The sequence below is a fragment of the Microplitis mediator genome, chromosome 2, assembly GCF_029852145.1.
Source record: "Microplitis mediator isolate UGA2020A chromosome 2, iyMicMedi2.1, whole genome shotgun sequence".
Classification (NCBI taxonomy): domain Eukaryota; kingdom Metazoa; phylum Arthropoda; class Insecta; order Hymenoptera; family Braconidae; genus Microplitis; species Microplitis mediator.
In genome coordinates this window covers 16,593,214-16,703,168 of record NC_079970.1, presented here as the reverse complement: position 1 = coordinate 16,703,168, position 109,955 = coordinate 16,593,214, and the positions used below count along the sequence as shown (strand labels likewise).

The 109,955-nt window shown below is 28.0% G+C and overlaps 14 protein-coding genes across 26 annotated transcripts; 8 read left to right on the top strand and 6 right to left on the bottom strand.

The window, feature by feature from the left end:
* Positions 1 to 2,761: 2,761 nt before the first annotated feature.
* On the top strand, positions 2,762 to 6,453 carry LOC130664269 (phenylalanine--tRNA ligase alpha subunit). Of its 2 annotated transcripts, none has more exons than XM_057464152.1 (9): positions 2,762 to 2,883; positions 3,178 to 3,354; positions 3,770 to 4,110; positions 4,175 to 4,396; positions 4,481 to 4,596; positions 4,670 to 4,854; positions 4,930 to 5,291; positions 5,381 to 5,482; positions 5,650 to 6,453. In XM_057464152.1, the coding sequence occupies exons 2-9, from the start codon at positions 3,214 to 3,216 to the stop codon at positions 6,239 to 6,241; spliced, it is 2,061 nt and encodes a 686-aa protein (XP_057320135.1). In that variant the 5' UTR covers positions 2,762 to 2,883; positions 3,178 to 3,213; the 3' UTR covers positions 6,242 to 6,453. The 2 variants fall into 2 exon arrangements, with proteins under 2 accessions (XP_057320135.1, XP_057320136.1); XM_057464153.1 differs by having other exon boundaries at positions 2,763 to 2,883; positions 5,381 to 5,507; positions 5,650 to 5,787.
* Positions 6,454 to 7,110: 657 nt separating this feature from the next.
* On the top strand, positions 7,111 to 23,952 carry LOC130664267 (E3 ubiquitin-protein ligase HUWE1-like). Of its 4 annotated transcripts, none has more exons than XM_057464148.1 (12): positions 7,111 to 7,793; positions 8,494 to 8,569; positions 8,668 to 8,886; positions 8,974 to 10,050; positions 10,154 to 15,870; positions 15,970 to 16,096; positions 16,202 to 21,047; positions 21,149 to 21,336; positions 21,985 to 22,118; positions 22,193 to 22,358; positions 22,712 to 22,902; positions 22,976 to 23,952. In XM_057464148.1, exons 2-12 carry the CDS (start codon positions 8,525 to 8,527, stop codon positions 23,076 to 23,078), a joined length of 12,813 nt encoding a protein of 4,270 aa, XP_057320131.1. In that variant the 5' UTR covers positions 7,111 to 7,793; positions 8,494 to 8,524; the 3' UTR covers positions 23,079 to 23,952. The 4 variants fall into 4 exon arrangements, with proteins under 4 accessions (XP_057320131.1, XP_057320133.1, XP_057320130.1 ...); XM_057464150.1 differs by having other exon boundaries at positions 7,112 to 7,793; positions 15,970 to 16,090; XM_057464147.1 differs by having other exon boundaries at positions 7,112 to 7,793; positions 15,955 to 16,090.
* LOC130664268 (KICSTOR complex protein SZT2-like) lies at positions 23,856 to 40,416 on the bottom strand. Its single transcript, XM_057464151.1, has 11 exons — positions 40,069 to 40,416; positions 39,654 to 39,971; positions 39,494 to 39,571; positions 39,014 to 39,419; positions 37,341 to 38,937; positions 35,678 to 35,871; positions 34,910 to 35,073; positions 32,162 to 32,657; positions 30,804 to 31,385; positions 24,728 to 30,720; positions 23,856 to 24,630 (listed from the first exon to the last, which is right to left on the bottom strand). The coding sequence occupies exons 1-11, from the start codon at positions 40,087 to 40,089 to the stop codon at positions 24,496 to 24,498; spliced, it is 9,984 nt and encodes a 3,327-aa protein (XP_057320134.1). The 5' UTR covers positions 40,090 to 40,416; the 3' UTR covers positions 23,856 to 24,495.
* Positions 40,417 to 40,597: 181 nt separating this feature from the next.
* LOC130664270 (homer protein homolog 2) lies at positions 40,598 to 45,559 on the top strand. Its single transcript, XM_057464154.1, has 8 exons — positions 40,598 to 40,799; positions 40,871 to 41,149; positions 41,230 to 41,330; positions 41,859 to 42,015; positions 42,151 to 42,282; positions 43,565 to 44,068; positions 44,158 to 44,433; positions 44,508 to 45,559. The coding sequence occupies exons 3-8, from the start codon at positions 41,305 to 41,307 to the stop codon at positions 44,691 to 44,693; spliced, it is 1,281 nt and encodes a 426-aa protein (XP_057320137.1). The 5' UTR covers positions 40,598 to 40,799; positions 40,871 to 41,149; positions 41,230 to 41,304; the 3' UTR covers positions 44,694 to 45,559.
* A 3,199-nt stretch (positions 45,560 to 48,758) lies between these two features.
* Positions 48,759 to 53,023, bottom strand: LOC130664275 (peptide methionine sulfoxide reductase). Of its 2 annotated transcripts, none has more exons than XM_057464161.1 (5): positions 52,869 to 53,023; positions 50,168 to 50,376; positions 49,845 to 50,062; positions 49,497 to 49,754; positions 48,759 to 49,399 (listed from the first exon to the last, which is right to left on the bottom strand). In XM_057464161.1, exons 3-5 carry the CDS (start codon positions 49,994 to 49,996, stop codon positions 49,165 to 49,167), a joined length of 645 nt encoding a protein of 214 aa, XP_057320144.1. In that variant the 5' UTR covers positions 49,997 to 50,062; positions 50,168 to 50,376; positions 52,869 to 53,023; the 3' UTR covers positions 48,759 to 49,164. The 2 variants fall into 2 exon arrangements, with proteins under 2 accessions (XP_057320144.1, XP_057320146.1); XM_057464163.1 differs by having other exon boundaries at positions 50,168 to 50,256; positions 52,869 to 53,010.
* A 60-nt stretch (positions 53,024 to 53,083) lies between these two features.
* LOC130664272 (tRNA (guanine-N(7)-)-methyltransferase non-catalytic subunit WDR4) lies at positions 53,084 to 54,368 on the top strand. The gene has a single exon (XM_057464156.1). It carries the CDS (start codon positions 53,202 to 53,204, stop codon positions 54,366 to 54,368), a length of 1,167 nt encoding a protein of 388 aa, XP_057320139.1. The 5' UTR covers positions 53,084 to 53,201.
* On the bottom strand, positions 54,360 to 57,243 carry LOC130664271 (26S proteasome regulatory subunit 10B). The gene is made up of 6 exons (XM_057464155.1): positions 57,075 to 57,243; positions 56,785 to 56,864; positions 56,658 to 56,697; positions 56,068 to 56,577; positions 55,712 to 55,975; positions 54,360 to 54,693 (listed from the first exon to the last, which is right to left on the bottom strand). Exons 1-6 carry the CDS (start codon positions 57,169 to 57,171, stop codon positions 54,503 to 54,505), a joined length of 1,182 nt encoding a protein of 393 aa, XP_057320138.1. The 5' UTR covers positions 57,172 to 57,243; the 3' UTR covers positions 54,360 to 54,502.
* A 1,190-nt stretch (positions 57,244 to 58,433) lies between these two features.
* On the top strand, positions 58,434 to 64,851 carry LOC130664274 (lysophosphatidylserine lipase ABHD12). Of its 4 annotated transcripts, XR_008989330.1 has the most exons (10): positions 58,458 to 58,613; positions 59,315 to 59,588; positions 59,989 to 60,107; positions 60,182 to 60,287; positions 60,360 to 60,559; positions 60,656 to 60,791; positions 60,866 to 61,145; positions 61,587 to 61,714; positions 61,792 to 61,926; positions 62,003 to 64,851. XR_008989330.1 is itself a non-coding variant. In XM_057464158.1 (9 exons), the coding sequence occupies exons 2-9, from the start codon at positions 59,521 to 59,523 to the stop codon at positions 61,829 to 61,831; spliced, it is 1,077 nt and encodes a 358-aa protein (XP_057320141.1). In that variant the 5' UTR covers positions 58,458 to 58,613; positions 59,315 to 59,520; the 3' UTR covers positions 61,832 to 64,851. The 4 variants fall into 4 exon arrangements, 3 of the variants coding, with proteins under 3 accessions (XP_057320143.1, XP_057320141.1, XP_057320142.1); XM_057464158.1 differs by having other exon boundaries at positions 61,792 to 64,851; XM_057464160.1 differs by lacking the exon at positions 59,315 to 59,588 and having other exon boundaries at positions 58,434 to 58,613; positions 61,792 to 64,851.
* A 1,181-nt stretch (positions 64,852 to 66,032) lies between these two features.
* Positions 66,033 to 67,172, top strand: LOC130663512 (U6 snRNA-associated Sm-like protein LSm6). Its single transcript, XM_057462771.1, has 3 exons — positions 66,033 to 66,193; positions 66,510 to 66,600; positions 66,867 to 67,172. The coding sequence occupies exons 2-3, from the start codon at positions 66,510 to 66,512 to the stop codon at positions 67,013 to 67,015; spliced, it is 240 nt and encodes a 79-aa protein (XP_057318754.1). The 5' UTR covers positions 66,033 to 66,193; the 3' UTR covers positions 67,016 to 67,172.
* Positions 67,173 to 67,225: 53 nt separating this feature from the next.
* LOC130663511 (TIMELESS-interacting protein) lies at positions 67,226 to 68,510 on the bottom strand. Its single transcript, XM_057462770.1, has one exon. The coding sequence runs from the start codon at positions 68,369 to 68,371 to the stop codon at positions 67,226 to 67,228; it is 1,146 nt and encodes a 381-aa protein (XP_057318753.1). The 5' UTR covers positions 68,372 to 68,510.
* A 3,329-nt stretch (positions 68,511 to 71,839) lies between these two features.
* LOC130663150 (long-chain-fatty-acid--CoA ligase ACSBG2-like) lies at positions 71,840 to 81,743 on the top strand. Of its 3 annotated transcripts, none has more exons than XM_057462253.1 (13): positions 71,840 to 72,135; positions 76,385 to 76,452; positions 76,542 to 76,593; positions 77,041 to 77,248; positions 77,351 to 77,485; positions 77,584 to 77,779; positions 77,854 to 77,955; positions 78,032 to 78,178; positions 78,627 to 79,102; positions 79,185 to 79,399; positions 79,516 to 79,667; positions 79,746 to 79,871; positions 80,975 to 81,743. In XM_057462253.1, the coding sequence occupies exons 2-13, from the start codon at positions 76,390 to 76,392 to the stop codon at positions 81,167 to 81,169; spliced, it is 2,067 nt and encodes a 688-aa protein (XP_057318236.1). In that variant the 5' UTR covers positions 71,840 to 72,135; positions 76,385 to 76,389; the 3' UTR covers positions 81,170 to 81,743. The 3 variants fall into 3 exon arrangements, with proteins under 3 accessions (XP_057318236.1, XP_057318235.1, XP_057318234.1); XM_057462252.1 differs by lacking the exon at positions 71,840 to 72,135 and adding an exon at positions 74,018 to 74,106; XM_057462251.1 differs by lacking the exon at positions 71,840 to 72,135 and adding an exon at positions 74,363 to 74,516.
* A 1,469-nt stretch (positions 81,744 to 83,212) lies between these two features.
* On the bottom strand, positions 83,213 to 84,959 carry LOC130663356 (cAMP-regulated phosphoprotein 19). 2 transcript variants are annotated; one of them, XM_057462530.1, is made up of 3 exons: positions 84,564 to 84,959; positions 84,287 to 84,406; positions 83,213 to 84,213 (listed from the first exon to the last, which is right to left on the bottom strand). In XM_057462530.1, the coding sequence occupies exons 1-3, from the start codon at positions 84,606 to 84,608 to the stop codon at positions 84,046 to 84,048; spliced, it is 333 nt and encodes a 110-aa protein (XP_057318513.1). In that variant the 5' UTR covers positions 84,609 to 84,959; the 3' UTR covers positions 83,213 to 84,045. The 2 variants fall into 2 exon arrangements, with proteins under 2 accessions (XP_057318513.1, XP_057318512.1); XM_057462529.1 differs by having other exon boundaries at positions 83,215 to 84,216; positions 84,564 to 84,952.
* A 233-nt stretch (positions 84,960 to 85,192) lies between these two features.
* Positions 85,193 to 86,754, top strand: LOC130663355 (uncharacterized). Of its 2 annotated transcripts, none has more exons than XM_057462527.1 (2): positions 85,193 to 85,350; positions 85,864 to 86,753. In XM_057462527.1, exons 1-2 carry the CDS (start codon positions 85,333 to 85,335, stop codon positions 86,668 to 86,670), a joined length of 825 nt encoding a protein of 274 aa, XP_057318510.1. In that variant the 5' UTR covers positions 85,193 to 85,332; the 3' UTR covers positions 86,671 to 86,753. The 2 variants fall into 2 exon arrangements, with proteins under 2 accessions (XP_057318510.1, XP_057318511.1); XM_057462528.1 differs by lacking the exon at positions 85,193 to 85,350 and adding an exon at positions 85,598 to 85,744 and having other exon boundaries at positions 85,864 to 86,754.
* Positions 86,685 to 90,465, bottom strand: LOC130663354 (proline-rich protein PRCC). The gene is made up of 3 exons (XM_057462525.1): positions 89,875 to 90,465; positions 89,726 to 89,785; positions 86,685 to 87,669 (listed from the first exon to the last, which is right to left on the bottom strand). Exons 1-3 carry the CDS (start codon positions 90,289 to 90,291, stop codon positions 86,791 to 86,793), a joined length of 1,356 nt encoding a protein of 451 aa, XP_057318508.1. The 5' UTR covers positions 90,292 to 90,465; the 3' UTR covers positions 86,685 to 86,790.
* Between the last annotated feature and the right edge of the window lie 19,490 nt (positions 90,466 to 109,955).

Below are 109,955 nucleotides of genomic sequence, written 5' to 3'. Positions count from 1 at the left end.
AGAAAGCAAAATAGATATTTAAATAAAAAGAATTTAGTTAAGATATTAAATGTTTATCAGAAAAATTTACTCAGAGATTAATTAAATAATTTTCGTCCATCCAATAAAAAAATTATTCTTATTTTATATTGAAACCATTGACAGAAAAGATGGTTATTTATAAACAAAATTTTAGACTATGAATCGTTTTTTAAAAATAAATATTTAAATAAGATAATTTAAGCAACAAGCCCAAAAATATGAATTTTTTTGGTTTAAAAAAGAAAAAGAATAACAATTGTCCAGAAAATCGCATTTACAATAATTTCTAATAAAAAAAAAAACGTGCATATTTTTATAGAGTTATCTTACGAAAATATTTATTTCGCTAAATGCACCGAGAAATAAAATAAATTAAAAAAAAAAAATTTTTCTCAAAATATTAATTTTCCAATTTTTTACGGTTGGAAATAAGTAGAGTCGCGATTTTAAACAATTACCAAAAAAATAGTTTAACGACAGACTTTTATAGAATTTGAAGAGGTTCTGAGTAGATTTTTTTTTAGTAACACAGTAAAAACAAAAAGCAAGCAAAAATGGAAAAATTTTAATATTCCTGTATAGTACAGACACTTTTGATAATCGAACGTCTTTTTTTTTAATAGCCCAAGTAGCTCACTTGCCTTTGAGACATCTATAAGATATCAGTTTTTAGGCTACTTTTTTGGACGTATTGACAAGGCACCAATACGTTGACAAAACGATCAGAAATTTAGGTCGACAAAAAAATATCTACTTAAAAGACTTAACACAAGTGACGACAAAAAGTAAATAACAAGTAGTGGTAAAATTAGTCATCTAAATGACTTTTTAATTGGCATAAGACAGGAAAAACGACACAAATTTTCTCTCTCTCCGGAACCAACATTTACATATCGTATTTATTCCAAAAAAGGTGACTTTGAGACAAAAGAAAATTTGTCTTATCCTTTTAAAAGACATCTTAAAGTTGACTCTGTGCTACTTGGGAGTATCGTATTTATTGACCATGTTTTTCTTATGTCAGAGAATTCAAATTAATTCGTTGTCAATAGAACAAATAGAAACTTGAATGAATAATTGACAATGTTTTTATTTATGATTCCTCGTAGGGTGACATTGCGACGACCTCAGGGTATTTTTCGCAACTGTTATGCTACAAAGTAAGGATTTAATAAGAAACTAACATTAGTTTGTATAATAAGTATAGATTGTTTTATTTACGCCATAAAATGAGTCAAAGTGATCATAAAAAATATTTTTGTTTTCCTAGAAACGTCTGCTGTTAATAAACAATCTCTTTAATTATAAATCAATATCATACCACTTGATTGAACTAAACAATTATTATTTTATCGATCTTGAATTAAACAATTATTTATTAATTAACTTATAAAAATAATTAAATGATTTGTTCTTTTTTAAGTATTGTGAGAGTGATAGAAGCTCAGCATGGCGTACTAATAAGATTTGACATTTATTAAGAATATTAGGATGATAGAGAGATGTACCGATAAATTAAGAGAAGAATAAAACTTTGGTAGAAGAGTGGAAAAATTAATCGCAATTAATTATTATAAAATTTTTCCGTTTACTATACGAATGCATATTGAATTCTATCTATTCATTTACAATTATATAAATATCTAAACTATCTATTTAATTGACTTATTATGAAAAACATTTTTACAGTCGAAATGTCCTCAATCGGCAGATACTGAATCTAAACAGCCTCCCCCACTTAACCACTCTTTCGATGAAAATTTTGTATCTACATTTCGTAAAGATTTTAGTACTATATATACTTTAAAAATCAAGACAAAGGCAAGTGACAAATCGTAAATATGACGTTTAAAATCATATAAAATAAGATAACAAGTAGTCGAGGACATAACTAAACGCAAGGTAATGAGAAGACCGATATTTCAAGAAAAATTTCCCCTATGTCTCCTAATCCCGGCTTATGACGGGTAGTTGACTGTATAATAACTAGATTACATTCATTTTTCGTTGTAAAATTCAAATATTTAGTAAAGAAAATTATTTTTGCCATACCCTGATTAAGAAAAATGATTTGAAATGATTCAAAATTTTTTTTATTTTAATATTTTGTTATGATTTAAAAATTTGTGTTTTAGCATTTCTTCTGTTAAAAAAAAAAATAATTAAATGTCTTATTTGAATAACGATGCTGAAAGTAGCCAACAACTGAAAATTTAGTGTTTTTAATTACCAAGTTAATTGTCATCCTTTATTAAAAGAATCGATTTAAAACGATTAGAAAAAAAAATTTTTAATACTTTTGAATCACCCTTCTTATGGGCATTTAACATTGCAAATCGTTTCGAATCGTTTCTTTTAATCAGGGATTATAAAAATGTTTAAAAAATATACTCAAGAGAATTTTAAAAAATTCTTCACATGCATTTTTTGAAATTTTTGCCTGTCAATATTTATTTTGTTTATTGAAAATGAACAAAATTGTTGAATGTCTTAATCGTACTTGAATACTAATTTAATTCTTAACATAAATTACACACTTTAATAATAGATAAAAAGTTCAATATATCTTCTCGTGGTTCAGAAATTAATTATCATTTTAATAAAAAATATACAATATGTACATTATCTTAAGTATTTATAAATATTTTCATTTTTCATTAGTTAAAAACTTTCAATAATCATATTTATTTTGAATATATGTATAAATATGTGTCGTGCAGTTGGTATTCCCTATGTTTTTTTCTCTCTCTTTCATTATCTGACGGTAACGTCTGTTACGGTTATTTTTTTTTCTCCATTTTAGAATATTAAAACGTGGTCAAAAAACTATAGCACATAAAAATACTGAGGGTTTTACTTGAGGTATTGCATATTGACAAAACTTTTAATAATATTTACTTTATAAATCAATATTCATATATTATAATATTTTATGTTCTGTAGAAGTTAATAATATTTATTATTATATTTATTGGAATAATTCATATCCATTAATACACAAAAACTTTTTTTTTCATTAAAATATGTTCTGATAATAGTCTGAAAATAATTCATTAATATAAATTTCAATACTTTCAGAATTTAAAATTTAATTTTTAATATGATTTATTCGTTAATAAGTAACACATGTTCTTAACTTTATTTTTTTGATGATAGCCGGTGCATAGGATGATGTAATATCGATCAATCAACATGACAAGCGAATTAGCAGAAAATATTTTACACCAAGTGGAGAAAAATGGTGAAGTAAATTCATTGGATTTAGTAAATGTTTTTAATGAAGACCATCAAAAAATTATTGGAGCTATAAAAAGTCTTCAAACTCTTGATAATGTATGTTGATTTATTATTATTCATATTTACATATTTAGTTTAGTGAAAATAATTATTTAAGTTTATATAAATTGTTTCCGAGTTCATCCTCTTGAAATTTTAATAACATTAAACCAATATGTGTAGATTAATGAGTGTGAATATTGCCGACAATTGGTAATTTTCTAAATATAAGAATACAAAAATAAAAATTAAGAAGAACGAAAACTAAAAAATGCGTACTTAAATAATTGAAAAACCAGAATGCGCATTTCCTTCAATTTCAATATTGTACTTGATTAATTTATTTACAAATTATAAATTGTCCCATATCTGCTACATTCACACTCATGTAGATTAAAATAATTATTACTATTATTAAAATGTAAGTTTTTAAATTTATATCATATAGAATATATATTTTTATTATTTTTAGGTAATTGAAGTTGAGCAGATAAATCATAAAAAATGGGAACCAACTGCAGAAGGTGAACATGTAATTCAACATGGTAGTCATGAAGCCGCTGTATATCATGCAGTACCTGAAAATGGAATATTACAAACAGAAATTATGAATTCTGTACCATATGCCAAAGTCGGATTTTCAAAAGCTATTGTGGCTGGTTGGATAAAGCTCGATAAAAGCAGTGGAAAACCTATGGTTACCCGAAATGTATCTACTATTGAAGATACAACACAAAATAATCTTAAAAATTTTGATAATCTCACTGACAATATTAAACTCGAGTATAAAAAGAGAAAATTACTTCAAGAAAAGTAGGTATTTGTAATTAATAAAAAAATTGTGACTGATGACCTAACTTGGAATTATTTATTACAGTATTATTAAAAGTGTCACCGTTAGAAAGGGATCAAATTTTTCGATAAAAATTGAAAAACAAGAAGCAGATTTAACAAGTGATTTATTAGTAAATGGAGCATGGAAAGGAAAAAAATTTAAACCATACAATTTCGATGCTATGGGATCTGCACTTGATGTTGGTCATTTACATCCTTTACTTAAAGTTCGAGCAGAGTTTAGAAAAATATTTTTAGAAATGGGGTAAGAGATAAAAAATATTTTTACAATAAAGCACTGATATAATTTTACAATAAATAATTTATTGTTTATTAATTTGATAATTAGTTTTATGGAAATGCCAACGAATAATTTTGTTGAAAGTTCATTCTGGAATTTTGATGCATTATTTCAACCGCAACAACACCCAGCTCGTGATGCTCACGATACATTTTTTATTTCTGGTACTTTTCTATTGTTTTTAATAGCCTATAATGATTAATTTATATTATTGTATCTGTTAAATTTTAATTTTAGAACCAAAGTATACAAAAAATTTTCCGCAAGCTTACTTGGAGAAAGTTAAGCAAGTACACAGCAAAGGAGGATATGGTTCTGAAGGTTATCGGTACGATTGGAAAATAGAAGAAGCACAAAAAAATCTTTTACGTACCCACACAACTGCTGTGAGTGCTCGAATGCTGTATAAATTAATGCAAGAGGTATATTTTTATTATTCTATCAATATATTTGTAAATGTATTGTTAAATAAATATTTATGTTAAATTTAATTTTAGGGTGAATTTAAACCAGTCCGATATTTCAGTATTGATAGAGTATTTCGTAATGAAACATTAGATGCAACTCATCTTGCTGAATTCCATCAAGTAGAAGGTGTTGTAGCTGATTATAATTTAACATTGGGTGATTTAATCGGTACTCTGTATGAGTTTTTTAAAAAACTTGGAATTGATAAACTCGAATTTAAACCTGCATACAATCCGTACACTGAACCAAGTATGGAAATTTTTTGCTTTCACGAAGGATTAGGAAAATGGATTGAAATAGGTAACAGCGGTATATTTAGACCTGAAATGCTTTTGCCGATGGGATTACCAGAGAAAGTTAATGTTATTGCGTGGGGTTTATCATTAGAACGGTAAGTGTATTATAATTTATCTAAAAAATTAATCGTTTAATCAGTGAGTTAAACAAATAAATATAATGGTTTTACTTTTTTTTTTTTAGACCAACGATGATTAAATATAAACTTAACAATATAAGAGACTTAGTTGGACCAAAAGTGGATTTACGAATGGTTTACAACAATCCCATTTGTCGTTTAGAAAAGTAAATATACATTCATTATTTTGAGGTATTTATGATTTGCATTGATGATTTTTTTTTTATTATTCAATCTTGATTTTATTTTTTATTTTTTTTATTCTTATTTTACTTTTTATAATCAACATATGAAAAAAAAAATTGATTTATTATAAAATTAATTTTATTAATAGGGTAAGCAACAAAAACTCTTTCAAAGTAAATGGATCACATGATGACAATTCCATTGTAATAAATTCAACAAAAAATAATCAATGTCTTCAAGGCCAGAGTTATGTCATATTTTGTGATCCAAAGTATCCAATTTACTGGTTTGAATCACTTTTAAGTCTAGCGGAAAATTGTTTTACATCATCGGTGTCAACTCACCTTCACTCTTCAGTCTTGAATCCATCTGAAGATCTAAAAAATTTTTGTAATAAATTTCGTACAAATGAAAAAACAGATATATCAATTATTTTTATATGGAAATCTATAGGAATTGATCCATTGTTAAAAGCATCAGGAATGCGTGAAATTTTCGGCGAAATTAATATCGCTCGTTTCTTTAATCGTCTAATTGAATCTGTTAATAAGTCATTACTTAAATATGAAAGTAATGGTACTAAATATGCTAATAAAATAGATATGGTTCTCGAAAAAATGCATTTATCAATGCATAAAGAGAACAATTATAAATTAAATGATTTACGCAGTAAATCTAAAACCCGTTACGTTCTGGGAGATTTATCAATTATTGATGTAATGCTGGAAGCTCAACGATAATCTTATAGATTGATAATTTTTGAAAATATAAATTAATGAAAAAAAGCTTCCAGCGTTCTTTCATATTTTATAAATAATAATAAAGTTATCATTTTCATTATTGAAAACAAAAACCGTTGGCCTTATATTTAAATAAAGCACATAAATAAAAACAAAGTACCACTAATTTAATTTTTTTTTCTTCAACACTTTTTGTTAATCACCTGTCAATAATTATTATAAAAATAAATAATATTATTCAGTAATTATTGTTTCAAATTGACATTTTTATCATACTAAAATTTTTTTACTATAAATTTTATTACAATTTAATTTATAAAATTAAATCATCTCCCTTATATAGAATCGTTAAAGCTATAAATAAAAATTTCAACAATGCTGATGCATATAAATTTAAAAAAAAATATAGATATATACATGCTTTATGAATTTTTGTGCTCCAATTGTGCAATGTCACAATTTTTGAGGCAATAATATAAATATATATTAAAGATATAGTTTTTGTTCATCATGCATTTTCTGTATGTGTGTATTGTGTTGAGTACGAAGATGAAACAAAACAATCAAAACATAGTAAGTATATGTATTTCTATACAAATATATGCGATACATATAAATTCTAGGTAAAAATTTAGTATCGAGTATGCACGTACGTGGTTATTCGTACGTGTATGTAAGGTTTGTATGAATGTGTTCATGGATACTTATACATATATGAATACATATGTATATGCTGACGAGAAAGAAAGAGAGAAAACGAGAACAGTGCACTCTGGTCGCTCTCGTGTCTCGTCACAAAATATAAAAATTATATATAGTGTGAGTGTAGCTTTTGGTTGTTAGACTATTCTTTGAATTGAACAATTGTGTGGATAAGAAAAAAAATAATCAAGTAAAAAAATATCGATGAATTATCAACATTAAGTAAATATTAAATAAAAAAATTGTAATAAATTGTGATAGTTTAATGAGATTATAAATAAAATAAAAAAATAATAATAAAAATAATAAAGGAATATCGTTGTAGTGATGGCAGTGTGGCACTGCTAAAATGGCGACGATCGGCGGTCATACTGGCGGTGAATGGTAAAAAGGAAGTGCTGGACTAAGATAGTGTTTTGATTCGTACAATAGGTAGTCAACGCACAACGAACGTCGTGCAAGTACAGTAATAGTCACGCGAACGTATAAATACATACTTACATACATATATATTTTTTTTTCTTTAGTATTAGAAAAATAAAAAAATATAATAAACACGTAAACGTACCAGGTGTGTTTGTTAGTTAAGAAAATAATTGAAGACAAGTTAAAACGTTAATAAGATAACGGCTGTAAAGCAGCACCGCCCGGTGGTGGTGAAAATTCCATCTTCCGTGCTGTGACGGCCGCAATGCCCGTTTTGAGTGGCGATTATATTCTTCTTTATAAATTCGTTGGGACCATTGCTAAAAAAAAATATTATTTCGATACAAACATTATTAACAGTAACATTTACGTCGAGGTCGACGTCACGAATAACGCTCGTGACCCTCGACTTAGGAGTCATTAGGTAAGCAAAAGGCATTACAGGAGTTCTTGACGATTGTATTTTTTTTTTTTTTTTTTTGCGCATTGTCGAGCTTATTCTCTTATTCACATATGTAAATATCATCATTTTCATTTGTATTGGCTTTCTCTTATCCGGGATTTCCTTCAAAAGGCATTGATATATATATTCATTTTTTTTTTCTCAATGTCTCGTGTTCCTTGTTCACAAGTTTACCGTTAATTATTACTGTAGCTACAATTAAACGGAAAAAAGGATATCCTACGATATTATAATTACTAAATTTTAATTACAATTATTTATGAAATGTAAACGTTCTATTTACGTAAATCTTTTATTGTTATTAATTTTATATTTTTTTTTTATCCCTGATAAGAGGTTAGTTGGTCTCTTTTACCCAATGACTGTGCAATTTAATCCCGTCCAAATATGTTTTGAGTTCATGTCTTTGTATGAAAAAAGTTTCAATTAGATAAGAACAAATATTAACGTGTATGATGCAATATTCATTAAAATAAGTAAATATCAATTAATAATTGTAGAATAGTGCGCAGTGATGTTTTTTTTTGCACATTCAAATGATTATAAAATTTAAAATTTTAATTAACTTTAAATTATTGAAATAATGTAAATTAATTATTTAATATTTATCTATTAACATTAGTCGTTGTATAATTTATTAATTAATTATTTATTTTTTCAGATTATTATAAAAGCATAGTTAATTCTTCAAAATGAAGATCGACAGGAGCAGATTGAAAAAGTGCACTTCTGAAGTGGTAAGCTGATTATAAAATTTTGTAATACTAGGATCAATTTTAAATTATCTGTTAATCTTATTATCAATGTTTATTTGAATTATTTATTTTATTTACAGCCTGCTGAGTGCCAGGCACTAATCAGTAAACTTAGATCATGCTCTCACAGCGAATTGCTTGAAGAATTAAAACAAATTGATGCTTGGACTTTTGGAAAATGTGAATTATTTCACTGGATCGATGTGTTGGATCTTAGTGACAGTATATTGGAAGCAGCTGTTGCAAGAAGTCATGATAATCCATGGGAATTAGCATGTGATCTTCCTCAAAATAGAGAAGTAAGTTTTGTTTATCACCATTATTATTATTATATTTATTATGAATATCAATATTGTAAATTTAATTAAAATAATTTCTGTTTACAGGCAAAAGAACTGCTTCTCTGGGTTCTTCATTTTACCACTCTATTGATAGAACATTCGTTTTCTCGGCATCTTTATAATAGCATGGAGCATCTTGTAACTTTGCTGTCAAGTTGTGATATGCAAGTAGTACTTGGTGTTCTGAGTCTTTTGTATATGTTCAGTAAACGAAGCAATTTTATCACCCGTTTAAATAGTGACAAGCGCCAGGCTTTACTCAGTCGTTTAAATCATTTAGCTGAAAGTTGGGGTGGTAAAGAAAATGGTTTTGGTCTTGCAGATTGTTGTAAAGAACATCCAGATAAGCCATTTCCACCAAGCGCTACTACATTACACTTTGAATACTATGCAGAAAATCCAACAGCTACTGAAGCAACCAACAGTTCAACGGGAAATTCAAATACTAAAAAAGTTGGACAGACTAATCTAGTAACATATATACATATTGAAAATGTAGATAAACTTGGCAAAACACCAGCACAAATTATGAACGACTTGATAAAATTTTATAACGTACCACAAGATAGACAAATGGCTCTTTTAACACACATCAGATTGGCTCACAGTTTTTCTGATTATCGAAGACGTTTACAGTGTGTTCAAGCTCGTCTACAAGCTCTCTCTGTACTTGTTTACAGCAATGCCTTACAAGAAAATGCTCATAGTCTTCTTCATGCTGGATTATTGGAGGAATTGGTTGAATTATTAGAACTTCCACATCCTCATCTTGTTGATATTCGTGCAGCTGCACTACGTACACTCACAAGTATCATCCATCTTGATCGAAATCCTCACTTTCCTAAAAAACCAGGCTCTCGTCTTAATATGATAATAGATGTTACCGGTGCAAGTTCTTATCATGGATTTTTGCCGGTATTGGTTCGTACGTGTATAACAACACTTACATCGCCACAACCAGATGGTCAACCTTTCCCTTTGGCATTGGCTACTGCATTGTTTAGTTTCTTGTATCATCTTGCCAGTTATGAAGCCGGTGGAGAGGCTCTTGTTAGTTGTGGAATGATGGAAAGTCTTCTCAAAGTCATAAACTGGCCTGGAAGTGAATTAGAGCATATTACGGTAAATTATTTATCTTAACCATCACTACATTTAATTTATAAAAATTCAATTTATTTAATTTTAATTTATACTAAGTATTAAAATTTGTATTTTATATTTTTAGTTTGTAACAAGAGCTGTACGGGTGATTGATCTCATCACAAACATTGATATGCAAGGATTTCAAGCACACGGTGGTCTGTCAAGTTTTATAAATAGATTAGATATGGAGGTTAATATTTGTAGAAAGGTACAGCCTTTCGAAATTGATCCAAGTATGTACAATCAAGATGTTCCGGTATCTACTCGTGAAAAATCAATTGAAAATACAGAAGAAGCTGGTCCATCACGAGCTTCTAATCAAGTTTTCGATGAACGTGAAGAAATATGCAATCCAATGGAATATTCTGAAGATGAAAATACAAATTCTAAAACTGAAACTAAAATAGAACAAAATTCAAGTAACAACAGCTCACCAATACGGTCAGGCAAAACATGTTTACCTCAACGAGCTGCTCTATTAAAATCAATGTTTAATTTTTTGAAAAAGGCTATTCAAGATCCAGCATTTTCAGATAGTATTAGACATGTAATGGAGGGTGAACTTCCATCTTCATTGAAACATATTATAAGTAACTCTGAATATTATGGACCATCATTATTTTTATTAGCAATTGATGTAGTTACAGTTTATGTTTTTCAAGAACCATCATTACTATCTTCTTTACAAGATAACGGTTTAACGGATGTAGTACTTCACGCTTTGCTCATTAAAGATGTTCCGGCCACTAGAGAAGTTTTAGGTTCTTTACCAAATGTGTTCAGCGCTTTGTGTTTAAATCAACGTGGTCTTGAATCATTTATGAAACGTCGACCTTTTGAAAGAATTTTCAAAGTATTAATATCACCAAATTACTTATCAGCAATGCGTCGACGACGTAGCGCTGATCCTCTCGGCGATACGGCGTCTAATCTTGGTAATGCGATGGATGAACTTATGCGTCATCAGCCAAGCTTGAAGACCGATGCAACTGCAGCAATAATAAAATTGCTTGAAGAATTATGTGTACTTGGTTGTGATCCACGTTACATTTGTTGGCGAGCAGCTAGTAAAACTGAAAATTCACCATCGAATTCAAATTCAAATACTCGACAATCATCTGGTCAATCAGTTGGTGTAGGTGTTGGTGATAATGGAGCCGGAAGTGGTGGAGCTGGAGGAAGTAGTAGTGATGAAGAAGAAGAAGATGAGGAAGAAGCAAGTACAAGTTCACATCCACAACGTGAAGAACAGCCATCACCATCACCTGTACAACCTGGACCTCCGCCGCAACAACCTCGAGAAAAAACACCAATTGCACTCGTTGATTACATTCACAATGTAATGAAATTTGTTGATGCAATATTAAGTAATAATTCAACAGATGATCATTGTCGTGAATTTGTCTCTCAAAAAGGTTTAGTACCATTATTATCTATTCTTGGATTACCAAATTTACCAGTTGATTATCCTGTGGCACAACCTGCACAATCTGTTGCATCAGTTTGTAAGAGTATTCTTAATCTTGCTCACGAGCCGCTTGTATTAAAAACCGGTCTATTACAACTAAATGAAGTACTCAGTCTTCTTAAACCACTTCATAGTCATATGGAATCACCCGGTGGTTCAGTTCTTCTTCATGAACTTGCATCAGCACCAAATTTAGAAACAGCATTTACAAGTGATACTGCAACACCATTACTTCATGCAATGAATGCAGCTCACAGTTATGTTGTAATGTTTGTTCATGTTTGCCGAACTAGTCAAAGTGAAATAAGAAATCTCTCTATGAATCATTGGGGTTCAGAGCTTGGTTTATCAGTTCTTCAAGGTTTATCAGAATTATACATGTCACTTGTATGGGAAAGTACGCTTTTACTTGCACTGTGTAGTGATGATAGTATTCCAGCTGGTTGTGATTTTGGTAAAGAAGACATGGATAAACTTATCCCAGCTGAATTAAGAGCAGATGGAGATACATCTGTTTGGCCAAATACTTCTGCTGCATCAGATATGGGTAGTAATGGTATGACAACTGCAATGGAAGCATTAAGTACTGATCCACCACCAGTATCAATGGAAGTAGATGATAAACCAAGTACCAGTACTGGAAGAGCATCACCCAGTGCACATCAACTTAAATATATTAAACCACTTTTGGGAGCATCCTCAAGACTTGGCCGTGCTCTAGCTGAACTTTTTGGTTTATTAGTTAAACTTTGTATGGGATCACCTATCCGACAACGCCGTGGACAACAATTACCAATGATGCCAACGATTCCTAATTCTGCTGCACGAGGAGTAGCATGTGCTCTTAATATTCTTCTTACTCGTGGCTTGTCTTGGGATAAACTTCCGCCATCACCACTTCCTAAATTTAAATTAACTTTCCTAATTTGTTCTTTAGGATTTACTTCACCAATGTTATTTGATGAAAAACGTCATCCTTATCATCTGATGTTACAGAAATTTGTTCAATTAGGTGGACAAAATGCTTTTTTCTCTACCTTTCGTTGGGCTCTATCAGGTGGAGAACAATTTCCTTTATCTGAAGGTTTAGAACATCCAGATTTACCTGATGGAACTGGTGAATTTCTTGATGCTTGGTTGATGCTTTTAGAAAAAATGGTTAATCCAAAAGCTATATTGGATTCACCTCACGTTGGATTAGCCAAGTGTACTAGTTACAATAATACTTATCGATCCCAAGATCCAATAATTAAATATCTACAAGATATACACAAAAAAGCATTTGAAGCAGTCATGCTTATGTGGGGTAAGAAACCTTTAAAGAATTACGGCGCACGAATGACTGAATCTATACTATCTATACTACGACACATTCTTCGTGGAGAAAAATTAATAAAAGAGCGTACAGAAGAAGAAACTACCGAAGATACATCAAGTACCAGTGGAACAGCTGCAACAGCACCTAGAACAGGAAGTAACAATGCTACAGAGCGACGAGATGATCCTGAAGCTGATATTAATGCAGAACATCTTCGACAATTAATGGATATGGGTTTCAGTCGTGCTCATTGCGTAGAAGCATTACTCCATACGTTATCTGTCGAGCAAGCAACAGATTATCTTTTAAGTAATCCAGCAACTCAACGTAGACCTGACGTTTCTATTGGTGATGCTAGTGGACAAGGACCTATCATGGATTTAGACTTTACAGATGATCAAGTAATGTATGCTATTGCAATGTCTCTTGGTGATTCAGATTCACGTAAATCTGTTGAAGAACCACGAGATGTACCTATTACACAAACAATTGATGAATTTACTAGCACTGCTCTAGAACAGTGTCTTAATTTACTTGATTTAATGCCTGATACTGTATACAGAATTTGCGATCTTTTAGTAACAATAACAAAAAGAAATGGTGAAGAATGGCGTGATACTATGTTACGTCATTTGATGCGTGATATTGGTGAGCTAGTTGATTATCTTATTGATATTGCCGAATCACCAGATGAGGATGCCGGTACTAGATTAGTTGAATGTGAACAAGCTACAAAAGTTGCTGGACGTATATATTTATACACACTGTTCTTTGAAGGTACTTTCCAAGAAATGAGAGTTCCTTGTGCTCAGATAGTTGAAGAGTGTGCCATTCTTGATAAACTAGTTCGTTTATTAGTAATCAGTGAAGGGCCATTAACATTAAATAAAAATAAACTTTCAAAAGATTGTAAGGATGGTCAAATGCCTGCTGTTAAAACACCTAAATGGCTTGCACCTCTTCTTTTACTTATTGATAGACTAGAAAAAGTTGCTGTATTAACTCAACGTAAACAGCTTATGCACAAAGTAACAAATAGAATATGGAAATGGTTTGATTTAAGTACTGGAAAATGGACACCTTATTCACCATTAAATAATCGTTTGATAAATGACGCTTATTGGGCTGGTGAACCAAGTGTAAGAATAAATTGTTCACGTCGAAGATATTTAATAACATTTTCGTGCATGACACAAGTTAATGAAGACAGTGATAATAGACGACCTATAACAATGGGTTTTAAATTTCACAATACCAACAGTGATGATGCTAGTTCCGGATCAGACTCAAATATGGATACTGAAGAAACAACAACAGAAGAAAAACGCAATACAGTTGTTCAAGGTTTAGATCCAAGTATTGCACCAAGTATTGTTCGTGCCTGTGTTAAATTACTAGCAATTCCTGTTGATCGTGATACTTTACATGCTTTAATGAAAGTCTGCTTACGATTAACTCGTGATTATAAAAATGCTGAGGTATTTGCTAGAGAAGGTGGAGTACAATTACTTTTGGATATGACTCAAGCTAGTAGTTTTATTGGTTGTATCAGTTTGAGTACTCTTTTAATACGACATACTCTAGAAGAACCACGAACACTTCGTCTTGCTATGGAAAAAGTTGTTCGTAGTCGTACTCAAGCAAATATTCCACCTGCTTATAAAGAAATTCTTTTTATGACACGACAAATTAGTAGTGCTGTTTGTAGAAATCCTGATGTTTATCGTCAAGTTTGTGAAGATATTTTACGAGTTGATATAAGTGTTTTAAAAAAAGATGATACTGATAATCGTCTTGTTGTTAAAGCTTTACCATCAAATCATTCATCAGCAATGCCAATGGCTGAAGATGTTTCTGTAAGTGTTGTTCATGATCTTCTTGACGCTTTAATAAAACCAGTTCCTGTATTTCCGGATGATAATACAACTACACCAGTAGGAAGTCCTGAAAAAAAACCAACAACTACTATTACAACAATAGCAACAACAGGCCTTGGTGTATCATCAACAACAACAACAAGCTCACGACGAACTGATGGTACAAGAAATAATGCATCTACTACAAATGGACCATTAGATGATGATGATCAAATAGTACCACTAAAAATGTATACTGATTATATAAATAATGGTAAAGTTGAACCTGAGGAAGCTAAAAAACCTTTACTTTCAAAATCAGCAATTTTAAAAATGTTAGCAGAGTCAATACGCTCTTATGGTGCAATTGCTAATTTAATAGCTGAACATACATACAGAGCAGGACAAAGTGAAATGGTTACTGAAGATACAACAGCACTAGGTTTTCTTTTGGATAAACTCTTACCGGTATTGCCTGAAAATTCCGGTGATCGTCAGTGTAGTAGTATGGCAAGAATGCTTATTGCTGCTATTGCTTCTTGTAATCATTCACCTGATGCTCAAACAACTTTAGTTACTGAAGTTAAAGCAGCATTACTACGAACTTTATCATTACCCGAAAGTTCGGAAAAACATGCTCAATTACAATTACTCATTGGATTAATTTCAACAATGATTGACAGTTGTCCTCCAACATCACATACTCCATTACGAGTACCACCAAAAGTTCATCAGTATAACAATGTTAATTATGTTGTCAGAATAATGCTAAAAAAAGGAATAATTACAGATTTAGCTAAAATTCCTCATAGTCTTGATTTATCAAGTCCAAATATGGCTGGTACTATTAATGCAGCATTGAAACCTCTTGAAACATTATCAAGAATTATTAATCAACCAATGCCTGGTACTGTTAATAATAAATTTCCAAAACCGAAAAATCGTACTGTTCAAGATGAACCAATTGGTGATCAAACTGGTACAACAACATCAGAAGCAACTCATGCAGTTGGTGAGGAAGCTAATGAAGATGCTGAAAATACAGAGCATGATATTTCATTGAATGCTGAAAGTCTTGAACCAACTTCTGAAAGTCAAGTTCAAGATGAAGGTGATGAAGCTGCATTAGAAGATATCATGGATCAACTTTTGGAAAGGTATGATGCAATAATTATTACTAATTATTATATAAATTATTTAATATTTAAAAAAAAAGAACTTCAGTGTTTATAATCCAATAGTGTTTTATTTTCCAGAGACGGCTCTGCCGTTACTGAAGAACCAACGTCACGATCTCACAGACCAATGGACATTGATGATGAAAGCCTTGCAATGCGTGATACTGATGGTGACTTTGATCCAACCCGTGATACAACCGTAAGAGTAACGTCTCATTCAGTCTATATGATAATATAAAATATTTAATTATTTATTTATTAATATAAATTTTTCATATATTTTAATGGTTTTTTTTTTTTTTTTTCTCAGGAGGATCTAATGAGCTCTGATTCAGACTCAGATAGTAATCAATCAGATGATAATGAAGATGATGTTCAGGATGATGATGACGATGAAGAAGAGGAAGAGGAAGACGATGGTGAAGAAAATGAAGAAGAAGATGAAGAGGAAGAAGAGTCATCAAACTATGGAGAAGAAGATCACATGGGTTATATCGAAGGTATTAGTGATGCTGTTCGTATGATGGCATCCGCTGAAAGAGACGTTAGTAATGTCGTAATGATTCCTCATAATTATGACAATCATGAGAATAATTCAACATTACCTACATCAACAAGACCTAACCACTCTTGGAGTGCAAACTTCCCTTTACCTGTTTCACTATTTGAGGATTTACCGTCTGTCTCTGAAGGCAATGGCATTGGATCACATCCATTATTAATGGGACAAAGTAGTCTAGACATAGCTAACTCAAGAGCTCAACGAGCTTTACGTCAACGTAGATATCAATATCTTCAAATAGCCAATCCAAGAAACTCAAATTCTCCAGTTATTTTACAACGATTATTGGTCCCAGCAGCTCAAACACTTCCAATGTCAGCCAGTCAAGTATTAGCATCTGGATTCCGTGATACACGTGTCGTTGTAATGGATAATAGTCTTGGTATTTTTTCTAATCAGGAAGAAGAACAAATAGATTTTGTTGATCAATCGGGTTACTTATTTGGACCAAGTTTAGCAGCAACATTAAATAACATTCCTACTGCTCTTCATTGGTGGATTGAAGAGAGCAAACTGTTGGATGGTGATTCACAACCTGATTGTTGTGTTGGCGTTGTTCATAAATTAATTCCCGGATTAGAAAAACAACGTAATGCTGAATTAGCAGAGAGAAAAGACAAACGTAAAAAACAACAAAATACCGAAAAAGATTCTGAAAAAGACACTAAAGATACTAAAGAAACTTCAAAAACACGTGAATCAGGATCATCAGTTATTGTATCATCTCAAGCTGAACAACAACAACCATCAGGATCTGTTTTAACAAGTACAAGTGCTAGAAGACTTGCTGAGACTATTGAAGCTGCAGTAGAAGCTGTCAGACAAAATAGTGATCGTGATGAAAATGTAATTGAAATTACTGGTGAGATGGAAGTTACTGTTCAAGATGATGAAGAACGAACCCCACCTCCACCACCACCACCTCCAGAAGAACAAATGTCTGAAACAAGAAATCCTCTATCTATTCTCAATGCACCACTTGAACTTGCTGAAAGTTTAATAGATTCTGTTCTTCAGCCTAGTGCAGAAGAAGCTACGAGATTACGAAGATTGACATCAAATCTTGATTCAGATGAAATAAATCTCAATCGTTCATACAATCAACTTCCAGAACCAAGAGATCCAGGTGCATGGGTACACAGATTTTTGGGTATTGAACAACCTCGACGGGAAAATAATGCCAATATTTCAATTCAAGACCCTGCATCATCATCCTCATCTACCACTGATAACAATGCTGTAACATTCACGGAACAACCAGTACCTCAACAAATACCAGAACAACAACAACAATCACAATCACAACAGGCAACACCACAGACACCTTCACAACAAACAACATCACAAGAAGCCCAACCACAATTGATTGAACCACAAGAAACGTCATCTGAACAACAACAACCACTTTCACAACAAACACAACAACAACCAGAACAAGCGCAAGCACAGCAACAAGTAACACAAGATCTTCAATTACCAGATGGAGTGGATCCTTCATTCCTTGCTGCGTTGCCTGATGAAATGCGTGATGAAGTTATTGCTGAACAACTAAGACTTCAAAGAATAAGACAACGTACACAAGCAACTGTTGTTGAAGAAGTCACTGGACCAGTAGAAGTTAATCCTGAATTTTTAGCTGCATTGCCACCTGCTATTCAAGAAGAAGTTCTTGCACAGCAACGATTAGAGCAACAACGTCATGCAGCAGCTTCGGCAAATCCAGCAGATCCAGTAGACGCTGCAGCTTTCTTCCAAAATCTTCAACCTTCATTACGACAAGCTATTCTTACAGACATGGAAGAATCACAGATGTCTGTACTACCACCTGATCTTGCTGAAGAAGCACAAAATCTTCGAAGACAATGGGAAGCACGTAATCGACATTTAATGCAAGAACGTTTTCTTAATCATGTAAGTCAAGGGAATACAACACTTTCAAGTATTTTAAGAAACTCTGGAAGAGGTAGAGGTGGAGGTACACGATACGCAATCCACTCAGTAACTCAGAGAGCACAATGGAACTCATGGAATCCACGTGGTGAAACTAGTATAGCTCACCAAAGTGCTGGATTACGTTTACGTGGACGTCAACTTCTTGATCACGAGTCAATGGCATGTCTACTAGTACTTTTATTTGTTGATGAACCAAAAATTAACACATTAAGACTTCACAGAGTAATTAGAAATCTTTGTTATCATACAAGCACACGTGAATGGGTGGTAAAAGCTCTTTTAAATATTATGGAACGTAGTAATGATGAAAATAAAGAAATAATGAGTGATTTTACTAGTAAATTCAAAAGAAAAACAGTACATCCATCTATTGATTATTGTTCACCAAAATTATCAGAATCAAGAAATAATTTACAATCGTGGTTAAATATAAGTATTGATGCTGCTCTTGGCTGTCGTGCTAATGTATTTCACGTTTTACGACATAGTGGAAAAAAATCAGAAAGACAAGGAAACGTTATTGCTATTCATCCTCAAGCAGCACCAACTGTTTGTAGGCATACACTAGAACTTCTTATTTCTTTAGCTAAAAGTTTTCCTGGTTACTTTGTGCCAACTAAATTTAAAGAATCTGAAGAAAAGAGTAAAGACAAAGAAACTAATGGTAAAGAAGAGACTGGAGCAAAACCAAAATCTGCATCAAAATCTACAAAAAGTGATATTCCTGATTTTTGGGATATGTTACTCAGACTTGATTCTTGTGCTTCAAAAAAAGGTAAATCCGTTGCCCGAACACACTTTACATCTGGATTTGGCAGTGAACCAGAGCAAAGTTTGACATCATTTGAATCTTCAGCTTTTGGACAATTAATATCTATGCTCCATTGGTCAGTAGTAAGACGTAGTAGTCAATTAACTGATAAATTACTTCGACTGCTTTCTCTTATTTCAATTGGTCTCACTGAAGTTAATTCTTATCGACGTCAAGATGCTACAAAAAATAAAAAAGTTGAACCAAGTAAAGAACAAAGTGTTGCTGCACCTGAAGGACATCTTCGTCTTGCTGTTCAAGTTTTAACAAGTAAAAGTTGTTCTGAAGAAGGTTTAGAGGATGCTACTGCTTTACTTCTTAACTTATCACACTGTCCAGATCCTACACGACAATTGATATTAAAACTTTTATTAGAAGGAGCTATGGAGTTAGCTAATATGGTGTGTGATCATATTAGTGAATTAATGAAAGAACTTAAAGTGTTAAATCGTGAAATACGTCGTAGAAATTCACTAGAAGAGCAACCATCAACAAGTACTGGCGGTTCTGGTCGTGGTAATTTAACAGATCGATTTACTCAAGATAGTGTTATTATTACTGCACCATCAAAAGTTAAAGCTGGTACTGATCTTCAATTACCATCAATGAGTGCACTGGTCAGCAAGACTTCTAGTCAAGCATTCTTCTTACGAATACTTAAAGTTATTGTACAAATTAGAGAAGCCGTTTATTTGGCAAATAAAAAGAAAAATGAGACTGCATCACATACGGAGACTGCTATGGAAACTACTATACCATCAACACAACAAGTACAAGAGACAACAGTTGATGATAGTACATCTGAAAGCACTGCAATGGATACTGCACAAGCTGCTAACACAACAACGATAACAACAACACCAACGCCAACACCAATAACAACGATGTCGACCACAACAACAACAACAACAACAACAGCAACAGCAGCAGTAGCAACAACTGCAGTAACATCACAGCCAGACAGCCTTAAAACGCCAACATCATCAAAGACAGATGAGGATAAATCAGCACTTCCATTGTTGAGTGAAAGTTTGGTATTGGATAATTTATGGGAAACTTTAAGTGCTTGTCTACTCGAGTTAGAACATACTCCAGATCATCATGCCGTCCTTGTTCTACAACCTGCCGTTGAAGCCTTCTTCTTAGTACATTCGTCATCTAGTACGTCAACGCGCGATCGTAACAATGACGCAAATGCTGAACCAAGAGAAGCTGTAGCAGATGTTGCACCTGTTTCACCAATTTATAATGAAAATGAAGGTCAATCACAAAGCGAAACTGCCAATACTATTTCTTCATGGGATATGACTCCTGCACCACATAAATCATTACCGTCCGATCAATTGAAATTCCTTAAATTTGCTGAAACACATAGAACAGTGTTAAATCAAATATTACGGCAAACAACAACTCACTTGGCAGATGGTCCATTTTCAGTACTTGTTGATCATACGAGAGTTTTAGACTTTGATGTTAAACGAAGATATTTCCGAACGGAATTAGAACGAATGGATGAAGGAATACGAAGAGAAGAACTTGCTGTTCATGTTCGCAGAAGTCATGTATTTGAAGATTCCTTCAGAGAACTTCATCGTAGAAATGCTGATGAATGGAAAAATCGTTTTTACATTGTTTTTGAAGGTGAAGAAGGTCAAGATGCTGGTGGTTTACTCAGAGAGTGGTATGTCATTATTTCAAGAGAAATATTCAATCCAATGTATGCACTTTTCACTGTCAGTCCTGGTGATCGCGTTACATATATGATTAATTCATCATCTCATTGTAATCCAAATCATTTATGTTACTACAAATTTGTCGGCCGAGTAATAGGTATGTTATATTTTAAATTTATAAAAGTATTAATAAGTTAAAACAAAAAAAAAAACCTTTAATATGATATTAATGTATATTTATTTATTTTTTAAATACAGCTAAGGCAATTTATGACAACAAATTATTAGAGTGTTATTTCACTCGTAGCTTTTACAAGCATATTCTTGGTATTCTTGTAAAGCATACTGATATGGAGAGCGAAGACTATAGTTTCTACAAGGGCCTTGTGTATCTAACTGAAAATAATATTTCTGATCTTGGATACGAATTGACTTTCTCTGCTGAGGTAATTATTAAATACAATGATTTATTTTTTCATGATACCAGCATCGAAACTTGAAGTTTCAGTTTCTACACCCAATTGAAACATGCTAATTTCAGTCCAATGCCACGAACAAATATTATCAAACGCGTAAATTGCGAATGCCTTCAGTCAGCGGGCAGAAACAAATGTGTTTCGTCTCTTGGAAAGAACCAAATAACGTTTCTGCCCGCTGACTGATGGTATTCGCAATTTCAACTCTGATCTTTGTCATTTGTTTAATGATAATTTCCGACCATTAGTTTTATTTATGTAAATGACAGTTATGACTGTGATTAAGATTTATAATAATTAGTGTGAATAATAAATATAGTATTTATAGTTTCTGCTTAATTATAAATTTCAAATCACAGTTTACGCTTACGCTAATAGTTGATCATACCATTGGTCTTAAATTAACTTGTTTCTGACTGGCTGCTGACACTTAAACTTTAAGTTCCAATGCAGGTAATCATGAAAAGTATAGTCTGTGACAAGGGATTAAAAACGATTTTAGACTGCGGGTGATGTCAGGTCTGAAATTATTTTGTTTCATCCCTTGTCACACACTATATTTTATTTAAAAATATAATCGATTGTTGATTATTTATAAATGAATAAATTATTCAATAGGTCAATGAATTCGGGGTCAATGATGTAAGAGATTTGATACCAAATGGACGGAATATAGTTGTTACAGAAGAAACGAAACTTGAGTACATAAGATTAGTCTGTCAAATGAAAATGACTGGAGCTATTCGTAAACAGTATGTATTATATTATTTTGTTGTTAATCAACTTGATTTTACTGACAAATAATTCAAATTTTTTTTTTCTTCAGATTAAATTCATTCTTAGAAGGTTTCTATGACATAATTCCCAAACGTTTAATATCAATATTCAATGAACAAGAACTTGAATTATTAATAAGTGGTTTACCAAACGTCGACATCGAAGATCTTCGAGCTAATACAGAATATCATAAATACAGTGTTACCTCGCTACAGGTAAATTATTTATTTAAATAAACACCCTGATAGCCAAGTTGGCGGCAACCTGGCGTCAAACTACTGCCGCAAAAATTGCCATTTCCATAAGTTGATGGCAACTTTCTGAGAAAGTTGGTGGCAAAAGTTGGCAATTCCATAAGTTGACGAAAAGTTGCCTTCAATTTTCTCAGAAACCTGCCTTCAACTTGCGGCTATAAGTTACAAAAGCTAAAGTTGTCGTCAAGTTGGTCGCAAACTAATGAATACCAACTTTCTGATCAGAAAGTCTGGCTACCAAGGCAAATAACAAAAATCATAAATAATAATATTTATTTAATAATAAACTATTCTTTTCTTTTTTTTATTTGCAGATTCAGTGGTTCTGGCGTGCTTTACGTGGATTTGATCAAGCTGATCGAGCGAAATTTCTACAATTTGTCACGGGTACATCAAAAGTACCACTTCAAGGTTTTGGTGCCCTTGAAGGTATGAATGGTGTACAGAAATTCCAAATTCATCGTGATGATCGTTCGACAGATAGATTACCTTCTGCACATACATGGTAATTATTTATTATTTTTATCAAGTAAATAATTACTTACTTACCAAACTAATTAATTCGTAAATTATTACAGCTTCAATCAATTGGATTTACCTGTGTATGAGACCTATGATAAATTACGAAGCAACTTACTTAAAGCGATTCATGAATGCAGCGAAGGATTCGGATTTGCATAAGCTAATTGACACCTAACAGTAAATTAATGAAGAAAAAAAAAGTCTTTTTATAATTATTTTGCAAGTTTGATTTATGTTTCCGGAAGTATACGTAAAAATAACGAAATTAATAATTTCACTTGCTACGATTCCGACAAAACATAAATATTAAAAGGCAATATAAAACAAAAAATTAAATATTCAAATATATATTAATACGCTATAAAAAAAAATACGGTTAATAATTTACACAACCGCTGCCGAAACTTGCATTAAATCCAATCACAAGCATAATTAAACAAGCGTATGTATATACATGTTATGAATCGGAGGTGTAATTATTAAAATTCACCCTACAACGCTTCCCAGAAAAAAAATGTCAGAGTTTATTTTGTTGAATGAATAAATTGCACAGTTGCAGAGCTTAATATTAACTTTGAATATAAAAAAGAAAAAAAAAATTAATATTAATACTTGATATAAGTTTTTATTTGTAAACCTAAATAGTAGATGTCTTTGTTATGAATAATATCTAGAAGCAAAAATTGTAAGATATTATACTTTGAGCGAAGTAAAAAAAAAGAAAAAAAAATTGAAAGATTGATTATCAGTGATATATATATTGATATATTGTATTTCAATCAATAGCTTTGGTAGTTTTTCTTTTGAATGATGACAAAAAATAGATCGCGACTTTTTAAAAATATAATACAAAAAAAAAAACAAATATTAAATAAATGAACGATTGAAAAAACAAAAATTGAAATGTCAGTTTAGTAAAAATGTAAGAATGTATGATTGTTATGTGTGAATGTTAATAAAATCATAAAGAGCCTAATGAAAAAATAATAACAAAAACAAAAAAAAAAAAAAACAAACAAACAAACTTGGAAAATATACACAAAAAATAATTCGTTTACGTAAGATGAGTCCTCAGTTCCCGACAGATGTATGGTTGTACACTTAGTATTAATATCGTAATATAGTAATACTTTTTAATTAATAATAATAATAAGAATAATAACAATAATATCATTTTAATAATAATCATTTGAATGTGATGTTAAAAAAAAACAAATTGTAATTTTTTTTTTTCAACTCTAACGAAATAAAGTTTACCGTTGAACTTGAATAATTAGTTAACAATAAAATTAATAAATTGGTTAAAATTTTCATAACTTGACATAAACATATATTATTTAAATTTAAATTATCAGTGTAAACAAACAAAAAAAAGCCAGATTGATAACAGAAAAAAATATATATTTAATATTTACACGTACATACACATCGTAATGAGAATATAGTTTTTTACAGCCAAATTCGTTGTGATCAACGATGTGGAAATGAGATTAATAATCAACGATAGTTGACTACTATATATATATTATTAATTAATAGTAGTCTATATAAATCCAATAATAATGATAATGTATTGTTATTGATTGTAAAGACCCATCCATAAATGAAAGCAACACGCATTAACGAAGCCTTCAATTAAATTATGGATCTCGCTTACACTAAACGGTGTACTTGTTATTTCACCAGACTTTCGATAAACCGCAAACAATTCCTGAAATTATTATAAAGTATATTAATAATAGTATAATTTTTTTTTTTTTAAATATTATGTATAACTAATTAGTATAAATTTTATGTTATTTACTTACACCTCGTGAGGTATGAAGGTCAATAGTCAGCATCATAAATACTTGAAGATAACTGGGATGTAATATCAAATGATGACTTATGTTTCCATCTGGAGTACTAAATTGTTTATGATGTTCTTGATATTTATTTTGCAATACTTTAGCAAGTGCTTGATACCAACTAATTGGCTGATTAATAAGTGGACTTAATCGTGAATCAAGATTTGATAATGGCTCAACTTTAGCAAGTGATCGAAGTTCAGTAAACTCAGCATAAGACATTGTAGATTTATTTTCTAATAATTTATTCCATAATAGATGGGTTCTGCAGTGTAACATACCTTTTTCAATCATACTAGTGATATGTTGACGAACTGCACGTGCTTGAGAAATAATAAGTTGTTGCATTAATTGCTCATGAGATGAATAATAACCCAAATAATTAATAGACTCTCGGCGAATTTGAATTAAATGTGGAGAACTCATCGATGATCTTGTTATTGTCCCTGCACTTGTTAATGGTGAGCTTGGCACTGGTGGTGGTGTAGGCGCAAACATTTGATTAATAATAATATTATCACTTATTTCTTTATTATTATCATCATCATCATCATCATCATCATTATCAACTTTGATATTATTTTTATTACTATCTTGTTTTATAAATTCAGTCGTATTTATATTATTATCTGTAAGTTCATAATCAACATTTGTTTCATCTCTAGAACTTCTATTGGACGATGGTGTTGGTGTTGTTGATGTGGATTCAACAGAACTTTCAACATGTGAACCACTTGGTGTTTTAACGATACTATAAACAGTACGAAATTTACCTAATTTATTATTTTCAACTTCTTTTTTAGGATATAGTTCACGTTTACTTGTTAATATTAAATAATATTTTAATATTATTTCATTTTTTTCAAATTGCACTGGTAAATCTTGTTTTGATACTATTAATATAACAGTAAAATCATCAGTATATTTATTATCTTGAATATCACAATAATTAACTGACGGTGTATTTTGTAAACGTACTAATACATATTCACTATCTTGACTATCAAGTGAATCACTTGTCATACCAAATACTTGCATACCATAAGTTTTTTCATGTGACAATAAGTATGAGTAAAGGGTTGAAGCTGGTGTTGTTAAATTATTAACAGTAATTACATCACTATATACAAGATTTCTTGCAAAATTAGGAGCTTTACTGTAGTATTTTATAAAATCATCTAAAAAATGAGTTATATGATAACCCTGTACTAATGACCATTGTCCAATTCCAGAAATATATGAATGAATACATCGTAAATGAAAATCATATGTAAATGAATGTAAATGCATATTAATTTTAACTTTTTCACAAGTGTCAACAAAACTTAATATAAATTGATTAACTAAAGTAGCACCGGATTTATTTTGTAAGCGATTACATTCAATTACATGTAATTTAGCTGTAAAAAATGGCTCTTCTAAACAAAGTTCAAATAATAAAATTCCACCAAGCATTGATTTTTTTAAATAACATTTTTTTCTTAATTGATTAGATTCTTCAATTGAATTTTTATGACTAGAAGAATCTATTTCGACAAGATTAAAACCTAGTTCTTGTAAATATTGATTGTATTCAAACATCATTGATCTACATAATTCTTGATGCCAAGTTGTTGTTTCATTAGTACTTGATCCAACTTTTTGATAATTATCTGATGATAATGATGATTGCCATTGAGAATTTATTGGTGAAATAGATGACGGAGGTGTTAATGAATGATCTCTAGTTGCTGCTGATTGAAATCTCCATTGAGGTAAAAAAAGTATTGGTGTATAACAGTAATGTATAAGACGTGAATACCGTTTAAATGTATTTATATTTGTTGATGACATTGGTATATTTGGTGCAGCACCTCTACTTTGCCACATTGTATGTAATCTTGTAAGATCTTCTTTATTTTTACGTTCACGTTGATGTAAATCTTGAAGATCATGTACTGCTTTTACAACAGGATCAAATGTATTTGGAGGATAATACATATTTGGTCTTGCATCACGCATTACTTGACTTACTAAAGGATAATGAATATTTCTACCAGTTGACAATCTCTGACTTGATTTAGACCAATCACTACTATCAGCATTATACATTGTTGAGAATTTTGTTACTGCTTCAATATCAGTTATTTGACAATGATCGTCGCGTAAATGATAAGATTCCATTGGTTGATGATGAAATATTCCTAATTTTTGCATTACTACATTTGAAAGTAATACAGATCTTGAAGATAACCATGTACCCAAATTTGTTGCTTGTTTAATTAATTTTTCTGAACGTTCTTTTGACCAATTATATATATATAAAATAAATTCATCACCTTGTACTTTTGCCAAAAGTAAACGTTGACGTGGAATAAAATTTGATTCTTGAATTAATGGATTAAATTTTTGAAGTAATTTTTGATCTTTTGGCATTAAAAAATCTGGTTCAGAAATATTACTGTATGAAGCTTTCCATTGATTAAAGTTTCTAGCGACAATAACTGCTTTTGAATATGATTTTGTATCGTCATGATCAAATTCATATGGCACATAATTTATATTTTCATCATCAAATTCAAAAGAATAATTGTCAGGATTATATTTTATTTCATCATCATCATTTAGTGAATCTAATTTTTTAAATGGTAAATAAGTATCTGGTGATACTGTATCATTTATAATAAATGGCTGACTTTGGTCTAGTACAAATGCACGTGTAGATGTATCAGGAGCATTAACACGAATTAAATTTTGTAATTCTTTTACTGTTGTTGAAATATGATGTCTGTGATTTATTTTTACAACATGTTTACGTACTGATGATACACTCATGTCTAATGCAAATTGAAACCAACACGGTAAAGTTTTGTGATAAATTTCATTAAGCACACCTTTTTCTCCTAACTCATAAGAATTACAATTTAATTTTATTTGCTCTGAATTTTTAATATTACTTGATGATTGATAACTATCATTTGCATCATCATTTAAATCTACTAAATTATTTTTAACAGGTACAGTTAATGGTACAGAAAAAAGATAAAATTCCGTAATTAAATCCCAAATAGCGTGTTTTATTGCAGCCCCAAGTTTTTCTTTTAATGTTTCAACATTAACTCGTCCCTGTTTCCAAATACGAAATTCAATAGGTACATCTGATATAGATACAGAACGAGTTTTACCTTCATAAACAGATGTTGAAAGCGCATCTGAAAAATCACTCATTCTCATTGAATCCGGAAAAATTTTATCACTCGATAATATTATTTCCTTATCAATAGCCATTGCAATGCAAGCTATTCCACGATTTCCACTTGATTGACTTTGATTATTTAAAAAAATGTCAGTTTCAGGGACACGTTTTTTTGAACCTTCAGGCTGTGAATAATCTTGCAAATGATAATGAGCACGTGGATCTGTATACTTAGGAATGTATAAAAATTGTAAAATATTTTGTCGTAAATAATATGCCAATGCGTCAATATGTTTAATATAATAAGGCTGTACAGAAAATTGGACATAACTTTCTGGTGATCGATATGGTTTTTGAATAAAATGTACATCAGCTGGTGTTAATTTACACATTGGATTTCTAGCTAACATCACAGATAATACCTCCAGTACAGCATCATCAAGTCTGTTATGCAATACTTGAACTAAATCACGACGTATTTCTAAACCTGGTTCGGAAATTCCATGTACCATAAGGACTATTGAATCATCACATTTGTTCATATAATCAGAATCTTTTTCTCCAAACGATCTAACACGTGGTCTTGTATCATCTATTTTACTTAAATCCATTTGATGTGATCCACTTATACGTGATTGCGATAAAGATGCAATACTATTACTTCTTGACACCATTAATCTTTCATCACTTTCAGATAATTTATTTTGAAGTGATTTACCATCACTTGTTTGTTCATGAAGTCTTAAATAAAATACATTTGAATTATTTTCACGATAAACAAACATATTATTACGATTATTTACAGAAAAACGATTCAATACCACTTGAAGTGCTTTAATACCACGTGATAATCCAGATCTTCCTGGTCCTGTTTTTAATCGTGGATGTAAACAAAAAATTTCTTCCCAAACAACTGAACATCTAAACATACCTGGTACATTTACAATTGATTCATGTTTTATTACTGATCCTGAATCATTATATGAATCAGCTCGTATTAAATGATCATCATGTAAATCTGGCTCTAACAATGTATCACAATTACGTGTATCATGAAGATTTTCTAATAATAAATATTGATTAACTCGACGACATATTGTTGCTATTTGTGAAACAACCATTTTTTGTACTTGTCTATAACGATCAACTTCTGGTGATGCTATTTCTAAAAAACGACAATGAAAATAAACATCAACATGATTACGACGAACTTGTAAAATTAGCCAAAAATTTGGCAGTAATTCACGACGTTTATCTAAATCAACAAGCCAATAACAATCATCCTCTGAATTACTACTGTCACCATCATATCCATCATCAGTACCTGGACGTCCTTCGCCAATACTAGATACTTCTGATTGACAACCAGGTAATTCACCAGAATCTTGTCTACTTGTACAACTATTATTATTATCTTGTAAACAATCTGAATAATCTAAATCTGGTATTATTGATGATTTTTCTTCATCATATTTATTATTTATATCAGTACTATCATTTATTTTTTCAGTATTGTTATTAACTAATCTATCATCTTTAACAAAATATAAAAATTCTTTTAATTGTTTTATTTTATAACGATCAATTTCCATTTTAATAAGTTCTTCATAAAATTTAGGTGCATTATTTGTTGATGAAAAAACAAAATGTAGTGGTACTTTATCAAAATGACAGCTAGTACGTCCATTAGAATCAGCAACATGTCGAGCTACAAAATGTAATGTTTCTTCTGTTGGTGGATTGATATCAAGAAGTGCTGTTACTATTTCATCTTTTAATAACCATTCAATTTCAGATGTAAGAGTTGAAATTGCGTGATGTTGATAAGGTGGAAGATGAGATATTCTTTCTTTAACTGGTTCATTATCTAGTGCATTATCATTTTCTGGATAACTTTCACTATCAGTACTAATACTACCAGTTGAAGATGAACTGCAGTAAGATGTTGATTTAACTTTAATATCATTTTCAGTACTAACTTCCAATATATCTTTAGGTAAATTCAAACATATTATATCTAATGTAATTTTTAAATTTTTTAAATCAATATCACCAAATTCATCTAATGGTTGTTTAATATCAGAAAAAAAACAAGTTGGTAATAATTTAACAGGAATACTTAAAAAATTAGAACCAGAGTGTACTGAACAACTTAATTGTAAAAATAATGGTTGTTCTCTTATATTATTTTCATCTTCATGTAAATCACTAATAAGTGATTCTGTTGAATCATAAACTTGTAATTTTTTATTTTTAATATTTGGCCAAGTAGCATTTAATGATATATTATTTTTTCCAACAGTATTATCCATTTTACAATCCATTGCTTCTGAATGAAATATAAAATTTAAATCATCATCACTATCAGAACGATGAAATTCCATTGAATCTAATCGTTCAGAATGATGTAATGGTGAACAATAATAAAATTCGGGGTGAGCTGGTACTGGTTTAAATGCAACAGTTATTATTTTTTGAAATTTATCTCTTATTAAATTATGTAATTGCTGAACTTCAGAGCATGTAGTATTTTTAAAATTTTTTAATTCTTTTGAATCATCAGATTTTAATGGTAAATTATTTAGATGTTTACAAACAGTACGAAGATAATTTGTTATATTAATTTCAATAAGTGATTCTTCACATTGTTCAACTGCAGCTTCCATATCTTCATAAGAAAGATGAAGTTGAAGAGCTAAAGACTTATAAACTGCTACAACATAACAGTGGCAGTGAGCTAAAGTTAATAATTTACAATGCTCTAATAAACTACGCTGATCTATAAAAATAAATTATTTATTTTTTTTTTTTTACTAAACTTAATAATAATCTTTATAATATATAAATAATAAAAAATTTTACCGTTTGATAAATTATCGGAGTCCTCACTCTTTGGTTCTGGAGATGTTGATTCATTTGGTGGTTTGAGATTTATAAAATCTTCTTGTAAATGTTGACCAATGGTAAATGTATTATTTTGATAAATATCTTTTGATTTAGGTGTTTTCAATTTACCTACCAGTACCTCAATCAACAAAGCTAAAGAACAATCATAAACATATATTGGGAATATTAATCCAGCTTTAACTCCTGTCGATGATATGCGTCTTCGTCTTTCTATTTTTGGTGTACTTTCAGCAGTTGTTGTACGACTCGATAAATTTGATTCAAAATCAATCATACGTAAATTTGAAGAAATTTCAAATTTCTTTGGACTACCGATTAAAGAAGATGGAACTTGTTCATCAGTTATTGATACTGGTTGGTTTAATGAATCTAATTTTTCTAACGATTTATCACGTGAATATTTTCGCGATTTAGCAACTGGAGAACCTAAATTTCTTACATCTTTTTCCGTAGCTGGTAAAATTGATATTATTATATGTGCGACATTTACACCTTTAATAAAACAACGCCATCGAATATTTTTAAGTTGTTTATCATCTGAAAAATAATTTATTTATAAAATATTTTTTTTTTTTTTTGTAAAATTACTTGTATAGTCAAAATAAGCCAATTTCAGACCAATGTGATTCCACAAGTTAAAAATAATCATTTTCTCCTCCAGAACAGATGATGTAGTCAGTTTAATTTGCACACGCGCTATTGGTCTTAAATAGTCTTGTTTTGACCAACTCTCGACATTAAAACTTCAAATTTCAATGCAGGTAATTATAAAAAATATAAGTTTAAATGAAATTTTCTCATTTCATACACCGTTAAAAATTTTTTGACTCGGGGCAAAAATTACACCAAATATCGTCTTAAATTTAGGCGGTAGAAATTAAAATTTTTTACACCGTCAAGTGTGTGAATGTGTAATTTATGATAATTTTGCGTTAAGAAAAATTATCATAAAAATATCAAAATGTTCAAAATACTATTTTATATTTAAATAAAATTAATGTAGTTATTGAGTAAGTAGTTAAAAATATTCAATGATCGTTTGGTGCTGATTAATCAAAATTATAACGAGTAAAACTGAATGGTGTAAAAAAGTAGTTACACCGTGTTAAAATTACACGGATGGATAATTTACACCGATAATTTTTTACATTGTTATTTCACACTACACGGTCATGTAACGTTTTCAGGGGCCATTTTTACACTAAAATTTTTTACAGTGTACCCTTACCACACAATATAATTGTGAATTAACAAAATTCAAGGACTAAAAATTTTTTATAATATTTTTATTTTGGCATAAAAAATATTAATACCTGAATTATTCGAGAACGGAAGTGGTCGAGCATCCTCACGTGATCTATTAATAAGCATTTCAGTAAATTTTTGTGATTCTGAAGTACTTAATATAAGTTCTTTATTATGAAGTCTTTTCATTTGATCCATTAAACACTCAATAAGAATATTATTAGTATCTTCATTACTTCCTTCAGGATTTTCATCAGCAAACATTGAAAATAATAATTCGGCTTGTTGACATTTAGACAAAATGTTGATCATATCAAAATTAAAAAATTTTGAATAAATTTTTTCATCAGGTTGTTCATCAGATAAAATTCTAGAGTGTGTAAAATTTGATACTGATATTTGTCTTGGAATTTTGTGCAAATTAGTTTGAGCATATTGAGATAATTGATGTGGATATCCATTAGCTATAACATTATTACTATCACGAGGTTCTACTTGCGTTAGTAGAATCAAATGCTCTAGTGTGAGTAATGCATTAAAACATTCTTCATCAACTTGAGCTATCTGCAAAATTGAAAGGGAATTTTTGTTTTTGCTTTATTTATTATTATAATAAACTTAAAAAAAGAAAATATTATTACAATTATGAAACGTTTGGTCATACAATCGGTTTTAATGGAATAACAAGTAATAAAAAATAATATAAATAGAATTAAATAATAATAAAGATATGGTGTTATTGAGGCGACCGGAATAAGTTGGAGGAGTTGAATCTCGCTTTTAAACCAAGCGTAGAGACCACTTCTCCACTTGAACCATGACTCCTCGATTAATGTCTTTTTTTTTAAATTATCTATCAAGAATAATAAAAAAAATTTTAGGAACTTCCAAGAGACCAACAATGAGGATGAAATAATCGACGATAGGTTCCGAACGATCTTGAGTTGGAAGAAATAGATCTGGCAAGATCCCTGAATTCCTCACTGCCTAGATCCTCACTTCCAACTCGAGACCATACGGTGGTTATAGTCTTCAACTACGAAATCGAATCCACGTCTATCAATAAATTTTTAAATTTCATTTTATAATTAAATTATAAATTAAAACAAAATTTCAAGTTATTCATTATAACCAATTAACACTGAATATTATTTATCGACACTTAATAATTCACAACACTAAATTAGCAATTACTATTGAACAAAACACTATCAAATTTATAAAAAGAATTATTAATATATTGTCATAATTATATATTTTAGATATGTTTTTAATCTGTCTACTTTTTTTGACTAACTAACTGAAGAGTAAGAGAGATCAAGATTATATGAGAATAGTTGTTAAAAAAATAAGGTAATCCAGACACTAACAGGCCCAGAGTATACTGTGGGCCTCATATATACCCAGAGACAACTGATACGAAACCCCGTCCTAAGTTTCTCATCGATATCCGAGCCCCGCCCTGATAACGATAACGATATCAAATGATAGAGACTACTAATACACCCTTATTACGATTAAGAATCGCACGACGTAATTAAAATTATACAGTTACAAAAATTTCCTTTATTTTTTTCTTTTTCGCGTTTTCTTTTAAATAAAAAAATTTTAAAAGCCGGAGATTTTTTTTTTAATTTACGAATTTGTTCTACTTAGCAAGACATCACCCGAACAATCTGACTCATCGTCATCACCTCCACCGTAGGTATTATGAAAAAGTAAAGTGGAGGGAATGATAAGACAATAGAATTAGAAGTTTTATTTGAAGATATAAAATATATAACTTTATAACGTAATTAAATTATTTTATTTTAAATTAGTTATTTCTGTTGAAAAGGATAAAAAAAATAAGCTTTAATAATTTTTTATAAAAATATAAATAATAACTTTTGATAATATATATTTATTACTTTAGTGTTCAGTTTCAAAGATCATATAAATATTGTTTTATATTAAAAAATTTAAAAAACTTTATTTGATTTTTTTAAAACTTTATTAAGTATCATTAACAATCTAATAGGTCATTAAGCTTCAATATGATATAAAGTTAAAATAAAATATATATCCTGAGGAAATTGATGACCTAAAATGTTTTAAAATAATTAATTTTTATTTATCTATATTATAAATGACACTGTTTCATAATGGATATAACTTATCGACAATAAAAATCAACGTAGTAGAAGAAAACGACTACGGAATCTTTCCATGATATCTTTGACCAATGTTTGCTGTATGATAAAAGTCTATGACAAAATAAACCACTTCAGAAATTGCTGCCCAGGATAATTTTTTTATGTTACTGATACGAAATATTATCAAGAATTCTTAAAGATATCACGGTACCAAAGTGTTAATACATAAAAAAGAAAAAAAAACTAATAAAAGAAAGAAAAAAAAATGAGTATTATATTAGGATACTTAAATTGACGTTAGATAATTATCACGAGCGTTCTATTTAATATCAACCATAAACCCAAGAAGATCTAGTCAAGAAAGTTGTTAAAACTACTGTAAAATCACCAAGTCAATCTGGTTTCAATTCAACCGCTAGTTTATATGTTATCTATTGATGTCTGTGCAAGTATTGATCCTAGATATCTTATCAGATATAAGACGTTTTTGAGAGTATGAGAATGCCTTATCAATTTCCGACTAGCAACATGACCAAACGTGACATAGCAGCAAGTGTATATATACATTTATATATATATATATATATATATATATTCTTTAATTTATCTCTGTATCTTATAATTATATTGTTAACTTCCATTGTATACTAAAGACAATTTAGGTAGAATAAAAATACTTACCGCATTCGATAAATCATGATATAATAAAGAACTCATATATGAAGCGGTAAGATGTGCAGGTAATTTTACTTGCCCGCATTGTGGCTCTATCCATATTTCAGTAACAATTTGATAATCTCCTGTGCTTTCATTCTCTTCTGCACACCCTTCTCCATCACCTGTTCCTAAAAAGAAAAAAAAATATTTAATAAATTTTATAATGTAGAATTTATTAATTCTTACAAAAGCCAAAATTTTATATATTTTTTATTTTAACAGAGAATATAATTTTTAAATGGTATAGTTATACAGCCAAATTCAATTTAAATCCTAACAATTATTTAACTAGTTTAATCTATTTAATTTCATAGATATTATATGTTATATATACACTTTTTTTTATCTCAAGCGATAATTTTTAGTAAATAGAAAATCCTTAATGATGAGCTGGCTAGCTTTAGCTTACGAAAAACATAAATTAAAATTATAATAGATATAAACTAATGAATTTTTTTAACCCATAAACAGATTCAATATGGACTTTAATAAAATAAAAATATTTTTTTATCAATGTTATAGATTAGATTGAAAGATTATTTCAATTCGCAATTTTAAGTATCATTTTATATTACTTTAAAGATATAAACTTTTATTATGAAATATAATTTATCAAAAATATTACATTTTATAGAAAATTTAATCAAGTTTCTTTTTCCAACAAAATTTTGATATTTATACTTATAAAAAAAAAAAATTTCAATAAACAATATTTTATCAGTTTCTAATTACCTGGATCTGTATCTTCTTCTGACTCCGTATTTCGTTCTAACGTGGGATTAGTTATTGTGTGTGGAGGAAAAATAATGTATTGAATAATACAAGGATGATGATCATCTTGTAATCCCTGCATCTGTACTTCTAAAACCATATTAATGATTCCAGCCGTCGAATATGAAAAATTAAATCCTTCTGTCAATCTCATTCTGAAACAGTACAGAATAAATAAATAAATAAAAAAAAAAAAATCTCAACTGACTAATCTTGAAGACCAGACCTTAAATTTCTTGTTGCCTTTGAGCTCACAAGCAATATTTTTTAAGATAAAAAAATGAAATAAAAATTTGGAATTTATTTTTTCAAAAGTTTTAAAAGCAGTCGAACAGAAAAATAAAGTTTAAGCTAATTTAAGTTACAACAAAAACCTATAACTTTGTAATATTCATTTATATCAATAAATTTATTTATTTCAATAATATCTTAAAAAAAAAACTATTATTCTAAAATTTAATTAATTAAGTGAAACATTTTCTGAGATGTTAAAATAAATTATTTTTAATAATTTGGAAACTAAAAAAATTTTTCACATTCATACATAAATAGGATCGAAGTACCGTTTTTGGCCACTTTAGGACCAGTTTTGGCCACTTAGAAATTTAAAATAAAATAATTTATAAAATACGTAATGGCATAATTAATTTTTTAAATGTGTTTGAAGATATTTTTATCCCATTATTACAATGAAATTTGTTTTTAATACGTTTTCATTATTTAAAATAAAGAATTAAATGTCCAAAAATGGAGCAGTGCCCACAAATGGTACTTCTACCCTACTTGATAGATGTATAGATTGAAATAGTTTTTCGAAGGTCTTTCGATTTGGCTGAAAATTTTTGAAATTGAAATAGCGATGTGCGTTAGATTTATTTTTCGAATGCCTATGACTTGGTCGAAAATAAACCAAATGGCAATTTTTTTTCTCATTTTCTTTGTTTTCAGGTGTAGTTTTTGAAAAAAATTACGGTAAAATTATTTATAGGTATCTTCTATTTTTTTCTCAATTTTTTGAAAAATATCCAAATTTTTTGGAGGATTACCACTTTCAATTAATTTGTTCGTCTCAATTTTTCAAAACCTGAAGTCGTCAAGAATTTCCAGAGTGATGTTTTGTAAAATAAGCCCATTTGAGCAAAAATATTTTCTTCAATTGATTAGAAAAAATAGAAGGAAAAGTCCGCCCACTCTGGGATTGGCGGGAAAAATCGCAGAATAAATTGAAATTTTTTTTGAGAAAATAAAAAAAAAATAAAAAATGGCGAACTTTAAGAAAATCATAGTTTTTCTCGAAAAAGCCGAAAATTTCATAGAGTTTATCATCTTAAAATTTTTTTATATCTTTTTCTGAAAAATACATTCAAAGACATAAATTTTGAAAAAAAAAAATGTCCCAATTAGTCAATTTTTGAAGAAGCTATAGCTATTTAAAAAAATAAATGCCTTATTTTTGAAAAACTCATAACTTTTTTTGGGCTGGGTAAAAAAATTTGAAAATTTCTTGCAAAATGACTTTAATGGGGTAAAAAAGGAAAAAAAATTTCCGCCAAATCGAAAGGGGTCGGGGTCAAAAGTGGTCGATTTGGCGTGTAATGCCCCATAGATATATTAAACGACTTACTTAGTTATTGTCGAGAGTATTCTAGCTATCGCAGTAATACTCAGTCTTCGCATATTTATTCCAGGGATAGTTTGTATAGTTGGTTTTTTAACATTCCACAGCCATCGATTATGATGCAAATATCTAGATAATGTCGTAGTTATAATTCCTCCTGGAATTTGTGCAACTTTAAGTGGCATTGATTGTGTTCCGTCAGAAACAGCAGTAGTACTTAAATCAATCGGTAAACGTTCATATCTTATTAAAATTTTTTCTAAAGCTTTATGTATAATTGTACAACAAGGAGAGGTCCCTCGTTGTTCCATTGGACGATTTGGTAATGTTAACTTGGATAATTTATCGACTAAATCAGTCACTACATTGTGACGTATTACACCCTCTGTACCACCAGCAAACGCAACATTTAATACAACACACAGAGCTTTACAATTAATTCTTATAACAGAAAATGAAAGAGGTGGTTTTTCAGTTTCTTTTTGAATAAATTTAACATACGTATGATTTTCAACAAGTACAAATGTTGCCCAATTTTTTAGCATTGCATAAAGTACTGCAGCAGCTTGTCTATATTGAACAGATTGAAAACGTCCACTTTGATTAGCTTGATGAAGATATTTTGGCAGAGGACGATCATGTGCCAAAATAAGAGTAACACGTTGTGAATGCATCCAACGTGCCCATTGATTTGAATCTAAAGATGCAACAGGTTGCCAAATTTTTCCGAATTGATGATAAGCTGAATCACTAAGTTGAATTGTCGTAGCTTGTGGATAAGCTGGTAAATTAAATACCGGCATGCCACTTTTTATGGTATCAGGTACATTATACCAAGTCCAACCTGGTTCAGGAAACCAGCTAAAATGTTCAAGCATATTATTACTCTCTGTTAATGCTGACAGTGTAGCCCAAAATTTAGATACAACACTTTGACGATACGGTGATTTTAATGGTTTTTTTGATAAACAAGTAATATCATGAAGAAATTCATATGTCGCTTCTACTGTTATTGTATACTGTATTTTATTGCATGTAACTAATGATTTAGGTGGCCATGCACAGCATACACAGTACTCAAGGAAGACATTTATTTTCCACGGAAGTATAAAATAAATTTCAAGGCAACCGTCTCTCATAGTAAATTTTTTAATAAGATATCCGTCTCGTAGTCGACAGCACAAAAGACTACTCAGTGTACATGTTACTTTATCTTCAATTAATTTTTTTCTTAATAATTGTATTTGTTTATTCCCATAAAATAATCCATTTTTTGTAAACCAATAATTTGATTTATGGGTATTGTGGCATAATTCAGAACGATATAATTTCCAACATAAGAAATTATTATGATAAACATTTATTTCTGATTCGGAAGATGATAACGGTGGCATAAATGTCATATAACAACCTAAAGTAGCTGTAGCAATAAAACATAAGAGATCTGGATATGATACTAATCCATTGGCACAATGCGGATGATATGCACTACCTAGATGTATGAAACTACAAGCAACTGTTGATACTCGAAATTGCTGTACTATTGAGTCTAATACGTGAATATCAGTGGTTGCAAGTATACCATCCGTTATAACAACTAAATCTAAAACAAAATAAAGAAATAAATATACAAAATTTTATTTAATATCAAATGAAAAGTTATATAATAATTGTCTTACTTGCACAACTATGATCAGGTAGTAGAGCAACAGCAAGTAATCCATATCGTAACATATTTATAAAAGTTGTTTCAGGAGAAAGTATTGATAAATTTCCTATAGAGTTATTTATACTAGAATTAACTACAGAATTTCTTTCTTCAAAAAGTCCACTAACCAATCCACTACTGTCAGGACGGAAATTTTCTTGATGATGATAAATCATACCAGTAATATGAGCAATTTTTTCTTCTAATGAAATTAATCGTTTTTCAATAACTTTCATAAGATCATCAATATTTTTCGTATTTATAAGCCATCCTTGGATTATCACTTTTTGAGCTGAATTTGTTATAAATGGAGTATGAGCTATTACTGTTACGTAAATTTCTGGTCTAAGAATTATTTTACTGCCTGGAATAGGAAACTATTTTGTGGATTAAATATAATTCGTTATTACTTTTAATATTAGTACAATAATATATAAATAATCAAACTTACAGGTTTTGAAATATTTTCTAAAAATTCTTTAGTTGCTGTACAAACTTCATCTAAAACTATTTCACCACGTTGAATATCCTGATAATAAAAATAATTATTATGACAATGAAATATGTAATTTTAATTTTTTATTTAAAAAATGAATGAATAAATAACTTACAATAGTACCAAGTGATGGACTAAGATCTAAACAAACAACCATTCTGTATTTATGAGCAAGAAAAATAATAGAAGTTGATGAGGTAACTCTGTACTGATACAGATAACTATTGTCATCGTTCCACGATGATGGAAAATTTAAAGGTACAATTGATATTACTTCTAATTCTGGTATATCATCATTGTCACATTCTGGTGATTTAATATTTATTATTGTATCTAAATTATCTAAAATCCATTGGGCTCTAACATTTCGTGATATAGGAAAACCATTTTTCATTAAAACAAATACTTTGTCAGCTTCGAGGACGACTTTTTCCTAAAATAAATAATTTTATTTTAACCATTAAATTTTATTAATAACTATAATAAAATTATGAATAACATTTTAATTAATACCCAAATCAAATTTTTACCTCACTTTCGGGGCTATCCATTGTAGATAATTATCATATTATAATTACTGATTGTTGATGATAATTCGTTATATACATAACATTCATGATATCTTTATTAAAAAATGTTTAATTATTTTTTGTTTTTACTTAACACTGATAACAATTGTGATTTTAAGCAGGTACTATAAATAAATTTATATAAATAAATAATAACAAAATGACATTTGTTCAAGTATAAGTGTGGACAAAGTTCATAATTAATAACATATTTTTATCCACATGTACAAGTTTTGTTTTTGATTAAACATAAATAATAATAATAACACAAAATAAAAACACACATGGTTAAATTGACCATTTCTTTTCTTTCAATAAAAAAAAAAAAAAAAATATGAGCGCCTCTCGTGACTGTATTTGACATTTTCAATCTAACCTGTATATTTTTACCGCTTGTCTCAGTTAGTGTTTATTAACTTTTGATATTAATTATATATAGAAAGCATAAATTTAAATTATACTATTTCTGCGCATTAATTAAAAAAAAAAATAAATTGTTGATAAGATTAACAATTTGACATTGAAATATAAATTATATAAAATATATAAAAATGATTGCATGCACATGGATAACAAAGCATACATATTAATATATGTATACATATATGCACAGTCATGTGTCATGTGAAGGTGCATAATAATAACGATAATTCATAGTGTATGTATATTGTACGCATATATGTGTGTTTATAGTAAGTATAAATGTGGTGGTTGATGATACAGAGTTGGAGATGAGATATAGTTATATGTGTTATGTATTTAGTAACGGAAGGGCAGCACTTGTCGTGAAAAATCGATTAAACGCAAAAGTACTGGTGGTAAAACGTCGCCTAGTTCACGTTGTTTCATGATCACTAGAAGATCAGGAGCAGGAGCAGAGCAGCAGCATCAGGAGGCCAGTGGATGGCGACTTCTGTCGTCAAATTTTTCATTAATTTTTGTGGATAATTTTTTTTTAACAATTCACTATATATTTTATAATATATATTAATAATTATTACAAGTATTTAATACGGAAAGTTATTTTTTAACGGATAAAAATGTAATATTTTTATTTTATTTATAATTATTTAAAGTTTAATTAATATTGAGCTATAACTTTACGATAATATTTTTTTTCAGTGTTATATTTATTGGTGTGGTGATTCAGATTGAACCCCAATCTTTTATGAGTCTGTGGATTTAACATCAATTTCTATGACATCCGGCAAGGAAACGATGGGGTAACTTTAATTTCTTTTCTTTTTTTTTTTTATTTCATCAAAGGTTTTACGTAGATTAAAAATGAAGTTAAGTTATAAATAGTTTTAATTTAAAGAAAATGTTGGAAAATTATTAATTAATAATGATACGATAGTTTTGTTAATTTTTTTTTGTTTAATTGATTATTTTCATTTGATAACACAATAATCTATTCAAGTGAATAATTACTCTGCTGTATAATTTTCACACGTTCATTATGAGTCCAACCCTTTTTTTAACGCACACATTAGACATTATATGTGTATACGTCGATTAAATGAAAGTAACGTGTACACAGTTTGTAATAATTGTCCTATGTATTTATGGTAAAGAAATTGATTAATAACCGAGTAACGAGTTGTGATTTTTTTTTCTATTTTTAGAGTAAAAATGAAAATATTTTTATTTGAATTGTATATGCATATAATATATGGATACAAATTTTTATTAAATTAAAATTTATTTTTTTTATCATCATGGTAAAAATTCATATTAATTTTTTTTTGTAGTGAACAACCAATTTTTACATGCAAAGCGCATGTATTTCACATAGACCCCAAAACCAAGAGGTCGTGGGTTTCAGCATCCACAGCCGCTGTGTCTGTGTCCTTCTTTTATGATTCAACAAGAAGTTTATACAGAATTATTTCTGTCGAAGGAACAAAGGTAAAAATAAACCATATGTATACATTATTCCATTTTTAATGCTTATTTAAGTTTTTTTCCTTCATTCATTTATTTATCTTGTTACTATTTTTTTTTTTTTTTTTTTTGTGTTAAAATTATTATAATTTGTTTCAGGCGGTTATAAATAGCACAATTACTCCAAGTATGACGTTTACTAAAACTTCACAAAAATTTGGTCAATGGTCTGATGTGAGAGCTAATACGGTTTATGGTTTAGGATTTTCATCAGAAGCTGAATTAGGAAAGGTTTGTAGATAAATATATAGCTAAATTATAATTTCTCATCTCATGTCATTCTCATCTCAATAATTGGATTCCTAACTCTGTTTGTGGTTCATGTTATAACATGATTAACCGATTTGAAAAGCATCAGGTTAAAGAGAAACTTAAATTTAAACCTCCAGCCATTTGGAGAAAACCATTTGATGCAAGTGATTGCTACTTTTGCACGATGAATGTGAAGGCTGTGGGCCGATTGCATAAGGACAATATTTCTTACCCTTCTGTGTCAAGTATGCAACAACCAGTGGCAAACTTTATAGAAAGTTTAGAAGATGATGCGTCGCGAGACAGTTTGACTAGTGGATTAGACATAGTGCAAGACAAAAACATTGTGGCAACTATGATAGAATACTTTCAGAGTTCAGGTTGCCTAATGAATTTGAAGATGCATTTTCTTGATTCTCATCTCGACCAATTTCCGAAGATAAACGGAGATTTTAGTGAAGAGCAAGAAGAAAGATTTTACCAAGATCTGAGGGAATTTGAACGGCGATTTCAGGGACAGTGGGGAGTAAATATGTTCGCAGATTACTGTTGGGTGCTACAATGGGAAACTTGAAAGAGAGGAAAAAAGCGTAGCAGAAATCCACTGCATAGGTCATTTGAAGACAAAAGGGCCAGAAAACGATGAAATCTATAAGAACATTATTGTCATACAGAAAAAACGATTATAAAGTGATTTTTATCGATTTTTTGGATTTTTCTCGAATAGTTGCAGTTTAACCCACAATTCTGACTTTGAATTCGTGTTCAGCGGGAAAAAAATACGCCAGATAATTATAGTCTGACTCCCAGCACACACCACTTTTTTTTTTGCGGGCCTGTGCTATTAATTAAATATTTTAAATTTTACTAAGAATTAAAAAGTTGAAATTTCTTATCAGTTTCTTTTGTAAATTAGTTTTTAAATAGAAAAAAAAAATAATAACAATCCATAACACCGATTGATTATAATGCATGATTATATTGTATATTTCAAAAATAGTTTTATAATTTTTTTTTTCATTGATGATACTCACTAAAAGCACAAGTAGATGTAACAATAAATTCCAGTATAGTACGTATTTTTTTATTTCATTTGGAAATTGATATTCGATGAATTGTTATAGTTTTATACTATTCTGTCGAACTTATTCAATTGTACACGAAACGGGACATCAATATATTTTTATGCTTTTTTCAGTTGATTTAACTTTTTTCTTAAGATTATTTATTTCAATAATAATATTATTATTTTTTGTTTCAGTTTATCGAAAAATTTCACGAAGTAAAAGAAGCAACGAAAATAGCGGGAGCAAAATTGCAATCAAACAGCTCATCAGTAACACCATCAACTAGTGCAAATGTCAGTCCAATAACACAACGTTCTTGCATGCCATCATCTGAACAAGATTTAATAGATCCTCCGAATTCCTCTATGATAAATTCAAATACCTCGGCTTCAAATAATCCAAATCCAAATACAAATATGATTTCTGCGCAAAATAGTACATCGTCAGTCAGCAGTAGTCCTTTACCTGGAACATGTCAATCTAAAGTTGATGAAGAATTAAAAAATGCTGTTCATGCAAGGTCTCAACAGATAGCTTTAGCTCAGCAACAGAGTATTGAGAGTCCACAGCATCAGGGTAAATCAGGGCAGCTTAGTTCTAATCAAGTTAATCAGTCGTCTGAATTACAGTTAAAATATGAAAATGATAGGCTTAAACTTGCACTTGCTCAGAGTTCCGCTAATGCGAAAAAATGGGAGGTAATAAATAATTAAAAAATAAAATATTATTATTTCGTTTAATAAAAAATTAGAAACTTTTGCTTATATATTTTTATTTTTAATTGTAGGTTGAATTATCAATACTCAAAACAAATAATACTAGGTTAACAAGTGCATTGCAAGAATCTACAGCCAATGTTGAAGAATGGAAGCGACAATTGCAAATGTATAAAGAAGAAAATGCTCGAATTAAGGCAAGGTACACAGATTTAGAAAATGGAAAAATATCTGAGGGTAATAGTGAAGCTCTCAAGTTACGAGTTGAAGCATTGGAAAATGAATTAAGAACACGTAATGAAGAGTTGAAAGCTATTACAATGGCTACAAAGAATAAAGATTTCATTGTAAGTAATTAAATAAAAATTTTAATTATTTAATGAAATAAATTAATCACGTTTATTACTTTATAATATTTTAGAGTTTGCAAAAAGAAAACAATGAACTTCGTCATACGTTAAGTGTTGTCCATGAACAATTGGAACTTGCGTTAAGTTCAAATAAAGTTCAAAAGCAAAATTTGGAAACGTTAAATTCGCGATTGGCTGGTTATATTCAAGATTTAGCTACAGTGCATCGAGAAATAACGAACACACTGCAAACTTAAGTATAATCATCATTTTTATTATCTACTTTTTGTAACGCAGGACGTGACGACCCGATGATTAAACAAACAAACTCGGGTAATCTGATTTTAAAAATTTGAAACAAAAACAAAACAATCAATGAAATATAACGAAGGGCCATGTTCCAAAAAAAACATATCTTGTAGTAAACTCCCTCCAAAATAATTATATTTTAATTGTGCCACGTTAGAATCATTTTATTATTAAATTATTTTTATTATACTCACTAGAATTTTTGTTGATATTTTAATCATTAACTGAAAAAAAAATCAAGCAACCGAATGTTTTTTTTTTTTTTTTTAATTAATTAATTGATTAATTAAAGATATAAATTCTTTTACAAGAATACATTATTAATAATTGTTGCCAAGCACAAATGCCATAATTGTATAAATGTATTTATCGTAGAAGTATAATTAATCGTGTTTAATCGATAATATAGTTATTATTTTTTAACGAGACTGAATTTTTTTAGACTATTAGTTTTTATTACTTATTCGCTTCCAAAACTGAAAATGAAAGAGCTTAAAAATACTACGTGTGGAGGAGTTATCATACATATCAATAAAATAATTGATATGTACTCATTAAAAATGTGTCGGTTTTTTTGGAACCCGTCCCTTTGATTAATAAAAAAAATAAATACATTGATGGTGGTTCACATCAAACGCGCCTCAATTAAATGCACAATTGCAGTTAGTTATAATTAGGTAATTAGTAAAAAAAAAAAAAATGGATAACCAATAAACGGATTTTCAATTTAATGGAATTATTTATTTTGATATAATGATGAGCTGCATATTTATTGAAATTAGAATCGTTATTTTCTTTATTCTGATGAATCATTGGTATATTATAGTATATATATCTATATATATAATATTTAAATATACAAAAAGTAATTTGGTTCATCGAAAAAAAAGTTGCTGATCATTATCATTGAAATAAATAGATAAATTATAAACTTTAAATATTGTTTACCATTAACTTATTGAAATATCGATAATTATTTCATCTTGAAGTTAATTAGTTTTTTTTTACTTTTTTTTTACAACAACAGTTAAATTTTAATACTAATAACAACATTAAGTAGCATTATTTATAACTAAAAATGTGCATTTATATATGTAGGAAATTTTACATAAATTTATGTAAAAAAAAGAAAAAAAAAATCATTATTTGGGTCATTAGTGAATTATCTTGTATAAGGTTGAGTTAAACACGGTCAATAAAATGATTGCACAATAATTTTGGCCAATTAGCACAGACTCAAGTACTTGCAATAACAATTATTCATTTAAATTTATTAACGCGAAAATCTAATCAATTTTTAATAACGATATTTTTAATTTGTGCGGAAAATACGCCATAGAGTTTAATTAGTTAAATTAATTTTTCAATCAAACATATTTTTAAATTATTACCTCAATTCATGTGTTATAATTAAGGTACATATCTCAATTAACAAACCAATCGAATTTTTTTATTTTACTATTCATATAAATATTTCAAGCATATAATGTTGTGAATATGTGAAGCAAATATAATATTGAAAATATCACGCTTACAGCTGATAGGATCAATTGAATCCGTTATGATTAAATATTTAATGAAAGTTTTTACGCTTTAATAAGTACACTTTTCACAAAACAATTTTTTAAATAAATTATTATTTATTGTAAATATTTAAAAATCTGCTATAATTAATCACAGAGAATAATAATTGAGATAATTAGTTGTTAATTATTGTTTAAATAATTCAAAAATGGATCTATTAATTAATATGACGTTTTACGCAATTACTATTGTTTTTTCACCACTGCTTTATTCACAATAAAAAATTATACTTGCCTTTAATTATAAACTTTAATTGAGTTATTTAATTTATATCGAATTATAATTGATTTTTATAGGAATACATTATAATTTTAATCCGAGATTAAACAAATTTTGAACGAATTAGCAAAGTTATTTATAACTAAAGGTCATTATTAAATTATTTTAGTTAATTAAAATTAATTATTTTAACAATGGTAAATCAATAAAGACTGTTTGCATATTATTAATTTTTTTTTCCTATTGGATATTAATTTATTTTAATGTACATTCAACTGACTTGAACTTTAACAGCCCAAGTAGCACACGGATTTGTGACATCTATAAGATAGCAGTTTTAAGGCTGTTTTTTGACCTATCGTTAATAAAAATATCTGCTGCTTAAATGGCTAGACACAAACGGCGGCAAAAAAAAAAAATTACAAATAATTATCAAGTCAGTCATCTGAACGATTTGTCAATTGAGATTACTTTTTTAAGACGGGAAAAAGAACACAAATTTTATATGACGTCTAGGACCAACACCTGTACGACTTATTTATATACAAAAACTTTTCTTTGAGACATAATAAAATTTGTCTTGTCCTTTTTAAAACATCTTTATGACATCTAAAAGTTGTCTCTGTGCTACTTGGGAGGATATCATATGGAACAAAAAAGTTCCAACAGTTAATAGTTATGTTTACAGTATCCTAATAAATGTTTATTCATTGATAGTTGATAAATTTTAGCCATTTTATAAATATATTAGTCATGAACACGTTATATGAGTAAACTTTACTTTTATAAAAATTTTAATTGAGATGTTTACCTTAATTTTATATTGCATGTAGGCTTAAACGATGATCTAGGTTCTGCTATATTAATATATTGTCACTGTTATTAACAGTTGATTGCCGCCAACAATGAAAAAAAAAAAGAAATAATTAAAAAAACTCATGATCTCAACAAATAGCAGTGATGATAATTAAACTTGATGGGTTTATTATAATCATTTAGATCTCTTCGTAAAAAATTATAACAAAACAATAATAAAAGGTGCGATTTTTGTTTTAATATAATATGTTTTATTTTATTTTAAAATATATTGAAATTATAAACTTGATATTTTAAAATGGGAAAAGCAAAAAAATATGAAATTTTACATTAAACTAATTGAGGTAATCTTAACGTTGCAAGTAGTTAAAAAAAATTTTATACTTTATAATTTAGTAAAATCAACGACAATTGTGCGTATATCAATAGCAATCTAATTATATAGAATTAAACTTTTAAAATATTTATAACAAAAAAAAACCTTAATTTAAGCAACAGGATTACCTTATTATAATTATTAATAATCTTTTAATTGTTGATAGCTAATTTATTCACAAAAAAAAAAATACTCAATTGATTTAAAAGTTTAGTAGAAAAAATTTATATTAAATTTCTTATAATCATGCGGTTTTCTAAAATTTATATTGCATTTAGTCATTATTATGAGATTGAACTAATCTTTTTTTTTTTTTAATTAATACTAATTCATAAGATTAAGACAATTTATAGCCAATATTATATAATTTATATTGTATTTCATAATAATCCTGTTTTGTAATATTTGTTTTATAAACTAATATTAAGGTCGTTACATGACGTTTTTACATTAACAAGAAATCAATTAAACAAAAAAAATAAAAATATCGAGATACCAAATATCTTCCTTGAAAAGAAATAATAAGTCACATATTAAACATTTTATATGAATATTTTATGTGTTTTTAATCTGATAATTTAAACTGAGATAATTTTTGAATAGTAAAATATTTGATTATATAATGCAGCAATTAATCAATATTATATATCGGTAATTTGCTTTTAAATTGAATATGTTTTGTTAAATTATAATATATAATTTTAATGAATTTTAATATAATTACCATTGTGTATTAGAAAAAAAAAAAAAAAAAAAAAAAAAATTTCGTGCAACTGCTGTGAAATAATTTTTTCAAATATATGATCGGTACAAACAATACAAGCTCTATTTATAGAGCAAATACTGAGATCGAAATACGAGTGACTGAATTATTATATTAATATATTAATTAATATTAATTCGAACTATGAAAATTGTGTATGTTTCTAAAAATGAAAAAATTAAATTACCGAAAGAAGCGCAGGACACGTAGTGAATAAAAAAAAAAAAGTTAACAAAATAAACCGTATATTTTAGAGTATTTGTACTCGATACGGTTGAAAAATTAAATAAAGTTGGCAATATACTTGAATAATTGTTTTTTTTTTTTTTTTTTTTTTACATTTATAAATTTTAAATTATTATTTTAGTTGGAAATTTTTTAAAGATAACATATTGAAGGTTGAAAAATATTGTTTGTTTACAATTTAGCATAAGTGTAAAAATATTATTTGCAAATTAAAATCTGTTGCTTTATAACGTATTATATTTTAGGCTTTGAGAACATTATTTCAAAGAAACAAAAAAAAAGTAGAAAAATTTTTAATAATAGTGAATAAAAATTTTTGTTTTCAAAACTTCACAGCCTTTTTAAACATTCTTAACATTAATAATTGTTATCGAAATATAAGAAGTTTAAAATTGGACAAGAAATTTGTGAATCATTAGCAGTACAGTCCTGTTCCCTGATTATCAATTACACATTTCTTGACATAGTCATACTGTTTTTCATTAAGTGTTTTACAAATAGGATCATTATCGAATTGCTCAAGTGATCCAGCTCCCGCTACGTAACCGTTTAATCTTGTAGCTAATGGTGTATGAAGATCAGAAGCTTTTGCGATACCAAGAGCTTCAATAAGAGAAGTGTGCAACTGTAAACGATATTTTTGATGATAGCTGTAATTATAAAATAATTATGATATAGTATTTTAATTTTTCATCTTCAAGACTTAAATTTATCGGGAAGATAAAAAAATAATCTAAATGTATTTACTCTTCAGCAGGATAAAATTTATCGAATTTCTTAATTTGCGTGGTAAAAGTTGTTCCCCGTTTGTTTTGTTCTTCATTAAGAGATTTTTGTGCCTCTATTTTTTGCTCTTCATCATGGTACAGAATTAATGAAGCATACTGTGTTTTTATTTTTCTTGTCAATCCATATTCATGATTATTCCAAAATAGACCCAGTAATTGAGAAAAAGATGCCGCACTCGGATCATATTCAATTTCAATGACTTCAGTATGATCACCTCTATAACATAAATATTTTTTTTTTTTTATTTAAAATATTACTATGGGAAATTATGCAATACAAAGAAATATATATGTATATATAACATACATGTTTTTGTATGTTGGAGATGGCTTAGTGCCACCGGCATATCCAACACGTGTTCTTGTTACACCTGGAACTACTCCAAAAAGAGCGTCACATGCCCAAAAACAACCCATTCCAAATGTCGCTTTCTTTAGTGCTTCTGATTGACCCGGCATTTTATATATTATATTATACAAATTCTTTTTAAACTTTATTTATAAATTTATTATTTGACCTGGATTCTATAAAAATAAAAACATGAATGAAAAACTTGTGAATATAATCACATATAGATTTAATTTAAATGAAATATTAGTAAAAAAAAAAAAACATACATCAATACTTACAACTATTAAATTTAGAATTTGAATAGTTAAAGGTCAGTGTCAAAATTAGAAGAGCTAAAGCACTTTTCTCGAACTGGTAAAGTTTCAGACTGAAATATTTAATAAAATGTCAGCTTTTATGTCTGATTGGAGGTCTTGATGATACCCCCTCTTTTTTAATGCACTGTATAGTAGAATCTACTTTGCGGTTCAGAATAGAAGTAAAGGCTCTGTTAAAAAACATAGAGTATCAAGGTCAAAAGAAAAGGCGTAATACTTGATTGAAGATGAATTAAAATTATTGTTGAAGATATTTAATATAATCGATTTATTATGCAATACAAATTATTGTTAAGTGGAATATATGTGAACAAATTATAGTCGAATATAAAAATGAATGTAAACAAATAATAATTTTAAAATATGTTTCAGAGCAATTACATCAGATTGTGAAAATCATTTGTTGTAATTTATAATTAATTTTACCATTGACACAGCTAGTTCGTTCAGTAAGCTAAGGTCAATGATGAGTTTCATATTCATTTATTTTCGTATTAAATAATTATAATTACGAATTATTTTACTATCGCTTCAATTTTGTTAATAATATTGGAATTGTAGATATATTTATATATATATATATATATATATATATATATATATATATATATATATATATATATACATATATATATATATATCCTGAGATTGCGGTTATTTTTGCAGAACCAATGAAATTAAATTTTCATTCATTTTTCAAAATTAAATAAATATATTTTTAACTTCCCGCTAAGAAAATCAAAGATTTTCGAAAAATTCTGGAAGTTGTTGTTTTCACCCCGACTTTTGAAAATCGAGTTTTCATCAAATGCGACGTTTTGAGGACCTAAGAAGCAATTCTGACTATTTTCAGCATGATGTCCGAGTGTGTGTGTGTGTGTGTATGTGAACACTCTATAACTTTTTAACTATTCAACCGATTTGGATGGTTAATGTGGCAATCAAAAGAGCTTGTTAGCCATCAACTTTCCTGCAAATTTCAGATCATTCGATCGAATAGACTCTGAAATAATTAAGAAATACGAAAAAAACAAAAAAAAAATTTATTGTTTTTTTGAAATTGTTTAAAAACAACTTGATCAATCAATTCCAAAATCTATTCAGCCCTAAAAATTTTTTATTTTCTACTATAATTCCTAATTTATAAAAAAAAAAAAAGTATAATTTGTCAACAATTTTTAAGTGTTTAATATCTTTTATAGTGTAACATAACAATTTTTTGCATAAAAAATCACCTAAAGACAAATTATAAAATTATAACTATTAAATTTATTCCTAAATGATGAAGCCATTAAAAACTTAAATAATATAATTCCTGCAGTTATTAATAAATAATCGATCTACTCAACAGTATTTAGGTCAGTATTACCCCTAATTATTCAATACTAAATAAATTCTACATAAGCTATTACAACTATTTATTATTAAGTAAATTTAAAAAATTGCAAGTTTATTCATTTAAAATTTGAAAGTTTTTAAAAATGACTTACTATTTTGCTTGTATATTTTTTTAGATCAATAATTTGAGAAGACGAATAGCTTTATTACGTTCTTGATATTTTTTTGATCAATAAATAATATAAATTAAAGTATGTTATTTAAATTATAATTCTTGAAAATAAGTTTTATTACAAATGAATAAATGACATATAGTATCGCTAAATTTTTATTGAAGCAAAATTATATCGAATTTACATATCAAAATCGAAATAATGCGCAAGCGTTCTTCATGACTAAAAAACCGCTGAATAAATATATTTCATATGAATTTATATAAGATTAGTTTTAATGCTTATAATTGATAATTTTGAAGAAAAATTTTTTTTATCATCTTTTAATGATAAAAAAATTAAAATATTCTAATTTTTATAAATTATAAAATATTTACCTGAATTGTTTATTTTTTTTACTAAGCCTAATAGATCAATAAAATTTTTTTTGTCTAATCATTAAATTTCGTTAAACAAAACTATTTTTAAAAAATTATTAAAATGTCAGTGATTACACCGAAATGATATCCGTCAAAATATCGTAGTCATTAATGTAATTTTATGAATGAGTCTAAATGTAGCAGACATGAGACAATTTATAAATTTTTAACAAGTAAATTAATGAATTAAAACAATGAAATTAAAAAAAAAATGCACGGAGTGATTTTTCATTTATCTGAATACGAATTTTTTTATTTATTTTCATTCTACTTACATTTTATTTATTTCTTCAATAATTTTAAAAATTTCCACTTGTCAATTACATTCACACTCATATTTTAGGATTGTGATTTTAATCATGATATAAAAATTATTATTATAAATTATCTCTTTTGTAAAATAACAATTTTAAAGATTATATTTATATACTTTTATTTTATAGTATGTTGATTAATAAAAAAAAAAATAAGTAAGATTTTTTATGAGTGTAGAAGTAGCTGGCAATTAGCGATTTTATGAATTATGGAGTAAATAAATAAAATGTGAGTGTAATAAAAATTAAAAAGTGCGTGTTTAGATAATTTAAAAATTAGTACATCCTTTTTTTAATTTAATTAATATACTTTTTTAAATTATCTGATATCTGCTACATTCACACTCAGGATTTTGTAAAACTTTAAAATTTATGAACTTATATTAAATATGAATATATTTTAGCTATTCAGCTTCACCTTGTAAATAATTTCTTTCAATGTACAATAACTCCTCGTACATAAATAAAAGAAATGTATATGTTATTCTTTTGATATATTATATAATTTAAAATTTATTTTTTATATAAACTTTAGATTGAAATGAACAGCTTTTAAATAGAATAAATAAATTAAATAAGATTAATTTTAACTTTTTTTTTTTAAATAATTTATTTTTAACATACTGTAGAAAATTGAATATGAGTCGACCTCTATGTGTATTATAAACATGTATACATATATTCAATTGTTAAATATAGTATAGCAAATAGCAAATAGTATTCCAAGCACGTGTTGTTGATAACTGCAATAATGAGTTTTTCAGTATTCAACTCAAATATAATTTTGTGTAGTGCTGATAATGTTATATCATATGATTACAAAACAAAAAGTGAATTATCATTTGAACTTCCAAAATTAATAATCAGTGATAATCTTAAGCTTCATAACAATCTTGATATTGAAGCATGTCACGGTATAACCTCAATAACATTTTCATCTGATGGACAATATTATTGTGTTTGTACAAATCGCAAGCAATTGTGTCTTTACAAACGTAAAGATAATACTCTTGTATCAAATAGAACACTAGTAAGAGCAGCAAGTAAAGTTCAATTTACTCCAAAAAATGATGTAGTAGTTGCTGATAAATCTGGTGATGTTTATCTATACCATACCTCCAATTATGCTAATGAAGGACAACTGATACTCGGACATTTATCAATGCTACTTGATGTTCTGGTTACTTCTAATAATGATTTTATTATTACGGCTGATCGAGATGAAAAAATTCGAGTATCTAAATTTCCAAATGCTTATAACATTCATTCATATTGTTTAGGACATACTAAATTTGTAAATAATATTATTGAATTACCTCATGATATTAATATTTTAGTATCTGCTGGCGGAGATGGAGTTTTTAAATTTTGGGATTTCAAAAATGGAGTTGAATTGAATTCCGTTAGTTATAAAGACAAAATAAACGAAGACGACGTTAGTAAATTGAATGAAAATTTACGTAATTTGGAATTAACTGAAGTAGTTGATAATTTACCAGTTAAACATATGAGAATTATGAAAGTTGATGATAATTATTCTATTTTAATCCTTAGTTTTTATGGCAATGGTAATATTATTATTTATCATGTCACTGGGACGCTATCCAGTGGATTAAATGTTAATTTTAAACAAAAAATTTACGAAAAGGATGAACCGTTGGAATGTATCTTACAAGAACATCAAATGTGGTTATTATTCGATGATGGATTAAAAATATTTAAACTTAAAGATGAAATTTTTATTGAAAATACAGAAATGAATGACAATCTTAAAGCATTAAATGAATCATGGAGTTTATTGAGAAGTAAAGTAATCAATAAATTAAATTTATATCCTATTCTTTATAAAAGGAAATTCGATACTGTTCAAGAATATCAAGAAAGAAAAAAAAGTCGATTAACAACTATAGTTGATTAACAAATTTTGTATTTTTGTTATTTTGTATATAATTATAATCAAATACAAATCGATTGTGAAAAAAATTCACTGTTTATTCAAATTATTATTATAATAAAACGCATAGATATAAGAAAGCTTAAATAAAAAAAAAGTTAAACTGGCTTGTAATCTAACTTCGACTCCAATTTTTTGTTATCTGATACTTTTCTAACCGCCTTCATAAAGTCTTCCTGAATAACGTATTCTCGTTCTAAACGTATTGCAAATAATCCTGCCTCTGTGCATACATTTCTTAAATCAGCTCCGTTAAATCCATCTGATAGTTTAACAACAGCTTCGTAATCTGCAATTAAGTATTATTTTTTAATATTAAGTTTAATAACTTTTTTTCAAATTTTCAACCTCCGAATTATCATATTGCAATATTTTTATAATAAATAGCGGTTATGATAAAGGTACAGACTATTTTTTGGATAATATTATATTTTGTATTAACGGTTCTTATTTTTTTATTTCAATGAAAGGTAAAGAAAATAAAGAATGACGATTCAACAGTTTTATAATTCAATACAAAAGTTAGTGAGAATTAAAAAAAAAAAATCCGGTTTCAACTTTGATGAAATATTAATTAAGACGCGTTTTCATTTGTTTCTCTATTCGCACTCAAGTGGATAAACGGTACTATCTTTGTTGCACTTGTACAGTAAATGGAAACTTTGTCCAAGCTTTTCTCGTAAACAAATGGAAGTTGTCAAAAAATTGAAGTGCACTTCACTAGTTCATAGAGTAAAGCATCGGGTCTGTGTCTTTATTTAGCGTTTAGGGTTTTTATCTCAGAGAAAAGCTTGGACAAAATTATCTGAAAACGGTTCTTAAAAAAATTTTTTTTTTAATGGAAAGCAATCAATAAAAATTATTTTAAATATTGTTTTTTTTCTTTGTTGAAATAACATTTCAAGAGAATAAAATGATAATTTTTTCAATTTAAATATTGTAACACCTAATTTTAAGGATCTTGAATTCCCAAAAATTTCCAACTTTCAAATATTTTTAAATATTTAACTGAAATTTTATAAATATTCTAAAGTAACTGCTATTTTCAAGGCGACTAAAACATCTGCGACCTCATTACTAGACCCTCTAACTATAATTTTCAAAAATTTCCAAAAATCATGTTACAATACTCAATGTATTCAAAATGTTAAAAAAAAAAAAAAAAAATGGAACTAAAAGATTTACTAATAAAATTGTCAATATAAAAAACTTATTAAAATAAAAAACGGTTGATACTATAATCTCAATAATTTTGTAGTGAATATTTCATATTTAACATATTATTTATAATAATTAAAATCCCTTACCAATTTCTCCATGTTTAGCGATTGGCAGTGCATGAATTTTCAAAATTTCTAACCTCGCCTGTTCATTTGGCAATGGAATTTCAATTTTCCTGTCTAATCTTCCCGGCCGTAATAAAGCTGGGTCAAGAGTATCTGGTCTGTTAGTCGCCATAATCATTTTAACTTGACCCAAGGAATCAAAACCGTCCATTTGATTCAATAACTCCATAAGCGTTCTTTGAATTTCACGATCAGCACTAGTACCCTCAGAGAATCTTCGACCACCTGAAGAAAAAAAAAAAAATCATTATACAAATATTGATTCTATTCGAATGAATTATTTTTTACTAATGCATATAACATTAAATAATATTCACCAATAGCATCAATTTCATCCATGAATATAATGCAAGGCTGATGGTCGCGAGCATAATTAAACATTTCACGAATTAATCGAGCTGATTCACCAATGTACTTATCAACTATAGCACTCGAGACAACTTTGAGAAAATTAGCATCAAGTTGGCTGGCAACAGCTCTAGCTAAAAGTGTTTTTCCCGTTCCAGGAGGTCCATATAAAAGACATCCTTTTGGTGGAGTAATACCTACTCGCTGGAAGAGTTCAGGATTTAATAAAGGCAACTCTATGACTTCTCGCAGTTCACGAATTTGTTCACTCAGTCCTCCAATAGCTGAATAAGTTACATCACCAGGATCTTCATGGGACATATTATATACCAGAGGATCAACTTCACGGGGTAAATACCGCATAATAGTCAAAGTAGTCATATCAAGAGCTACTCTTGTTCCTGATTTTAATTTGTTTTTATCTAATTGACGTCTGCATCCAACAACATAACGTGGGCCATTGGTAGCCTTTACAATAACTGAAACAGATTTTTATCTTTACAAACGTGATCAACCAATTTATCTATTATTTAATCATTAAATTTTATTTAAATCTTACATTTTTCTTCAGTCAGCTGTTTCAATACTTCTCCCACGATCTGAAAATAAAATTTTTAATATTATACTTTTTTTAAAAACAAAATAAATGTAAACAAAAAAAAAATAACTAAATCTGAACTACTCACCTGGCCTACACTTTGCAGGGCTTTAAGATCATTTTCTGATTTGTCATACTGCTTGGCAAGATCCTTCGAATGTTCACGCACTAAAAATCAATAAATAATTCTATCATACATACTTTTAAATACACTTTAACGAATTGTATTCATGTCACACAATTGTTTTCATGTATAGTAAATTTAAAAATTGACAGAATCATGATCCAAGTTGTGAGGTTAGGAACATAAACTATTTCGGATTAGTTATAGAAAATGGAAAAAAGTAAATAAAATTATAAATACAATAATGTACGTACTTTCTTTTAATCGTGACTCAGTTTCTTTATGTTCCATAAGTTTTTTTCTATAATCTTGAAGAGCTTTTTCACGTACGGGATCCATGGCTGCAGCCATTTTTGGATTCTATTTTGCTGTATAATGATGATCAGTGATCAAACCAGATCAACTCTTATAAAGACGAGAAAACTTACGACACCTATAGTGTTTAAATACAATAATGTCAATGGAGAAATTAAAGTCGTTAAAAAGTTGAATTAGTTGTTATTGAAAAATTTTAATTTATATTATCTATTGTAATTAATATTTAAATATAAAACTAGAGCAAAATATTATTTATAAAAATTATTGAAAAGTAATTTTAGTTGATGTTTAAAAAAAAATATAATATATGTATTTGTTAAGAACTCCGTAAATATTTGTATTTCTTGGTGGTGTTTAAAAGATGGCGCAATAGTTTAAAGTCACAAACTTTCAAAGCGGGAAATAAAATTCTTATTTTTTAAATAAATAAATAAAGAAAATATATAAACAAGCAATAATTATTGTACAAAAACATATGTACATTCTTTTACATGTTCGTTTACGTTCATAAATAATCTTGGGATATAAATTCAATTTATTTTATGAAATCATAAGAAATAGGCGAAATTTATTTATTATCAAAATTTGCGTAAATATGTTAACAATGTATAGTGAATAAAGAAAAATTACAAATAGTGTGACTGAAATTCGTTACAAATATCACTACGACCTTTTTTTAATTAGAAATTTTTCATTCAATTGATAATAAGTTATGATAGTAAAGTCGAAAGGCAGCCTACATCTTATTATATTCAAATAAAATAGTTTAACGTTAACATAAAAAATCGATTAAAATGCATATAAAAGACTTTTAAAAGAAATTTTCAATTGTCTTATATTTTCAGTATCATAATAACTTATATTAACAATAATCTATTATTTCAAGTACAGGGAAGTAAAGATCAACAATAAAATTTTTGAAATTAATTAAATTTATTAATGACACTTAATAATTAAATTTTTACAATATATAAATTATCAATAACTTTATGCACTTAAAAAAGTTATTTTTTATTAAGTATCATTAATTTTCACTAAAAATTAAAATTTCTAGAAAAAATTTTATTCGAATTAGAACTCGCAACATGAGGAAAACTTTTACTTTTCCTTTTACTGACTTATTTATTCATTCATTTTTTTCAGATTACTTAACTACAAATATGTGCGCATTTATGCCTCTAAAAACATGTAATTTTCATCAACTTTCGTTTGATTATAATTATTTTTGTTTTCCTCAACCATTTATCATAATAAAATCTTGATAATACTTCAGATGGCGTTTATCGTCAACATGGTTTGACAACCTAATATTTTTTTTTTCTATATTTCATCACAAAGTGAGCCTTGATCGTTGTATATATACGATATTTATCAATATCAATCATATACCCATATTCTATATTTCATAAATATATATTTCAACTTTTTTTCAATACAATGGTTTATTGGATTTTTAAAATACGTACAATTAAAAGGTATATTTTTATTTTACTTTTTTTTATTCTACTTTGATTATTGGCTAAATAACAATTAACAAGAACAAATTATTACAAAATCTCATTTAAAGAAAAAGGGTTTTTATAACATCACTCCGTTATATTAAATAACAAAATTACATATAATCAATCACAAGTGTATTTAAACAAATTATATCAGTCATATTGATGAACTAACGTAGATATTAAATAAGTTTTTATCAATAAATTTTCTAATCTATGACTTTTTTGAACTTTTGTCTACGACAACTAATAAAAAATTATATTTTCTAAACATACTAATGTTGATTAAAAATATTTATTAAAATATGTTCAGTAATTGGATTTTCTCTGATCTTTCAAATATGAACTTAAGCAGGTATATTTAAATTATTAATAATTTAACAATTATAGTTGTTTATAAAAATAATTATAAAAAAAAACAACTTTAATTTTCACTGATTTACAATTTTAAACGTAAGCACATTTTAAAATTACAATTTAAATGAAAACAATAACTACTCACAACATACAATAACAAAATATACTGTTTATATTGTCAGAATGACATTTAAAATGATTCATTTTAAATTATTAATGACTACTACTACTACTACTACTTCTACTAATACTACCCTAGTATAATTCACACTTTGTTGATACCACATGCTGCTTGCTATACTTGATTGATTTTTTCATAGGTTGCACATTGACAATAGCTCCTGTTGATGTTGTTAATCCGCGAGAAATACTTGGTGCTTCAAAACATTTATGGATTTATATATAAAACAATAAAAATATATATATACTTATCATAACAAAAAATATCTGAAATAAAAGGATTTTCTACTCTGCTTTAATAAAATAATTATTTTTTTGGGTTATATGCTACATACTTACTAACAAAATGCAATGGGCATATTTCTTAGCTGGTTTTGTGCCATTCATCATCCTTGATATTTGGTATATGGGAATGTAAGTTAAATTATGCTTGATTTAAATTGCTAAGTCACTTTATTCATTGTGTGTCATTATTGTATTGTGAGAATTCCCAATAGTATTTTATTTTATTCATTAATAATTCATATAAATGCATACACACAATACACAGTTTGTTAAACAAATTTTTTTATTACCTACCATTGATTATTTATTAAATTATTTTATAACTTTTAGTTTTCACAGTAAGCCGAGGTTTCAAAAATTAATAAATTACTCATTAATCAGTTATTTGTATAATCACTATTTTCTCTGTCTTATTGATATTGTTTATTTTATTATTATTCTTTTCCTTTCTGTCACTGAGTTGATATTTTATTTTAATTGTTTGTACCATAATAATAAATATTTAATGTACCAATTTTTAATTTTACAGAATCACATTATGGACTTTAAAAATATTTATTATTCTTTATATAATTATATTTGGTATTTGTCCGTTTATATTTCATTACTCATATAACTTCCAACGTAAAATACTTTTTTTGAATTTCGGTAAGTTTTATATTATTTGTTATGTTATTAACTATTGTCAATAATATTATATAACTAATGTAATATTATTTTAGTACACTGGCCCCCTAGTCTAGACTTTAATAAACCCGAAACAATCGGATTGGAAGGTGTAAGAAATTTTTATTTACACACTGATGAAAATGTTAAAATTGGAGCATGGTAATGAATTAAAATTAAAATTATTATAATATTAATTATTTAAACTATAATTAATAATGTTTATGATTGTAGGCAAATGTTACCTCGATCTTTACTCAATGACACTACGATACTCAATGATGAATATTTTGAAGCAACCTTAGCAAATGCAAGTAAACCAGTATTTTTATATATGCATGGTAATAGTGGAAACAGAGGAAGTAGTCATAGAATTGAATTATACAAAGTATTTCAAGACCTAGATTATCATGTAATTGCTTTCGATTATCGAAGTAAGTGTAATTACTCTTGATAAATTTTATGCGCATATAATATTTAGATAATTTAAAAAAATATGTACATTTGTATATATATTTTTTTTATTTTAGGCTACGGTGACAGTGACCCTGCTGATTTATCAGAACTTGGTGTTGTTACTGACAGTAAATATGTAGTACAATGGCTTATAAATAAAGTAAATAACAGCGCACCTATTTTTGTATGGGGTCATTCACTTGGAACTGGGTATAATAATATATAATAATAATAATGAAACTAAAAATTAAATGATAATAAATAAAAATTTAATATTATTTTAGAGTATCAAGTCATGCATTGGCTTTATTAGCTGCTGAAAATATACATCCTACAGGATTATTTTTAGAATCTCCTTTTAATAATATAGCTGATGAGTTACGTTGTCATCCTTTTGCTCAAGTTTTTAAACATCTACCATGGTTTGATTGGATAATTGTGCAGCCATTTTATGGAAATAATTTGAGATTTGAGTCTGATAAACATACTGCTAATATAAAATGCCCTATTATGATATTACACGCTGAAGATGATAGTGTTGTACCATTTAATCTAGGTGAAAAGGTAAAATATTTTATTTTAAAAAATGATCAATTATAAATTTAAAAAATAACGAAGAATAATATTTATAACCTCGATCGCATGAAGTTAAAAATTAACAAAGTGAGTTAAATTAAATACATTAAATGTTTTGTCATTTGTTTATGACTTTCTCAGCAAATGTAATAAAATAAGAACAATGATAAACATTAAAATTAATTACACTAAGTTTATATTTTGAACATTTCATTTATTTTATTACAGTTGCTGATGAAGTCATAAATAAATGATGAAACATTCATTTTATTAAATTTAACTCATTTCGTTAATTTCAAATTTCCTACGATTGGAGTTATTGATAATGATAGATACGATTAATGAAATAATGATATCTATAGCTAATAATTTTAATGACTTTTTTTATTCATATAGAAATGAAAAATTTTTAATTTTTAATTATTATAGCTTTATGAAGAAACTTTAAAATCACATGGAAATGATACCGAACAAATTCAAATGGTTAGGATAAATGCTTCGTTAGAGCTTGGTCATAAATATATATGTCGATATAAACCATTACCATCAATTATAGAGTATGTATAAATGAAATTACCATATTAGTATTTATTTATTCAAAATAATGATACCAATTGTTGATTGTTTATTTTAGGCATTTTGTTTTACAATGTCAAAAGAATAAAATTCAATGAAATGCTTTGAAAAATTTAGCATCGTATTTGTGTCCATCAAGTCCAAAGAACCTGGTGGTATCGTCCAATTTTATATTTTGAGTGACTTAAATAAAGTAAAAAAATTATTTTTTTCAGTAGAAATACTTAGAAAAAAAGACAGTTGAGATTAGAAAATTATATTTTTTTTAGGTAATATTTATTAATAGTATATTGTGTGGCAAGAGGTGAAGCACAATAATTTTAGATGAGGGTGAGATTGGCTGCTCGAGATGAAGGCAAGCGAGGGCTGCCACCACATGAAGTTTTCAATTGTGTTTTATCTCATGTCACACACATAATTTTTTATCATTATCTGAATTGAAACTTAGAGTTTAAGTGTTTGGAACCAGTTAAAATGAGACAATTTAAAGACATTTTTGAACAGTGCCCCCCACTTTTTAAAAATATTCAATGACTTCCAACTGTAATAACAGTATTCAAATTTTACTAATTAATTAAAAAAAAATAAAGCATTAATTGAGAAAAGAATAACGTAGTTACAATTTCTCCGAGACATAGATTTAAAACAAAAATTACTTAAAGTTGTTATCAATTGGGAGTTGAACGAAATTCGGTAAATAAATTTCAGTAAAATTTGCATCTCAATATTATGTAGTTAACAGGGGTTCGTACTTCTTTCTCTATTACACTCAAGTCCACGAACGGTACTATCTTTGTTGCACTTGTGCAGTAAATGGAAGCTTTGGCCGAGTTTTTCTCTTAAACAAACGAATATTGTCAAACAATTTAAGCGCACTTCGCTAGATTAGACAGTAGTGCATCAATGTGCGGTCTGTATTTTGTATTTAGAGATTTTGTTTCCGAAAAAAAACTCAGCCGAAAATATCTGACAACCCCTGTCAAGCCCGTAAAAGAATGATCTTTTCTCCCACTATTTTTTTACATGCAATTAAGTAATTACTGCGCATGCGCGTTAATAGGGTGAAATTATGGCGATTCACGGTGAATCGCTGTGAATCAACGTGATTCCCAGTGATATCAGCGTAAGATTACGGTGAGCCTTCACCGTGATATCACGGTGATTTCTCATAGTGATTTACGGTGAGACACGGTAAAATTTTCGTGAGCTACCATGATGATTCTCGGTGATTTCTTCTGGTGATTCGAGGTAAAATCAGGATAGAATCACGGTGATGTTTAATAATTGAGCAATGGAGATTTACCGTGATTTACTATTGGGAGATTAAGTAAATATTGGGAAGGGGAAAGACACCGGTGCTAGGCAGCAGCAGCGGGAGTAGTTCAGTGCTCGCCACGAGACAGCGCCTAGCTGCTTGAGGTGTCCCTGGTACAAAATTCATTCTAGCTGACATATTCCAAACTTGAGAGCAATTCTGACACGGATACTCCTCTGTTATTCGACAGAGTAAAAAATACCTTTTTTCATGGTAATATAGTATATTCTATAATATATTATGACAATACTATTTATTATTAATGTCTCCAAGAATAATTTTTCTTTGAAATTGGCCTTGCATAGCCCGAAAAATTATTTATCCGACCCGAGACGTCAATTTTTTGGAAAGAGATTTCATTTCTTAGACTAGTAATAATAATAGACTCACAGTAATAGTAAAGGTAATACATCACGGTGATTCACAGTCACATCGCAGGGAGCTCTCATTGTGATTTACTGTAGATCCAAACCACTAGAGGGCGATTCACGGTGATTCTCCGTGATACACCGTGATTCATGGTACTTCACCGGGATTCACGGTAATTCGTGGTAAATCAACGTGAATCAGGACCGCCAAATTGCATTTTAACTCCTAATTGATAACAACTTTAAATAATTTTTTTCTAAATCTATATCTCGGATAAATTGTAACTACGTGGTCTTTTTTTCAATTAATGCTTCAACTTTTTTTTAATTGATTGATAAAATTTTAATACGGTTATCATTACTTGCATTGAAATCAAGAAGTATCAGTGCTGCAGCCAGTTAGGGATAAATTAATTTAAGGCTAATGATGCAGACAACTATTAGCGTGACTTGTAATTTTCAATTTACAGTTGAATAGAAACGAAAAAAAAAGGACCGGACAAAAAGATGCTTTACTGAAGGTATTGCAATTAATATTCGTGGCATTGGCCAGAAATGATCTTATTTAGATTGGCTGTAGAAACACTGAAACTTGAAGTTTTAATGCCGGTATCATGAAAATTCATTTAGCTTGCAGAAAACTAGAAAAATAGATTGTCGATTTTAAACTCCTTAAGTCGCATTGATTTATTTCGACTGATTAAACAGGCATTGAAGCTCAAAGTTTCAAGCCAGACGATATGAAAAAAAGTATTGCACACCTAGGGAAGAAAGTAGGACATTCCAACCCGTATGTGTAATTGCCCACCCGAGCCCCATCCAAGGTGTGCATAGTATTTTTTACCATATCTGCAACGGAAACTTCAAATTTCTATCATTGTTTGAAGAAAGATTGGCATATGTTCGTACTTAAATTATTTACTTTTCCATATGAGAAAAATCCAATTTCCTTCTTGCTAAACAGAACAGAAACTTGAACTTTCTGCACAAATGTGGTAAAAAAATTATTAATTATTTTAAAAGGTTGATTAATATGTGATCAATAAAAATATCAAATAGAAATTAACAATCAAATACTTGGCTCTCTTGGTGTTCAATAGATATTAACCGAATTAAATTTTATTTATAAATTTATTGAATATATTTGATAAATATTTTTTGATTGGAGTCTGAAGTATCCCTAGCCGAAATTTTTCGGACTTTTCTCTGAAAAACTCTGAAAAAGTGTTTAGAACTTTAGAACTGAGTTTTTCAAAGAAAATTCCGAAAAATTTCCACTAGGGATTGTATTAATAATAGTATCTGTATTCAATATATGGTATATTAATCCTCATCATGAAATTATTACAATTAATGTATAGTTTAATATATTATATTTAAAATTGTATTTATAATAAAGTGTGTCTTGGAGTCGCAAAAAAATTTTATTCAATAATTTATATAAAATCCCCGGGAAAAAATGATCAGATCTGATCAGACATGAAAAATAGCCGGGCATGATCAAACCTGATCCGATCTGTTCATGTCTGATAAGGTTTGTTCATTACTACACGGAAAGATTGGAACCCGACTGGTTACTGTTCTGCACCCGACTCAGTACTCAGTCAGGTTTCGCACAGTAATCAGTGTGGCGCTACACCACGATCGAGCATTTTCTTCCAGCACCGTACTGAGTCGGGTGCAGAACAGTAACCAGTCGGGTTCCAATCTTTCCGCATGGTTACTAGAATAGAATATTCTAGTAACTTTGTCTTTCCGTATACATGCTTTCTTATCTAAAAATTTATTTTTCAACTTCCCGCCAAAAAAATTGAAAATTTTCCAAAAAAAAAAAAAAAGAAGGAATTTATTGGTTTCAATCCGATTTTCGAAAACTAAGTTTTGACCAGATCTCGACGTTTTGAGGTTCTAGGAAGCGATTCTGACTATTTTCAAGAGGATGTCCGACTGTATGTACGTACGTATGTATGTAAATATTCTGTAAATTTTGAACGGATGAACCGATTTTGATCTCCAAAGTGGCATTCAACGAGGCTTATTAATTCCTACAAGCTGTGAAAAAATTGAGCTTCATCTGTGCGGTGCGTACAGAGATAATCCAAAAATAAAATTTTTTCACTAATTTTTTTTTTTTTTTTGATAACCTGTAATGTGCTCGATGGATTGATTCCAAAATCTAATCATCAGCTCTAAAACTTTATAAGCCGCGTCGAATGCCATCCCAACAGGATCTTTTTTCATGTATAATTTTTTTTTTACCCGGGAGGCAATAACACTGGTTCAAGATATTACCGACTCGTTTCAAGAATCCCGCGACTTTTGAAACAAGATATAATTTTATTTATTTTTTCTATGAATAATAAATAATTATCTAATATTCGATAATTGGTCTACGTATATATTTAATTGCTTAATAAACTGTCTAAGAGAAGTAGTTGATTTAAATTTAAATAAATAAATATATTCCTTAAATAAAAATAAAATTTCGACTTTAAAATTCCCGGTTAATTCCACCATGTTGGTTTTAATCAACCAATCTTCAAAACAAAGAATCGATTTGTCGAATCGTTTCTGTGAAAAGAATCGATTCAAATAATCGAATTGCTCACATGAATAAATCGATTCTGGGGAGAATCGATGTTGAATCGTACATCCTTAGGAATTTGTGGTCACACTCCCGTCTCGTTACTTATTGCTTACAAACAAACAATATTTTTCGTAATTTTACACGCTAGTTAATTTATATACATATTCAAAAAAGCGAACACGTTAAAAAGGTAAAGAGTATCTGTGTTTATTTTTCTGATTTTAATGAAACGGAAATATAATTTAACTTTTTAATTCTTAATTCTAACCTCTAATAACCGGTCAATATAAAAATATATCATTTAAATTTAGAAATAATAGTCATGAATTATTAATTATTTATAAAAACAATTATTCCAATTACTATTTTTTCTAACGAATTAAATGTCACATTTATTTTAATATAAAATTAAAAATTTGATAACCTCTCAATTATTTCGGATTTTATGATTATAAATATTTTTAATATTAACATTAAAATAAATTTTTGATTTTATTTATAACTAGATGAGTAGGAAAGAAGCACTTCAACAATTCATCCATCAAATTCATGGAAGGCCGGTGGTGGTTAAATTAAACAGTGGCGTAGATTACAGAGGTATTATATATATTATTAAATTACGAGTGTGAAAGTAGCAGATATATAGCAATTCAAAAATTTTAAATAAATAAATAAATTATTTGAAATAATGAAATTGAAAAAAATTCGTGAATTAATTTTTCAATCATCTAAATACGCATTTTTTAATTTTTTTTTATTCTACTTACATTTTATTTATTTATTTCAAAATTTAAAAAACTGCTAATTATCAGCTACACTCTTATCAAATTAATAACAAATTTTTAACTATTTAATAATTATAGGTGTATTAGCTTGTCTCGATGGATATATGAATATTGCTCTTGAACAAACTGAAGAGTACGTTAATGGACAGTTAAAGGATAAATATGGAGATGCATTTATTAGAGGAAATAATGTACTTTATATTAGCACACAAAGACGTAGAACTTGATTATATATTTTATAAAATAATTATTAAAATTAACAATTAATTGCTACTCTATATATAATAAAATTAAAAAAAAAAACATTAATTTATTTATAATCGATTTTTTTTTTATTCAAATACTGTAATTTGATTATGAAATACTACAAATATAAAAAATGAATTATAATTATAATCAACGGTAAATTAATATTACTAGCAATAAAATTTTTAAGATTAGTGTAATGGTCTTTTTTGTTGGGCGAACTGGTTGACGGCTTCATTTATCTCTCTTTCAAGTTCTTCGTCAGTTAATAGAGGTTTGGGTACATTTTTGTTGTTTAAATTGCCATTGACTGTATTTGAAAGTTGTTGATTATTTTCTTGAATGTCGATATCTTCTAACGGTTGAGTGTCTGAATTGAAAATGGAATTTATTTCTTCATCAGTAAGAGTTGGATTTTGATCTTTAGAATTTGTAACTGGTATTTGGACATGAGGAATACTTTCACTTGTTTGTGGTAAATTTTCAGATGTATGTGGTAATGCTTTTGTAGTTTTTTCTATTTCACCGGATACAATAGAAGATTCGGAAATTTTACTTTTTTTAATTTGTTCATCTTTCCGCAATTTAGCTTGTCTACGTTCAATTGCCAATTGCCTGTTTCTCTCAATTTTCTTTTTTATTTCTTCATCTGACTCAGTTGAATTAATAGATTCACTAATATTGACTTGTTGACTACTACTGAGTGTTTGCTGATTTTGTGAATTTAAAAGTGAATCAAAGATATCATTATTACGTTGAGTTGTTTCAGTAACTACTGTTGCTTGTTTAGTTTTTTCAATTTGTTCAGCAATAAGTAAATCAAATTCATCTACAGGTTCAGGTGATTTTTCTCTTTCATCAATAACATCATCTTCTTCTCGAATAATTACTTCATTAAGCATCATATCTCTACGGTATCTTGTAAGGAATGCTTGAAGTTCTTTTTTTGTTCCCAAAGCTTCAAGTTTTTCAATAAAATCATCAAATTGATATTTTGGAAATAATCTATGTCCCCAATGTTCTAAACGTTTCATAATACGATCTAAATCATGTTTTTCATGTCCTTTACCGTGAAATTTAAATCCTGTAAAATATTCCTCAATAGTATGAATACCTTTAGGTCCTTTTAACCTTGCAGGATTTAACTTTGGTATAGGATTACGAACTATACGTTTTCTTGAAGTCTTTGGATCAATTTTTCTACCAGCTTCTTCATTATTTTCATCGTTTTCTTGTTGATCATTATTAGTAAGTTTATTTTCATTATCATCTGAATTTTGACCTTCGTCTCCAGACAATGATCTTTGATTAATTTCATCGTCTAAATTATCAGTCATTTTTATTTTATTTATATCTCTTTAATAATTATGAAGACAATAAACGATATTATCAATGTTTAAATTTTTTTTATCAATATTCAGTTTTATTTTTCAAGAAAAATAAATACAATATTTTTGTTTACTGATTCCCGCCAAATCTACAAGACAAAAGAAAGGAAAGTTTGCAGTGAATTGTCAATATCGTAACATAATCAGTAATTGTTATTTTTATAAAATTAATATAAATATTTAAAAAATATATATTTAAATTCATAGTAAAAATTTAAAATATAAGTAGTTAAAATTTACATTACCACAAGATAACCTCACTTGACCGCCTGTTGAATTTTTTTATTATTATTGATATTAAAACTCAGCTTCATCTGCGTCTTCTTTTTCAATAGACTCTTCTGAATCTAAAAATTTATCGAACTCGTCGGTTTTACTCATACGTTCTAATAAAGATTCTAATAATCGTTTATTTAATTTATCCGTTTGTGTTAATTCACGCACAACTGGTTGTTGTCGATTATCATCTCGTTGCTCTGATTGATTTTGTTCATTTTCAAATCTATTATTCACTTTATCAACACTACTATCGTTATTTTTATTAATTGGCGTTCCCGGCATATTTACTATTTAATAAAAACCAACAACAATATATAAATTTTCATAAATTATAATCAATTCAAACCATAATACTTTAGTAAAAATATTTTTATAATATTTTTTTTAGTCGGCAGCTTACAGCGCATGAGCATAAATGTCATTATTTTATGAAATCTAAAAAAAAAGTTCAGAAAGTCAAAAAGTGCATACATCCATTAATCAAATTAAAATAAAAATGTAATTTGAAAATATTAAATTAAGTATTTTAGTGTCATTCATAATTTTACACATTTTATATATAATCAACATATATGTTGTCTGCCAATAGATACATGAATCATTTGTTGAAATCAAAGTGGCACAAAAAAAAATATTGTTGACTTTTTGAATTCAAGTTAACAATTAGTTATCATGAAGCCAATTGATAACATAGATTTAATAAAAACCAACAATTTTCTTTCGTGCCACGTTGACGAGTTTCAATTTAACATTTATGAAACTACATAACGCTATTGAAAAATTTTAATTATTAAATCAATTAATAGGTGAAAGACCTGATCAGGGAACTAGTACCCGATCATTCCATGTATTTGTATATCTATATTTAGTCAAATTTAGTAAATATAGATATTTTATATACAAATACATGAGTGATCGGGTACTAGTTCTCTAATCGGGTATTGGGTCTGTTACCTTACCAACTATTTATGAAAACTTAAATTTTTCACAAAAAAAAAAAAAAAAATTTAATATAAAAGCAAAAAACAATTTTATTTTTACAATGAAAAGAAAAATTTCAATTCGAGAAATCCAACAACCTAGATCTTGAATGCTCATGTTAAAAATGTAATTTAAAATTTATGAATTAAATATTTCAGTAACGGTATTGTGAAAATTTTATTAATTCTTAATTTTTATAATTAACACATATTGTCTTTTAATTCATATCTTATTCAGAGTTTCAGTTCATCATTTATTAATATATGTAGTGTTCTTGAAGAAAATATAATTTTTAAACAAAAAGCTAATTATTTATGAAACCTAAAATTTCCATAAGATGAAGAATGATAATTTAATATACAGAATCAAAAGTAGCCACGGGAAATTAGGCTGCTTGCTCTATGAGTGCATGGAGCAAGTAATGGCAAGTACTTTTTTACCATATTATGTTTTTGTTTAGCTCTGAATTATGTTCTAAAATTATTAAGAATTCATATTAATTCATTTTATAAAATTCCCTGATTAAAAACTTTGACTTAAATAATAAAATTTTATTTTATTCCAATCGGAGTTTAACAGAAATGAATCGAAATTTTTTCATTTTAAATCAGAACTTTTAATCAGGATTGATAAAAAAATATTAAGTCAACAAAAAATAATTACTAATCAACCTGTCAATAAATATTTTTCAGAATACTTAATATCAGTGTCATCAGAACGCATCAAATGTGCTGACTAAAAGCAAAATGTATGATCAAGAATCTTCTTAACAGCTGAATAAATTATTCCACTGACATTTGGGATATTAAAAAAAGAGAGTAAAAATATTTGCGCAATAAGAATAAAAATAACAAGAAAAAATCGTAATCTAAACCGGCTAAAGTCAAGATTAATGAGGCACAAGGATAAAAAATTGTATACTCTAAGAAATATCTGAGAATGTTTATTTTTTTGAAAATTATACTTGAACAAAGTAAATTCTAAATGAAGCAGTTGACGGAAAAATATATTAGAAAATTATTCAAATGATTGAGTTTGTCAGAACAAATATTTGAATTGAAACTTAAATAACATTTAGAAAATAAGTTACATAATTTCGATAATAACGTTTTATATGTTAATTATTTATAACACAATTATAGTGATGTCACCGTACAAATAAAATTCTAATCTAAGAAAATTTTTACATGTTTAAACACATGTTTTAAGTGTTTACATGTTTGGATATAAAAAGACAATTATTGAGAATGAATTATCGATTAAATACAATTAATATAAATTTTTTTTCGGATGTAATTTTTGTCGTCATTCATTAATTATTACTAAAATTTAAAATATATGAACAATAAAACTTCAAAACGTTTCAATTACGAATAAAATATTTTTTTAAGAATGAAAAAAATTATTGCATGCAATTAAAATTTACTAAATAAAAATTATCATTAGCTGAAATATTAAATCATTTATAAATAAACAAGAGATACGGTCAAAGAAAATGATTAATTTAGCATATTTATCAAAAAGTTGTAAAGTTCATTTAACTTGCTCATTATTTTTTATTTATTCAATTCTATAATTACATGCTTGAGATTTTCAGAACATTATTAATAAAAATCAAAGTGATGAGTATGTTTTTTCCATGTTTGATTTTTTATTTACAATATTTTGGACTTGCACTATTAATAAGTTATGAGTTCAAGCGCATTATTATATGAACTCTATATATATACATACATTTTATGTATTATATGTTAGAGCTCTTTGGAACCCATGTGTCTAGACAATCTAGACGTTAGAGAAAAAAATATTACGTTTTGGAATATCACGTGACATATATTGTTATTAAATTGATAAAAAACTTATAAATTAATATATTTATAAATTTATCAATCATACAAATGTTATCAGAAATGACGAGGGATTTTCTCTAGTGAATAAGAGAAAAAAAAAAAACGAGAAAAAGAAAAGTATACAAATATAGAGGACAGAAGAAGGATCACGCGATGAAAGTAGAGGGGGTCTAGCGAATCCAACGACGCACTTCTGTTGGGGGTTATGCACCGTGTGATAATTTAATGCATAAGTGAGCAAGCGCATCGGAAATTTTATTAGGAGAGGGTAGTGAAGACTTTCCTCATTTTTTTTTTTTAATGTGCATCAGTTTACACGTGGTACAGCGATGATCCGCAATGATCAAGTAAAACGTGTTGGGTGATATTGGTCCCGGCATTTTAGTTTAAAGATAAAAGAAAAAAAATAGTTTATATGACAAAACAGTCTTGAAAATAAAAACGCAGTGTATTTATACCGGCAAACAGTATTTTGTATTTTATTTACATTGCCATAACGTGAGTAGCGGTAGTATCATAAATACCGTTAAATACTGTAGCTTGGTTTTTTTTTTATTATTATTTTTTGTGACTGCAATTGAAATAAATTTATAAATATACTTGGTAAGTGCAGTATAGTTATAATATATTATTTATTGTTTATTTTATTTCATATAATTTTGTTTATTGCATATTTACATAATGTGGGTGACGTTGAGTACATTAAAATATCATGAAAAAATTCGTTACAAATATAGTTATTAGTTACGTCCCAAAGTACAGAGTTCTAAGTTTATATTTTTAATTTCATTTGTCGCGTATTATATTTGGCTTATTATCATGTCAGATTAATACTGATAATGAATATTCTTGTATACGTATTTTTTTTTTTTTTAAATTAAACATTAATAATTGATAGCTTTAAATTAAAAATTAATTATCAATAGCTACTGTTTAAAAAATTAATCGCTAATTATTGTTTTTATTTGAATAGAAAGCTAATAAAAATAATAAACGAATAAAAAATTGACAACTTTTAATTATTAATTTTTATTTTAATATAAACCAATAACGGATTAATGTCTTGTACATGTTGTTAGCGAATGACCACGTGCGCACTTGATATGACATGCTTTATGACGCGGAATCATTGATAATTTTTCATCCAATACGATCGAAACGCGTGACCTTATTACTAATAAATACCTAGTATACACGAAATTACGCATTTTTTATTAATTTTAATATTGTTTTGTTTTTTTTTTTAAATTATTTAATTATTATTTGAATATAATTATAATTTATCATGTTCTTTATATAATAAATAAATTTTTCGATCGTAAAGCACACTCTGATGCTTCGCATCATGAGTCGTGCAATAGAAAATTTGAAATTATTTTTTATTTAAAATTTTAGTATATTTTAAACTGACTAAATAAACATTGGCAAAATATGAGTATGTTAAAAAAACTTGATTTTTTTCAGCTTAATTTTAAATGCCATGAATATAAACCATATTGAATCATATATAATTAAATGTATACATAATAAATTATAAAGTAATCGTCATCAGCGTATATATTATCAACAGGTAGCACGTCATTTTTTATAAATTTATTTTTATCTTCATGATAATTATTACAGAAATTGATGGAACTGTCTATTATCTTATTATAAAAATAATAATTATAAAATAATTTTTTTTTTAATACACAAGTTTAATTTTTTTTTCTTACGATATGATTTTTAATAAATTTAAGTACGAACTTTAGATTAAAAAAATCTTGGTTTAATATTTGTTGTTAATTCATTGATATTTATTTATCATCGTTTAAATTTTAGTCCGTAAATTCAAGTTTAGTTTTTTAAAATTCAAACTAAATAAAATATCGTAATTATTAAAATTTACAATTTATAATTGAATTTTTATTAATTTATTTTTTATTTTTCACCTTCAAAAATTACTTTTGAAATATATGTGGAAATTGTTAAATTATCTTATGATAATTTGATATAGTAAAGAACCTTCAAGTTCAATGGTATTTTCCATAAAAATAAATTTATTTCAATATAAGAATAAATAAGAGCTGATTAATGTCTAGTTTAAATATATTTATAGTAATTTTCATATTAAATATATGATTTGACAGATGAAAATGAAGACGAAGGGAAATGATGATATTCATATAATTAACAATGAAATGTTGGATTCCAACAATAGAATATTAAAATTCGTCTGTTCAATTAGTATGAATCTATAATAAAAGTTCAAACACTAATAATTAACATCTTGATTTTTATTTGAAAATTTTTAAATATCGAGTAATAGATTGCCAAGGACAAACAAATGATGTTATCTATAATTTTGTAATACATGTAATGTCATGTATGTTTTTTTTTGTATTTTATTATGTTTTTTCTTTCAATTCACGCTATTATTAAAAATCTATCACGGTAATTTCGGTTAATGATACTTTATAAAGTGTTATGTAATAAATGGTAGTGGGGTGATTAGATGTTTTCTATACCGGACTCTAAAGTAATAACAAACTCTATTCAGCTTCATTTCCAAGCAAACAGTTAACGAAAAAGGAGGTATGATAACTTGTTATCATTTTTATATATTATTTGTATTTGTACTAATATTATAATGACAGTTTCTGTTAACAGAAAGAAAATTTAGCGACTTACTAACTTAAATAAAAATCTTCTTTAAGAAAATGTTTTTAAAAATTATTTACTGGCAAAAAATAAGCGCGAAAATTTAAAAAATTCTTATTATTATTACTATAATAAATTAATATTTTTACCGTACAAAAATGTAAACTAATACAATAATTGTACATAAAAGTTAGGTGTGTCAAACATAACTTAAATTTACCGCCAGAAAGTGGGGTGATATGCTCAGCTCTATTGATTTCTACCACTTGGCTGCGTTATTCGAAGCAGTAAAATACGCGAAAGAATTATTTAAAACGGTGCAATGGTGATTTTAGTATATAAAGGTATTATAAATAAATTATTTATTGATTATTTAACAAAGTTAATGTTTAATAGTCTGTTTGTTATAAAAATTTTATTTAAAAAATGTAAAGTTTGTTAGTGAAATTCGTTAATGCATTTATGATTGCACGGTGGTGTCTTCGAAGTCATAGAACTGTTTCAGAATTTTTGTATTTTCTTTAATTGAAAATTTATATCACCTCATTTATTATTAGATTGATAATAAAATTGCATCAGTAAAAGTAGAATTTATTTAAAAAGTAGAAAATCTATAATAGAATAAACAATTATTTTAGATATAATTGCTTGAAATTTAAAAATAATGGGCGTAGTTCATTTTATATGTTTCCTTTCATTTTTAATTAGATGTAGTAAATTGTATATAATTATAGTTTTAATTTTTGAATAACAATAGTTTTATATTCCACAATCACATGAATTTTGTTACAATTAATTTCTTTTTTCTTATAATTTTATTATAAAATCTTGTAGCTATTTTTTATATGCGTTAAAATAAGAGTAATTTTTATTTTTAATTATGATTATTGCTCGATAAGTATTTATAATATAATAATAAATTATCTACATGCATATGAAACATGAATGACAAAATTTGATATCATCAAAAACATTAAACAAGTTAAACATGTCATTTTTTGAATAGAAATATTTTCAAATCATAGTATTATGTTTAAAAATAAAAATATTGTCAGCTGATTTCACTTTCATAAAACTTGAACTTTAAATAGATAATATTTTGAATAAATTTTTAAAGAATGTTTAATTTAAAAAAAATAATATATACTAAAATAAATATGAATATTTTCAACCGTAATATGAAGATTTGGACTGTAGCATTTGCTTATGATCTTATACTTGGACAATTGAAAATTTAATAAAGACATCATTAGTTTAACTTTGATATAAAGAATGTATGTATGATTGTTTTGAAATAAAACTGCCAAATATTGGCCAAGTTATGAGAAAAAACAATTTTTATACACTAATTTTTTTTTTAATAACTCTTAAACAATTTGTTCAGTCAGTCTTCATTTTTATTTAAATCTCAGTTTTCAATAGACAGCTGAAAAACATATTAATAATAATGTTTCTTTGAGTTTGAAGATAACGGCGAGATCTGTTTGGCAAACAGGATCAAATGATTGCGAAATTTTTTTATAACAATACAAATTATAAAATTTCGTAGCAATTAAAAAAAATGTTCATTCCCTTGGTCTAATCAATACTTTTATCTGTAGATTTCAAAAAATAAAAAATAATTATATTTTTCTGATTTAAAAAAAAAAAAATATTTTATTATGTAAAAGCAGAAAAATATCTTCGTTAACGTTGCCGTAACAAATTTAAAAATTTTTTTATTACAACTATAATGCACCTGATAACACGTCATTTATGATTAGATAATATATGTCATATTGGTGCAATTGATTGTTGAAAGCAATTACTTAATAAAATGCGATATTTTCATGATGCTCTTTGATTGGTGTCGCCTGACATGATTTATCTGTCTATATATACACATATGTATTTGTATTTTCTACTTTTTAAATTTAAAAAATTAATTAACGATCTTTATAATTATATTATCTGATACTTCAATATTTAACATGAAAAATTATTTTTATTAAATTATAACATGTAAACATTGTGAACTTTGTCTTGTTAAAAATTATCGTTCGAATAAAAAAAGATAAATATATGTATTATTATCAGTTAATTAATATCTCATTGCCTGTGTATTTTTTTATAATCGGATATTCGTTTATATAAATTGATTATATTGTTTGGATAAACGTTGATAAAAATTGGTTTAATATATTGTTAATATATTATTCATATTTTATTCCAGATAATATGTCTGCAGTGCAGCCTCATTTGTCCAACGGATTCATAAATGGATTCTCAAAAGATGACAAAGTTAGTGTTGGAAAAAAAATTTTTTAAATTTAATTCAGTTTATTTCTATTGAGTTTTATTTAACAAATATTAAAAATTTTATATTACAGACATCAGAAACAGATGGGAGATATATTTCTCCATCAGAGACAGGTCATGATGGTAAGAAATAAAATAAATTTAAATATCATTAAATGTTATATAAATCTAGTGTTAGTTTTTTAGGAATTATTTTATTCTAGAAAATATTTATTACTCTATCAAGATACTATAGATAATTATTAAATATACTCGTGATAATGAAAATATATTTATGAATTTAAATCACGAGTGATTATGAGCAATTTTAAGTAATTAACATATATTAAATTTATAAATGCTATTTGTAAAAGTAAAATATTAACTTGTCAAGATTTTTCTGAACTTTGAAACTATAATTCTTGTCGGAAATTTCCTCTTTAAGATAGTTCAAAGTCTATTTTTTTTTATATTTATTTTATTGAAAATTAAATTATTTCATAATTCAAATATTTATCAATTTTAATTATTAGTATATAAAAAGTAAAAAAAAAAAAAGTAAAAATATAAATGAATATTTTATTTATTCAGGACCAGATCAAATACTTGCTTCAGATGTGGATACAACGTGGGAACCGAATGGCCGAGTTAGAATACAATATGACAAAGATGATTTAAAGTCGCGAGAATTTATATCAGTGCCAGGTTTGCTTATGAAAACAGCAAAAAAATATCCAGATCATCTTGCAATGGTATCGAGAGTTGGTGTTGATGGTAAAAGACGTACTTATACTTACAGGTATGTCAACAACAACAAAATAGTTATCAATAATCGTTGATTGCTTAGTTAAAGATAATAATTAACAATTAATGATTCTATCTTTTTTTTTTTTTGTTGTAGAGAATACGAAGCGGAAGTGAGAATTGTTGCTAAAGCATTTATTAAGTTAGGCCTTCAACGATATCACAGTGTTTGTATACTTGGGTTCAATAGTCCACAATGGTTTATTGCTGATATTGCAGCTATTTATGCTGGGTATTTCATTGTTTATTTTTATTGCAAAACAAAATTTTATTTATACTTAATATTTAATTGATATAATTAATTTATTTAAAATGTTAATATTATTTTAGAGGTTTTGCTGCGGGAATTTATACCACCAATTCTCCAGATGCTTGCCAATTTTGTGCAGAAAATAGTAGAGCTAATATAATAGTAGTAGAGGATAATAAACAATTGGAAAAAATATTGGAAATTAAAAAAGATTTGCCGCATCTGAAAGCTATCATTCAGTATGAAGGAATAGCAAAAGAAAAAGATGTACTAAGTGTAAGTTATATTTTTATTATTTACTTAATAATATGTAATAAAAAATTTCTATTTAATTATTTTTTATTTTTCAGTGGTATGATTTATTAGAAATTGGTCGAGCTGAATCAGATGATAAATTAGATTCTGTTCTCCGAACAATTGGTGCTAATGAATGCTGTACTTTGGTTTACACGGTAAAAAATTTTATTCGCTATAATTATTAATGATTTAATGAAACAACGCATTAATCTGGTTTTTTTTTATGTGCAGTCTGGTACAGTAGGCCGTCCTAAAGCAGTAATGTTGAGTCACGACAATTTAACACATGATGCACGCGTAATTACGGAACGTGTAAATTTTAAAGACAAAACTGAAATAATTGTTAGTTTTTTACCACTATCGCATGTCGCAGCCCAGGTAAAAAAGTTATTGCAATCTTAATTATTATTCATTCGATTTTTTTTTTTTTTTTTTTTCATCAGTAGTAAATATGATGTGACATTGAAGATAAAATTTCTACTGCTGAACATCAAAAATATTGCTCGTTCATTTAATTATTTTTTTTTTCTTTTCACATTATTTTATGATTAAAAATCTATTGATATTTTGTTGTTCTCTACTTTTTTAAAATGATTGTTTAAACAATTATAGTATAATCAATTTTTCAGCCTATTTTTTACGTAATAGGCAAAAATGTCAATGTTTTAAATGAACTAAATTGAAGGTTTTTCAAAAATAATGTTCTATTAAATTATTGAATCGAATGAAAAAAAAAAAAAAAATGGAGCACAATAAAAATTAAATACAAAATTTCTTAAATTTAATTACATATATATATATATACATATATATGTTTTTTTTAAAGGTGGTTGAAATATTTACTAGTTTGTCTGTAGCTGCAACAGTATATTTTGCGGATAAAAATGCTCTCAAAGGTAGTCTCGTAGAGACCTTAACATATGCAAGACCTACAGCTTTTCTGGGTGTACCACGTGTTTGGGAAAAAATTTATGAAAAAATGATGCTAGTGGCACGTAATAATGGTCCAATAAAAACATGGATTGCAACTTGGGCAAAAGCACAAGGATTATACTACAATATGAATAAAATGAATGGAGTTGATTATAAAACATGGGGCTACATTTTTGCTAAATGGCTTGTATTTAATAAAATAAAAGCAACACTAGGATTAGATAGATGTAAAATATTTGTTACTGCAGCTGCTCCACTAAGTGATGATATTAAAAAATATTTCATGAGTTTAGACATCCCAATTATGGAAGCCTATGGTATGTCTGAATGTGCTGGTGCTCATACTCTAAGTACAGAAGATAAATATAGGTATATATTTGATCATTTTTATTTATAATACAATTTATTATTAATTAATTGATTAATATACGTTATATTAATTTGAATATAGATTGGGAAGTGTCGGAGCAGTTTTAAAAGGTCTTAAAACAAAATTAGATCATCCAGATGACAGTGGTGAAGGTGAAATATGTATGGGTGGTCGTCATATTTTTATGGGCTACTTAAATGCACCAGATAAAACTAAAGAAGCCAAAGATGATAATGCTTGGTTACATAGTGGAGACCTTGGAAGAATAGACGGAAAAGGATTTTTGTATGTGACAGGTAATAATTAATATTTTTAACTTTAATATTTATAAAAATGATTAAAATATGTAATTATAGTTTAACATTATAACTGCACGCAATTGTTCATTTTTTTTTTTTTTTTTTTATTATAGGAAGAATAAAAGAACTTGTAATTACTGCTGGCGGTGAAAATATCCCACCTGTTCAAATAGAACAAATATTGTTAAAAGAATTACCAGCACTTAGTAATGCTATGCTTATTGGTGATATGAAAAAATATCTGACAATTTTAGTTACATTAAGAGTAAATATCATTTTTATATACATGTTTTATTGGTTTTATGTTTATATTGCAATTATTGAAATTATTATTTTATTTTAGACCGAAATGGACCCTGATACTGGTGAACCGTTGGATGCTCTTTCCCCTACTGTGATATCATGGGCAAAGTCGATTGGAAGTAAAGCAAAAAAGTTATCTGAAGTTTTAAGTACACGGGATCCGCTTGTACGTAATATAAATTTTTTTAAATATTCTTATACTTACAAAAATCAGTTAATTTCAGCTACTATCAGATATATTTCATTCTTATATATATTAATTAACAGATTAATAAAAGTAATTTTTGGGATAAATCTTTAATATTAAAAATTAAAATAAAATTTATCTTTGTACGATTGAATTGTCAGCCCCTTGCGTGTTCGTATTTAAAAAATGGACATTTTGATGTTAATATTCTTTTTAATTCAACCTTATAAACACCTAGACATTAGTTTCTAGCTTTTTGAAAAAACAATAATCTGTTTCATCTGTAAAAAAAAAAAAAGAAAACTCGATTTTCGTACCAGATATCTTTTATTGCGAGTAAGCTATTTTTAGTGGCATACTAAAGTTAAAAACACGTGATGGAATAGTCAATTTGTTAGCCTCTTATCAAGCAGTTGTGTTGTAAATTATTTGTAATTGTCCTCGATTGAATATAGAATTACGGTAGTTCGTGTTGCATAATTGGTACCGAAACCCCACAATTCGGTGTATTAGTTTATTTTAAAGATTTTATTTTTTACACTTAATTCGTCAGTCTCTTACACCTAAAAGTCGCAATAGATTGTCTAAATGATACTTTCAGCGATGTCACTAAAAAAAATACTAAGCGATTTTATTGTTTAGCTTACCATGTGACATAAGTTTTTTGAAAATGAATAAAACTTTTAATACAAAATCTTTTTTAAGTCCAAAATAGATAGATTCTTAGTTGGGGACAGTTGTTTTTATTCAAATATGATAATTTTGACTAAATTATTTAAAAAATAGTTCAACTAATGATAAATCAATTCATTTCATATTGAAGTTTTTGTTTCTTATAATTTTTTTTAGCCCCTTGAAGTTTCATTTCTAAACAATCAAAATTTCTCATAAAATATTAAATACATTTACTGCTTTTTGAAAATAACATATAACTGAAGAATCGCTCATCAAAAATATAATAAAGAATAAAAATAAAATTACACAAGTTTGACTCCAAAGTTAACTGAATTCTGTAGAACTAATCGCATATTTTATTATCATTTTATAATTATTTATTTTTTTTTTTTAATTTAATTTTACAGATTTACAAAGAAATTGAAGAGGCCATTAACAGGACAAATGAACAAGCCACGAGTAATGCTCAAAAAGTACAAAAATTTACTATCCTGCCTCACGATTTTTCTATTCCTACAGGAGAATTAGGTCCTACACTTAAATTGAGGCGAAATATAGTATCGAAAAAATATGCCGATGTCATTGAAGAAATGTACAAGTAACAAAATTTTTGTTAGATCACGTTAGGTCGACAACAATTTTTTAGCTAGGTACTTTTTTTTTTTTAATTTTGTGATGTCTATAGTTAGATTATGTTAGTTGACATTTTCAAATACTGATTTCAATAATGTTGATAATTAATAAATAAAAACTTGAGATATTTAAAAAAATTACACATCCAGTTTATCATAAACATATATATATATATTTTTTTTTTTAAAGAAGTGAACAAATTAGTATACCTTTTTAGTAATAAAAAAGTATAAATCATTTTTTTTTTTCTCAAATAATATATTTAAATGTATAGAAATTTTCTTTGAGTTGTAGCAAAAAAGTTTATCGTTCTAAGAACCAAATTTTATATAAAACGATGTAATTGATGTTACGTACTTGAGTTATTTAAAATTATTATTTATTTAAACTTAAACATTAATACTTTTAAGGTAAAAGGCATTAAAGTTTCTTACTTTCTGTAATATACATAGTTAGAAATTTATTATGTATATAATTATGTGTGGAAATGCTCCTGTACAATCTCAATAATGTATGAAAGTAAAAAAAAAAAAAAAAAAAAAACGTATCGGTTGTATGATTTTTAATGTTACGAGGACATTTTTATGTAAATTTTAAAAAATCTTTTACATTAATGAGTACTTAAAATAATCGTAAGAAAGTGCCTTCTGATACCTGGATATAGATTATGTTTAGTATTTCGATAATACTGATGTTTATAGCTTTAAATTTTTTCTTCTATACGTTGTACAATCAAAAGTACTTTTTTTGTCTGAATTTAAAAAAAATTGACATTTTTCTTCTTGTACTTTAATAATTATTTTTGTCTGTTAATAATTACATTATAGAATAGATAATAATTTAAAACCAGGTGTAAAATAAACAAAAAAAAAAAGAAAAAATAAACAAATAAATGATAATATCAATGAGAATTGATAAAAATTATTTTAATGTCACTGCGAGGAATTTAAAAAACATTGAATTGATTCAAACTATGAAATAAATTTAATCATATCGTATATAAAAAAATTTTAATAATATTTATTGGGAGTTTTTTTTTTTTTAATCTTTGAATGAATAATAATACACATTTTGAATTCGTCCGTATATGAGTGTTACTAGCATTACTAGTGAACAATTTAAATATTTATTGGTTGTAGCTGGTATTCGAGTGTGACAATAACACGGTTTGATTTTGAATTTTAGTATTGTTTTTGAGTGAACGCTATGACTTTTATATTTACTGTCATCAGGAGGTTTAAATAAATGTATATAATGTAATATTTATAATAAAATTATTGATTGGAAATTTTTTACTAATTGTTATTTATTTTTATCTTTAAATATGTGTTATTTTTGTGTACCTTAGAAGGCTAATGGAATGTTTAAATTCGCTTAAATAATTGCCTACTCGAGATAGAGGTAAAAAAGTTAGTTGAGATGGTTTACTCCCTAGGTGTCCAAGCTTTGATTTTTACCAGATCACTTACGCAAAGTTTGAATTTTTGTTATTTATTGATGGAAGGTTGACCTTAAATTCATGCTATTTTTCATAACAAAATAATTACTGCTCATTATTCTTCTTTCCAGTTGAACAGCAAAGGAATTCAAATATTCCGTACATTTTGGTAAAAAAGTATGATTTTCAATACACCAGGTACTGTAAGTTATTGTGAATACTAGTTACATTTAAAATTATTCTCATTGCACATTCAAAAAATCTAATTGAAGATAAAAAGACATTTCATGCCTCTGAGCAATTACTAAATAAACGGGTTTGGAAGGACATTAATTTATTCTTTATTATGAAATAAATTGGTCGAGGTGTTGAACTAGAAGGTTTGTCTTTGATTTTTTTTACTAAAAATTCGTTATTATAATAGAGTATAGAGACTCAGGAATAAAAATTTAGTTTTTGCAGTAAAACACTAATGTAATAGATACAGAAATTTTAGGTAATTACATTGTTATAATAAATATAAAAAAAATGAATTGTAATTTAAAATAATTTTTATTTATTCATTAACTTCTTTGTAAAAGAAACTGACATGTTCACAATTTTTTTTAGTATGTTAACAAATTAAATGCATCGATTTATAATTATAATTTTACGATTATAACTGGGATTCAAAGTTATTTTTGTTTAAATTAAAAAAAAAGTTATGATAAAATAAATAAGAAATGGTTTAATTATTAACTGAATATATTAATAAATGTTTACATTAATGATTACAACACTTGAAAATCTACGGTATCAAGTATTTTTATTTCATCTCAGATTTTTATCAACAACCTGAATTCATATAAGACCTTACCAAGCACATCACAGCGGTTTAAAAAATGCAGATCTATTGAGATGTTAGACTTTTTTTTGCGTTTATATTATATTTTGTATTCATAATAATTTAAGTAACGTATATTTGTAACAAGTATGTTTAAATTATTTAATATTTAATATTTATACCAGGGTTTAGTTGAAAAAATACATCTGTGTTTTCCAATTCTACAAACTATGCCGACTGCTTATTAATCAAAATAAATAATATTATTAACTGTTACTTTGAGTTATAACTCTTCTAAAAGTCTATTGTACATACAAACAAACGCAAAAAAAATAGTAAGTATAATTTCATTTTATAATTAATTTATACAACAAAAAAATGGAATTATTTTTTTTTTTTATAATTTAAGCTGTTGGATAAATGTAAAACCAATACTTAACGTTAGGAATTAAATTTAAATGGAATTATTATAAGTTACCAATGATTTTTTTTTTTTATCAGGTATTCTTAAATATTATTTAATTTAAATGGCTGTCAAACACTGATTTTATAATCACCATAATAATAGCAACAAAAAAAAACTCTTACGAACTACTTGATGTGTTAAATTTTTGTTGTATAATTGATGTTTTACGTTGTGGTACTGTTTCAGGAGTTGGAATAGCATCACCAGTAGGCAAAACTCCAGTTGGTTTAGGTTTAGCAGCTGATTTTTGCTTTGCCATTTGATAATCACCAGAATCGAAAAATTTCTGCTGTAATAATGATGTAATTATTAATAAATAAAAATAATAGATATATATAATAAAAAAAAATTTTACTAACTCCTTTAGCTAATCTTTTTTGCAAAAATGCCGAATGTCCACTGATTGGACGGCCAGCATTAATAGGAAACTTAGCCTTCAATTTAGCTTCTTCCAATTTTTCAATGTCATTTGATGAAAGCTATCAATAAATAATAAATTATAATTATTTTAGAAAATTTACATACTAATGCTAATTGATAATGTGCTAAATAAATAATTGAAATAAATAGCATGTTAATTAATAAAACACTAAATAAAAAAAACTATATTAATATAATATTGAATAAATAAATTACCTCCATTGCTTGTGGGACTTCAATTGTTGTTTGTTCGTCATTCATTTTAGCACGTTTTGGAGTACTGTTGTTTTCAGTACGACTACGTTTTGGACAAGTTACCCTCGACAGTCACCTTTCGAAACCTCCAAAATTGTCGCACATCGAAACTTCTATTTATTTAATGCGATACTAACGTTCTATAGGTACAATAACTTAAACAAACTTTTTATTAAAATTATATAGATAATAAATATTTTTAAGACTTTATGAATAATAAATACTTTAATTTTAAAAAATAATTATTTAAAATTATCTATAAAAATATAAATAAAAATGTTTTCATGAAAATAAAAAATATATAATTTGTGTTGAATGTAACTACATAAACTCTGCCGATAGTACGACAGCCATTCAAGCGTCATATTGTTACGACAGATACCAACTTTAAAAAAATAAATTTTACTAAAACATGTTTATTTAAATTATTACTGACATTATAATTTACATACTTTAAATAAATATAAGACAAATTAATGTAAAATAAAATCTTTATAAATTTTGAATATTCAAATTTCAATTATCTATCAAAATATATATTTTTATATTTTACAAATAGGGACAAATGTTAATTATTTTATTGGTGTCATTGATTAACTTTGAATTTTGTACGAACATCTGTCACTGGAAAAGTCGTTACTTGTTCACTCATTGTTGCTGTTGTTTTTCTATTATACAGCTGCAATTCTAAAAGATTTACTAATAATATTGTTTATATAAAAAAAAAAAAATGGATTTGAGTAAAAAGGTAATTATTATTTTGAACGCTACCCAGAATATAAAAAATATATACTATTAATTATTAATTTAACATTTTGTTTAATTTTATCAATATTTTCGGTTGTTTATATTTGCTGAACTTTTTACAGCCTCTTCGATTTTAAATTCATTCATTTATTTAAATTAAATGATGCCGAAGGTAGTAAACATTAAAATTATATTCTTTCCTTTAAGTGCAAAAAAATTAAATACTGGCGTAATTATTACAAATGCATCTGAAGAACTTTTTGTAATCTTTTTGTGTAGATTATTAACAATTTTAATTACAAATGATTTGTTAATGAAAACATTGAAATTGTCAGATGTTCGCTACTTTCAATAAATTAAACCATTATATTGAAAATGATGGCAATCATGCATAAGTACGGTTCTACCTATTTTTGGGTATAGCAACTTATCCATCATTATCAAAATTATTTTACAATAACAATTCACTTGCTTTAAATTTTAATTAACTATTAAATTATTTTTTTTTATGCAGACTGTAATGAATTCTACGTCATTGTCCAACAGCAGTGACTATGCTGGAGCTACAAATTACTTATTTAGTTCAACACAAAATTGTTCCCGACTTGAATTTAATCAAGAAGATACAACGGATGATGTTATTAATAAATTAAAGTATTTATTGAATGCTATAAATGAAGTGTCAGCGGAAAATAAAATTCTTGAAAGGGAATCTAATAAAGTCTTAGGTTCATTGGATTTGGAGCCACAATCATTATCTCGTGATGTTAACACTGGATTGAATAAAATAACAGCAATTTTGAGAAAGGAAAATTTAACAGAAATAAATGAAAATACATTATTGATAAATATGGAACGTAGAAAGTTAGATGAATTAAAAAAAGCACGAGAAGATAGAGATTTAAAAAAAAAATATGAAGAGCTGTGTAATAAATATGCCAACATACAAGATAAATTTCATTATATACAAGAAAATGTAAATTCTCTAAATGAATTTATTATTGCAAAAAGTAAAGATAGTGAAAATGATTATACAAATTTAATTCATAAATCAACAAAGTTAAATGATTATAATGAAACATTTAATAATTTAGAACAGGAATTAGCAGTTATGAAAGTAACTGATGATTATCCAAATAAAATTTTAGAAAAACATAAGGAGTACATGCAGTCAGCTGGTGAATTAGCTACTATAAATAAATCATTGAGTCAATATGGTGATTTACCACCTGATATATTACAAGCTAGAGCCGTTATCGAACAATTGGAAAAACGACGTCAAGAAACGAAACGATTACTTGAAGAAAAAATGCATCAATAATTATTAATCTAGTATTATAGTTTTTTTATTCATTTATTATCCTTACTAAACATTTAAATTAAAAAAATAATTTTAAATACAAAAAAGATTTTAATTATTTACATCTTAAATAACAGCATTTTAAAATCCATATTTAGATCTTGTTTGATTTCTAGCAAGTTTATTGGCAGCCCATCGATTTTGTAGTTCCAAATCGTTTGCTTTAGCTTGATGAGCAAGATAAGTAATTTGATGTTTCTTTTTTGATTGACCACTGGGCCCAGAACTAAGTGATATTGGTCTCTGTACTGGTTCTTCAGTCAGTGCTTTTACTAACCACTCTCTTTCATCTGGTTTAATATCTTCACCATTAATATCAATTATCTCACTTTCATTTATGAATTGATTTTTCCTTTTAATTCCACGTTTTCCGCAGAGATATTCAATGGCTTTATCATCAAACGCAATATTTCCATCATTATCTAAATGAAATTCTTGTTCGGGAACTGGCAATTTAGGACCAACTTCAGCTTTATTTTTTAATATTATTTCATCTCGCGGTAGATTCATTACTGTACTTGTTAATGTCCTTTGGTTTTCATTAATAGCTTCTGGTTCTTCGATATCGTTTTTAGGTCTAGCTACGAATTCCAAGGTGTCCATTTTCTCTGGCATCGGTAAACTATGTGACGCTAAAGCTTGTTCGGAAATTGGTAAATTTACGGGATTAGATAATGAAAAAAAGTCAATACTAGTGGTGCTGCTAGATTTCACATCTTCTTCATCTTCATCTTCAGAGTCTGAAGTATACTTGATAAGTTCCAGTGCCTTTGAAACTTTAGGTTTTTCAATAACTTTTTTATTTATAGCAGCACGAGTTTGAGCATTATTTTTTATTTGTGTTGGTGTTAAAGCCGTAGTTGTAGTTGATTTTTTAGTTAAAACATGAGGAATCATATTTTTCGTACTCATTAATTCGCCTTTTGGTGGAGGGAGACTAGATAATAATCCAGGCAACTTCTGTAAGTATAAGTTAAAATTTAAAATACATTTTTTATATTATTCCGGATGAGTTTTTCTGTGAAGACAATCCCATATTTGTTAGATTGATCTAAATGTATCAATAATCCACAAGGAATTTGAATTAACTACTAATCGATCTACAATAAATCTATCATTAAAATTTGTGAAAATTTGTATAAAATTACTAGTAATTTGTAGTGACGTGAAGCAAAGCATGTGCTCGTCAATTGCTCGTCATTTGACGTCAATGGACAAACTAAAAAAAATGACCGCCGGTCATTTTTTGAATTTAATGGCGATTCTCGCGAAATGAGTCGAAAAAATTGACCAAAAAATGACCGAAAAATTTTTGACGGTCATTTTCCATCTAAGTAGTTGAGCAAACCAAATTAGTTTATTACCGGCAGAATTTTTAGATAAATTTTGTTTTGAATATTTAAAATATTTAGGTTGCATATGAAATAGGTTGGTTTGTTTTTTTTTTTTTTTGAGAGGAATTTTCGTAAAAAGAAAAAGAAAATGCTCATGAATTTTTGTGACTGACCAAAGTCAAAAATGACCGTCATTTCGCATCACTAGTAATTTGTAGTAGTAATATTATTGATTTATAAAAATTCAATTCTAGTCTATAATTCACTATTTAGAGCTTAATTATGAGCTTATTTAATTAATTGTATGAAGTATCATGTCTTTAAAAAAAAACACAATTTCATTCTTCATTAGTCTATATTGTTAATCGATTTTTGATCTACAATAAATAGACATTTCGTAATTAGATTCAATATGCAGTCGAATCGCGTTATGATTCCATCTACAGGGGTGTAGGGAAATATAATTATAAGAATTCCTGTACCCCCACTTCTGCTCAGGAGTCGAACGCCGTAACTCACACTTCCCCTACTTTGCAAGCGTGTGAGTGTGTACATGATTATTTTCGTAGTAATAAAGGAATGTCTTCCAAGAAATAAAGTCGGCGGACTCATAACGCGACGAGACTGTACATTTGATATATTTTCAATAGATTAATCATATATTTTTATATCATAGATTTATTACTGATAAAAAGTAGATTTATTACAGATCAAAAATAGATTAATAAAAAAAAATTTGTTTCGATGTAATTTATGTTTGAGTTATTAATCCTTTCAAATTCTTTGTGGATTCATACTTTTGGGGAAATAAACCAAAAAAAGAAATTGTCGCGCCAGAGAAATTCACCAAAAAACTATTAAAAATCATTAGATCAATTCTATATGTAAGATCCATTTTTAACTTTCCGTTATGAAAACGTATGTCTGGATATGGATTAACTAATTTTTGTTGTACAATATCTTTGGAATGAATCAACCGATTTGAACGTGCTTGGCGGCAATCGAAAGGGCTTATTAAAACTTAGATCTGGTTAGATTTTGGAGTCGATATGTTAAGAAGTTTTCAAGTTATACGGAAAATAAAAATTGAAAAAAAAATTTTTTTCAAAGTTTTTGTTGCATAACTCATAAACCATTTGACTGATTTGATTCTTAGTTATATTAAATCTAAGTCTCAGCAAGTTATTTCGACTGCCCAAAGCACGTGCAAATCGGTTTATTTGTTCCAAAAATATCGTCGGACAAAAATTACTTTTTTTCAGCGAAATGTATATATTTTTGGTCCAGCCGTATTTTGAGCTCGAAAAGCTAAAAAATTGACCAATAATAACGTTTTTGGGCTCTCCGAGCTCGAAAACAGCGGAAAGTTTTGAAGTTGGTTTACAGGGTCAACTTTTTTTCAAATTTTTTTATTTTTATATATAAGTGTGAATGCAGCTGACAATTGGCAAGTTTTAGATTTTGTAATAAATAAATACAATGTAAGTAGAATGAAAATTGAAAAATACGTATTTAGATAATTGAAAAATCACTACGCGCATTTTTCCGATTTCATTTTTTTAATTAATTAATTTATCTATTTAAAATTTATAAATTGCCGCATGTCTGCTACATTCACACTCATTTTGTACGGGCTTATATAAATGTATTCAAATAAGTAACGAAGAAAATTATATTCGTACCTTTGATGGCTGAATTTTATTATTCGTTAGATTTGATGATGGTCCATCAACATCGTCGAACTAAAAAAAAAAAAAATGTTACAAATTTGTTTATTTCTTATTACATTTAAATATACATTAAATAATTATATTTAAAATAAATAACTTACATCAGATAAAGATGGAATTGATATTTTGACAGGTCCTTTAATTTTTTTAATTGGTTTTTCTATTGTTATTTTTTTCATGGACATGATAGGAATATCATCATCATCATCATCATTCTCTTCTATTATTACATTATTGGTCTGCTCAGTTATAGGCTTTGGAAGTATATCAAATGCCAAATTATTTGACGAGTTATCAACAATGATGTCCGATTCTAACCTAGTTTTTTCTTTAATTTTTTGTACTGGCGCCGGTAAATGTAATTTTGTTTTATTATTACTCTGCATTATTTTAGTATCATTTGTTAAATTATCAGAGTTAGCAGTATTTGTAACATTTTTTACTGTGTTTTCCTCAGGACAATCTTCATTTTCACTTTCATCACTACTTTCATATTCAACTAAACCTGCGAGACTCATTGTGAACTTTATTATAAAAAAAAATAATTTATATTTTTTATTTATTAAAAATTGATCTAATTTTTATAAAAAATATTTTATCAACAGATATTAATTTTGATAATTCAAGTGATATTTACGTGTTATTTTCGTTTATTACAAAACCAAATGGCGAAATAACTACAAAATAATAAAATTGCCTTTTGTAAACTAATAGTAGTGACATCTATTGGAAATTATTTGAAATTGGGAACTGACACGGAGGCGTGGCTTAAAAAAGATGTCGGACAGTCCCTGATAGCCAAGTTGGCGAGAAACTGGCGTCAAACTAACAGCCGCAATCCATAAGTTGACGAAAAGTTGCCTTCAATTTTCTCAGGAACCTGCCTTCGAATTGCGGCTCTTCACTGGCATCAATTTTCTCAGAAAGTTGGCGGTAACCTGTAGCCAAAAGTTGCAAAAGCTAGAGTTGTCGACAACTTGTCGTCAAGTTGGTCGCAAACTAATGAATACCAACTTTTTCACGCTCAACTCGTTCTATCAGGGTTAAGTTATCTCTAAATTGAAGAAAAATTAACCGAAAATTGTTCTTTTCAACTTTTGCTGCGAAATTGTCGGCAAATTCGGGTAGCAGATTTCAGGTAATTTCAATATCAAATTACTATCAATTTTAAGCTACAGTGGCTATTAGGGTTCAATCAACTCAACGTCATTGTCTGTCAGTAACACTTGTAGTTAAATTGAATTCAAGTTACAGACAATTTATTGTCAAAGGTAACTGCTTGCTCTCCAACACTTTCCTTTAAATTGGCTTTAGAATACGGCAATAGCTTCCCTGATAGCCACCCTTACCGTAAGTTAACTACAATTACCCTGATAGCCAAGTTGGCCGCAAAAGTTGGCATTTCCATAAGTTGACGGCAACTTTCCGAGAAACTTGTCGACAACTTTCAGCTCGTGTAACTGTTGCCGACAACGTGTCTACAAGTTGCTCAGAAACTTGGTGAGAGGCTGCGGCAGTAGATTGTTGCCAAGTTTCTGAGCAACTTGTAGTCAACAGTTACACAAGCTGAAAGTTGTCGACAACCTGTCATCAAGTTGGTCGCAACTCAGGTACACGAACTTTCTGATGAGAAACTCTGGTAGGGTAGCTTGAAGTTACCCTGATAGCCATCCTAATCGTAAGTTAACTACAAGCTACTGCCGTATTCTAAAGGTAACTTAAAGAAAAGTGTTGGAGAGCAAGCAGTTACCATTAAGTTGACAGTAAATTGTCTGTAACTTTTTATTCAATTTGACTACAAGTATTACTGTCAGATAATGACGTTAAGTTGATTGAAAGTTTCACTTCAAATTGACGATAAGTTTTTCGGTCAAGTTACATTCAAGCTACTGCTGTATTCTGAAGCCAACTTAAAGGAAAGTATTATCCAGCCAAGCTTGCTAGAAACTTTCTCGTTAAGTTAGCTGAAAATGTTTCACTGCAGACCTTACTGAGTGAGGTGTGGCTATCAGGGTAACTTGTGGATAAGGTGGCTATCAGGGTAAATATTGTTCGTTTTAGTAATATTTAGCTTTGTGACAGTTGGTAATGAAAACAGTGAAATAACCCTGATAGCCACCTTAACCGTCAGTGGGTAGACATCAGTGACTCATAATCCGATTACTCAGATCTATATTTGCCCAGGATTCTTTTACTCAGAATTCTTTTACACAGAATTTTTATCACCCATAAATTCTATAACCCAGAATATCTTTAGCCCAGAAATCCGATTGCACAGGATTTCTTTTACCCAGGCATTCGTTAACACAGATTCCTTTTACCCAGATTTCAAATTTTTCAATTGATAGTTCAACAAAAATTCACTAAATGGCAAATAAATAACTATTTTTGAATACAGTAGGACCTCGTTATGAGGCTAGCTCGGGGCTGTAGGGAGAAAAATTCTTGGAATTGAGATATCCCCACTATTGTACTTAACAGCGTTTGCGCCCAAACCTCGTTATAAGACTATCGCCGTTTTGCGTCTTATTTATGTATTCAGTTCAACTCTACGCTTTTATACAGTAAATCTATTTTATATATAATCATAGATAAACAGAATTTTGTCTTTCTTTTCTGTTAATTAATTATGTGATACCACGAAATTTTGAGTATTCTTTATAAAAATAAATTATTGAATCTAAAGTCTTTATATTTGTACATTTTATCTCGATTTTAGTCGTACTGGTCATTAGTCTTATGGTGAGGTTTCGGCACAAAACTTTTATTGAGTTGTTGGTGGGGGAAGCGTTCCGAGCGAGTTTGAACAAATTAAGGAGAAGAGTCTTATAACGCGTAGTCTTATAATGAGGTCCTACTGTAATTAAAAAAAATAAATAGCTATTCTTTAAGGGAAAAAAATTATTGCAAAATTAATGAGGATAATAATAATAATAAAAGAGCACAATAAAAAAATTTGCAAAGTAAATTTTAGGCGGATGATTTTTTATTATTTTCGTTTTGCAGTGGACGTTAACTACAAAACGGAAGTTTTTATGAATAAACTTTCTCATCATCATCATCATCATCATCATTATTATTATTATTATTATTATTATTATTATTATTATTATTATTATTATTATTATTATTATTATTATTATTATTATTATTATTATTATTATTATTATTATTATTATTATTATTATTATTATTATTATTATTATTATTATTATTATTATTATTATTATTATTATTATTATTATTATTATTATTATTATTATTATTATTAAAATTAAATTATACGGCAATAAATTTTAGAGATAATCATGGATGATAAATGCTGATTGGAGGAGTAATTTTAAAATAAAAAACCACTCTTCGAAATTTTTTACATATAATCTTAAAAAATAATAGTAATACTGAATAAAAATATACCAAAGTATAGCCGAAATTTAGCAAGTCTATCCGATAGTCGATAGTGCCCTTATAGAAAAGAACAATAGGCCCAAGCTTGGCCAAGGCTTGGCGCAAAACTTATTAACTGTGGGGAAAGCTTGGAATCCAAGCTTGGTCCAAGCCTGTCTAAGCATCGAAATGAGAAAGCATTGAAATCTCTAATACCGAGCCAAGACTGTACCTAAGTATTGGTCCAATATGGAGAGCAAGTATTGTGCCAAGACTGTAGCTAAATAGTGAACCACCTATACTTATTAAAAATAAATTCTCAAAAAAATATATCAGTATACATGTGCTTGATGGTTACATATGGGAATAGAGAAATCGGATAGATCGATGTAACTTATTTCTTTTGCATTTGCTGGGTCTTGAATCTTGTCCTTCATGGCTGCTAGGCAAGTGTCATCCACTGGGTTGTTACGCAATACGTAAAATTCTCTTTAATTAATAAATTGCTTATAGCTAGCTGAAATTTTTTTAGCGAACTAGAACAGGTTGATTGGAAAATTGACTCTTGGGCCAAGGCTGGCAAACCGAAGCTTGTTGGTCGAAGTTTGGCAAACTTGAACGTTGATGCTACGATATTTCAGGTGTAGTTCATCCGGATCAAGTTGTTGAACTATTAATTGAAAAATTTGAAATCTGGGTAAAAGGAATCTATGTTAACGGATGCCTGTGTAAAATAAATCCTGTGTAATCGGATTTCTGGGTTAAAGATATTCCGGGTTATAGAATTTATGAGTGATAGAAATTCTGTGTAAACGTATTCTGAATAAAAGAATCCTGGGCAAACATACCCTGATAGCCAGGGTTTTTCGTCCAAAAGTTGGTATTTTGCGACCAACTTGACGACAAGCCGTCGACAACTTTGGCATTTGCAACTTTTGGGTACAAGTTACCGCCAACTTTTTGAGAAAGTTGACGCCAGTATAGAGCCGCAACTGGAATGCAGGTTTCGGAGAAAATTGAAGGCAACTTTCCGTCAACGTATGGATTGCGAACTTGTGGCCACCAACTTTCTCAGAAAGTGTCTATCAACTTTGGAAGTATCAACTTTTGCGGCCAACTTGGTGTCTAGTTGCAGCTGTAAGTTTCACGCCAGTTTCTCGCCAACTTGGCTATCAGGGTAGTTCTGGGTTATCGGATTATGGGTTACTGATTTCACCAAATCTGGGTAAAAGGAATCTTTATTAACGGATACCTGGATAAAAGAAATGCTGTGTAATCGAATTTCTGGGTTAAAGATTTTCTGGGTTATAGAATTTATGGGTGATAGAAATTCTGTGTAAGAGAATTCTATGTCAACGAATTCTGAATAAAAGAATCCTGGGCAAACATAGATCTGGGTAATCGGATTATGGGTCACTGATGTCTACCCAGTTAACTTACGGGGGTAGACATAGACATCGCGGGTAGACCGTAAGTTAACTTCAAGCTAATGCCGTATTCTGAAGTCAATTTAAAGGAAAGTGTTGGAGAGCAAACAGTTACCTTTAAGTTGACAGTATATTGTAGTAGTTTTATGTAATTAATTTGTTAAAGAAAAAATCCGGAAATTTTTAATTGTCTTCTAACTTCAGGATTATACTATTTATACGATGACAAATTTTTTATTAGTTCAATCGTTCTATTTTAGAGGATCAATTAAATGATTTTTTTAATGAATTTTAATCCGATTGAGAGCAATAGATATCAAAGAACTTCTATTAAGTTTGGTGTTAAAGTTAAAATATGATTGATAAAAGGTTCAAAGATTTAATAATTTAAATTTTGACTGTGTATTTTAATTTATTTCAAGATTTCTGAGTCTTCATTATTTTTGTATAACAATGGTGGGGATTTAATTCGTTGGGCTTACGTCAAATTACTCTAATAAAATGATCATAAAAAATTCATATCGTAGTTCTATCATTAATCGTCTCATGAGCTGATGAATGTTCATATTCAACAACACCTAAAGAATTTATCGTGAAATTTTATTTTTTTATTTACGCAGTTTATGTATATACAGTTCAATTGCAATAAGTGATCGCATCTCCACACTGTAAAAAAATATTCCTGACGTCAAACCAGATTCGTTTGGCTCAAGTACTCCGTGCGTTTGGATACAGTCATCAAGCGCGTCAAGCGATTGAGTCTACCGCCCTCTACGTTTGATAGTATATTTTGCTCCAACTGAGAGTTTCTTGAGGGAAGGTACCGAGTCGTTTGAACCAATTCTACAATATTTGATATAACTCGATAAATTTTTCATTTAAAAAAAAAGGCCATTCGGCAGCCGAAATGGAAGGTAGATTTTCCAATTAATCTATGTAAAAAGTTTTATACATACATATCTTGTTATTCATGTTAGTGTATAGTCATGATATGAAATTAGGCTTGTTTTCTAAAGGTGAGGATAAAAAAAAGACAACGACTATTTTCGAGAAAGAACTTCAGATAGTTGATTTGACAAAACATTATATAGGTAATGTACCAAACTAACCTTCACGTAAACAAAGTATATAGGAAATTTACTTAATATGATCATAATTTTAATCGCTATTACGATGGCAAGACCAGTTATAATTATAGGACGTACAGGTACGTTTGAAACAACATAAGTGATAAAAGAAATCCTTTCATAATATAAAATAGCTGTGAAATTTACAGGTTATTTTCTTCACAATAAAATACAACTGACGAAATTGAGTTATAATGGGAAATGCTTAAGTTATGTGGAATAAGAAACCATATTCCCAACATTTTTAGATTTCATTAACAATTTCAAGGCTATCAAATTATTGGAAGAAATAGTCAAAACATAAAGCTTAAGGTCATAAATTAAAGATTATTAGACAAACTTCCAGATACGTTTTACGGAAATTGTTTATGAATGTTAGTTTTGAAGTTATATAAACTTTAGCAGTGATTAAAAACGGATTTTTACGACAAATCATGAAAATTTCAATCAGCCATAATTTTAAAACTATTCGAACGATTCAGGGCATCTTTGAACTTGATCAAGGTAATCGCCTATAGAATAAGTGTAAAAAATTTCATTAAGATCCGATAAGAACTGTGGGTGCTATCGTAATGACAAGACCAGTGATAATCATAGGGATTAGAGGTACATTCGATACATCATAAATGATAAAAGAAATACTTTTAAAATATAAAATAGCAGTGAAATTTACAGGTTATTTTGCGCACAATAAAATACAACTGACGAAACCAGATTATAATGGGACAAGCATAAGTTATGTGGATTGAAAACCATATTTTCAACATTTTTTGATTCCATTAAAATTTTCAAGGCTACCAAATTATTGGAAGAAATGGTCAAAATGTAAAGTTTAAGGTCATAAATTAAAGCTTATTAGTCAAGATTTAAATAACTTTTTACAGAAATGATCTATGAGTTTTAGTTTTAAAGTTATATGGACTTTAAAAGTGATTAAAAACTGATTTTTTCCGAAAAATCGTTAAAATTTCAAACAGCTATAACTTCTAAACTAATTGACCGATTCAGCCCATCTTCGAACTTAACCGTGGTAATTACACATAAAATAAGTGTAGAAAATTTCATTAAGATCGGATAAGAATTGTAGACGCAATCGTGTCCTCAAAAGTCCGTTATATTACATAAATATATATATATATATATATATATATATATTAGACTGACTCAAAAAAATCGACTAATTTTTTTTTTCTTCATTATATCGAAAATATTGTTGGAAATGACGAAAAAAAAATACTGTGAAAGTTTGAGCTCTTAATATTAATATTAACAACTGTTGCATCGCAATTTTCTATTTCCCGTTTAAATAACATGGGAAAATTTATTTTTTAAGCTTTGGAATTTTGTAGCTCACGGTGGGACCAATACTTTTGATTGTTCAAGACATATTCTTATGGGAAATTTGACGCTCTACAAAAAAGGTCTCTTATAATTTTTCAATATTTTTATTTCTTCAAAAGTAATTCGAAGTTAAAATTAGATTGACCATAAATTTTTACATCTTTTAAATTTTTTGACGCAACCATCAACTTTATCCGAAAATTTTAGAGGACATTTTTTGTAGAGCATTTTATTTCCTACAACATATCTCAGAGAAAATTTTCAATATTTTACTTCAGTCGTATGTTATTTGCAATTAACTAAAAATTTAATATAATTAATTTTAAGCAACAAAACCGAGATTATTTAAGAAAATTTTTAGTTAATTGCAAATAACATACGACTGAAGTAAAATATTGAAAATTTTCTCTGAGATATGTTGTAGGAAATAAAATGCTCTACAAAAAATGTCCTCTAAAATTTTCGGATAAAGTTGATGGTTGCGTCAAAAAATTTAAAAATGTAAAAATTTATCGTCAATCTAATTTTAACTTCGAATTACTTTTGAAGAAATAAAAATATCGTAAAATTATAAGAGACCTTTTTTGTAGAGCGTCGAATTTCCCATAAGAATATGTCTTGAACAATCAAAAATATTGGTCCCACCGTGAGCTACAAAATTCCAAAGCTTAAAAAATAAATCTTCCCATGTTATTTAAACGGGCAATAGAAAATTGCGATGCGGCAGTTGTTAATATTAATATTACTTTCACAGTATTTTTTTTTCGTCATTTCCAACAATATTTTCGATATAATGAAGAAAAAAAAAATTAATCGATTTTTTTGAATCAGTCTAATATATATATATATATATATATATATATATATATATATACATATATAAATTTTTCAACGGATGGTATTTTTGAACTCTACTCAACTAATTATGATAGTTTATGACGAAATTCCTTGAAAAATCGACCATGAGGACAAATACAATAGTTAGATTTTTAAAAAAATCTACCTAAAAAATAGAAATTAGTTCAAGTCATTATAATGCTGTTGATACAATAATGATTTTTATTTTATATAAAATAATTAAAAATTTCACTTAAATTAAATTGTTAAGTGTTTGAAGGTATGAATTTTCAGTTAAGTCAAAATTTTATTAAAGTAAATGAATTTTAGCGTTGAAAGTAATATTTTTTTAGGTCCGTAGAAACTGTTCTTGCAATTGATTCAATATAAAAAAATCGAATTATTTTAAACTGATATATTGCATTGATTCAAAAGAAACATTAATCTGAATCAAGTGGATATTGCCTTTAATTATTCCATTAATAATTAATTCAAAAAAAATTTTTTTTTTCGTATGTACACTAACGCAAAAAATTAAAGGAACAGAAAAATTTTATAAATTTTTTAGTGATTTTTGGAAGGCTGTAACTTTGTGAAAAATAATTGTATCGAGATTTAAAAAAAACAATTATATAGCTTGAAATCTCTAGCTTCGGTGCATTTTTATCAAAAGTTTTTAAGAGCTCCGGCTATCGCACAAACATGAGAAATACCGCGAGACAAAAAATTTCTAAACTTTTTTTTTTTCCGAAGAGCCCACGGACCGTAGAAAATTTTTTTCAACTAAACCAATGCATAAGTCGTTTAGCAAATTTATTTAGCTTCAATTTGGCTCTTTTTTCAACCTCGTAGGACGATTTTTCGCAGAGATATCAGCCTTCAAACAAAAAAGGATCTTTTTGGCTTTGATCCTCGATACTTCAGGTACCAATGATCGCACAGTAAATTTGACGGCGGCGTTAAAAACTTGAATAAATTTTAATGCCAAGCTCTTAAAATCGATCAGAACACTATTTTTCTAGGAGCTTGACATTAAAATCGAAATAACTAGAAGAGAATGCAAAATTTAAAAAAAAATTATCAGACATAATTTGTAGGAAATAAAATTGTCTACAAAAAAGATCCTATGACTTTTTATGATGAGTCGGATAGTTTCGCCGGAAAAGTAAAAAGATGTCGAAATTGACTCTAACTTGACTTCAAGCTCCAATAACTTTTGAACAGAAGCATTTATCAAAAAATGATGAAAGACTTTTTTTGTAGAGCATTCAATTTCCTACACAAAACTGTATTGAGAATTTCTGAATTCTCATTAGTTGACATGGTATAAAATTCAGAACGAGCAAAAACAAGCTCTTCGAATTGTATCAAACTTTGACGTCGGATATCTTGTGAATGGTTGAATTTATGCAAATATCATAAATGATCTTTTTTGTAGATCAGTAAATTTGCTACAAAATATTTCAGAAGAGATTTTTTGTATCTTGATTTTTTCGAAAGTTATGTATTTTTTACCATGTTACTAAATGATAAATCGAAAATTATCAATAGCCACCTCTAAATATTCATATTAAGAGATCAAATTTTAACTGTCACCATATTTTAAGATACCCTTTCGATTTTTTAATGTTCATCAAAAAAAAAAAAAAAAATAGTCCCCTAATTGGAAACAGTCTAATATATATATATATATATATATATATATATATATATATATATATATATATATATATATATATGATATAATAGTATATAATATATATACAGCGCGTCTTATCATTACTATGAACTCCTTTAATATTTTACGGTTTACTACAGGGTTTTGGGAATTTTAATTTAGGCAAAGACGAATACCTTGATCGAACTTCGAGACAAACAAAATTCGTCAGATAATTTAAAATGCTTCTTCAGATTTTTTTATAATTTTTTGATGAGAAGATATAACTCAGTTCTGTAAAATGTATGTGTTTTTGTGAGACGTTTCTGTTGAATTCGATGGGGTTTCATATGTACCTGTATGATTTTCGTTCGATAGCAATCATGCTATTACGATAATTCCTACAATTCTTGATGAATCGAAGTGTAATGATACACACACAGGTATTTTTGATAAATGGCTTGATCAATTACCGAAATAAGAAAAAACACACAATTCGTAAATAGTGACTACTTATATACATTTTCATAATTATTAAAAAATCCATTTTAGTTCATTCATTTTTTAATAACGTTTTAATAAAATTTCAGCCGAATTATTGGATGATAATTCAAAACTATAGGAAGTAGGCTATAATTTTTGATTAAATTTTCGTCTTGAGAAAGAAATGTTGTTTGTTACTACATCAATAAATCTTAATTTTCAAATCTAAAAAATATTACGGAATTATTGGCAATTGTTTATTGTCAGGATCATTTATGTATTTGGCAATAACAAATTCAAGATATCTTTGCAGTATATGATTTGTTAAATTAATAATTTGATTTTCATTTATTAAATGTTTTTTTTGGACATCATATTATTTTTTCATGAAAATATAACAAAAAAAAATTTATCTATATGGGGCATTCAACGCCAAATCGGACGTTTCAAAAATTGATTTTTCCGATTTTCTTCAATTTTTGGTATTTTTTAGTACCCCTCAAAAGAGGCTTCCCGGTAAATTTTGAGATCATTTTGATTAATGGTTCGAAAAATATCGAATTTAAAAAAAAAACCGCTCTTATTATGGTTTTTTGATCATAACTTTCGTAATAATGGTCGAAATTCAATGTTTTTTTATTCAAAATTTTCGTTTTTAGTTGGCCTTTACAGACAAAAATGCATAACAAGTATACGAAATGTTTTTGATCGAGATTACGAAAGTTATGATCAAAAAACCATAATAAGAGCGGTTTTTTTTTTAAATTCGATATTTTTCGAACCATTAATCAAAATGATCTCAAAATTTACCGGGAAGCCTCTTTTGAGGGGTACTAAAAAATACCAAAAATTGAAGAAAATCGGAAAAATCAATTTTTGAAACGTCCGATTTGGCGTTGAATGCCCCATATAGATAAATTTTTTTTTGTTATATTTTCATGAAAAAATAATATGATGTCCAAAAAAAACATTTAATAAATGAAAATCAAATTATTAATTTAACAAATCATATACTGCAAAGATATCTTGAATTTTCATATGTATAATTCAATTTATTTTAGAAACAACAGATTTTACAGCCTTGGCTTACAGGACCTTTTTTGTAGCAAATTTGATTTCCTACAAATTTGTCATTTACTTTTTTTCGGTAACTACAATATTTTCTACGAAAAACTCAAAAAATACGCAAAAATCGCTAAAAATCGACTTTTACATTTTTTAACTCTGACCCCGTTCCTGTCACATAAATTTTACTGTAGGAACTTTTGAAGTATAAAGGTTCCCCTACAACTTCTGCCTATGGACAGTAAAAAAACGTGAAATTCAGCAGAGCTATAGATAATTAAAAAAAAAAAACCTCCACTTTACATGCTAAATGAATGGGAAAATTTCAAATTCAATTAGCGAGTTCTTAAAATTAAAATTAAGGGCTCAAATTTTGTGGAAAATTTTTTTTTTATGTCTAGAACAATATTCCGTCAATGGAGCAAAAAAAAAAATAGTCGTTTCAAATGAGCAACCCTAATATATATATATACATATATATATATATGGGTCATACCATTAAATAAAGTTATTTTTACGGGGCGACCCTCGTTGATTTGGTTCAAACTTTGTAGAGCCGTTCTATATATTAAAAAAAAAATTCTCTGAAAATTTGAGCCCTTAATATGAAGCTGTTTCAAAGTTAAGGGACTTAGGTGATCTCCCGAGCCATTCGAGAACCGATCGGATGCCTCTGCCGCTACTCTTTTTCAATAATAATAAAGTAAATTATTTTTATAGTTCTGACTGCATGACACTGACTTTAGACATTTAACGGCGTTTTTCTTCGTGTATTCATCACATAAACTATTGTAATGAATGCACGAAGAAAATCGCTTCGCTCGTGCTGCCAAACCCACACTCGAATTCAAACCCATATCGATTCCACAAGATGTATAAGATACTGTTAATGGTGAAAAATTCCAAATTAACGTTATAATGGCGAACAATTCCATGAACCAATAAATTTAATTTATTAATGGTGAAATTTTCCATTAGCCATTAAATTTAATTTATTAATGATGAAATTTTCCATTAGCAATTAAATTTAATTTTTTTATGGCAAAAAATTCCATTAACCATTAAATTGAATTTTTTGATGGCAAAAATTTTCATTACCCATTAAATTTAATTTTTTAATGCACGGAAAAAAAATATTAGTAAATATTACTGAGATTCTCGTCAACAGCGCGTCGAGACCGGATCTCAGTAAATATTATGGAGTAGAACGTAAGAAATTAATAACAGATGCATTTTTTTGACAAGTGTCTTGTATACAAAACTATAGTTTTTTAAGGTTTAAGTAGTAATTTTAAATAGTCAAGCAGTACACAGTAAAAAATATTGTGTTAAAATCAACACAATCTGTGTGTTAGAAACGGTCCACACAATATTTGTGTTATTTTTTAACACAGACTATTTGTGTTGAATTTCAACACAAAATTTGTGTTAAAATTTCAACACAAAATTCGAGTAATATAAGAAGTAACTTCAACACTTTTTAAATGTTAATGGTGACACAAAAAAAATATTAACGTTTATATTTGTACCATGGATTATTTTTAGATTATCGAAAGTATCAACAATTATTATTTAACATTGAACTAATTTGTGATAGTAAACATGATCCTAAAGTTAGCAGACAGTTAACAATTTTTGAATTTTTTTATCAACAAATCAATTACGAAAAAAAATAAATAATAAAAATGTGCGCACGTAGAAAAGTAAAAAAGCCACAGATGCAATTTTTTAAATATTTTTTTTTTTTTTAACCTTACGAATCATGAACTTTGTCAACTTAATTTTTTCATGTTCAATTGGAAATAAATAAAATCAATGTCACAAAAATAATACTTAACCAAGCAAAACTGATGCTTAATGGCAGTTCCCGCGTGAATAGAAGGAAGACATTTTTTTTAACACAATGCAACTGTCGTTTCAACACTTTTTTTGTGTTGATTTTAAAGTAACACTTAATAAATGTTGATAATATCGATTTTTGTACTAAGTAACACTTTTAAAGTGTTGAATAGGAGATCGATTGAAAATTTTAAAGTAACACAAAGAATTGTGTTGATTTGACACAAAATAATCAACACAAAAAATTTAACACGGACCGTTTTTAACACAGATACACAATATTTTTTACTGTGTATATTTCAACGGTTAACTGTTAGTTATAGCAGTTTAAACATTAAAATCATAATTTTACTGATATTGAAACGACATTACACGGAGAAAAATGTTGGCTCGAAACCTACCAATTTTTGTTATGCTGTCGACCAAACTTGAAACAGGAAGGAAAGCATCCAAAAAATTATTATGCTCTTATGAAAAATTATTATGCTGTATCATAATACTTACTACGAGCGAGACACTTATCGATAAGATTTAATAACAATTACTTTCAAACATTATAATAGTTGTGATGCGGCATAATAATTTTTCATAAGAGCATAATAATTTTTTGGATGCGTCCCTTCCTGTTTCAAGTTTGGTCGACAGCACAATAAAAATTGGTAGGTTTTGAGCCAACATTTTTCTCCGTATAACGCTTAAGACCCATGAGGTCCTTATATCAGGATTGCTTTATCAGGTCCTTACTAAGATATCCTGGTCGAATCCTTATCAGGATATCCTTATAAAATCCTTATTAGGGTTGCCTTATATTAGTAATTAATTTAAAAAAATATTAAATTGCGAAAACAAAAATTAGAAAATTTGAACTCGATCCGGAATGTTATCTATTGTATTAAGAGCATTAATTAGAGGATGTAAACATGTTTTTTATTGATGAAAAAATCCCGATGATTGCTGGGCTCGAACCTGCATCCTTCCGATTTAAAGTCCTTGATGCTATCCACTGCACTGACATACATATGTGATCTTGTAAGTGTAAATATTATATTCATTATGATCTCAAAGAATAACTGATGAAGAAGTAAAAAATCCGTGCTGCAATGATTGACGTTATTTTTATATAATATTTTTTTGTACTTTATTTCATTTTTAGCCTGTAAATAAAATATTTAAAGAGATTGGATAACTTTTTTTTTGAATGAGGATATCCTGACGAAGTCCTGATCAGGAACTCGTCAGATTGACCTGATGGCAACTGATGACTTTTTTTTTTAATAAGGATTTCTTGATGAGGTTTTGACAAGGAATTTGTCAGGTCGACCCGATGGAAAATGTTTTTTTTTTTTAATGAGGATATCCTGATGAGGTCCTGATAAGGAATTCGTCAGGTTTGCCCTAATAAGGCAAACCTTGTATTAACCTGACAAGGTCCTTATGGTACTTCAGGCAAATCAGGAAAAAAATCTAGTCGGGAATATGTTGTTTATTTATTTTAATTCTATTACAATAATTTTCACAATAGTACACGGAAAAAAATGTGTAGTTAAATTTACTACAAATGGAGTTCCATTTACTACACTGACTAGTAATATATAGGATAACTACACGTTTAGTAACAGTTACCAGTACACTGTGGTACACAACCTGTAGTACCATTTACTACAGTAAGTAGTAATAAGAACTAGCATTAAATAACCACTGTGGTTCATTTTACTCCACAACATAGTACACGGAAAGAAAATTATGGCAGCGGTTCCCATAATTTTGTGAAATTTTTTCCTATACCATCATAGGAATTACGACCATAAATTATGGGAGCGGTTCCTATAATTATAGGAATGATTCCCATAATTATAGGAATAGTTCCTATAATTATGGGAATGATACCCATAACACTATAGGAATGGTTCCTATAATTATAGGAATGGTTCCTATAATTATAGGAATGGTTCCTATAATTTAAGGAATACTTTTTATAATATTATGGGAATCATTCCTATAATTTATTAGAATGGTTCCTATAATTTATAGGAACCATTCCAATAAATTATAGGAACCATTCCCATAATATTATGGGAATGGTTCCTATAATAGTATGGGAACTATTCCCATAATATTATGGGAATGATTCCCATAATGCAATTGGAATGGTTCCTATACCATTATGGGAATCATTCCCATAATATTATGGGAATAGTTCCCATACTATTATAGGAACCATTCCTATAATATTATGGGAATGGTTTCCATATTATCATGAAAAAATTAATTTAAAGAAGTGTGGTAATCACTTCTACAATACACAGAAATATTATTAAACATAAAAACAAAAATTCAAACATTGAAAAAAAAAATCGAATTTGGCAAAAAAACATTAAAATTTTTAATAAGAATTTTTTGTCAGCACAAAACATTCAAGAAAATTTAAATTTTGGGAAATTTCTACACTATTGTGCAATAAAAAAATTTTATGATATTATAGGGATGGTTCCCATAACATTATGGGAATAGTTCCCATAATATTATAGGAATAGTTCCTATACCAATATGGGAACCATTCCCATAATAGTATGGGAATGATTCCCATACCATTATGGGAATGGTTCCCATAATGATATGGGAATGGTTCCTATAATATTATGGGAACCATTCCCATAATGGTTTGGGAACCATTCCCATATCATTATGGCAACTATTCTCATACTATTATGGGAATGGTTCCCATAATATATGGGAACCATTCCTATAGTAGTATAGGTACTATTCCCATACCATTATGGGAACCATTCCCATAATGCATAGGAAAACTTCCCATAATTTTCTTTCCGTGTAGAATATATTTTATTCGTAATGTATTAATTAAATATCTGTTAGTTAACGATCATTAGTTTTTATGATATTGAAAACGTTATAAAAATATAAAAATTAATCTTAGATTCTTTGGACTTACAATATATCAAATTAAAATGATATAAAAATGAATTTATTAATGAATAACTTAAAATAATAAGGACTCAAATTTCAAAAGCCTACTTTTTATCAATATCTGATAAGGATAATTTTAAAAATATATTTGTAATCTATAAATTCTCGTATAAGCATAAACTTAGAATAATTAAGTATTAATTTTTATTAATAGAAAATATAAAAACCATCGTTTTAAAAGTTATAATTCTAATAAATAACAAATACTCCATAGGCAATGATTTAAAAAATTGCATTAAAATCACGATTCACTGATAAGAGCATAGAAATAAAATTTAATAGAAGAAGTTGTAGGTGAGGTAAGCAAAAGGAAGAATGACAGGTACCCATACAGGAGCTGCCAGAGTTGAACAACGGGCCCCTACTTGGCCCAGCACTGGGGAACCTAGCTTTGGCACACCTATATTGGCCCAGGCTTGGGCCAGGAATGGGTAACCTAGCCTTGGCTATCCAATGGCAAGCCAGACTTGGGCCAGGACTGGGTAACCTAGCCTTGGCCGTTACAATGATTACCCGGACTTGGGCCAAGACTGGGTAACCTAGCCTTGGCCATCCAATGGCAAGCCAGGCTTGGGCCAAGGTAGGATTACCTAAGTTTGGATATACCTATGGTTTATATAAGTAGATCATATAAATGTACCAGTTCAACGTTAGTAGGTTCGTCCAGTAGCTACCGTTCGGACCCAGTAATCAGAAGGACGGCAGTTCGCGCCCAGAGTCCAGCAGAATTTCCACCGAGTTTTTTTCACATCATTTACCTCCCTGAGATAATTAAAACGTTAATGATCATGAATTCTACGAGGTTAATAATAATAAATTTTTTTTAATTAAATTTATTTGTTTCCTGGAAGCCTGGGCCAGGTCTGGCAACCAAGCATGGGCCAGGTCTGGTAACCAAGCATGGGCCAGGTCTGGCAACCAGGCTTGGCCCGAGATTATCATTCCAGGCTTCTACCAAGGCTGGACCAAGACTGGCTTACAAGCCTGGCCCAAGGTTCTACAAAGTTGGGCCAAGTCTGGGCCAAGCCTGGGCCCGTGGTACTTTCCTCTCTGGGATAATACAAAACAAATTTTTTTGTATTATATTTTTTATATATATATTTATTTTAAATTATATATATTATAATTGCACGCCTCGATTTTTAATTATATATATAAATATTTTTAATTATATATATTATTATTTATAATGTTTTATAATATTATTTATAATATTAAATACACTGACACAAGTTGAGGATACCCACAGAATGGAGTAAAAAAGTTGTAGGTGGCGCTGTTATTTTTTTCTTTCGATCATTTTACCACACATTGGAGTAGATTGTACAAGTAATCTGGTATTGTATACTCCAAAAATAGTAACAGATACCAATTCATATAAAATTATGTGGTTCCAAAAACCACAAAATATCACGCACACTGTGGCTTATGTTACTACAGTTGTCATTGCGGCGACCACAAAGTGTAGTAAAATTTTTACTAGTTTGGTGTAGTAAATTCTACTCCAGCATTTTTTCCCGTGTATCACAGAAAAAACAGTTAACTTGAATCAAGGAAAATATTCTTGGTTCAAGAAATTTTTTTTGATCGATTCGGAAAATAAAAATTTACTTGCCCCAAGTAAACAATTATCTTCAAATTATTATCTTGAATCAAAATTTTTTTTTTTTACGTCAACATATTTGTACGCTTAAATAAAAAAATTTTCACTTGTTTCAAGAGTTTACATTTCTTAAAGTAAGAGATATTTTTGTTGGAGCAAGATACATTATTTTTTTGTAGCACTATTGCATTTTTTTGGTTAAAGAAAATAAAATTTCTGGGAACAAGTACTATTCTTTTTACGCAAGTATTTTTGTATTCTCCGAGCAAGAAAACAAAAGTTGCTTAAGCCAAGAGAAAAAATTTCTTGGGTGAAAAGATCGATATGGAGAAGGGGAAAGTCACCGGTGCTAGACAGCAGCAGCGGGAGTAGTTCGGTGCTCGCCGCGAGATCACGCCTACGACATGTAGTATCCCTGGTAAGACATTTATTTCAGAAGTGTTATATTCCAAATTTCATTACGATTTTGTTCGGGTACTCTTCTGTCATTTGACAGAACTACAAGTACCCTTTTGAATTGTACTATAGTATATCCTATAATACGTCATGACTTTAATATTTAATATTCAAGGGAAATTCAAGTCTTGAATAATTTTTCTCGGAAAAAAAAAAACAAAAAATTATGTTTCACATTAAAAAAAAAAAAAAAAAAAAATTAACACGTCAACCCGTCTGAGAGAGAATACATTTTTGACTAAGAAAAATTTAAGTTTTTATTGAAGAAGCAAACTTTTGGAGCAAGAAATTTTTTTTTCTTGGCTCAAGCAACTTTTATTTTCACTTAAGCCATTTATTTTTCGGAGCAAGAGAATTTTTTTCTTGGGCCAAGAGATTTTTTCTTGGCTCAAGGGGTTTTTTTTTTTTTCAATCGTGACGTTTATTTTTTGGAGCAAAAAAATTTTTTCTTTGGGCCAAGAAATTTTTTTTTAGCCCAAGTTAACTTTTTTTCGTTCAAAACGTTGATTTTTTGGCAAGAGATGACTTATTTTCTTTAGCCAAGAATTTTTTTTCTTAAACCAAGAAATTGTCAATTTCGCTTCAAAAATAAATTTTTTTGGAGTAAGAGAATTTACTGTCTTGAACCGAAAAAAAGTTTTTGAATCAAGTGTTTTACTTTTATTGAATCAAGAAAGAAAATTCGGAAGACAATATTTTTCTTGAACCAAGTTAACTGTTTTTTTTGTGCACTTATTTTTGCTGCAGCTGTTCAAGCATATTTGTTTAAATTATTTGAATATTAATAAATGTTTTTTTATTGCACATATAACATGTTTTATTAAAGTTCAAAAGATTATCAAAAATTTAATGTCACTTTTTTGAAAAAAAAAAAGAAAAAATAACAAACAAACAAAAAAATTCCTAAACTACAGATTATCAATAATTTATTTTTATTTAAATCACTTCATACCTATCGTGTATATCTAAATATACATTTAATTTAATTTTATTCATTGATTGAAAATTATATAAAAAATAAAATAAATTTAATAATATATGGTAATTTAATTTGACAATAGGAGTTGTGGAAGTACTTTATTTTTTTATTAGTACAGAGATAATTATTATTCCGAACATTATTAGAACAGTCAAAAAGCGTGGGTTTGATATCAGTTAAAATCCCTGATTACCGTCCGTCTGCAAAATCTCGCTCTTTTATGCAATTTAAGCGTTTATTAAAGTTTGCTCGCAAATGAAACGAAGCCCATATAACCTACCTAATTTAGCGAGTAGCATTTTCGAGTGGGGACCACTCCAAGAGAGGAGGTAGTAGGGTTCTATTGACAGCGGTTATTGCCTAACTGCGTACCTCTACCTAATATGCGCGCTCGGGGATCTGCATACAGGGCTAGGCCGCCCGAACGAAAACTGCGAACACGGTCGCTCGAATCTTTAATTCGCGGCGGTGAACGAGTAGAGCTTCATGCCCCAGGCTCGACACAGTACTTTCATAATACCACGCTTTAACGTTCTTTCATCGCAGCTATTCTCCATCAGAATTTTTATCTCTCTATCCGTTACTTGAATTTTTTTATTTTCTTTTCACATCAAAATCTATCTCTTATTAATTATTTCTCTATGTTGTTGCTTCGTATTTACCAAAAGTCATAAATAATAATATTATTTTATTAAGCTCGATAAAAATTTCGTGGAAAGATTTTAAATAAAATTTATAAGAATATATATATTTATAGAGTAGTTATTGTGTAATATAATAACGGCTGCTTTTGAAACTTCATTTAATTGACGGAATATTAACTCGTCGAGCGAGATTAACTTTACGGTATATACTCGATGGTGAAAACGATGACATCACTATTAAACTCCTGTCAACCCGCGGAAATTGATTAAACCATCAAATTAGCTAAACCAATATTAACACATCAAGGTTCAAGCTACCTGACTTGCAATCCTTTCTGCCCTATACTCCTAT

Coding starts and splice junctions, on each gene's coding strand:
- LOC130664269 (XM_057464152.1), top strand. CDS start 3,214: ATGACAAGCGAATTAGCAGAAAATATTTTACACCAAGTGGAGAAAAAT. Junction 3,355..3,769: donor GTCTTCAAACTCTTGATAAT/GTATGTTGATTT, acceptor TATTATTTTTAG/GTAATTGAAGTTGAGCAGAT. Junction 5,292..5,380: donor TGGGGTTTATCATTAGAACG/GTAAGTGTATTA, acceptor TTTTTTTTTTAG/ACCAACGATGATTAAATATA.
- LOC130664267 (XM_057464146.1), top strand. CDS start 8,525: ATGAAGATCGACAGGAGCAGATTGAAAAAGTGCACTTCTGAAGTG. Junction 22,119..22,192: donor ACTGGAGCTATTCGTAAACA/GTATGTATTATA, acceptor TTTTTTCTTCAG/ATTAAATTCATTCTTAGAAG. Junction 22,903..22,975: donor TTACCTTCTGCACATACATG/GTAATTATTTAT, acceptor AAATTATTACAG/CTTCAATCAATTGGATTTAC.
- LOC130664268 (XM_057464151.1), bottom strand. CDS start 40,089: ATGGATAGCCCCGAAAGTGAG. Junction 39,572..39,653: donor GTCCATCACTTGGTACTATT/GTAAGTTATTTA, acceptor TTTTATTATCAG/GATATTCAACGTGGTGAAAT. Junction 35,872..37,340: donor ATACTCTCGACAATAACTAA/GTAAGTCGTTTA, acceptor GTACTGTTTCAG/AATGAGATTGACAGAAGGAT.
- LOC130664270 (XM_057464154.1), top strand. CDS start 41,305: ATGACATCCGGCAAGGAAACGATGGG. Junction 41,331..41,858: donor TCCGGCAAGGAAACGATGGG/GTAACTTTAATT, acceptor TTTTTTTTGTAG/TGAACAACCAATTTTTACAT. Junction 44,069..44,157: donor CTAATGCGAAAAAATGGGAG/GTAATAAATAAT, acceptor TTTTAATTGTAG/GTTGAATTATCAATACTCAA.
- LOC130664275 (XM_057464161.1), bottom strand. CDS start 49,996: ATGCCGGGTCAATCAGAAGCACTAAAGAAAGCGACATTTGGAATGGGT. Junction 49,755..49,844: donor TCTCCAACATACAAAAACAT/GTATGTTATATA, acceptor TTTATGTTATAG/AGGTGATCATACTGAAGTCA. Junction 49,400..49,496: donor AAATTTTATCCTGCTGAAGA/GTAAATACATTT, acceptor TTATAATTACAG/CTATCATCAAAAATATCGTT.
- LOC130664272 (XM_057464156.1), top strand. CDS start 53,202: ATGAGTTTTTCAGTATTCAACTCAAATATAATTTTGTGTAGTGCTGAT.
- LOC130664271 (XM_057464155.1), bottom strand. CDS start 57,171: ATGGCTGCAGCCATGGATCCCGTACGTGAAAAAGCTCTTCAAGATTAT. Junction 56,865..57,074: donor TGAGTCACGATTAAAAGAAA/GTACGTACATTA, acceptor ATTGATTTTTAG/TGCGTGAACATTCGAAGGAT. Junction 56,578..56,657: donor ACAGCTGACTGAAGAAAAAT/GTAAGATTTAAA, acceptor AATCTGTTTCAG/TTATTGTAAAGGCTACCAAT.
- LOC130664274 (XM_057464158.1), top strand. CDS start 59,521: ATGCAATGGGCATATTTCTTAGCTGGTTTTGTGCCATTCATCATCCTT. Junction 60,792..60,865: donor GGTCATTCACTTGGAACTGG/GTATAATAATAT, acceptor ATATTATTTTAG/AGTATCAAGTCATGCATTGG. Junction 61,715..61,791: donor CCATTACCATCAATTATAGA/GTATGTATAAAT, acceptor TGTTTATTTTAG/GCATTTTGTTTTACAATGTC.
- LOC130663512 (XM_057462771.1), top strand. CDS start 66,510: ATGAGTAGGAAAGAAGCACTTCAACAATTCATCCATCAAATTCATGGA. Junction 66,601..66,866: donor CAGTGGCGTAGATTACAGAG/GTATTATATATA, acceptor TAATAATTATAG/GTGTATTAGCTTGTCTCGAT.
- LOC130663511 (XM_057462770.1), bottom strand. CDS start 68,371: ATGACTGATAATTTAGACGATGAAATTAATCAAAGATCATTGTCTGGA.
- LOC130663150 (XM_057462251.1), top strand. CDS start 74,495: ATGGTGATTTTAGTATATAAAG. Junction 74,517..76,384: donor GGTGATTTTAGTATATAAAG/GTATTATAAATA, acceptor ATTTTATTCCAG/ATAATATGTCTGCAGTGCAG. Junction 76,453..76,541: donor GATTCTCAAAAGATGACAAA/GTTAGTGTTGGA, acceptor TTTATATTACAG/ACATCAGAAACAGATGGGAG.
- LOC130663356 (XM_057462529.1), bottom strand. CDS start 84,608: ATGAATGACGAACAAACAACAATTGAAGTCCCACAAGCAATGGAG. Junction 84,407..84,563: donor AAGTCCCACAAGCAATGGAG/GTAATTTATTTA, acceptor ATTTATTGATAG/CTTTCATCAAATGACATTGA. Junction 84,217..84,286: donor AAAAAAGATTAGCTAAAGGA/GTTAGTAAAATT, acceptor TCATTATTACAG/CAGAAATTTTTCGATTCTGG.
- LOC130663354 (XM_057462525.1), bottom strand. CDS start 90,291: ATGAGTCTCGCAGGTTTAGTTGAATATGAAAGTAGTGATGAAAGTGAA. Junction 89,786..89,874: donor CAATTCCATCTTTATCTGAT/GTAAGTTATTTA, acceptor TTTTTTTTTTAG/TTCGACGATGTTGATGGACC. Junction 87,670..89,725: donor ATAAAATTCAGCCATCAAAG/GTACGAATATAA, acceptor TTATACTTACAG/AAGTTGCCTGGATTATTATC.